General features: G+C 43.0%; 5 protein-coding genes across 9 annotated transcripts; 3 read left to right on the top strand and 2 right to left on the bottom strand.

The window, feature by feature from the left end:
• The first annotated feature begins 23,265 nt into the window (after window positions 1–23,265).
• RBM12 (RNA binding motif protein 12) lies at window positions 23,266–35,968 on the top strand. Of its 4 annotated transcripts, none has more exons than XM_043989629.1 (3): window positions 23,266–23,406; window positions 29,376–29,460; window positions 32,495–35,968. In XM_043989629.1, exon 3 carries the CDS (start codon window positions 32,517–32,519, stop codon window positions 35,154–35,156), a length of 2,640 nt encoding a protein of 879 aa, XP_043845564.1. In that variant the 5' UTR covers window positions 23,266–23,406; window positions 29,376–29,460; window positions 32,495–32,516; the 3' UTR covers window positions 35,157–35,968. The 4 variants fall into 4 exon arrangements, with proteins under 4 accessions (XP_043845564.1, XP_043845565.1, XP_043845567.1 ...); XM_043989630.1 differs by having other exon boundaries at window positions 23,290–23,406; window positions 29,408–29,460; XM_043989632.1 differs by lacking the exon at window positions 23,266–23,406 and adding an exon at window positions 24,072–24,134 and having other exon boundaries at window positions 29,408–29,460.
• On the top strand, window positions 23,291–59,366 carry CPNE1 (copine 1). The gene is given in 17 exon segments (XM_043989633.1): window positions 23,291–23,406; window positions 54,867–54,995; window positions 55,495–55,674; window positions 55,978–56,052; window positions 56,164–56,235; window positions 56,395–56,475; window positions 56,651–56,740; window positions 57,029–57,115; window positions 57,329–57,415; window positions 57,500–57,559; window positions 57,663–57,796; window positions 57,952–57,991; window positions 57,993–58,007; window positions 58,236–58,287; window positions 58,365–58,498; window positions 58,616–58,852; window positions 58,957–59,366. Coding segments are annotated over 16 exon segments (1,614 nt in total). The 5' UTR covers window positions 23,291–23,406; the 3' UTR covers window positions 59,098–59,366.
• Window positions 59,367–60,288: 922 nt separating this feature from the next.
• On the bottom strand, window positions 60,289–67,025 carry SPAG4 (sperm associated antigen 4). Its single transcript, XM_043981481.1, is given in 19 exon segments — window positions 60,289–62,888; window positions 62,891–62,936; window positions 63,072–63,122; window positions 63,124–63,161; window positions 63,289–63,460; window positions 64,200–64,233; window positions 64,235–64,293; window positions 64,295–64,314; window positions 64,478–64,553; window positions 64,657–64,765; window positions 64,962–64,983; window positions 65,107–65,145; window positions 65,148–65,153; window positions 65,520–65,581; window positions 66,067–66,139; window positions 66,414–66,524; window positions 66,630–66,721; window positions 66,906–66,991; window positions 66,993–67,025. Coding segments are annotated over 19 exon segments (1,317 nt in total). The 3' UTR covers window positions 60,289–62,700.
• A 23,056-nt stretch (window positions 67,026–90,081) lies between these two features.
• Window positions 90,082–128,171, top strand: LOC122738890 (fer-1-like protein 4). Its single transcript, XM_043980775.1, is given in 52 exon segments — window positions 90,082–90,101; window positions 90,219–90,280; window positions 90,620–90,675; window positions 90,883–90,971; window positions 91,211–91,241; window positions 91,243–91,314; window positions 91,762–91,851; window positions 92,309–92,436; window positions 92,954–93,062; window positions 93,237–93,354; window positions 93,357–93,367; window positions 93,516–93,598; window positions 93,682–93,770; window positions 94,048–94,083; window positions 94,086–94,206; window positions 94,540–94,558; window positions 94,561–94,724; window positions 94,882–95,011; window positions 95,013–95,088; window positions 95,715–96,013; window positions 96,015–96,065; window positions 97,068–97,176; window positions 97,524–97,586; window positions 97,589–97,736; window positions 97,891–98,011; window positions 98,157–98,257; window positions 100,753–100,840; window positions 100,984–101,100; window positions 102,599–102,751; window positions 102,887–103,040; window positions 103,151–103,275; window positions 106,891–107,025; window positions 107,282–107,455; window positions 108,754–108,870; window positions 109,169–109,330; window positions 109,758–109,929; window positions 121,905–121,975; window positions 122,080–122,211; window positions 122,309–122,351; window positions 122,431–122,531; window positions 122,684–122,821; window positions 123,235–123,345; window positions 123,503–123,630; window positions 123,785–123,955; window positions 124,323–124,477; window positions 124,567–124,727; window positions 124,856–124,941; window positions 126,358–126,456; window positions 126,627–126,868; window positions 127,313–127,596; window positions 127,755–127,855; window positions 127,985–128,171. Coding segments are annotated over 52 exon segments (6,003 nt in total).
• A 1,382-nt stretch (window positions 128,172–129,553) lies between these two features.
• ERGIC3 (ERGIC and golgi 3) lies at window positions 129,554–138,162 on the bottom strand. 2 transcript variants are annotated; one of them, XM_043985606.1, is made up of 14 exons: window positions 138,010–138,162; window positions 137,751–137,821; window positions 136,668–136,755; window positions 136,265–136,384; window positions 135,584–135,677; window positions 135,289–135,454; window positions 134,096–134,153; window positions 133,118–133,132; window positions 132,381–132,412; window positions 131,928–132,024; window positions 131,742–131,806; window positions 131,329–131,465; window positions 131,182–131,237; window positions 129,554–130,812 (listed from the first exon to the last, which is right to left on the bottom strand). In XM_043985606.1, the coding sequence occupies exons 1-14, from the start codon at window positions 138,095–138,097 to the stop codon at window positions 130,733–130,735; spliced, it is 1,167 nt and encodes a 388-aa protein (XP_043841541.1). In that variant the 5' UTR covers window positions 138,098–138,162; the 3' UTR covers window positions 129,554–130,732. The 2 variants fall into 2 exon arrangements, with proteins under 2 accessions (XP_043841541.1, XP_043841542.1); XM_043985607.1 differs by lacking the exon at window positions 133,118–133,132.
• Window positions 138,163–138,383: the final 221 nt, after the last annotated feature.

The following is a 138,383-nucleotide window of genomic DNA, read 5'->3' as shown; positions in this document are numbered from 1 at the left end:
CAGAATATATCATGCTTCAGCTAAAGTAAAAAAAGCAGGGGTAGCAATCCTTATCTCAGACAAACCACAGGCAAAAATAGATCTCATTTAAAAAGATAAGGAGGGGCAGCTAGGTGGCGCAGTGGATAGAGCACCGGCTCTGGAGTCAGGAGTACCTGAGTTCAAATCCGACCTCAGACACTTAACACTAGCTGTGTGACCCTGGGCAAGTCACTTAACCCCAATTGCCTCACTAAAAAAAAAAAAAAAGATAAGGAAGGAAATTACATCTTGCTAAAAGGTACTATAGATAATGAAGTAATATAAATATTAAATATGTATGCGCCAAGTGGTATAGCATCCAAATTTTTAGAGGAGAAGTTAAATGAGTTACAAGAGGAATTAGACAGTAATACTATACTAGTGGGGGATCTGAATCTCCCCCTCTCAGAATTAGATAAATCTAGCTGAAAAATAAATAAGAAAGAAGTGAAAGAGGTGAATAGATTACTAGAAAAGTTAAACATGATAGATGTCTGGAGAAAACTGAATGGGGATAGAAAGGAATACACCTTTTTCTCAGCAGTACATGGCACATTTTCAAAAATTGACCATGCATTAGGGCACAAAAACATCATAGTTAAATGTAGAAAGGCAGAAATAGTAAATGCATCCTTTTCAGATCATGATGCAATAAAAATTACATGTAAGAAAGAGCCAGGGAAAAGTAGAATGAAAATCAATTGGAAACTAAATAATTTCATTCTAAAGAATGAATGGGCCAAACAACAAATCATAGAAACAATCAATAGCTATATACAAAAGAATAACAATAATGAGACAATATACCAAAATCTACCAGATGCAGCCAAAGCAGTATTTAGGGGAAAATTTATAGCTCTAAATGCTTACATGAATAAGAAAGAGAAAGAGGAGATTAATGAATTGGGCATGCAACTTAAAAAGCTAGAAAAAGAACAAATTAGAAATCCCCAATTAGATACTAAATTAGAGATCCTGAAAATCAAAGGAGAAATTAATAAGATTGAAAGCAAAAAAAACTATAGAATTAATCAATAAAACTAAGAGCTGGTTTTATGAAAAAACCAATAAAATAGATAAAATATTGGATAATTTGATTAAGAAAAAGAAAGAAGAAAACCAAATTACCAGTATCAAAAATGAAAAGGGTGATGTTACCACCAATGAAGTGGAAATTAAATCAATAATTAGGAATTATTTTGCCCAACAGTATGCCAATAAATTTGACAATCTAAATGAAATGGATGATTATTTACAAAAATACAAACTGCCCAGGTTAACTGAAGAGGAAATAAAATCCTTAAATAAACCCATATTAGAAAAAGAAATTGAACAAGCCATTAATGAACTCCCTAAGAAAAAATCCCCAGGGCCAGATGGGTTTATGGGTGAATTTTACCAAACATTTAAAGAACAATTAATTCCAATATTATACAAATTATTTGGAAAAATAGGTGAAGGAGTTCTACCAAATTCGTTTTATGACACAAATATGGTGGTGATACCCAAACCAGGCAAAGCAAAAACAGAGAAAGAAAATTATAGACCAATTTCCCTAATGAATATTGATGCTAAAATCTTAAATAAGATATTAGCAAGGAGATTACAGCAAGTGATCACCAGGATAATACACTGTGACCAGGTGGGATTTATACCAGGAATGCAGGGCTGGTTCAACATTAGAAAAACTATTAACATAATCAACCACATCAATAAGAAAACCAACCAAAATCATATGATTATCTCAAGAGATGTAGAGAAAGCTTTTGACAAAATACAGCACCCATTCCTAATAAAAACACTGGAGAGTTTAGGAATAGGTGGAGCTTTCCTTAAAATAATAAACAGTATCTACCTAAAACCATCAGCAAGTATTATATGCAATGGAGATAAATTAGAGGCCTTCCCAATAAGATCAGGGGTGAAACAGGGATGTCCATTATCACCCCTATTATTTAATATTGTCCTAGAAATGTTAGCTTTAGCAATCAGAGAAGAGAAAGGAATTAAAGGAATTAGAATAGGCAAGGAGGAAACAAAACTATCACTCTTTGCAGATGATATGATGGTATACTTAAGGAATCCTAGAGAATCAACTCAAAAATTACTTGAAACAACAACTTTAGCAAAGTAGCAGGATATAAAATAAATCCACATAAATCATCAGCATTTCTATACATGACCAACAAAGTCCAGCAGCAAGAGATAGAAGGAGAAATTCCATTTAAAGTAACAGTAGATAATTTAAAATACTTGGGAGTCTACTTGCCAAGACAAACCCAGGAACTCTATGAACACAACTACCAAACATTCTTCACACAAATCCAATCAGATCTAAATAATTGGAAAGATATCAATTGCTATTGGATAGGCAGAGCTAATATAGTAAAAATGACAATACTGCCTAAATTAATTTACTTATTCAGTGCCATACCAATCAGACTACCTAAAAATTATTTTATAGATCTAGAAAAAATAATAACAAAATTCATCTGGAAAAACAAAAAATCAAGAATATCCAGGGAAATAATGAAAAAAAAGCTCACAGGAAGGTGGGTTAGCGGTACCAAACCTGTAGCTCTACTATAAAGCGGCAGTCATCAAAACTATCTGGTACTGGCTAAAAAATAGAGTGGTAGATCAATGGAATAGGCTAGGCTCAGGAAATGCAGTAGTAAATGACACTAGTAATGTAGTGTTTGATAAACCCAAAGACTCCAGCTTCTGGGATAGGAACTCAGCATTTGACAAAAACTGCTGGGAGAACTGGAAGATAGTATGGCAGAAATTAGGCATAGACCAACATCTTACACCTTATACTAAAATAAGGTCAAAATGGATACATGATTTAGACATGAGGTGATACCATAGGTAAATTAGGAGAGAAAGGAATAGTCTCCCTATCAGATCTTTGGAAAGGAAAACAGTTTTTGACCAAACAAAAGATAGAGTATATTATAAAATGCAAAATGGATGATTTTGATTACATTAAATTTTAAAATTTTTGTACAAACAGAAGCAATGCATCCAAAATTAGAAGGGAGGCAGAAAACTGGGAAACAATTTTTGAGGCCAGTACTTCTGATAAAAGCCTCATCTCTAAAATATATAGGGAACTAAATCAAATTTATAAGAACCCAAGTCATTCCCCAATTGAGAAATGGTCAAAGGATATGAACAGGCAGTTTTCTGATGAAGAAACCAAAGCTATCTATTCCCATATGAAAAAATGCTCTAAATCTCTAATGATTAGAGAGATGCAAATTAAAACAACTCTGAGGTACCACCTGACACCTATCAGATTGGCTAAAATGACAAAAAAGGAAAATAATAAATGTTGGAGAAGCTGTGGGAAAATTGGAACACTAATGCATTGTTGGTGGAGCTGTGAGCTGATCCAACCCTTCTGGAGAGCAATTTGGAATTATGCCCAAAGGGCAATAAAGCTGTGCATACCCTTTGACCCAGCAATACCACTTTTGGGTCTTTTTCCCAAAGAGATCATGGAAGGGGAAAGGGACCCACATGTACAAAAATATTTATAGCTGCTCTTTATGTGGTGGCAAGGAATTGGAAGATGAGGGGATGCCCATCAATTGGGGAATGGCTGGACAAGTTGTGGTATATGAATACAATGGAATACTATTGTGCTATAAGAAACGATGAGCAGGAGGAGTTCAGAGAAACCTGGAGGGTCCTGTGTTGGCTGATGATGAGTGAGATGAGCAGAGCTAGAAGAACATTGTACACAGTAACATCAACAATGCAATGGTACAGAAGAGTTCCAGGGAACTCATGATGGAAGAGGATCTCCAAATCCAGGAAAAAAAAAAAGAACTGCGGAGTATAGATGCTGAATGAACCATACTATTTCTTTTGTTTTTGATGCTGTTGTGTTTTTTTTCTATTTTGAGGTTTTTCATTGCTCTGATTTTTTTCTCTTATAACATGACTAATGCAGAAATAAGATTAATGTCATTATGTATATATATATATATGTATATATATATATATATATATATATATATATATATATATATATATATATATAACCTATATCAGATTACCTGCTGTCTAGGGGAGGGAGGGAGAAAAATCTGAAATTGTAAAGCTTGTATAAACAAAAGTTGAGAACTATCTTTACATGTAACAGGAAAAAAAATACTTTATTAATTTAAAAAAAAAAAAAGCTGGAAGGGACATCAAAGGCCATCTAGTCCAACCCTCTCATTTTATAAACAAGGAAACTAAGAACTGACTAGAGCAGTGAAATGACTTGTCCCAGGTCACAGTTGCCATACCTGAATTCAAAGAACTTGAACCCAAAGCCTTTGCCTCCAAATATTTTCATAAATTATCTGACACTTTTTTCCCTATGTAAGGGCCCTTCCTTTAGCACTCATGATGCCTATTCTTTGCTATTACTGCTGAGTGTAAATCACTAGTGCCATTTTGATAGACTGCTTATAGGTTTTCTTTGAACAAGTAGACTACGAGTCATTAGGGTGACTTGCCAAAAATCTAATGTGTTTTTAGGAAGCCTTAAGAGAAGAATAGTATCCAAAGCAAGAGAGGGGAGAATCCCACTGTTTTGTACCCTTGTCAGATTACATCTGTGGATACATATGTGTTTCTGGGTGTCTCTCCTTGGAAAGAACAATGAATGTACCCAGAAGAGGATGGTGACAGGGCTGACCACTGTGCTACACATGAAATCTTTGATGCAAATAGGGATCTTTAGCCAGGAGAAAAGACTTGAAGAAAGATGATTGCTGACTTCTAGTATATGAAAGGGCTTGTGTATAAATGAGATTGTACTTGTTTTGCTTGACTTCAGAACACAGAACATTAGCAGGGGTTTAGGATTCAAAAAGATAGACTTCAGCTTGATAGAAAAACTTCCCGGGGCAGCTAGGTGGCGCAGTGGATAAAGCACCGGCTCTAGATTCAGGATTATCTGAGTTCAAATCCGGCCTCAGACACTTGACACTTACTAGCTGTGTGACCCTGGGCAAGTCACTTAACCCCCATTGCCCCGCAAAAAAAAAAAAGAAAAGAAAAAGAAAAACTTCCCAATTAGGATTGTCCCAAAGTAGAGGGGGCGGTTTGTAAGAGAATGGGATCCCTAGAGTGCTTGTTTAGATATAGGTTGGACTAAATGATTTCTGAGGTTCTGTCCGTCTCAGAGTATCTGTGATCCTGGGAAGTAAATAGTTCTGAAGTGCTTCAGCGAACCCATGATCTCCATGTGAATATTCCTCTACTGGAGCAGACAGATCACAATGCATTCACATCTTCCCCTCATCCTTTATAACTAGTCCATTATTTTTGCCAATAGAGCCTTCATAAAGGGTCTACACCAGTGTTGTCAAACTTAAAAATGGGGGCCAGGGGGCGGCTAGGTGGCACAGTGGATAAAGCACCAGCCCTGGATTCAGGAGTACCTGAGTTCAAATCCGGCCTCAGACACTTGACACTAGCTGTGTGACCCTGGTCAAGTCACTTAACCCCCACTGCCCGCAAAAAAAAAAAAAAGAAATGGGGGCCACTAAGCTCCACATAAGGATCCCTGCATGCTGCATATTGACTTAGAAAACCATATGTTAACATTATATCCTATTGTATTTTCATTTATTTTGTTAAATATTTCCCAGTTAACATTTTAATCCAGTTCAGGTGCACTGGGGGATATTGCAGGCTGGCTGCAGGTTTGATACCTCAGGTCTTTCTAACATAGGTTGTCTACTATCCCTCATTCTCAATGCAGAAACATCCCACACTCTTAAGGGACTTTTTCTCTTATACCTCTTCTTAAGTATACAGTCATTACTGCGAATATATTGCTGCCTATGCCCATTATACATCTTTCCATAGAGTTCAATGAGTCATTTTCAACTTTTATTTCTCAAAGACTGGTGTTTCAAAAGTCGCAAGCATTCAGTACCACCAGAAGAACATTTGTGTTAAAATGATGAGTTTTTGACCATGGAGCAACTTTGGATCACTGAAAGTGCTGCACTTTTTTCTTTGTTGTTTGCTGTATACTTTTTTATTTTTTATTTTTGTGGGTTTTTTTGGTTGGGCAATGAGGGTTAAGTGACTTTCCCGAGGTCATACAGCTAGTAAGTGTCAAGTGTCTGAGGCTGGATTTGAACTCAGGTCCTCCTGAATCCAGGGCCACTGCTCTATCCACTGTGCCACCTAGCTGCCTCAACATTTGCTGTATACTTTATGAGGCATATTGGTATTTTGAGGTGATAGGTATCAGCTAGGCTTAGATCCAGTGTCTTAGCCATCTTGTCAGAAATATGTACAGTTTTCCATATATAATCCAGTCAGCTCTCTTCTTATTCAATTTTAGACTCTGCTCATAATCCATCTTTAGTGCTTTTCCTTTTCCAGATATATGCACTGATACACTGACTCAATGGACTGGGTATCCCAACTCATGTTATAGTCCTGACAACAGGCATTCTTTGTATATTAATTTGATCCTATGTGAATTTTTAAAGGGTCATTCTTCTTTTTTTTTCTTTTTTTTCCCCCCATCACATTTATTTTGTTTGTGTTTTTTGTGGGGCAATGGGGGTTAAGTGACTTGCCCAGGGTCACACAGCTAGTAAGTGTCAAGTGTCTGAGGCCGGATTTGAACTCAGATAATCCTGAATCTAGAGCCGGTGCTTTATCCACTGCGCCACCTAGCCACCCCCGGTCATTCTTCTTAAATGATCTTTAATATAATTGAAAAGATTCTATAATGTTCCAGTGCTTAATGCAATCAGAAAAATATCATCCATAAACAGGATTGCCTGGAATATCATTTATAAGCAATCAATCCCACTTACATGTGGACATAAGACATCCTTGAAGACAGTGGCCAGTCTTTGGCAAATATCAATTTCCCTGTTTTATTTCCCACTTAATATTAATAATCAGAAGATTGTTGTACAAAGTTATGTCCATGGCTACATTTATTAAGGAATCTTTTATGGTCACAATATACGCATTAGACACCTTTTTGAAAATTAGGCTTGCCTTTTTCTCTACCAAGTTAAATGTTTGTTTATTTATTTATTTGGCGGGGCAATGGGGGTTAAGTGACTTGCCCAAGGTCACGCAGCTGGTAAGTGTCAAGTGTCTGAGGGTGCATTTGAACTCAGGTCCTCCTGAATCCAGGGCTGGTGCTTTATCCACTGCGCCACCTAGCTGCCCCCTAAATGTTTATTTTTAATCAACCAACAAATGAAACATTTTGTATTCTCTGCATCTTTTGGTGATATGTGGTATGGTTTGCTATAGAGAATCCTTTGCAAAACCCTCTCTCTTTTGTTCTTATATTTTCCTCAAAAATATACATATTGACCATTCTCATGAAGATTTTGGAAAGATGAGACAGTAGGCATGTCATTTTAGTGATTTAAAAATTTTCATCGGGGGGCAGCTAGGTGGCACAGTGGATAAAGCACCGGCCCTGGAGTCAGGAGGACCTGAGTTCAAATCCGGCCTCAGACACTTGACACTTACTAGCTGTGTGACCCTGGGCAAGTCACTTAACCCCCATTGCCCTGCAAAAAAAACAAAAACAAAAAAACAAAAAAAAACAAAAAAAAATTTTCATTGATATTTTTAATTATTGTGTCCCCCTTATTTCCACACATACCTGGAGAGCCTGTAATAATAAATAAATAAATGAATGAATGAAAAAATAAATAAATAGATGAATGAATGAATAAATGAAAAATAAATGAAAGAGGGAAAAAAAGCAGCTCAGTAAAACCAAAATTCATTGATCCAGTATGACAATATATACAATGATCTACACATCACCCCACCTCTGCAAAGAAGAAAAGTGTGGGGTGTATTATTTTTTCTGCTAAGCATCATCATAAGTATACGATATTTAGTTTCCTTTTTTTTAGTTCTTGTTTTTGCCCATCTACATTGTTGTTTTATGTATTGTTTTCCTGGTTCTATTATTTATTTTACTTCAGTTCATAAAATTCTTTCCATGTCTTTAAAGTCTTCATTTCTTAAGGCCTGGTTATATTCCATTACATTCATGTATAATTTGTTTAGCCATTTCCCCATCTCCTTTTCTACCACCAAAAACGCTGCAATTAATGTTTTGGGTTACATGGGACCATTCTGTCTTTAACCTTTTTATGGTATTTGCCTAGCAGTGGGATCTCTGGCTAAAGCATACAGTAATTCCAAATTGCTTTCCTGCATGACTGGACCAATTTGCAGTTCTACCAAATGCATTTACAAAACCTCTTGAACATAGACTACTCTCATCTTTTTTTTTTTTTTTTTGCAGGGCAATGAGGGCTAAGTGACTTGCCCAGGGTCACACAGCTAGTAAGTGTCTAGTGTCTGAGGCCAGATTTGAACTCAGGTCCTTCTGAATCCAGGGCCAGTGCTCTATCCACTGTGCCACCTAGCTGCCCTACTCTCATCTTTTTTGTCATCTTTGCCAACTGTACGATGTGAAATGAAACTTTAGTTATTTTAATTTGCAAAATAAATTATTTGAAGCAATCTTTCCTATGGTTATTAATAGTTTGCAATTATTTTTGGAACTGTTTGTTCTTATACTTTGACCACTTGATCTTATAGATTTGGGTTAGTATCCTATATATGGCTTGTATATTTGACTCTTATAAGTGTCTTCTTGACTGCCTTTGGGGGAGTCTTATTTTGGGGTCCCTATTTTTTTACTTTTTTTTTGGATCTTTCTCTATTTTGTAAAATGATTCCTCATTGTACGGAGGAAAGGAAGGAGAGTGTTTGGGCAGGAGACCTGATTTGTCTCAAATCGGCAAAAAAAATTCATGTTTCCTTACAATTTTCCTTTTCATCTCTGAGAGAATCATTCAAGTCCCCATTATTTGACTAGCTGACTTTTTTTCTTTGCAGACCTCTTCTTGTTAGTGGCTTTGGAGTTCTTTGCAAAATGTCTCAAGTCTTTCTTCTTTCTTTTCTTTTCTTTTCCCTTTTTTTTCTTTTTCTTTCTTTCTTTCTTTCTTTTTTTTTTTTGCTGAGCAATGAGTGTTAAGCATCACAAAGCTAGTAAGTGTCAAGTGTCTGAGACTGGATTTGAACTCAGGTCCTCCTGAATCCAGGGCTGATGCTTTATGCACTGCGTCACCTAGCTGCCCCCCTTGAATCTTTGCCACCTAAATTCTACTTTGTACCTAGTCTTTCCCTTTTTTTATGGGTTCTTACATGAACATGTCTTCCTTTTAGGGAAAGAGTCTTTTCCCCATATCAAAACAACTTTTTCCTTGACTTTGCCAATTAACCATTTACAGAATTTCAGAGTTGCATGGGACCTTAATAATAATTTGTTCCAACCCATAGCTGAAGAAAAATTTTGTATACAAAATCCGAACAAGAGGCCATTAGATCTCTACTTAAAGACGTCCAACTATGAGCTACTCTCTACCTCCTAATTTAGCCCATTCCTCTTTGGGACAGTTCTTTTTGATAGGAAGATATTCCTCATGTGAAACTCAAATCTGTCTCTTTATAATTCCCATTGTCCCTCATGTGCTCTAGTCCCAGAAGCCTACTCCCCTATCCATGTCTGTCAGGGGCTCAAGGTTCTTCATGTCAAATAAAGGTCCGCACTGTACTAACAGACACAGTACCCTTACCAGTATTCGAGAATTGGAAAAGAAGCAAAAAGCGGGGACTATGGGTCTCATTCGAATCTTTGTTAGAAGCATCTGTCTATTCCTCTGGGGTATAATGCTGCCAACAGCATCTCAGGTAGAATAAGCATCAAGAGAAAGACTTCTCATTTATACATTGGATTAAATACCCTCCATGTAAGGTTACAGAAAAAAACCTGGGATCACTATTGGGCTGGCTGCCTTTTTTTCAACTGCAGGCATTGCTAAACTTTTGTTACTATATTTTTGGATACATTTTTCATTATCTAATAGGCACAATAGTTATCATTCTATAAGAGGCAAGGTATATGAGTCATGAGATAGAAAGCCCCTGACCTACCTTAATTAGGCCCTTTCTACCATACCATGATGACCCTTTATGTAACTTAAAAGGCAGCAACCATTCTCTCCCTACCCCCCTCCCACCCCAGGTCTTCTCAAAGCTCAATTTCTCCTGTTCCTCCAAATAATCTTCATATGGTAGAGTCACCAGTCCCCTTACTATCTAGGCTCTTTTCCACTTTGTCAATGTATACCTAAACTGTGGTGCTCAGAACTGAAAACTACTCCATATGTGGTTGGACCACAGCAAGTATGTAGGAGAACTATTACTTCCCTTGCATTAGGCATTATTCCTTTATTAATGCAGACTCCATTTGCTATGGCGCCACCTAGTGGTGTAAAAAGATCTGAAGGTGGGGCAGCTAGGTGGCACAGTGGATAGAATTCCGGCCCTGGATTCAGGAGGACCTGAGTTCGAATTCGACCGCAGACACTTAACACTTACTAGCTGTGTGACCCTGGGCAAGTCACTTAACCCCAATTGCCTCACACACACAAAAAAAGAGAGAGAGAGAGAGATCTGAAGGTCTTAGGGGGCTGCATGATCTAGATTCCTGTGAGTCAACAGACATTTAGATCTTTGTCACACATACTTATCTATCTGAATTCACAGAGAACAAAGAGGAAATAGAGAATTATCAGAATTGCTATACATGAGGATTTTCAAGAAAAACTCAGAATTTAAAAGAAATGCAGGATTATCTATAAAAACTAAAAAATACCCACACCCAACCGCTGTAGGCAACTAGGTGGCGCCATAGTACATAGAGTACTGGGCCTGGGATCTGGAAGTTAAATCCAGCCTCAGAAACTTATTAACTGTGTGACCCTGAGCAAGTCATTCTACCTCAATTTGCCTCAATTTCCTCATCTGTAAAATGAGGATAATACTAAAGGGTTGTTGGGAGGATAAAATAAGATAATATTTGCGAAACATTTTGAAAACCTTAAAGCAGTGTATAAATGCTAGCCATTATTATTATTATTATGTTAATACAATAAACATATGTCTTTACCTAAGCTTAGAAAATAGAATTGAATAGGCCATAATTGAACTTGGTACCAAAGGGGAAAAACCCTAGTCCTGACAGATTTACAAATAAGATGTTTAAAAGTGCAGTTAAGGGGCAGCTAGGTGACGCAGTGGATAAAGCAATGGCCTTGGATTCAAATCCAGCCTCAGACACTTGACACTAGCTGTGTGACCCTGGGCAAGTCACTTAACCCTCACTGCCCTGCAAAAAAAAAAAAGTGCAGTTAATCTTTAGGTTATACAAATTATTCCTGATAATTGAAAAAGAAAACACTCTCTTGAAATCATTTTATGAGGAAAAATATGGTATTTATACCTAAACCAAGCATAGAAAGAGACTTATATAGACCAATATCACCAATAAATTTTTTAATTTTAATTTTATTTTTTACCAATAAATATTGATGCACAAATGTTAAATCCCAGTGAGAAAAAATACAGCAATATATCCAAAAGGTTATTCGCTGTAACAAAGTCGAATTTATACCTAGGATGTAAGAATGGTTCAACATTACAAAAATATTTAGGATAATTAATCATATGAAAAAATAAAAACATCTGTAGCAGATGTTTCTTCAATAGAGTTTCTCTGTAGGAAGCCTAGAAATCCTACACATTCCCACATTGGGAAACAGATTGTGAAACACTGGCAGGTGTTTAGACCCACCAACTAGGTGAGCATTAGTTGACATTGAAAATCCTATTCCTTCATTGCCTTGTAAGAAAGTGAACAGGAAGCTGATGAGATGCAGGGGTGTGCTGGAGCCAGCTTTAACTAGCTATTTTTAAATTGTCAGGGTAAGTGAGCATTTAAGGCTCAGAAATGGGCAAATCTACAAATCAAATGGATTTATTCTTTTGTTGACTTTTCTAGACTTAAGGAAAGATGGAGAAAATACAGATTACCATGTGTACATATTTTTTAATTCCAACCACATCCTCCACTGAGAGTTGGTTGTTAAACATTTAACTGTATACTGCTGCCGCTTTGGTTTTGAGGACTGGTCTGTGTTTGGGGTTAACACAGCAACAGCCTGGGAGCTGGGCCCAACTTGGAAAAGCTAAGACCAGTGCCATGGAGGTGACCTACACCCAGGAAGCTGTGAGAATCAGGGTGCCACCCCCCTGCTGAGAAAGACATTGTGAGAACCGGGGCACCACCACACTGAGGAGAAAGCATGTGACTAGCATCCAGAAGTTACATCTATTCATAGAACCCCTTGTAAGTCATGTCAATCAATGCGACCATCCAATTAGTTTGGAGCTGTGTGTGGGGACCACCCCTCTTACGGTCCCACAGGGAGCTTCTGCTTTCTCCAGGAGAACAGAGGACCTTCCTTTCCATTGTAGGTCTTGGTGGCGACTGCAGGGCCAAGGTAGCTAGGCTTTTTCTTTCTGAACTCCACATGTTCTTCCTCTCTCTTTTGCTAACTTCTAATATACTTTAATAAATGCTTAATGGGGCAGCTAGATGGCGCAGTGGATAGAGCACCGACCCTGGAGTCAGGAGTACCTGAGTTCAAATCCGGCCTCAGACACTTAACACTTACTAGCTGTGTGACCCTGGGCAAGTTACTTAATCCCAATTGCCTCACTAAAAAAAAAAAAAATGCTTAATGTCCAAAGACTGATGCTATAAGCTTCTAATTTAAGGCAACCATACATTAGATTTTTAGTCATAACAGATTTGTTTTTGTTTTTGGTTTTTTTTTGAGGCAATTGGGGTTAAGTAACTTGCCCAGGGTCACACAGCTAGTAAGTGATAAGTGTCAGAGGCCGGATTTGAACTCAGGTCCTCCTGACTCCAGGGTCGGTGCTCTATCCACTGCCACCTAGCTGCCCCTAACAGTTAGATTTTAAACATAACAAAGCACAGATCAAAGCAAGGAAGCCTCGAATACTTGAGACTGTTACCCATCACAAATAATGGTGAATTGGTGAGCTACAACAGGGAGACAGGTTTCCCTCCCCACCTTTTCAAATACTTACCTTATTTATACTCTGTGGCCAAGAACTGAAGTCTCAGAATCTACCCCTTCATGCTTATTTCCTGTCCATGATTGTAGGTATCTGGGGTTCAGGAATCCCTTAACCACCCTGAAAGGATAGGGAAGGTAATTGGGAGAAGCTTTGGAAAACATGTAGAAAATAAGTATTTAGCATTTTCTTTTACATTTGCTACATAATCTGAAAGATCTATTGAATCTAAAATGATCTACTGAACTCTGGAGTTCTGTACTGCAGTGAGTTAAGCCAATTTGATGTCCACATTAAATTCAGCATTAATATGATGAGCTGCCAGGATGAGAGGATCACTTTGCCGAAGTAGGGTCAGGTCAGCCCAGATCATAAAAAGGGTAGGTCAAAGCTCCCATACCAATCAGAGTGAGATCGGGCCCCTAGGTACTCTCTGTACTTCTAGCACAAGTGAGAAGATCCAATCTCCATTTTTTTAAGTGTTATCTTGAAGGCAAATGGTATGCACATTTTAGTAACTTTGGGGGCAAAATTCCAAATTCCTTTCCAGAATAGCTGTACTAATTCATAGCTCTACCAAAATAGTGCATTAGTATGCCTATTTCCCTACAGCTCCACCAACAAAAAAGTTGGAAGAATACAATAATGATCATCAATATTAAATAACATCAAGTCTCTTTTTAACCTGGTACCCCACTCCCAATGTTCATTTAATTAGTCCATTTCATCTTGAGCTCCAAATGTCCCATATAACCATCTGGTCCCTGGAAACTTCTTTCTTTGGTCATTATGAAATAGGCCTTGTTCTCAGGGCAGCTCTGAATGGCGCTTCTCCTAAAAGCTCTCCTTCTCTGGTTCTCTTACAGAGATTCCTAAGATCATTGTTCAGTTGAGTCTGACTCTTTGTGCCCCCATGAACCATAGCACACCAGACTCTCCTATCCTCTACTACATTCCAAAATATGTCCAAGTTCATGTTCATTGTTTCCATGATACTATCTATCCATCTCATCCTCTGCCTTTCCTTTTTCCTTTTGCCTTCAATCTTTCCCAATAACAGGGTCTTTTCCAATGAGTCCCATCTTCTCATTATGTGGCCAAAGTATTTAAACTTCAGCTTCAGTATTTGACCTTCCAGTGAATAGCCTGAATTAGTTTCTCTAAATATTGATTAATTTGATCTCCTTGCTATCCAAGGGACTTCTCAAAAGTCTTCTCCAGCACCACAATTCAAAAGCATCAATTTTGCACTCACCTTTTCTTATAGTACAACTCTCACAGCCAAACATTGCTACTTGAAAAATTATAGTTTTGACCATATGGACCTATGTTGCCAAGGTGACATCTCTGCTTTTTAGTATGTTGCCCATATTTGCTATAGCTTTCCTTCCAAGGAGCAAGTATCTTAATTTCATGGGTGCAGTTGCCTTCTGCTATGATCTTTGAGCCCATAAAAATACAATTTGACATTACTCCTGAAGCTTGGGATATTTCAGCCTGGAAACAGTGCCCTACTTTAAGGAGCTAAAAGTCAAGTAAAAGAAAGGTAAGATGAGCAGACAGAGAAAGGTGAGGACCATAGAAAGTTTCTTTAGTGACAAGGAAGATTGAGGTGCACCCTCAGAGGAAGATGTCAACATCAGGGCCCCCATATCTAAAGCTTCCAAGAAAAATACGAATTGGTCTCAGTCCACAGAGGCGCTCAAAAAGGATTTTGAAGATAAAGTTAGAGATGTAGAGGAAAAAATGGAAAAAAAAAATGAGGGTGATGCAGGAAAGACATGAGAAAAAAGTTGACAGCTTGAAAAGCCAAATGGAAAAGGAGATACAAAAGCTCTCTGATGAAAATAATTGCCTAAGAATTAGGATAGGGAGCAGCTAGGAGGTGCAGTGGATAGAGCACCGACCCTGGAGTCAGGAGTACCTGAGTTCAAATCCGGGCTCAGACTTTTGACACTTACTAGCTGTGTGACCCTGTGCAAGTCACTTAACCCCAATTGCCTCACCAAAAAAAAAAAAAAAAAGAATTAGGATTGAACAAATGGAAGCTAGTGACTTTATGAGAAACAAAGATACAGTAAAGCAAATCCAAATGAATAAAAAATAGAGGGCAATGTGAAATATCTTCAAGGAGCAAGTATCTTAATTTCATGGGTGTAGTTGCCTTCTGCTATGATCTTTGAGCCCATAAATATAAAATTTGACATTACTTCCATTTCTTCTCCTTCTATTTGTCAGAAAGTGATGGGATCAATTGCCAAGATCTTAGGTTTTTTGGGTTTTTTATCTTAAGCTTCAAGCCAACTTTTACACTCTTCTCTTTGTAATGATTGGAATGATGCCATCTGCTGGAGACTTACTATAGGAAAGCTCCCCCATGAGGAGAAGGCCTCTGAGGGCAAGGCCATGCGGCTTTTCCTTGGCGTCAGGAAGTGACTTTTGCTCATGGGTGCTGTCTATCAAGGCTATCAGCCAATCAACTTGAGGAGCCTCCCATTTCTGGGATGAACACACGAAGTAGGAAGCGAACGCTGGGGGAGGAGTTTGCTCTCTTTTGGGTTCCTGACTTCACCATGGTGGTGGGCAGAGGACTAGACAGAGGAGTTGAGGAAAGATAGGATTGCCAGGTTGTAGGAATTCTGTTCTCAATCTTTCTCTTCTTTTATTATCTTTCAATAAACCCTTAAAAACCTAAACTCGTTTTATCAGTGATTTTAGTCAGTTTCCCCCCAAACTGGGGGAACAGATTAGGACCCACATTTAGAATTTTAAATTACACATCTTTCACCCTCATCAAGAGGCTTCTTAATTTTTCTTCACTTTGTGCCACCAGAGTAGTATCTTCCACGTATTAGAGAATGTTGTTATTTCTCCTGGCAACATGAATTCTGGCTTTTGATTCATCCAGTGTGGCATTTCACAGGATGTACTCTGCATATAAATACAACAAATAAGGTGACAATATATAGCCTCATCATACTCCTTTCCCAATCATAAACTAGTCAGTTATTTTACATTTGGTTTTAAGTATTGCTTCTTGGCCTGCATATAAGTTCCTTAGGAGACAAGTAAGAAGATCTGGTATTCCTATCTCTTTGAGGACTTACCACATTTTGTTGTGATCCACATAGTCAAAGACTTTAGTGTAGTCAATGAAGCAGAAGTAGATGTTTTTCTAGAACTCCCTTGCTTTCTCCATAACCTAGTGAATGTTGGTAACTTGATGTCAAGTTTCTCTGCATTTTTGAAAACCAACCTATCTACCCTTCTAGTAATTGTTGGTTCATATATTGCCAAAGCCTAGCTTGCACAATCTTAAACATGACCTTGCTAGCATGTGAAATGAGCACAATTGTTAAGTAATTTGAGCATTCTCTGGCATTACCCCTTTTTAGGACTGGGACATAAACTGATCTTTTCTAATCCAGTGGCCACTGTTGAATTTTCCAAATTTGTTGGCATACTGAGTGCAACACTTTAACAGCATCAACTTTTAGGATTTTAAATAGCTCAGCTGGAATTCCATCACCTCCACTAGCCATATTGATAGCAATGCTTTCCAAGGCCCGCTTAATTTCATTCCTCAGCATGTCTGGATCTAGATCAGTAACCATACCATTGTGATTATCAGTGATATTAAAATCTTGTATAGTTTTTCTGGATTTTCTTGCTATCTCTTCATAATCTCTTCTACTTCTGTTAAGGCCCTATCATCTTTGTATTTTTTCATGCCCATTTTTGCATGTAACATTCTCTTGAGATCTCTAGTTTTGAGATCTCTTGTCTTTCCCATTCTACTATTTTCTTCCATTTCTTTGCATTGCTCATTTAAGAAAACCTTCTTATCTCTCCTTGCTATTCTCTGGAATTCTGCATTCAGTTGGGTATATCTTTCCCTTTTTTACCTTTTGCTTTCTTTCTATCCCTCGCTTTTTGTAAAGCGTCATCAGACAGACATTTTGCTTTCTTGCTTTTTTTTTTCTTTTGGAATGTTTTTTGTTGCTTCCTCCTATACAATATTGCAAACCTCTGCCCATATTTCTTCAGGCACTCTACCAGATCCAATCCTTTAAATCTATTCATCACCTCCACTTCATATTCATAAGGTATGCTATTTAGGTCATACCTATATATTCTGATGGTTTTCACTACTTTCTAGATAAGCCTCTCTACCACAACAAGGCAGTGATCCAGAAGAGGAATTCCTTGAAAATTTTGCTAAAATCTGCCAGTATGATGATGTATTAGGGCATAAAAACCTCACAAGCAGATGTAGAAAAGCAGAAGTAGTAAACACATCCTTTTCAGATCAAAATGCAATAAAAATTACATTCAATAATGGACAATTGAAAGAGAGATTAAAAATCAATTGGACTGTGTGACCCTGGGCAAGTCACTTAACCCCCATTGCCCCGCCCCTCCCCAAATCAATTGGAAATTAAATAATCTGATCCTAAAAATCAAATGGGTTAAAGAACAAATTACAGGGGCAGCTAGGTGGTGCAGTGGATAGAGCACTGGCCCTGGATATAGGAGGACCTGAGTGCAAATCTGGCCTCAGACACTTTACACACTTACTAGCTGTGTGACCCTAGGCAAGTCACTAAACCCCAATTGCCTCACCAAAAAAAAAACAACAACAACAAACAAATTATAGAAACAATTGATGATTTCTCTCCCCCCACCCAAGTGCAGTGAGGGTTAAGTGACCTGCCCAGGGTCACACAGCTAGTGTCAAGTGTCTGAGGTAGAATTTGAACTCAGGTCCTCCTGAATCCAGGGTCAGTGCCTTATCCACTGCCCCACCTACTTGCCCCTGATGATTTCTTTAGAGAAAATGCCAATGAGTCAACATATCAAAATTTATGGGATGTGGTCAAAGTGGCATTTAGGGGAAAATTTATATCCCTAACTGCTTACATAAATAAAATAGGGAAAAATCAGATTAATGAATTGGGTATGCAACAGAAAAACCTAGAAAATGAACAAATTAATAATCCCCAACTAAACACCAAATTAGAAATCCTGAAAATCAAAGGAAAAAATTTAAAAATTGAAAGTAAGAAAACCATTGAATTAATAAATAAAACTAGAAGCTGGTTTTATGGGGAAAAAAAAGAATAAAATAGATAAACCATTGGTTAATTTAATTTTTTTGGGGGGGTGGGTGAGGCAGTTGGGGTTAAGTGACTTGCCCAGGGTCACACAGCTAGGCTAGTAACTGTCAAGTGTCTGAGGGCGGATTTGAACTCAGGTCTTCCTGAATACAGGACCGGTGCTTTATCCACTGCACCACCTAGCTGCTCCCAGTTAATTTAATTTTGGGGGGAGGGGGAAGGACCAAGGGGGGTTAAGTGATTTGCCCAGGGTCACACTGCTAGTAAGTGTCTGAGGCTGGGTTTGAACTCAGGTCCTTCTGAATCCAAGGCTGGTGCCTTATCCACTGTGCCACCTAGCTGCCCCTCGGTTAATTTAAATTTTTTTTTAATTTTTTTTTTTTTAATTTAGTGAAGCGATTGGGGTTAAGTGACTTGCCCAGGGTCACACAGCTAGTAAGTGTTAAGTGTCTGAGGCTGGATTTGAACTCAGGTATTCCTGACTCCAAGGCTGGTGCTCTATCCACTGCGCCATCTAGCTGCCCCCGGTTAATTTAATTTTAAAAAGAAAAGAGGTAACCAAATTACTAGTGTTAAAAATGAAAGAGGTGAACTCATCACCAATGAAGAGGAAATTAAGACAATTATTAGGAACTATTTTGCCCAATTATATGCCAATAAATTTGACAATCTAAATGAAATGGATGAAAATTTACAAAAATACAAATTATCCAGATTAACAGAAGAAGAAATAAAATACTTAACCTAATTTTAGAAAAAGACATTGAACAAGCCATCAATGAACTTCCTAAGAAAAAATCCCGAGGACCAGTTGGATTCACAAGTGAATTCTACCTCACCTTTTTTTTTGTTTGTTTTGTTTTTTGGTAAGGCAATTGGGGTTAAGGGACTTGCCCAGGGTCACACAGCTAGTAAGTGTCAAGTGTCTAAGGCCAGGTTTGAACTCAGGTCCTCCTGAATCCAGGGTCAGTGCTTTATCCACTGCGCCACCTAGCTGCCCCTCCACCACACTTTTAAAGAACAATTAATCCTAATTATATATATATATATATTATTTGAGAAAATAAGTGAAGGAGTCCTACCAAATTCCTTTTATAAGACAAATATAGTGCTAATACCCAAACTAGGAAGAACCAAAAAACAGAGAAAGAAAATTATAGACCACTCTCTCTAATGAATATTGATGCAAAACTTTTAAATAAAATACTAGCAAAAAGTTTACAGCAATACATCTCAAGGATTATACACTATGACCTGGTGGAATTTATACCAGGAATACAGCCTGGTTCAATATTAGGAAACCTATCAGCATAACTGACCATATCAGTAACAAAAGCAACAGAAATCGTATGATTATCTCAATAGATGCAGAAAAAGCCTTTGATAAAACACAGCACTCAGCACTCATTTCTATTAAAAACACTAGGCGGGGCAACTAGGTGGCGCAGTGGATAGAGCACTGCCCCTGGATTCAGGAGTACCTAAGTTCAAATCTGGCCTCAGACGCTTGACACTTGCTAGCTGTATGACCCTGGGCAAGTAACTTTTCCCGGAAAAACAAAAACACTAGAGAGCATAAGAAATAAAAGAAGCTTACCATAAAATGGTAAGTAATATTCATCTAAAACCATCAGCAAGCATGGTCTGTAATAGGGATAAGCTAGAAGCCTTCCCAATACAATCCAACCATTTTGGAAAGCAATTTAGAACTATGCCCAAAGGGCTATAGAACCTTTTGATCCAACAATACCACTGCTAGGTTTATATCCCAAAGACATCCCCCAAAACAGAAAAGACCTATTTGTACAAAAATATTTCTAGCAGCTCTTTTTGTGATGGCTAAGAATTGGAAATTAAGGAATGCCCATCAATTGGGGAATGGCTAAGCAAGGTGAGGTATATGATGGTGATAGAATATTATTGTGCTATAAGAAATGACAAGCAGCATGATTTCAGAAAGGCCTGGAAAGACTTGTATGAACTGATGTATAGTGAAGTGACCAGAAACAAGAGAACTTTGTACACAGAGACAGCAATATTGTTTGATGAAGAATTGTGAATAACTTAACTGTTCTCAGCAATACAATGATCCAAGATAATCCCAAAGGACTATTGATGAAACATATTATCCACCTCCAAAGAAGGAACTGATATTGATTGAACACAGACTGAAGCATGCTATTTTTCACTCTCTCATTTTTTTCTTTTATTCAAGTTTTCTTGTACAAACTAATATGGTAATGTTTTAAATAACTGCACATGTATAACCCATAGCTAATTGCTTACTGCCTCAGGGAGGGGGCAGAGGAGGGAGGAAAGGAGAGATAAAATTTGTACCTCAAAACTATAAATAAAAATCTTTATTATTTTTTTAAAAATCTGCCAGTAACAAGACTCAATAAAATTTAGTACAACCTCCCAAATTTGTTTTTCCAATAATTAGTACATCTGTTGAAAAATTACTCAAATGGGGCAGCTAGGTGGCACAGTGGATAAAGCACTGGCCCTGGATTCAGGAGGACCTGAGTTCAAATCCAACCTCAGACACTCGACACTAGCTGTGTGACCCTGTGCAAGTCACTTAATCCCCATTGCCCTGCAAAAAAAAAGAAAGAAAGAAAGAAAGAAAGAAAGAAAGAAAGAAAGAAAGAAAGAAAGAAAGAAAGAAAGAAAGAAAGAAAGAAAAATTACTCAAACAATGTGGATGTCTACTGTTTGGAGATGAATGTAATAGAATGTGTGCTATAACAACAAACCAAAATTAAAAAAAAATAATAGAATACTAGGAAAACTTATATGAATTGATGTAGAACAAAATAAGCAGAACTAAGACAATTTACAAAATGTCCACAATAATGTTGAGGGGAGGGTAAGGGGGTATTGACAGTGATAGTGAGGCAAAAAAAAATAAGGAAAGAAAAAAGTATCAATGAAATACTTTTAAAATATACAGAAATCTGACAGAATTTAGGTTTTGATCTCTAACTACATGTGTGGTTAGATATCTCAATTCTCAAAGTGGTTATATGACCGGAAGCCTTTCCCAATCAATGGTTTTTGTTTTGTTTTTTCAGGGCAATGAGGGTTAAGTGACTTGCCCAGGGTCACACAGCTTCAAGTGTCTGAGGCTGGATTTGAACTCAGGTCCTCCTGAATTCAAGGCCAGTGCTTTATCCACCACACCACCTAGCTGCCTCTCTTTTGCCTCTTTTTGCATCCTCAGCACTCAGTACCATGCTTGGCTGTTAAAAACGCAGCTAACATCTCAAATAGTGTTGCACAGCTCAAGTGCTGCTAGAAGCTCACAGTTCAAAGAATCCAAGCAGGCAGCAGAGGGTGGGTGAAGGATTCTTTATTCATCTTTGAAGATGGGTACTCTTCTGAATGTGCCAGAGAGTACAATGAAGAGAGGTCCCACACCCTCATTTATACAGCATTACAGAAACAACCAATCATAGTATATTTTATCAACCTCTGATGTACGGTAACTGTAATGACCAATCAGATTGTAGTAGTCGACCAATCAGATTTTGACACTAGGCATTAATCTTATTCTGGACAAGAATGTCCATTCCTCATTAGAACAGTGCCCTGTGAACATACATAAATATACATAATTTGTCAAGAAACAAAACTTAAGTTGGGGTTTGAACATCAGGGTCACGTGGGAATCCTCTCAGGGACCTCAAGGTGAACTCCCATCTTAGCTCTGCTCCCACAATGTACAGGCTCTGTTCCAGGCCCTGCTCTGGCCTAAATCCCAGGGCCTAAATCCCAGGGCCTTGGCCCCTCAGAGTCTTGTGTGCCAGCTGGCCCCCTGCTGGGAGGTTCTTGAAACTAAACTCACTCTGTCTTTAGGGCTCTGAGAAGGGTCCAAAGAAGGTCTTTTCTCTCAAAATCTTTTCTTTTCCACAGCTCTGATATGTAAACTATTCCTTGTTCTTCTAATTTGTTTATGGTATCACCTTTTATATTTAAATCATATACCCATTTTGACCTTTTCTTGGTATATAGTTTGAAAAAAAACCAACTTTATGTATTATTCTCAGTTGATCCTCACAATAACTTCAAAAATCTCTATTGAATCCATGTCTCCCCATCTGCTATAACCATTCTAGTCCAGGTACTTATATCTATCATCATAATAAACCTCCAATCTGTTCTTTTTTTTTTTCTTCAATCTGTTCTTTTTGCCTCTGGGTTATACCCTTTCCAATCCAACCTTCATAGTGATGCACAAGCAGTCCTCCAAATAACCTATTTTGATCCTATAATACCTTTATTCAAAGTTTTCATTTGACTCCTCATTGTCTAACAAATAAAGTCCTGAGCCTGGCAATTCAAGATCATCTACTTTCTGGCCCCACCCTACTTTTTTCAGTCTAATTCTACAAGAGCAATCAATCAACAACAACAAATAATAGGTTGATGATAATAGCAAAGACAAAAATGAAACTTCTTTCAAGGAAAGTAGGTTGGGGGAGGGGGAGAACAAGTGCATAAATAAGTACATGCAAAATTAAATACATACTTATACAAACAAAATAAATTTTAGGGTGGGAGGGCACTAGAAGGGATCAGGAAGGCTTCACATAGGCCTTGCTTGAGCAGCATTTTGAAGAAAATATTCAAGAAAGCCGAATGAAGAGTGTATTGCAGGCACTGAGGAACATTCAGCACAAAGGCACTAAGACAGAAGATGAACAGTGAGACACAGACACATGAGGAAGACACAGGTGGGGAAGGTCAATGATCCCCTCCAGTGCCTGAATATTGTCTATTTTAGTGTTCCAGCTCTTGGCACAATGCTTGGAACATAGTAGGCACTTAATAAATGTTGAATGAATGAATGAATGCATGCTTATATCGCTTTCAAATGGTGCTTAGAGTGCTCCCAGATCTTCCAGACCAACTCTCTCTACCGGCGCCTAGAGGATGGAGAGCAGCCCAGCCAGGCCTCCAGTGCGCCTGCTCCGGCCGGCCTGAAGCCTCGCCCCCAAGAACGTCGCCCCGCCCCCCCAACTGGAGCGCGGAGCAGCGCAGCGCGGCGGCAGCCATTTTGTGCAGCAGCGATAGCGGTGGCGGCGGCGGGGAAAGAAGCGGCAGCGGCGGTGGCGGCGGCGGCGGCGGCGGCTGCGGGATCCGGGGACCCCGCTCGGGCTGGGGCTATCGGCCGCGGGGCGGAGACACTGGCGCGGGGGGTAGCTCGGGTCTGGGCTCGGGCACCGCGCAGCTCTCCCCGGTAAGATTCCCGCAGCCCCGGCGCGGGCGGGCGGGGCTGTGCGGGGCTCGGGCCGCCCCGCCGCGACCGGGGCTCGGCGGGGCTCGGGGCGGGGCCTTCGGAGGCCGCAGAGTCCGCTTCAGCCCCCCACACAAAGGGCCCGGCAGTCGGCCCGCGCCCGCCCCCGTCCGCGCCCCCGCGTTGGAGCCGGGGCCCGGCCCGGGCCGGGATACTGCCGAGGAGCGGAGGAGAGGGGCCCGCAGGGACGACGCCCGCCGCGGCCGGAGCCTCGGGGGAGGGAGCCGGGAGGCAGGCCGCCCCCTTGGGCCGGATCCGGGGAGGGAAGGAGGCAGGCTAGGCGAGGCCGCGCCCGGCCGCTGCTGGACCTGCGGCGGGGCGGCCACGAGGACCACCCCCCCTCCCCTCCTGGGGGGGCGGGGGTTGTAGGAGGACGCCCCCTGTGGCCGGAGCCGCTGCAGGAGTTTGGAGGGAGGACTAGTTCGGGCGCCTTGAAGCTCTGGGGCGGGCGTGGGGGCGGGGCACGAGAGGGGCCCTGGGCAGCCGCTCGGAAGAGATGTGCAGCCGCCCAGGATGTTTGGGGAATGGGTGGGAGATGCCTTGGAGCCAGGGAGGGTCCAGTTCTGCAGTCTGACCTGAGAGAGGCTTGTGTTTTTTGTGTCTGGTAGCTTGCCTTGATGTTTGGTGCCGGGGGAGACTGAGAATAAGGATTAGTTAGTGGGAGAAGGATGGTAAGTAGAGTATGTGTGTGTGTACGAACACCTGTGCACCGAGTAGTAGATGCTAGGTTGCTTGCTGTGTGTCGGTGATATCGAATTATTACGGGGGGGTGCAGTAACAGTTTTCTGGTAGAGTGCAGCACCAAACATTATTTGGGGGTTTGCGATGAGGGAGGGGATAGTATAGGGAGTCCTGATTGCAGGCACTTGATTATAGATTTGGGCTGTGCTTGCAGGGATATATTTCAAGGTCCATTTTTTTTTTCCTTAATATAAGCCTCTACGGAAAGTCTTGTCTGAGAGCATTGATATCTGATCGGAAGTCATCAGAGGGAGGATTTCCCTTGAAATTTTCTGCCTTTGCTATGGTTTCGGAGTTTTGCCTTGCTATTAGTATAAATGGTTTGAAAAGTTAACTTCGTTTTTAAAAATCGTTACGAAGAAATAGGGTTTGAACTTATTGAGTAGTTTAGGGGCTTAATATATTTCAAACTACTTTCAGCCTACAAGTTTTTGTTACAAGAAATCTTTTGCTCTATGGAAACATGGCCTGGGTTTGTGCGTGCCCCTCATTACGGTAGTTATGGAATGGGTTATTGCGGACTCAGAAAGCAATCGTGACTAGGTGTTTTTTTTTCCCCCTTGGCAAAAATACTTTGTGGGAATGCTGAATAGTGATTACATAGAAATGTGTAATAGGTGGTTTACATCATTTGGATTGCGATTGTAACTTAAAACTTTCAGAAAATGAAATACTTTTGTGTTTTTATGGTGAGAATGCTTAGTTTAACTCTGTGGTGCAGTTTAATTTCCAAGAGTGCTTTAATGTCAATGTTTTTAAATGCAACATAAAATTTTGATTTCTTTGTTGTTGTGATGTTTAGTTTTTGCTTTCTAACAATTTTTTTTTTAATCGGGGAAAACATGAAGCTGCAGAAAATTTTTCAAAGCTTTAATTGGAATATGCTGAGAGCAGAGAACCGTGGGCTATTTTATCACAGTCTTTGGCATATTAAGTTTGATGTTTTTATTCCCCTACATAGAGAATTTGGGGGAGCTTGGGACAGACAAGCGTTTTTTGAAGCCTCTGGGTTTTACACATTGAGTAGGGGTTGATTGACTGGCATCTGAATTAGTGCTAGTCTGGTTTTCTTTTGACAGGGTGTAACTGCATGATCCAATTTAGTTGAATTCTTTAAAGGATATTTAGGGAGAAGGTAAGTATCAGTGGTTAAAGTAGAATTGACTTAAAGAATGTTAAATTCTAGGCACCTCTTTTACAGAGGAAAACTGGATTAACAATCACTTTAGTTTTTCTGTGGTTTTATCAAATCTTTATATACTTTTCATAAATATTTTGGTATGTCTTAAATTTAGTACAAATACCCAACGTGAGTTCAAGTTTAAAACCAGCAGTCACAGTGAATGAATGGGTCTACCATAGAATTAAAGTGTTTCTTAGAAATATAAATGAGCTGGAATTTTTTACTAATTTTTTTTAGTCTCAAAAACTTAATTTTTAAGACTGAATATTCTTTAAAACAAAAGATAGCTTTTTGTAGATGATATAGTGCTGCTTTTGACAGCTGACCTGTTGCTAATGGAAAAAGTGAAGATTGGAAACTGCTAAAATCCCAACATAAAATGTGACCCCCTTAAGGGGGACAAAATAAAAGCAGTCAGCTAAATTATAATTTTTTGGAAATCTTGCAATTGTCAAAAGTTCATTTATATTTGCCAATTATAGCAATTAGCTCATTCTCGTCTCTATGGCTCACAACTTTTTGGATGTGATTTGGAGTTTGTTTTTCAGTTTTGTTTCTTTGAGGTCTAATAAGGTTTTGTTTAGTTGTGATGCCTACTGGTTTTGGTGGATGGAAATTATAGTGCTGAAAGTAATTCAAGTTTGCTTTTGTTGTGCCTCTTTGTATTAGAGAAGGAATGGAGTTGTCAGGTTAAGTGATGGACCTGCAAACTACATACCTCAAATCCACCTTCTGCTTGTGATTGTGAAGATAAGTCTTTTGTGCTTTTAAAATTTTAAAAGAATTTTTTTTAAAGTTTTATTAAAACACAATGGTGTCAACACTGAAATAGATGTTGATTTTTCTCAGCTTGTAGTTAAAACAAAAATGAAATTGAGCAAAACAAATTACAACCTGCATAATTGAAGTTGTTTTATGTGATGAACTAGCAAGTTATAATCATTAATTTTGGTTTTAATATTTGAAATCCAGTGTCAGACTTTTTCCCCTTTTCCTTTAATTTTAAAAATAATTTGTATTTAGAAGTTGTTTCTTCATATAGTTTTGTATATTTCCTCTAAAAATGAAATTATACTTTAGAACTTTACTAATATGAGTTTCTTATTTTTAGAGGCCTGATATGTATCTGGGAATTGGGGTTTAAGACACCAAGGGAATAAGTTAGCTTTTCTTCCTTGTCCTTTGAGAATATTGATGATAGCTCCATGAACTCCTTTTTAACTTGTTTCAAAGCAAAACAAAAACAATTGAGGAAATCCTGTGTTGCAAAGACACGTCATTCTTTAAAAGATTTGTGATTTCCTTGGTGTGGGAATTCTTTACACCTACACAGATCCTGGCCCCTATATAACTTCAATAGTTGTTTATAGTCAACACCATTTAGCCAGTTGGTGATGAGCCTGTCTGAACTTAGCCTGGTTCTCAAGATGGGAAGCAGAAATGCCTGGAATGTATGCAAATTGAACAATTTTTTGCCAGGCTGCTCTAGTAGGGCCAGGGCCAACCTAGACAAAGTTGTGGTCTCTGCAGTTTTTAATCTGATTTGTCTGCCAGTGTGTCTCTTCCATGCCCTCCTTTCTAAACAGATAGCACTTATCAGAACAGGAAAGGGTTTTATGTCACTATCACTTTTTCTTGGTGATGGTTTGACTGATTAATTTGAATATATTTTAAAGTATAAAGTTTTACTTAAGTTACATTTGTATTTTAAGCTTTTTCTCTTTTTAACGAGAAAAGTTAGATACCTTTAGAGTGAAAGATCCCTGAAAAGAGATCCCTAGAGTCTAAGCCCATAACCAGACTGAGGCCCAGAAAGGTTGAATGTTATGTCCAGTCACACCTTGAATCATTTGCAAGCAATGAGACCCAAACTTAGATCTCCTGATTTCTAGTCAGCACTTTCAGGCATCACTGGCCTGGGGGTGTGGGGAGGGGGGAGGGAGACAGACACAGTTATTTTATTTGATCCTAAGTAAACTTGATCTAGCCCTTTGGGGAGTGTGGAGTGGTCTGAAGGGACAATCCATACCTGCCTGGCTTAAGCTGCTTAGTTTCTGGGGGTGGAGGACCTTGGATTGGAGGCCTCTTCAAGACTTGGAAACACAGGTCTTGTCTCTCAAATCTTTCCCCAAAGTTGCTCTCCAGTGTTTGACCGTATCACCTGCTACTTTGACTACCAGCCATGGCATGTTTGGTTTGTTTTTAGCTAGTATTTAATATTTTATGGTAAACCATTTCTCCCACCTTCTTTGGGTGAAGAACTATCCCTTTGATTCTGTTATTTTTTCTCTGGGTAACAATTTTTGACAAGAATGTCAACAAATATGTTAATGGATTTAGCAACACGAGAAATTACAATATGATAAATATGAATAAAATGGTATTGAAGCTAGTACCTGCTTGTCAATTTGACCAGTTTTATATTCTAGGGAAAACAATTTTTACTATAAGAAAAAATTGATACATTATAGACTCAGCGTTTCATATTTTTAAGAAATAATTTTCAATGATCTGTCATTTAATCACAGTTGCTCGCAACTTATGTCTCTGTGTGGACAGTGGAGCCAAATAGAAACTATCAGAATAAAATATTGATATAGTGTAGATCCATCCTCATTAAGCATTACCTTCATTTAAAGAGGTACTGTTCTATTCAGTTCTTTGTTCCTTTACTCTCTGTATTTGCTAGGAGAGCTTACTAAATGTGACTTTTAAAATTTATTAAGTTTTTTAAAGAGTGTAATTTTATGTGTAATGTATATCAGAAAAAATCAATTAGCACACTATAGAATTAATACATGTCCATATAATTGCATTTTAAATAACATGTATCTTTTTCAATCATTTTGTGGTGTTTGACTTAATGTAACTTTTTGTAGTATTTCATAATGCTTTCATTAATTGATAATTTATTTGTTTAAAAGTTTTTTTAGTTTGTGCCTTGGGATTGTTTGGAATGATGTTGGTAGAATATTTACTCTTGAATTAGAGTTTAATTAGCTTTTGAAATATTTAAAATATCTTCTATTGTACATCAGTAGTAACAATTGTTTTACTGGTTTTTGGTCTTGAATGGTTTTAGGTTAAAAATGAGCATGATTCTAGTAAGGCGCGTTATCGAATGGCTTATCCTTCTTCCCAAAGGACTTTATTGACTATGGTTATCTGACTTAATCACTTTAGTAGGTTGCTTGAGTATCGTCATGACACTGATTTTTAAGGAATTACTAATGAAAGATGCTCACCTATGCTTGTTTTGGGGAGTATTCTTAAATTTCTTGTAGATACTTTGGTAACAGATAAAGATGTTTTGGGAAAACCATTTCCTCAGGACTTTCAATCTTAGTACAATTTTTGTGCTTAGAACCGAAACCTTTATTGACTTTATGCTTATGGTGTTGGCTGTTGTCTTAGTTTATGTAAAGGCAACTACTGGAAGAGTTGTTATATTAATTTCCTAAAATTCCATGGAGTTGACATAATTTGCCTACCAAAGTGATGTTACTCTGAGTTTTAGTATCACATTTTTATCTAGAATTTAGTGGTAAACTGTAGAGGCTGGCCTGGTATAAGCAATTGGACTATTTTATGGTTAGGGTTTACTGGACTGTTTCTTTATGGAAAAAAAGGAATCATGTTCTTCCTTGCACTCCCTCATCCCTAAATCCTTCAATGAGAAAAGCAAATGTCAAGCGTGAAACTAAGCAAAATAAATGTTTTAGTTCTCATTCAGTTTTTTTTAGTGCAAATCTATATAAAAATATCATTTATTCTTACTGAATACAGACACTAGAACTTGAAAGCACTATTAAGTAGTAAGCGTGTGTGTGGGTTTTGGCACAGTTCATCTTTTGGATGCTTTCTAGTTGAAGTGCCCAGTGGTGGTTTCAAACTTGAGCCTTCTTAATAGACAGTTCATTGTGAACTGCAAATACTATTTTGTGTGTTTCCTACATTGATTTTTGCCTCCATTTATTCTTTATTGCAGTCTAAAAGTTGGTTTTAATTGGTTGCCCACAGGATTGACTTGGCCTCTGCTACTTGTTAAGAAAATACATCTGTTGTTTTTTCAGGTAAGAGATTTTTGAATTGAAGGTTTGTTTATCTTTAAGTTAAAACAAGGTAGTTTAAATAACCTTAAGATTTGTGCTATATACAAATTGGTGTGTGTTAAGCTTCTTTCTCTCTTTGGGGAGGGAGGAGGGATGTGTAGGTGCTTTGTACTGCTGGTGTAGATTTCCTTTGGGATCAGTTTTGCACTACTTCGGTCCTACATGCCTAAATGCTACATTCCTAAATGTTGTAGAATAAATAGGTTCACCCCCACCCCTGTAGGATTCTAGATCCTTTGAAATGTAGTTGCTTTTGATACTGGTATAAATTTTCAGATTCTTTAGAGGAAGAGTCCTTAACCTGGGGTTTGTGAACCTGATTTTTCAATGTTTTGATGACTATTTTACAGTATAATTGATTTCCTTTGTAATCTTAGACATTTTATTTTATGCATCTAAAAACATTCTGAAAAGGAATCCTTTGGCTTCACCAGACAGCTAAAGGGTCATACCAACGACAACAAAAAATAAGAATCCCTTGCTCTCTAGAGCTATTGTGTCATGTATTTTAAAGCCCAAATCCTTTTTATAGATGAGGAAACTGTAGTTTGGGAGAGGTTAAAAGGCTTGTTCACATTCAACATTAAGTGGCAGAGTTCTAGCTTTTCCCTTCCCCCTCCCAAACCTAAAAGATGATTGTTTTTTCTTGTGTTGAAGTCTTAGCAGGGAAATTTTGTGTTCTCTAGACTTCCAGAATTACTCTGGTTGTAGTCCCAGTCCTTCAGCAACAACCTATTTTAGCACAAAGGTTTTTGCAGAGGAATCTCCTGTGGCATGTGTTCATTAGCATATTTTTGCTTTGTACAAACTTTCACTAGGTTTCCATCTTTAGCAGGAAAAGACTTGTATAGTATTTAGTTTGTATGGCACTAAGCCCTGTTTGGTTTGTGTGTCGTGTTTTGGGGTCACATTGGGCTACTCTTACGTACCTGTACCCAGTACAAGCTAACTTATTTCACTCATTTGGTTTTTTTGATAGTTGGGTTATGTCCTATATTGGTTATTTAATTGTCTTTAAATGAAGTACAGTAATATAGGGATTCAGCATGCATTTTCAGTTAAGCACATTTAATTTACTTTTTTAAAAGTTCCTGATAATGATTAAATAACTTATTCAAGCTAAACTCTATAGACTTCATATCTAAAATTAGAGTTTAATAAGAGCTGTCTTTCAAAGTTTCAATCTGACATTTTGGAACATATACAAAAAGCCCCTTCCCATCATTATTTTTCAGATATTTTTAGGTTGTTTTATATTTTTTATTTCAGGGTCAATAAAATACAAAACCAAAACAGTACTATTTTTCCCCCACCCCCTTTTTTTGGGGGGGGGAAGGGCAATGAGGGTTAAGCGACTTACCCAAGGTCACTCAGTAAGTGTCCCGTGTCTGAGGCTGGATTTGAACTCAGGTACCCATGAATCCAGGACCAGTGCTTTATCCACTGTGCCACCTAGCTGCCCCCTCTATTTCCCTTTTATATGTAGTAATAACAATGAAGCTCACTTTGATATCTTATTGTGCACCTAGTCAGTATTCAGGAAATTTGATTATAAAGAGTACTGTTGATAGAATCATGAAACTTTTAAAGCTCATGGGATTTTAGAAGAAAGCATCTAGCCCAGTAAGGAAAAGAACTGAGAAGTTAAGTGACTTGGCCTGGAGTCACACAGCTAATTTAAGAGGCATATTATATTTGAGCTGTCCTTTTACAGCTAGAGTGATCTACATAAAATTAATAACTTTCAAAAGTTTGATATTTCTAGTCTTTAGAATAAAGTTGGTGTTGACTTTATAAAAGTTAACTGCAAATTAATATCCTGTCACAGGCGTAAAAACATTTATCACTTTGCAAATTGCTACCCCTTGTATTTACTGTTATAAAACCATTGTTTCTGAAATTTGGAATCTGAAGTGAGAGGGGGGTGGCTTTTCCCTTTCTGGTCTTGCACCCTTCATTTAAAAAAAAAGGAAGAAAGAAAGAAAAGGGGAAAAGTACAGTAGAGCCCTGCTACCATGTAAAGCAATCTCTGAGCTCTATAGGCTCTCCATAATCATTCTAGCCCAATAATAGCTAATCTAGACCTTCCTTTCCTCTTCCCACCAAGAGTCATGCTGAGAGGACATAGTAGAAATAGATCCCTCTAAAGTAAAATCCACCCCCTCCCCCAAAGAACCCACAATATTCAGAATTCTTTTTTTGTGGAGGGGGTCGGGATGGGTGATTGGACCCGTGGTTTAACCAAAATCGTTGTACAGTGACTAGCATTGTAGCAGGGTTCTCCTGGAAAATGTTTTAGATGTTGAATATCTGCAGAAATCAGGAGTGTCATCTCTTTGGGGTTCTTTATTTTAGTAAAATAATACTTAGTTTTATTGACTATAGTTCTGAACATCTCGAAGAGAACTAAATTATAACTGGTTCTCACTTAAAATTTGTCTGAATAATTGATACTGTTAAGAACCATTTGTAATCAGCACTGTATAGTTCCTCGGTTCTGTTACATTTAGATTTCAGGAATTGCAGCTATGCAAAAATGTCTTTAATAGTCCCAAGAAGTTGGCCAGGTTTGTAGGGAGGGCAGTAAGCTGTATTTTCTGCGGTGCATTATTTAAAGGTTACTCCCATAGTTGTTAAAGGGTCATTCCCAAGGTGAACTATATGTTTCCTTAAATGTCACCAAATAACTGGTGGTCTGTATGATAAAATTGTTGCCTCTTACCGTTTTTGTTCTGATACTTTTGGGTTTTTGGACTGAACTTTTAATCTGTGTTTCTACAATATATTTTGGAAGTTGAAATTGTGGTGGTTTTAATTGTTAATTACATAGCTTTCCCTTTTTAGAAAGTAAAAAATAGAATCTATATTAACACTTAATTGGGTTAGCTTGAGGAGATGCTTGAGTGCCTAATATGGTAGATGGTGATTCTACTAGCTAAATTAATGGTATGACAAACAGTAGTCTGACATAGCCGTTGCCTTTTTTCATCTGCAGGTGTGTGTTATTTCAGCGCAGCATGGCTGTGGTCATCCGTTTGCAAGGTCTCCCAATTGTGGCGGGGACCATGGACATTCGCCACTTCTTCTCTGGATTGACCATCCCTGATGGGGGCGTGCATATTGTAGGGGGTGAACTGGGTGAGGCTTTCATCGTTTTTGCCACTGATGAAGATGCAAGGCTTGGTATGATGCGCACAGGTGGTACTATTAAAGGGTCAAAAGTAACACTATTGTTGAGTAGTAAAACTGAAATGCAAAATATGATCGAACTCAGTCGTAGGCGTTTTGAAACTGCCAATTTAGATTTGCCACCAGCAAATGCTAGCCGATCAGGACCACCTCCTAGTTCAGGCATGAGTGGTAGGGTCAATTTACCTACCACAGTTCCCAGTTTTAATAATCCTTCTCCCAGTGTGGTTACTGCAGCCACATCTGTGCATGAAAGCAACAAAAACATCCCTACATTTTCCACCGCCAACATAGGAACAGCCCCTCCAAACATCGGGGCTTCTTTTGGGAGCCCAACATTTAGTTCAACTCTACCTAGCACAGCATCCTCCATGAGCACAGTCCCACCTCCCCCAATTCCTCCAATACCAGCAATGCCCTCCTTGCCACCAATGCCATCTATTCCTCCGATACCTGTTCCTCCTCCTGTACCTACGCTGCCTCCTGTGCCTCCCGTACCCCCAATACCTCCTGTTCCTCCAGTGCCACCCATGAGCCCTATGCCACCTCTGTCAGGAATGCCTCCTTTGAATCCACCACCAGTGGCACCGATACCTACTGGGATGAATGGATCTGGAGCAGCTCTGAATCTGAACAGTAACCTGAACCCAATGTTTCTGGGACCTTTGAATCCTGTTAATCCTATTCAAATGAACTCTCAAAGTAGTCTGAAGCCACTTCCCATCAACCCTGATGATCTGTATGTCAGTGTCCATGGGATGCCCTTTTCTGCAATGGAAACTGATGTCAAAGACTTTTTCCATGGGCTTCGTGTAGATGCAGTGCATTTGTTGAAAGATCACGTAGGCCGAAATAATGGGAATGGATTAGTTAAGTTTTTCTCCCCTCAAGATACATTTGAAGCACTGAAAAGAAACAGAATGCTGATGATTCAACGCTATGTTGAAGTCAGCCCAGCCACAGAAAGACAGTGGGTAGCTGCTGGAGGCCATATCACTTTCAAGCAGAGCATGGGACCTTCCGGACAGACACACCCCCCTCCTCAGACACTCGTCAGGTCAAAGTCGCCTAGTGGGCAGAAAAGGTCAAGATCGAGATCCCCACATGAGCCTGGTTTTTGTGTGTATTTGAAAGGTCTACCGTTTGAAGCAGAAAACAAACATGTTATTGATTTCTTTAAAAAACTAGATATTGTGGAAGATAGTATTTATATTGCATATGGACCCAATGGGAAAGCAACAGGTGAAGGTTTTGTAGAATTCAGGAGTGAGTCTGATTACAAGTCAGCTTTATGTCGTCATAAGCAATACATGGGGAATCGCTTTATTCAGGTTCACCCAATAACTAAAAAGGGAATGTTAGAAAAGATAGACATGATTCGGAAGAGGCTACAGAACTTCAGTTACGATCAGAGGGAGATTATTTTAAATACTGAGGGAGATAGTTCACCAAAATTATGTGCACATATATCAAATATGCCATTCAACATTACCAAGATGGATATTCTACAGTTCCTAGAGGAAATTCCAGTGGATGAAAATGCTGTACATATTCTTGTTGATAACACTGGGCAAGGGCTAGGACAGGCATTGGTTCAGTTTAAAACTGAAGATGATGCACATAAGGCTGAACGCTTACACCGTAAAAAACTTAATGGGAGAGAAGCTCTACTGCATGTAATTACCCTAGAAGACATGAGGGAGATTGAAAAAAATCCTCCATCTCAAGTGAAAAAGGGGTTAAAAATTCCATTGCCAGGTAATGCCACAGTGCCAGGAATGCCAAATGCCGGAGGTGATGAGCATGCTTTCCTGAATGTAGGCTCAAAAGAAGCAAACAATGGCCCTCCATTTAATTTTCCCAGTAACTTTAGTGGGTCAAATGCCTTTGGCCCACCACTTCCACCACCAGGATTAGGAGGGGCCTTTGGAGATGCCCGACCTGGAATGCCTTCTGTTGGAAATAGTGGTTTGCCTGGTTTAGGGATTGATGTTCAGGGTTTTGGAAGTGGTCCCAATAATTTAAGTGGACCATCAGCTTTTGGAGGGACCCCTCAGAATTTTGGAAATGGACCGGGTACTTTGAGTGGCCCCCCAAGTTTTGGAGGTGGTCCCCCAGGCCTTGGTAATACTGCTGGGCATTTGAGTGGCCCACCAAGCTTTGGTCCTGGGCCTGGAGCACTTCATATTGGGGGACCTCCTGGATTTGGAACTGCTTCTGGAAAGCCAGGCCCAACAGTTATTAAAGTTCAAAATATGCCCTTCACTGTCTCTGTTGATGAAATTTTAGATTTCTTTTATGGCTATCAAGTGATCCCAGGCTCAGTGTGTTTAAAATACAATGAAAAAGGCATGCCCACAGGTGAAGCAATGGTTGCATTTGAGTCTCGCGATGAAGCCATGGCTGCTGTCGTTGATCTAAATGACAGACCTATAGGCTCAAGAAAAGTCAAACTTGTATTAGGGTAGCTGTTCATGTAAACTGTTCGTAGGCTAGATCTTCATAGTGCTGTGATTAATGCATCAAGATTGTTTTCCTAGTATTTCCAGGTTAGAACCTGTGGATTGTTTAAATTGCAAATAGATTGGTTTCAATAAGACTGAGAGAGCACTGGTTGACTGTTTACAGAAGAATTGCTGCAAGGATAAATGTTGCTGTATGTTCCAGTAGAGCTGTATGGGGAGAACAGAAAAATAATTTTGGCTCACCTTTAGAGAAACCTTATTTGTCAAAACTCAAATGACCATATAATGCTTATCAAGGAGTCTAGATTGGTTTTATACCATTTGGGATGAAGAAAATAGAAATGTATTAAGATTAAGTCAGCAAAGCTCTTGATGGGTGCTATTGCAAGCCATTGTAAAATAGAAGTTGGCTATTAGATTTTTGGTTCAAAGTTGGACAGATTTGCTTTGTTAATAGGGTCAAAGCTTTGTCTAAAGTCCTAATTTTCTCTTGCAACTGAATAAAATCTCTGTGTATACAGATTCATTGTATGTACCTTTATTGCTTCTCAAAGGTTCTTGATGTATAGACAGTTGTGTGTTTTAGAAGTTGCTGCTTTATTTGCCTAATTGACTCCTATGTAATGAGCAGAACTGTTTTATAAAATCCCAACTGAGTTTTATGTTGATAACCTTGAACACAGATTCCCATTGTCACAATTACAATTGTGTGGAATAAGACTTTTGCCACAGAAGTGTGTCCCAGCCCCCTAGAGCAATTTTGGTTTGACCATAAAGTCTTAGTTTATAGTCAGTTTAAAATTTCTTTGATACGGCATCAGCAACCAGGAAAAAAGGTTATAATCAATGTTTAAGATGCTTGATTTGTTTTGAAGTTCTAGCTGAGATGGACTAATGGTGCTTGATATATTCCTTCTGACTCATTTATGTGAAATTTTGGCCCACAAGAGAACTCAAGGAACTAGATGAGGGGTCCTTTTAAAAAGAATAAGCATTATATAGAGAGTCAAAATTAAGTCAATCAACGTCAGCAGTAATTCATTAGAAAAATTGCTTGATAAGCTGGTCCATAGATTGACAAGTAATAGTTTTTGCTTGAATTCTATTTTAGAAGCTTTTATTTTTGCAGTTGTTTGATCAGGAATCTAACAATTAGTGTGTCTTCAGACAGATAAACTACAGCTGCCAAGAGGGAAACAGGATCCCCTAGGGTTCCTTGCCTTCCGTTCTTTTCCTTTGGGAGTTAAGGCACTCTGAGGGCAAAACAAAAACAAAAAACCCAAAAACTAAATGGAGCTCCGTTAACAAGAGCCCTAGCCACTGAAATGCCTGGGAGCATCCTGGTCACCACTGCCCCAAAAGGCACCTTTATGGCCTCTGCTTTCTTTCCTTCACAACTTGTCTAAGAATCCTGGCAGAGGTGTTATTACTGTATAGTATAATAGCCTTAATGGAAAACGGGAGGTTGGAGAGATCATGAGAAACAAAATTTTTTTGTCTCTTACAGGGCACTTGTGTCTTGATTTGAAAAGTCCCCAACATTCCTTGCAAATCAGTGTGCTTAAACAGCAGCCTTGAAAAGAATTGCTTTCCACACAAAATAGTGCCTTTTTGGTGTTGCATGTCAGTGGTAGCACTGAAAATAAAGTGTGGTGTGATTTAGAGATACAAGTGGCAACAGTTTTATTCATGTGACCATTAAGAGTTTTGAAAGCCTGTTCAACACTACATTCTTAGCAGATTTGACAGCACAGGATTTTTGTTCAGGGAAGGGGTTGTACAGACTTGTATTCCAATCAAGAGGTGACTGCTTTGTGGATCTTCTGGTAATTCACAAGTACAAACTTGCTTTGACTGATCATTAGGTGTTGCCTCCTCAACTTAAAAAGCAATATGATGGTTGTATATACTGTTCAATTTAAGCCTCTGTTAAGTGATTGTATTTCATTCTGAAGACGGAAGTATAAAACGTCAACAAACCATTTTGGAGTTTTATTTCAACAGCAAATCCCCTTCTCCTATTGGAACGTTGACTATTTTCAATACCAGAAATATAGGTTGTTTGAATAGGAGATGAAAAATGAGTCTTTATGCTTATTTTTTCAAATTTATTTTGGTTCTGTGTTCTTAACATTTATTTGATTAAATGTTTTACACCTTATTGTAGCTACTTGGTTATTTTGACTTGTTTTTACACTTCAGATTAAAAATGCTAAAAAGGAAAACCTGGTTTCATTATTCATGAAATTAAATAAATAGTGGAAACTGGAGAGATCTCTCTAAAGTTTGGTTGAATCACAACATTACTTTTCTTGTTGTGAAATGTAATTAAATGCCTGCACTCTGGAATTTGATTTTTGTGTATCAGATTTTTTTTTTTTTAATAATAGTGCTAACTGCTAAGCATTTTGTTTATCTTGTTTTGGGCATTGGAGTTTCAGTAAAACGTCTCTAAAATGTGTTCTGTGAAACTGTTCATACACTTTTTCCTTTGGATTTTCTAATGAAGTAGGTTTGTGTGGGAAATGGATTTACATTATTTCCTTTGATTTTTGTCATAAGTTTTTTGTATGGTATATTGAAGGCTTTGTAAAGCTTTTCTCATTTGTAAACACTATCATGATATTTTCAAATTTCTGTGTAACTTTTATTTTAGTGCTGTATTTAGTGAATCGAAGAGAACTTTTCTCATTAGGTTTGACTTTTTTTCTGCATCTGGTTAATTAGTTGGTGCGTTTATTTCCTTTTGCTTTAAAGGGGTTAGTGACATTTGTATAAAATGTATTTCTGAATACGCCAATCTGTAAACTTTACAGAACTCTTAGGGAAACATTTTGCTTACATGCAGAATTTGGATTTTTGTTTTGTACACACACTGTAGTTGTACATACAATCATTAGTGACCTTTTTCTTTTTCAATATAACACAGTATTAAGTAAAGCATAGTTGATAACTTTTTACTGCCAGTTGTCAGGACATCTATAATAAAAATTCCACCTGCAGACTTTTCAAGATTCAGAGAGAAAAATTCAAGGTAGTAGTGCCATTCTTTACTTAGCCTATTGCTTGAAAATCTAGGTCTGTATTTTTAAAAAGACTTCACATTTATATGTTGAGAAATACCAGCCCATCCTATGGATTTTTATACTTCAGATTAAACTAGGGATGCACCTAATTCCTGTCTGGCTTCTTCCATTCTTTTATTGGACCCCAGCACTACTCATACTACTTGATTTTAGAGAAGTGCTTGGTTAAGGAGTGAAGAAAATGCCCTAAAATTGACTCCAGTGGAGTAGGATGTTATCCTTAAAAGGGGTAGCTTTCCTGAATGAAATTGGTTATGAGAATCTTCTTGAAAAACATCCCAACAGTAGCCACTTCATGCTCTAAGCTATTTCCAATCCTTGAAAAATTCTCCTCCATTTAAGCTGTCATGTTGGTGGTTCCACAAGAATTTAAACTGGTAAGAAACCAAATGGGTGATAAAATGGCTTCTTCTTGACATGGCCACAGCATTATTTGCAGGTGCTGCCTCAGTACTGCTCAGCAGAGCTTTGTTTATAAAGATGAAGTCTTAAATACTGTTCAATAAACTTGTCACAAAATAAAACAGGCTGATGCTTTTAATGCTTCAACTGGACAAGAGTTCTTTATTGAGCTTCAAGAAGTAACATTGTTATGGGGAACTATGACACATATGTTCTTGAACCTGACAGTGCCACGGATCAAGGTTGGAGAGTTGAAGGCAGAATGATCTCTGGGGCAGACATTTGTTGTTTTATCTGTTTCTGCTTATGATGAAGTAAGGAAAGAAGAGGATGTCTGGACTGCAGGGAAGAAACAGGATTACATGTTAAATCCTATTACAAGGAACGTCATGGCTTTTGCACTTTTAATTGTAGTAGAATCTGGTAGTAATATTTATACTGCTGAATGTCAAGATTGGGAGGGTTAGGGAAGAAAAATGATGGAGTCTAAGCCAGCTTCTTTTTCCATGGAAGGAGTCATGAAAGGTATAGGAACTAGCTGATATATACAAAAGTGTTTTGACCATAGTAGAGGAAAGGAAAAGAAACCTCAAAGGCAAACTCATGAACACACCTCCACTCACAGAACTCTGAAGCTGGATTTTTCAGTATGTGTGTTGCTTTGGTGGGTGGTTTGGGGAATATTTTCTGGCAGCAGACTAGTTTTTTTTGAAGGGAGTTTAAAAGTGTAATATCTATTTTCAAACTTGGAAGCAGGGCAAAAGTTATAGGAAGAACTGGGCTTTTTTTTCTCTTTACCCTTCCCAGCTTCCTATAACTTTCATGATGAATTAGCAAGTGAAAAACTTTAAATAGAACACAATTGAATTTTTTAAACAGGAATTACAGAAATTGTTTGTATTGGGTTATTCCTTGTAACCAGATCAAAACAATTTTTAGTGAAATTGTCCTAGTGAATTTTCAAGTAGGTTGACCCTTTTTCTCCTTTTTTAAATTACCTGGTTCTTTTTGAACTGGTGTGAATGGTATATGTTCCAAGTAATGGATATGTATAGTCCAGCCGAGTGGTTTGATTTAAGATTTTTGAGCTATGAGTGAGAGTATGAAATTGCCAGTAAATACAGCATCCATAGATCTTCACCAAAATAGTCACCACATTATAAGGACATTTCTTTTTAGGAAGCAAAATGTATAACCTGGTTGCTATTCAGGAGCTAACTGTAATTCACTTGTGCATGATATCAGTCACTTAGCTAGTTCTTTGTTAGGGTTATTTAGCTGCTTGTACAGTGTTCTTCCCTATGTGTCCCCTATGCCCAACAAATGATCAGCTAATGGTAGGATTCTTTCTTCCTTCTCCTTTAAAAAAATTATGATATCTGTAGTATATAATAGAATCTGCACTTGTGGCTATCTTAATTTTCTTCAATAAAAGATGACATGAAAGAATGAAGTGTGGGGGAGAACAGGTTTAGTGTAAAGACCTAATTGAAGTACACTGGTTAGTAAATTTACAATTCTTACTCTGATGCTGTATGGACCAGTCTCCTGCACTACAATATGAATAAGTTGATCTCCTGGTGGTTGGTGACTACTCAGGTAAATTTTAATTATTTAATATGTGCTTTTGTGTTTATACCAGCCCCTTGGATGTTGCTTTACAAGGGAGCCTTATAAAAAGGCTTGGAATGTAGCTTATCTCCAGAGGCCCAGAAACAACATTTAACACAAGATGTCTTCCTGGGTTTGGGTCTACTCTGTGGTGTTTGCAAAGGGCCAAAAAGGGATCCCCTTATAGGCATTCTAGCCCCAGGGAACAGGAAAAAATTATTACTAAGGAAAATAGAAACCTTACATTAGAAAATTTTGAAGTTCTTGCAAAATAAACCCCAAAAACCCCACACTTATTTTGAGGGATATAGAGTAACAACTACTCCAGGAAAACAGAGCAAGCATCTCTGAAAGACTCAAGGCAATGAAAGGAAAGTTACCAAGGAGAAGCAATACGTGTAAGGGGAAGAGCCCAGGACTGGGAATAGGTTCTAGTTCTAGTTGTACCATTAACTTAGTGTGTATTATTTTGCAAGTCACTTTACCCCAGTAATGGCATTGGACTGGTGTCTAAATTCCTTTCCAGCTCTAAATCTGATAATCATATGAATGGGACACCTTAAGACAAGAATAGCTTAACCTTTTTTACTCTTTAGAAACATGCAAAATAATTTTTCTTTCTCACCATAACTACTGTCGAAATTGTAGGGTAGATTGAGAAAATGAGGACAGTATAGGATAGGAAACTGACCTGTGGGAAGAGAGGAGGAAACTAAGGTGACAGAAGGAGGTGAGCACACTTCATGGCATCCTGCTTCTCTGGTGCCGTTCTATCACGTGCCTGACTCATTTTATTTTTCCCCTATTGTCCATTGCCCTTCCAAATTCTCCATCACATAAACAAAGTCCCAAAATTGGAAAGGACCTAGTCCAGCCTATACTTAACAACATTAGTACCTATGGGTCACACGTACTTCACAATTTAAAATCTAGCTCATTCATTATTCTGTGACTCCTGGAAAATGGTTGAGACCTGACTCAGAACCTTCACTTTACCTATTTGGTGCTTGGTCACCTAGTAGGTAAAAATTTCTATTATCTTTCTTTACTACTGCCCCTGTTTGGTTGTTGGTTGCAATATGAAAGCATCACATTTTGGTGCTTCTGTGTCTTAGGTTTTTTTTTGTTTTTGACAAAAATTTTAGGGTGGGGGGCCTTTAAAGTTACTATTTAGCATGGTATACATTTTATCCAAGAGATGGGGGGGGGCTTGAATTATTCCCAATAAAAGTTGTTATGTGTCTTCTCAGGGGTTACAGAAACTTTTATAACAATATGAGAAATGTTCATGTTCTGCTACCAGTGAGTCAGTGTTTTAGTCAAGTTGGGGAAGCCTTAATAGAAATAAGGTTCGTGGGGTGATGGGGGAACCAAGTTGGAGAATGTGATTCTGAAACGCTAAAAACAGACATTAGAGGTTACATAAGGCCAGCATTCTCTTGAGAGAGGAAAAATAGGGCCTTCCTTGTCCCCACCACTGTTAGAGTTAAATTAATGCCCCTGGGCAGCTAGGTAACACAGCACTGGCCCTGGATTCAGGAGGACTTGAGTTCAAATTTGGCCTCAGATACTTGGCACTTACTACCTGTGTGGCCCTGGGCAAATTATTTATTGCCCTGGTGCGGCACCGCCGCCCCCCCCCCCTCATTTAATGCCCCATCTAACTTCTCTTCCATCATGAATATTGGTTAAATGTGTTACAGTGATAATGAAGAACTAACCCATTTTGTCTTTGACACAGCATAACCAAGCAAAAGCTCAAAATGAGTTTGTTGGCTTTCATGTATCCCCAGCAGAGGTGATTTAGGAATTTTGCACAATCTACATCAAGTCAGATGAACAGGGTTAACACCTTGGATTCCAAGATATCTGTGGATTCTAAACAGATTTGTTGTAGCCTCCCAGTTTTTGTCTCTTCCAAGTGGCTTTAAAGCTCTTCCAGGCTCCAACTTCATTATACCAGTCTCTAGCAAGCACTCATTGAACACTTGTGCATCTGACACCACCAGGCACACTGAACGCAGGGTAGAGTACAAGAAGGCCATATGTGTTGGAGGGTCTATTTAAAAGGGTTTATAAGCAAGTTTTAGATTAAAGGGGTGGTAACTGACAAAAAGAATAGGCTGCCTCTTCTCTTGTATGACACAAGGTGGCCATGGGTTGAAAAAGCATTGGCCAAAGTCATAGGGACAAGATTTGAAAGGGAGACATGAGTGCCTAGGTGGACCTGATGGGTTGCCTTGCCTCATTGGATAAACAGAAGTTGGAGTGATCAGGAACACCATATTACAAGGTTTTGAAGGCTAATTTCCTGAACATTATGCCTACAAAGGAATGAAGTCTGCTGTTTTGGATCAACAAGTTTGTGTTTGAATGTTAGTAGTAGAGGTATGTGGGCCCTAACATTTAAGGCAGTTTTGAAGGCAGAGGCTAGAGATTGGAATCTTTTAGTTCCTCGAGATAATCTGATAACTATAAAGTACCACTATAGTTAAGGAAGTCCTATCTATACCAGTTACTTTCTGGAGGCTTTGGCCTGCAGGCTGTTGATATTACTTATAGGGGACAGCTAGGTGGTGCAGTGGATAAAGCACCAGCCCTGGAATCCGGAGAACCCAAGTTCAAATCCGGCCTCAGACACTTGACACTAGCTATGTGACCCTGGGCAAGTCACTTAACCCTCATTGCCCCACCAAAAAAAAACTATACTACTTACAGACTTCAAGGAATAGACAACTCAGCTTGTGAATCTTACAGAGAAATTATGCTATGGGCAGAATTCTGGTACTCTTCCTCAAATCTGCTTTTTCTAGGACTTCCTTGCCTTTTGATTTTGGTTTTCTCATTTCTTTTGACCTTTTCCTTTTCCTCATTTTCTGTTGACTGGCCCTCCTGAGCTTTGGAGGAGTATTCCAGTCTTGAGCACCCATTTGCTGATCCTCTACTTGGATGGTCAGAGTGTAGTTTGGTCTGTTGCTAATGACAATTCGAACTTTCCTGAAGCAACCCTCCCACCTCACACACCCTGTCTCTCCCCACAGAAATTACAAACAGGTATTTTATATATGAATTCTGAGGATTACTCCAAGATTTCTCATTTGCTGCATGAGGATGCTTAGAGTGAATAGAGGTAGCATGATGTAGTGAAAGAAGAGCACAGCATCTCTAGGCAGATGATGCAGATTTGTGTCCCAGCTCTGTCATTTGTTATCTGTGACTTTGAGGCCCAGAAAGGGAAATAATTGTCCCGATCTCCTTATCTCTAAAAGGTAGCTGGGATTAGATGGTCTCTAGCATTTTTTTCCAGCTATAGTTGTATGCATTCATTGCATTAAAAAATTTAACATCCACATTAGAAGCCAATAAGTAGGTTGCGTTTCATTTGCCCAGAGTTTTGTGTGTCCTGCTGTTGCACAATTGGGTAAACCCAGGCTATACCATTGGTACAGAGATGGGATGAAAGGGCAGCATATACAGAGCATAAAGCAGAACTTTTGAGTAAAGCAGATGTGGGGAGGCTCACTGAAAGAGAGTCGTTTAGAAATAGAAGTTGGATCCACTTTTGGGGGGGCGGGCAGGGCAATGAGGGTTAAGTGACTTGCCCAGGGTCACACAGCTAGTGTCAAGTGTCCGAGGCCAGATTTGAACTCAGGTCCTCCTGAGGACCCTCCAGGGCCGGTGCTTTATCCACTGTGCCATCTGGCTGCCCCTGGATCCACTTTATTTTTTTTTTTTGCGGGGCAATGGGGGTTAAGTGACTTGCCCAGGGTCACACAGCTATTATGTGTCAAGTGTCTGAGGCCAGATTTGAACTCAGGTACTCAATCTAGGGCCGGTGCTTTATCCACTGCGCCACCTAGCTGCCCCTCCTGGATCCACTTTTAAAAATAACCTTCCTTTTAGAGAGGTTCTTTAATGAAATGAAAAATCACTTCATAAATTTCTTTTGACTCCAGCTGGGTTCTCTTTTTTTTTTTAAATTTCTGGAGGGCAATCAGTTTTCACAGTACGTGTCAAGTGTCTGAGGCCAGATTTGAACTGAGGTCCTTCTGACTCCAGGGCTAGTGCTCTATCTACTGTATCACTTTGCTGCCCCTAGGTCATGGGGAAAGTTAAGTAATTGCAATTTATTAGGCTCTTTAAAATTTTCATTAGCCCATGCAAATTATTAGCCTATTTATAGGGTGATTTTCAGCCTAAAAAACTCAGGTTGATAAGTGATTTATGCAAACCTCCAGTCATGAGAAACAGGGGCAGTATAATGTACTTTCTTTGTGAAAGAAAGCCAAATCCCTAAACTTCTGGGCTCCTTGATTTTTCCATCTGTAAAATGAAAGTGTTCAAGTAGATTATCTCCAAGGTCCCATCTGATTCTCAGAAGTCTTTTAGTAAGTTGAGCTGGCCCAGGGATTTAATCCTGGAGCATATTTAGCCCATGCTTGAACTTATTGGTGTGGAGAGATGAGATGCCTGGCTTATGATTTTTTTTGCCTTGGTCATTCCTATTTTCACACTATGTATTGTGGGATATCATCCCACCAAAGACATCCAGGAAAGAGAAGGTATACTTGCCAGTGTCCTTCTCAGGTTATTAGTTTCTTATAGGCAGGCCAGGTGATTCCCAAATATTTAAAATGTTTGCATTCCCAAATTATGTCTGTTGAAAATCTAGTATAAGATTCAGATCACTTTGTGTCTCCAGTTTGGGGATCCATAATTTCTAATTTGTTTTTTGGAGGGGAGGTGTCATCTTGAACCAGTCTTGGAGAGCCTGGCCCTGTACCAGCATTATTCTGCCCTTCACACCCCTACCTGAAAACATTTGAGGGAAGCAAGGATAAGAAAGGCCTAATTTATGAATGTGTGTATTGAGAGAGAAGAGCTTGTGATCTGATCTGACCCACCCCCGATTCTGACCCACTGAGGTAGCCCTTCTCACCTTTGTGACAGTTCATCCTGGGAACCATTGAATGGAGGAAGTATGGGCCCTGGCTTTTTTTTTTCCCCTCTTAGTCTGACCATTTTTAGTCCATAGAAGTCTTTGTAGTTATTTTAGGAGGGAGTCAGGAAAAGAGTCTGAATCTTTCTTTAGTCACCTTCAGTTTCACCTGCCTACTGGCTCCTGAGCATTGTGATGGGCGTCAGGGCACATGCACAGAGGAAAACACAGCCCCTGCCCTCACAGAGCGCTCACTGCTATTTAGGAGGGCACTGTTGGGAACTCAGGGGCTGGTTGGGAGCCAGACAAGGAGGGAGGAGGGGACCATTTCCTTGTTGGAGCAAGTTGGTGTTGTGGTCTCAGTAGTTATAGAAATACCATATTGGCTTATTGGGGAAATGGTATTGCCACTCCCCTGCTCTAGCTCCCTGCACTTCCTGGTGTCTATATACCAGTCACTCCTTGTAGCCTTTTCTCCATTTCATGGGGCCTGGCTTCTTCCCTTGCTTGCCTTGCTGCTACGTCATCCTTTTCTATTATGTAGGTTATATACTATTGTGGTGCTGGGAGTAAATGGATAGGTTATGGTTAGATGCCAGGTGAAAGAAGAAAGCTCTAACTTACTCTGTTATTTGGGGGCTGTATAAGGGAAGAAGGGAATAGGACACTAGGGTACATGACCTGTCCTTAAGAAGCTTATTGTTGAATTGAGTCTGTATTGAATCTGATTGGGACCCTGAGAAAAAAGAGAGGGGTCATATTTTTTGCTGAACATTGATTGACTAGCTCTCAGTGCTGGAGGTCAAGAAATGTCCCTAGAAACAAGAAGCCTAATACCCCACCTGTGAGGCACCTCTGATGATGGAGAAAGTTTCTGTCCTATGCCAACTCCTTGTCCAATGGGAGATGATCTCTTTCTATCATTGCCCAAACGTTAGGGAACTCTGGGTCAATGAGTATTTAGTATGTGTTTTAACGCTATACTAACATGTCATGAACTCTTCTGATACTCTGAAGCCTCTGGACCCATTCTCTTTTTCTTTCTTTTTTTTTTGGGGGGGGGGGACCATTCTCAAAATAATGTTTTTAAATGAATAAAAGAAAATGTAGGATTAAAAAGAGAACCAGTTATATTGAAATAATTGTGTGTGTGCATGTGTACATGTACATGAACATGAACCTTAGGTGAAGGACCACAGGTGTAGCTATAAGAATTATGAGGAAAGGAAAATTGATGACAGTTGTTGCAACCCCGGAGAAGATGAAAAGATATTTATATGAGATACAGACCTTTCCCTCATGGCTATAGCTGTCTAGTTTAGAGCTTGTTTTGCGAGGCTCAGCCCTAACTATTTTCATAATCCCCAGTTACTTTACTTTCATCAGAAATTTTGATTGAACTTCAATCTGTATTCTGGGCTAGGCATTGAGGAGAATTTGGAAGCGGGAAAAGAATACTCCCTGCCTCTGCAGCAGGGAACAGTATAATGGAGAAGAGCACCTTTGGTAGTTCTCTGAGGAAGACAATACAGAAGCTGAAGAACCAAACAACGTATCATGACACCCCCCCCCCCCCCAAAAAAAAAAATATCCTGAAACACTTATAAAACTACATCACAATGGGGCAGCTAGGTGGTGCTGTGGATAAAGCACCACCCCAGAATTCAGAAGGACCTGAGTTCAAATTCAGCCTCAGACACTTGACACTTAGTAGGTGTGTGATCCTGGGTGAGTCACTTAACCCTCATTGCCCTGCCCCCTCCCCCTCCCAAAAAGTCTAAAACTATTTGATAATATTTCCAAGGCTGTCCATTAAATGACACTTTTTCCCAAGCTAAGTTCAGTAGAACATTTCACGCAGCACAATTCCAATTTGACAAAATCTGTGAAGATCCATTTGATTTCTTGTAGTAGTGTTTGACAAATAAATATAGTGAGGACAAGCCTTTTTGGAGGCTACTGAGTAGACAAGGCACCAGAATGAAGTAGGATTAATTGGATGAGGTGAATTTGTGTTGCATTTTGAAGATAATAAACACCTTGGTAGAGAAGGAATCCATAGGAGAGAAAAGGCTAAGGCCCTAAAAAGGAATATGGATCAAGGAGGGTGGTAATCGCTTTAACAAAGGAAATTCTCACTATCTGGTTCCAGTGAGAATGCTCTAGTTTTGTTTGTTTTGTTTTGTTTCGTTTTTGCAGGGCAGTGGGGGGTTAAGTGACCCCATGGTCACACAGCTAGTGTCAAGTGTCTAAGGCTGGATTTGAACTTAAGTCCTCCTGAATCCAGGGCCAGTGCTTTATCTACCATGCCACCTAGCTGCCCCCTCCAATGAGAATGAAAAGAGACACCCCCAAGACTTTTTAATGGTAGTAGATGTAAAGTGATGAGAGCAGTGCATGCAATCCAGGAGAGAAATCTTACTGGTTCAGACCTGTAAGAACTGTTAGAAAGGCTAATAGAATAAACTGAAGCTTATGAAAAATTTATTTTAAAAAACAAACCAAATGCTTGTGGATATTAACTGATTCATATTTATGTAAGATTAGATGATCTTCAAAAGTTGGTATGGTGAAAAATTAATTATCCTGAAGCCAACCTGCTGATAAAGCTCCTTCAGACTTAGCTATACAGGTCCTTGGACAGTAGATTATATCTACAGGCTGATCCTGGAAGTCTTTCTAATTTGGTAAGACCCATCAAAGAACCCAGGATCATGTCTGTCCATATCATAGTGAGGTATCAGGGGAGGACTTAAGTGGAGGAAATTTTTTAAAAAGATTTTCTTTTTGTAGAGAAGGGAGTAAAAGGCCAATGTAATGGGGAAGGTACTGTGATGTTAATAAATGACAAACCTAGAGTTTAGAGATTGTCAAGTATAGTTCATTCTACAGATGAGGAAACTGAGTGGTTAGTTACATGACTTGCCAGAATCATTCAACTAGTTAAATGCCTGAGAAAGAATTTGAAACCCCATCTAGCACCCTATCTACCCAACTGCTTAGCTTATGATCTGCATATGAAAAGGAGTATAATTGAAACCCACCTTAGGAGAGATGATAGTTTGGGAGTTCTTCTCTATTTAAATGATTTTAGCAGATAAATGAGTTACAATCTTAGAATCATGTGATCTTGGAATCATTGTCTCAGAGCTGGAGGGAAAGGTGAAATTCTTAAAACTACAAGAGTGGACACTCATGTTGTCAAGATAGAGCAATATTGCTGGATAATGGTATACAGAGAGTGCTAATCAATAAGTCTTTACCTGAAGGATCTAATATGTTACCTTGTCCATGTCTGTGTCCTGTTGCACATTTCTACTAGTTGGCTCAAGTCAGAGAGAGGGTGTGTTTATTTAGACTTGTGAAACAGGAGAATGAAAAGGATTTTGTGTTCAGAAAAATTTCAATTGGGCCTAAACCAGCAGGATTTAATTTACAGGAATAAATATAAAATGCTATGTTTAAATTTTTAAAAATTCATCTGCATAAGAATAAGATGAGGGAGACATGGCTTACCATGTACCTAATGTGAAAAAGACCCTGGGGGGCAGCTAGGTGGCGCAATGGATAGAGAACTGGCTCTGGAGTCAGGAGGATCTGAGTTCAAATAAGGCCTCAGACACTTGACACATACTAGCTGTGTGACCCTGGGCAAGTCACTTAACCCTCATTGCCCCACAAAACAAAACAAACAAACACCATGGGAGTTTTAGTTGCTTTGATGACTTGGCAGCTTGAAACAAATCACTCAGACCAAATTAGCCTTAATATTTTTCTGAAAGGAAGAGAACTAGACTCTCCTGATCAGATGACATATATAGAATTGAGTTCAGTTCCGGGTATCATTTTTAAGAGCTCCACTGGGAAAACAGAGGGCAGCCAAAGTAAGATGAAATGACTTATAAACATATTTTACAAGGAATAGTTGAAAAATCTTTTATAAAAAGTCAGATATCCAATAGTTGTACTGGGTACCTTGTCAGAACATAACACTGGAAGTATTCATGTAGAAGAGGTTCATTCAGTGCTAGAAAGGATACGTCAGGAGAGAAGTTCAACTAGAAGACTTACAAAGGTCCTTGACTTAAGATTGGGGGGGGGGGCAGGGCAATGAGGGTCAAGTGACTCATCCAAGGTCACATAACTAGTGTCAAATGTCACAGGCTGGATTTTAACTAAGGTCCTCCTGAATCCAGAGCTGGTGCTTTATCTACTGCACCACCTAGCTGTCCCCTGACTTAAGACTCTTAAGTTTTTAAGGGATAGAGGAAGATAAAGCTAGATCACATAAGTAGTAGGAGAGGCACTGTGGATGTCTGAGTCAAGCAGGGATGGCATGAAATGTGTTTAGAAAACATCATTCTGACAACATGGATGGTTTGGAGCAGAAAGAAAATTTTCAATTCTCCCCTTATACACTATAGCTTTTGATACTGTTCACCATCATGTTCAAGCCCCACCCCACTCTGCTGATTCTCATCCTGATTTGTTAGGCTCCTTTCCTGGCTTCTAATCCTCTTCCCAAATCTTTGAATATTCTCTAAGCTCCCATCTTTAGGCCTTTAATCTTCTATACCTACATTTTCTTCCTTGCCAATCTCATTTCCTCCTTCTATGAGGTTAATTCTAAACATATATCTACAAACACTCTTCAGTGCATTTTTATGTGGAAGTCCCACCAGAATGTCAAATTCAACATGACCTTAGGAGAATTTATTAATTTCCTACCTATACTCGGACTTTTACACCACCTGTCTTCTTGAAGTTATCTTTTTTTTTTTTTAAGTGAGGCAATTGGGGTTAAGTGACTTGTCCAGGGTCACACAGCTAGTAAGTGTCAAGTGGCTGAAACCGGATTTGAATTCCTGTCTTCCTGACTCCAGGGCCGGTGCTCTATCCACTGCGCCACCTAGCTGCCCCTGGAGTTATCTTTTGATTCTTCCCATCCTGTCAGTTTGGGGATTTTCCCACTTTTGCCTTCTAATTCCTCCTTCATATCACTGCCAAAATAATCTCATGCATATATCTAGTCGTTATTCTACTCAAAAATCTTTGTTGACTCTTTTGCTTTTTTAAACTTTTCTTTATAAAAACAGTATTTTTTATTCTGAACTTGACTCTCCCTAAGAAGAGCATTTCCATATATATAGCAGAACACAAAAAGAGGATTCGGTATGAAATCAGGAATCTCTCTCACACAGCTCTTGGTTTAAAAAACAAAAAACAAAATCCTACAGTTCTACACTCTCCTTTCACAACTCTCTTGTTAGTGCTTCCTTGTGAACTCTTATGTGAATTTTTAAAAAATGTTTCGGTGGCCTTTTTTTCTTTGGCATCACCATTGCTATGCCTTCTCTCCTCCTGATAACAGGTAAGCATAGTCATACACGTACAAAAAAGGTGTGTTTCTGTACCTTGTGTTAATCTCTGTCAAGAGGTGGATAACATTTTATCACAGGTCTTCTGAAGACCTAGCTGGTAATTGCATTTATCGGTATTCTTGAGCTTTTCAGAGTCTTTTTCTTTACAATACTGTCCTTTTAAAAAATTGTTTTCCTAGTTTTTTTTTTTTATTTCACTCTGTCCACCACTTCTGTTCCACTTCTGCCTCAGATTCTCCAAAATAACCTTTTTGTTTATTTCTTATGACCCAAGAATAGTTCATTACATCCATATATTATTTTGTTAAATCATGCTCCAATTGCTTGGATTCTATTGTCCTCATGCTGTATTCTACTCCCCCTCCCCCAACCCCCTTTATAATCCCCTTCAGGATAAGGAAGAAGTTTGTGACTATTCCCTCCCTTTTAGTTCTTCCTCTCCTTACCTTTGTTTCTCCTTAAGTTTGATATATAAACTGACATCATTCACTCCCCCATCCCTTCTTTTATGCACCCCAGTTATGAGAAAGTAGTTTTTACTCCCTTCTTCCTCCTCTCTATACTAATGTATGCCTCTTTTTGGTTTTCCCCCCTCTTATTTTGTAATATAACATGGCAATGTGTGATCCTGAGCATGGTTTCTTAGTACTCCAATGCTTTCTGTCTATTTGTGTTATTTTTTCTTTGACCTGGAAGCTCTGAGTTTCGGCTATGACATTACTGCGGACTTTTCCTTTTTCGCAGGAAATCTGGTGAATTCTTTCTGTTTCTGCTTTAGCCTCTTTCTAGTATTTTTCTCATTTGTCATTTGATTTCATGAAATTTAGTTGTCCAGGCTTTTAAAAAAAATAGTTTTCAGGGAGTTCAGGGATTATTAAATTATCTCTCTTTGACCTGTTTTCCAGGGAACTTTTTATATTATTATTTTTTTTAGCCTTTTGATTTTGGTCTAATATTTCTTGCTCCCTTATGGAGTCCTGATTTCTGTTTCATCTCTTCTAGTTTTCAGAGATTCCGTTTCTTGGGTAAAGGGTTTCCACTTTTTCTTCTAAAGGTACTTGGTCTTGGGGCAGCTAGGTGGCGCAGTGGATAGAGCACCAGCCCTGGATTCAGGAGGACCTAAGTTCAAATCCAGCCTCAGACACTTGACACTTACTAGCTGTGTGACCCTGGGCAAGTCACTTAACCCCAATTGCCTCACCAGTGAGTGAATGAATGAATGAATGAATGAATGAAGGTGCTTGGTCTCCTAACTATTCGTTTGAGCTTTTATCTCATTTTTAAACATTTTACTCATTTAATGTAGTCCTTATAGGAAAGCTGTTTTTTCTGTTGGGTCTCTTCCTGCAATTGTTAGGGAGTTAAATTTGCAATTATTTTTGTTTCTGATTAATGTTTTCTTTGATTTACTTATCTTTCTAGCTTTAGTTCCTGAATTAGCACTTTGTGTCTTCAAGGCCAGTCTCTGTCCTTCTCTGCTTGTGGGTGAGCTGATTATCACTATGTAGGTTTTTGTTGGGCCTCCTAGGGTTAAGCCTCCCAGTATCTTTGAAGTTGAACGTAAGATCTTCAGAATCTTCTTTCTTTGATGTCTCAGGACAGTACTAGGGACCAACCTCAAGGCTCTTGGGCCTGGGCTATGTATGGTGCTACACTGGCTGTTTTTATTTTTAGTTAAAATTCTCCCTCTTCCCCCCACCCACTGAAAAGGCAAGAAATACAATACCCATACATGTGAGATCATGCAAAATAATTGGTACATTGGCCATGTTGGGGAGGGGAGGGGAGTGAGACAAGTAGAGAAAAAAATAAATGCTTCATTCTTCACTGAGTCCATTTGTTCTCTATCTGGAGGTGTATAGCATTTTACATCATGAGTCCTTTGGAGTTGTGGATCATTGTATTGATCAGCATTTCTGAGTCACAGTTCATTATCTTTACAGTATTGCTATTACTATGTAGATTGGTCTAGTTCTGCTCACTTTACTTTGCATCAGTTTCTACAAGTCTTCACAGGTTTTTCTGAAACTATTCCCTTCATTGTTTACAGCATAATAGCATTCCATCTTATTCATATACAGTATTCCTCAATTGATAGACATCCCTCAGTTTCCAGTTCTTTGCCATGACAAAAAGAGCTGCATAACATAATGGTTTTTTTCTTTTTTCTTTTTTTTTAAATTCTCCTTGGGTATATACCTAGAAATGGTATTGCTGGGTTAAAGGGAAGCACAGTTTTATAGTCCTTTGGGGCGTAGTTTCAAAATGTTCTCCCTGGTACATTCTTAGCACCCTGGTACTTTCTTGTTTTTCTTTTTCTTTTTTTTTTTTTTGCAGGGCAATGAGGGTTAAGTGACTTGCCCAGGGTCACACAGCTAGTAAATGCCAAGTGTCTGAGGCTAGATTTGAACTCAGGTCCTCCTGAATCCAGGACTGGTGCTTTATCCACTGCACCACCTAGCTGCCCCCACCCTGGTACTTTTTCAACGAGGTTCTCCACTCATGCTGACTGGAAACATAACCTTGTGGGCAACATCATTAGCACTTACTTTGCTTGAGGGACCCCTCTCTTGTTGTCTAAGGGTTTCTGGCTGACTTTGTGTGGTTCTGGGATCTAAGACGTCACTTATTTTCATTCTGTTTGGATGTCTTGATAATTCAGTCTGGTTCAAAATTGAGGGGTTTGTGTCCAAGAGCTGGGCATCCTGTTTCCTGTTCAGGCAGCCATCTTGGCAGGAAGATGACCTGCAGACTCTTCTGCTTCCTACACATAGTAAGCTTGAGGTAAATTGGTTTATTCTTTTTTTTTTTTTTTTTTTAGTGAGGCAATTAGGGTTAAGTGACTTGCCCAGGGTCACACAGCTAATAAGTGTCAAATGTCTGAGGCCAGATTTGAACTCAGGTCCTCCTGACTCCAGGGCCGGTGCTGTATCCACTGTGCCACCTAGCTGCCCCTATGGATTATTCTTTATCCCTCAAACACTCTACTCTGTCTATTTCTGTGCCTTGCTCCCTTTGCCTGGAATATCTTCCCTCTTTCTGTTGAATTTCTTTTTTTTCTTCCTTTCTGTTGAATTTACACCCATCCCCTGAACCCCAGCTAAACTGGCAGTGTCTTTCAGGAAACCTTCCCTGATTCTCCTCTTCACTGATAGTAGCCTTCATCTTTGGACCTAATAACTTTTGATACCTCTCTATTGGACTTAAATAATAGTGTATATTATAGTTATCTGTATGTGTCTTTTGAATATCAGGCAAGTAAAGATTTTTTTATCTAAGTTTTATATCTCTCTTAGCACTTGGCAGAGTGCTCTGTACACAGTGCCACTTATTAAACAGGGTTGGTTTTGTCTGTTGTTTTTTTAGTGAAAGAAAGGATTTAAGCAATTTCCAGTAACTCTGGGACTGAGTAATACATTGAAAATGAGTAACATGTTGGGATAGAGTTGTTAAAAACAAATACCAAGTACTTTGGAGGTCAGGAAGACCTTGGTGTTTGAGGGTCTGGGTCATGGGACACTGTATGAGAAACTCTCTTGGCTTAGTTATATTTGGTCTAAGAATTCAAATGGAAATGTATTAGGTATTGTTGGGGAAAGATATGGCCTAAGATAGGGACTTGAAGAGTCTCTGGGAATAAAATCTAGAAACCCTGAAAAAATTTCAGAGAAAAGTTGTGATAGTGTAAGATTCGCTTCAATAACTGACAAAAGCACTAATGAAATAAATAGACTTTTTGCAGCTATAGCCTCTTGGTCAAAAACGAGTTTGGGCAGTGGTTCAGTGGTTAGGACGTAGATTGGGCAGTGGTCAAAGGTCAGGCCCAGGTTGGGGAAAATGGTTTCATTGTTTGGAATCCAGATTGGGGCAGTGGTGTTCAGTGGTTAGGGCCCAGACTGGGGTCGCGATTCAGCAGTTGGGGCCCAGGTTGGGGCAGCGGTTCAGTTGTTGGGGCCCAGGTTGGGGCAGCGGTTCAATGGTTGGAGCCCAGGTTGGGGCTATGGCTTAGAATATCAGTGTTGTTGTGGGAGACTGGGGAATCAGGGCTCCTGTTTTTCCCTGCCATATGGTTTTTGGGTCATAGAGAATAAGCCCTACATGTTCCTCTTAGCCCATTCCTTGGCACTTGCTTGGGAGATGACCAAGTTTCTTTATCCCCAGTTGTCTCACCTTGGGGTAGGGGGTGGGGAAGGATATCTTGAATCATCCAACTGGGGAAGAATGGAAGAGAGATCACTATGGGTAGTATTGGTTCAGGTTATCTGACCCTTGATCCCTGGCCCCATATCCCCAGATGGCCCACTGTGTGACCTCGGTACAGCTGTCCATCTCCTGTGACCAGCTCATCGATAAGGATGTTGGCTCCAAGTCCGACCCACTCTGTGTCCTGCTGCAAGATGTGGGTGGGGGCAACTGGGCTGAGGTGAGGAAGCTGAGGGAAAAGGGAACTGGACTTTGGAGTAAGTCGGGGTGGAAAGGGCTGAGGGGTTACCTATACCTGTACCCATTGGTTTGGGGGCAGCTATCCCAGGGACGGGGACAGGATAGTTATCCCCTATATGTATGGTTCTCTAATGAGAACTAGAGAGGCCAATTAGTGCTTCTCTCAGGTAGCCTCATTGATCAACATAGATGGGGCCCAAGGAGAAGAAACAGCTAGCATTACACAGCATGGAATTTCGGGAAAAGTGAGGGGAGAAGGAAAAAGTGGGTTATCCATGCCAGGCCAAAGCTTGTGGTCCCTTTGTTAAGATCATGTCATTAGGATATGGGATGCCTTAAGGAACAAAGGCAAGGGAGAAGTGAAGGGGTTCTTGTCTTTGCTAAAGTGGGGCCCTAACTACATCACCAACAAGCTTCTCCTTAGGAAGTCCCTGGTGGGCTTAGTGACCTCCCCCCTTTCCCTCGGCTGTGCTTCTTAGCTCTGTCGGACAGAGCGCGTCCGGAATTGCTCCAGCCCTGAATTTTCCAGACCACTGCCAATCGACTATCACTTTGAAACAGTCCAGAAGTTACGTTTTGGTGTCTATGACATTGACAACAATACTCCTGATCTGGGAGATGACGACTTCTTGGGGGGAGCTGAATGCACCCTAGGACAGGTACAGTAAAATAGCTGAAGGCTTGTGGCATAGATATTGGTGAGAAAGGGGTGCTCCTCTAGGGCAAATGCAAGGAAAAGGAGTTTGCTTAGGGTGAAAGGGAATACAGTTACTCATGAGGGGGCATAGCTGACCAGGTATGAGATAGGTCTAGACAGGTTTTATCATGGCAAAGTCTAGAGTGCGGAGTATCCAGGGAGATGGGGGCCCTTTAATCACCTCGTTCCTAAGAGCATTGATTGAGCTGAGTCTGGGGGATTATCTGGCCCCCAGGGATGACTTTGACTCTGTCACATTCCTCAGATTGTATCTAGCCAGACGGTGACCCTGCCCCTGATGTTGAAACCTGGAAAACCAGCTGGCCATGGAACCATCACGGTGAGGAAGTCTGGTGCTGGGGAGTAGAGGAGCTTCTGGGTCTAGCCCGTGGCATACTTGTTGCAAGAGAAGCGGCTCCAAGGGAACTCTTAGCCTTCCTTGCCCCCTCAGATCTCAGCCCAGGAGGTGAAGGACACTCGGGTGGTGATCATGGAAGTGGAGGCTCGGAATCTGGACAAGAAGGTTTGGAGAATTGGTGGGGGGGGTTCACCCCGGCTTACCTCAGAAAAGGGAATTGACCAGTTCTGGGCAAGAGAATGGGAGATTTTTGCCCATGTTGGATCTTCTTTTTGCCCATTTGTACCATCAGAGATGTGACTAGTGTTTTCTTGGTACCTTCAGGACTTTCTGGGCAAATCTGATCCATTCCTAGAGTTTTATCGACAGGGCGATGGAAAGTGGCATCTGGTCTACAGGTCTGAGGTATGTGGGGGACCCATTAAGGGAGGAGTTAGTCCTTTAGCTCCATGTCCTGGCCTGCCATTGTAAGTGAAGGGCTGACATTTGTGGGGAAGGGATGTCTTGCCTTGTGGGTTGGGGCTGGAGTGGACAGGACTGAGATTCAAAGAGCCGTGCCTTTGCACACCCTTTTCCCCAGGTGATTAAGAACAATCTGAATCCTACATGGAGCCGCTTCAGTGTTCCTTTGCAGCGTTTCTGTGGAGGAGACCCCACCCTGCCCATTCAGGTGAGGGGGGGAAAGGGATCTTGTTGGCCCCAGCTAGGGCTCAGCCCTCAAGGCCCAAAGGCCTTTTCATGGGCATTTCTGCTCAAGTTGACTAACCTGTCCCCATGATAACTCTTTGTGCTGCACTTAGGGTTTATAAAGCATTATTCCCTTTTTATGGATGAGGAAATGAGGCTCGGTGCCTTTGTGAGTTACCCAGGGTCACACAGCTATTATGTGTTAGACCCAGGGTACAGGCATAGTTCTCTCATAGTTCCCAATCCAATGTTCTTTCCACCTCCCCTCCAGGTGCGCTGCTCAGACTATGACAGTGATGGCTCCCATGACCTCATTGGCTCCTTCCAGACCAATCTGACCCAGCTGCAGGGCACCCCAGTAAGTAGCTTAGCTGTACCCACTCTACACATTCCTTGAATGAGAACACTGGGGCAGGTGGTGGCTGTGTAACAGGGTTAGAAGTCCCAGTCTAGAGTTCCCTAACTGGAATTCTAGTAGATTTCCAGTGTATCACAGTCCTCAAATGTAATCTTCCATATTTGTTCACTTTCCCTCCCGCTCCACCAATAAATCTGTATTTTTCCCTGTCAGGTGGAGTTCGATTGTATTCATCCTGAGAAGCAGCAGAAAAAGAAGAGTTATAAGAACTCAGGGACCATTCGAGTTAAGGTCTGCCAGGTAGGACTCCTCCTTCCTCCACCCCCTCAGACTTTATAGCCTTGTCCCCCTGGTCTTGATCCCACTTTTCTCCTTGGCTACCAGATTGAGGCAGAGTTCTCCTTCTTGGACTATGTGATGGGTGGTTGCCAGATCAATTTCACTGTGAGTAATCAGTGGACAGTAGGAAACTGGTTATGGGAGGGGAAAGAGCTTCAGTAACTGGGGCTCCCCCCAAAATGCAGTCACGTTTTCCTCTGCCTTCCAGGTGGGTATGGACTTCACTGGATCCAATGGGGACCCTTCCTCTCCAGATTCTCTGCACTACTTGAGCCCCTCTGGTGTTAATGAGTACCTGACAGCTCTGTGGAGTGTGGGCTGTGTGGTACAGGACTATGACACGTGAGTCCAGTTTTAGTGACTGCTTCCCAGATCCATTATGGATTCCTTACTGGGTATCCCCTTTCATATCTCAACCCTGGGGGTGGGGGCAAAGGGGAAGAGTGTGGGTAAGGACTCCATTACTTCCCCTCGACTCCTCTATCTTCCTCCCACAGGGACAAACTGTTCCCGGCTTTTGGATTTGGGGCCCAGGTGCCCCCCTGACTGGCAGGTGCGCCCCTCCCTAATCTCTCACCTTTGACCTCAGGGTTGAGGAGTGGTTCCTATCCTGGTATGGGAGGGGTTGGAGAAAGACAGGATTTTTAGCTGAGAGGGACAATAGAGATGATCTAGTTCAACTTCCTCATTTTACAAATTAGGAAACAAGCTTAAAGATGAGTAACCTTGCTCTTGGTCATAGTTAAGAGAATATCAGAACTATTCTTATTTCCACACTCAGGTCTCTCATGAATTTGCCTTGAACTTCAGTTCCAGTAACCCTTACTGCTCAGGTAAATTTTTATCCTTACTCTAACATCTCTCTTCCTCCCAAATCCATGTACCACCATCACTTCTTCCCATTCTCCAGGCATCCAGGGTATTGTAGATGCCTATCGTCAGGCCCTGCCCCAGGTCAGACTCTATGGCCCCACGAATTTCGCCCCCATTATCAACCATGTAGCACAATTTGCTACCCAGGCTGCGCAGCAGGGAACTGCCTCGGTGAGAAGGGCCTGTGGTTCTTGGGGTGTTCTGTGGTCCATGAGCAGGGAGGGGAGGGGATGGCTTTGGGGATAAGAACCTCTTCAGTCATGACTCTCGTGGTTTTGAACCCTTCAGCAATACTTTGTGCTGCTCCTGCTGACGGATGGGGCCGTGTCAGACGTTGAGGCTACGAAAGAGGCCGTGGTCTGGGCCTCACGCCTGCCCATGTCTATCATCATTGTGGGTGTTGGGGGTGCTGACTTCACAGCCATGGAGGAGCTGGATGGGGATGGGGGTCCCTTGCGTGCCCGAAGTGGAGAGTCTGCTGCCCGAGACATAGTCCAGTTTGTGCCTTTCCACCAGTTCAAGAACGTGAGTCAAGGGGATGTGCTTTGGAGTTTGAGGGAAGACACTTCAACCCTGGGTTGGGAGAAGGCTCAGGCTAATCCCTTGTCTGCTTTGTCTCACTTCTACAGGCCCCTAGGGAAGCGCTGGCTCAAGCAGTCCTTGCTGAGGTGCCCCGGCAGCTTGTGTCTTACTATAAGGCACAGGGCTTGGCCCCCCACAAGGCCCCAGTACTGCCTGCCAAGGACCCAGCACCAGCCCCTAAGAACTGATTGACCACAGCACCAGCTCTCTCTCTGCACATGACGATGTCCGTGCCTCGTGCTTCTCCTGTCAGTGGGAGGAGGAACAGAGCATCAGTCCCAGGTGTGGACATGTGCACTTAACTGCTTTGGATTCCATGTATCCCATGAGCCAAGACACTTTTAAGCCAACCCAGCCCCAATACATTTTGTATCTTATATTTGTATACATTATGCTTCTTTGAATTCCTCTCATCGTGTACACACATCCCCTTGTGCTTAATAAAAATCAATTAAAATTGAATTTTGTGTCTACCTTTTCTGGGGAAGGCCCAGGGGAATGAGTCATTCTTGGTCATTACCATGCAAATATCTTGGCACGGGCCCATTCACTTGAGCTATAACTGTAGAACTTTGTACAAAGGCCCTATGCTCCTCTCCAAAGGAGAAATGGGATGATTAATGACCATTCGCTGGATATACTAGAGAATTCTTGTTCAGCTATATTAGTTGAACTAGACGGCCCCCTTAAACTAGACTGATCTTCATGAGGCCAGGGAACATCACCGAATCTCTGTCTAGTAGAGGCCTGGATACAAATAAGTGTTTTTGGTGCTTTCAAAGTTTACAGAATACTTTCCCTATAACAATCCTGTGAGGCACTGCAGATGTTAATCACATTTTATACATGAAGAAACATGCCCAGGAAGGGAAATGACTTACTTGGGAGCACAAGCTAAGGCAATAAAATCTACTCTTATTCTAGGCCTAGAAATTTTTTTTGTTTCACTGGGGCTCAGGTATGGGTGGATAGAGTCAGAAAAAATTTGGGGTTTTTTTTTTTGCAGGGCAATGGGGGTTAAGTGACTTGCCCAGGGTCACACAGCTAGTAAGTGTCAAGTGTCTGAGGCCAGATTTGAACTCAGGTACTCCTGAATCCAGGGCCCGTGCTCTATCCACTGTGGCCACCTAGTCGCCCCCAAAACAAGATATTCTAAAGGAGTAAACTAGCCAGCCGTCCAGTCCCAAGAGCACTTATTAGGGGCCAAAAGGCAATGATACAGCAATACCACCACCATATTGATGATACACACCAAGCCTAAAAGCATAGTCTTGGATTGGTTGGTTTTCAAGACTCAACATTACTCAAGCTTCACCACGGAACAAAGTATGAGACCTTTCTGGGAAGTTGTGGCAACATTTCATTGGTCTTTTCCAAAGTTGAATTTTATTTAAACCATTTGTTGACAAATTTCATGTCATGCTTATGGGAGATCTTATTAGATTAGCCTCAACTGAGTGAATTGGTGATAGGCCCCAGCCAATGAATGGGAGGGAGATGGGGAATTCCTGACTCAGATTCCCTCACAGGCCAAAATGAGCATTTGAAATGTACTAAATTTAACAGAAGAATATATGTAATGAGTGCTGTCACACGAAATTTGACAGCATAATACCCTAGTTTAGCCTCACACAGGTAGAGAATAACCACCCAGGATTTACACCAAGGTCCTTTGATTTTTAAATCTAATGCTTATTTTCCCATACTACCTCAGCAGGGAGAAGGAAATAGAAAACTCCCTCAGAATCTATGATCTTGCTCCAAACCTTGCTCTTTTCCCACAAAAAAGCTATCTCCTTACTGTCCCCATGGCTTTGTCCTGTTGTACCCACTGCCATGAGGTATAATTGGTATGTACCTGATCCATCTGTACTACTTATTACCTATGTGAGCTCTAAAGTCCTTTCCAATCCTATATTCCATGATCTCAGCTGGGCTTTAAGTTCTCTTGGAGCAGAGACAGGATAGCTCCTTCATCTCTAGAATATCCAGCATACCTCTGGGCCTAGACCTTTCATTCTAGGAAGGGCTGTGACAGCATCAATAGATACTTTGGGTTTGGTCAACCAATGAAGAAACTGACACATGACTCCTCCCCATCCCACATGAATATCATGGTTGGGGAGACCTGCTATGGAAGAAGATAATGGGAACTCAATTGTATTGAGAGGAATGAGGCTATGGAAAAGCTACTGAGCTGAATATGGAAGCAAGAGGGTCTCAGGCTCAACCTGAGCCAATGAGTAGTTTGCATATCTGCAGGGCAAAGGAGGACTATAGGGAAGGAGCCAAACTTTATGCAAAGGCCCGGGTGGCTGTAGTTTTAAGCTAACATAACATTCATAAATTCAGGACAGATGTTCTTTCAAGTAGGTTTAGGAGATGCTACCATTTTGGGTTTTTTTAAATATATATTTTTAAGGCAATTGGGGTTAAGTGACTTGCCCAGGGTCACACAGCTAGTAAGTGTTAAGTGTCTGAGGCCAGATTTGAACTCAGGTACTCCCGACTCCAGGGCCGGTGCTCTATCCACTGCGCCACCTAGCTGCCCCATGTTACTGTTATTTTCACACAACATTTTTGGATTCATAGATTCATCTGTTCTCTGAGGGTGGATGGGATTTTTTTTAATGGCCCAGATTGCAGAAATATGTTTAATATGATTGTACATATATAACCTATATCAGATTGCTTTTCGTCTTGGGGAGTGGGGAGGGAAGGGAGGGTTGGGAGAAAAAAATTTGGTACTACAAATCCTAGGAAAACAAATGTTGAAAACTAAAATGGCCCAGATAGAAAGGATAACAATGACTAATCCCATTTGAATGTAAAATTTGCCTGGGACTGTGAACTCCCCATGGTCATTGGTCACAATTCATCTTGGTATATCCTCTACCAAGCACAGGGTCCTGTGACAGTAGGTATTCATTAAGTGTTGAGAATGATGAATAAAAACTAAAGCACTGACTGTAAAGGAGAGATCATTGTCTTCTTTTTTGATTCTCAGCTTAAGTGATGAAGAGGACATTAGTAAAGAAGATGACACTCATCTTCCTCTAGAGAAGGTTGTATAAAAGCAAAATGTGAGGAGAATGAGCTTTGGACCCAAGGAGGCTATTTTGGAAAAGGAGACATCATTGTCTCCATGACACCCAATGCTTTTGGAATAATAGTAGAGACACCACAGCCAGGGTGACAAGAAGAAAAACGTTAGTTCATGGAATGTTGGGGTTTTGGGGTTTTTTTTGGTGAGACAATTGGGGTTAAGTGACTTGCCCAGGGTCACACAGCTAGTAAGTGTTAAGTGTCTGAGGCCAGATTTGAACTCAGGTACTCCTGACCTCCAGGGCCTGTGCTCTATCCACTGTGCCACCTAGGCTGCCCCATGGAATGTTAAAAAAAAAAGAAGGGATTGATCCACTCTTAACTTTTACAACCCTATGGTTTGACAGACAGAAGAGGCACCTAGAAAGTTGTTCACTTGTGATAGACGTGGGACTGAAACCCAAACTTCTTATACATAGTCCAGAGCTCTTTCAGCTCACAGAAAAAGTTATTCAGTCTCTGCCTAAAGGAAGTATGCTTGGTGTTAGGAGCAGAGGTCGGACCTGTGATAAAGGTGACCAGTTATAGGATCAGTGTCCTAGAGTGAAAAATAGGTAGCTTTCTCTAGAGTGAAATCCAGGTGGGTTCTTGTTTGTGAGTGTATTTGTCATTCTCCTAAGGAGAGAGTATAGACACTTGAGTATCCTATTAACACCCACAGATTTATTCCCCACTCCCCCCATTCCCTAGCTTCCCATTGAAGAGATCCCTGAAATCTGCTCATATGGAAGTAGCAGGTGGTTTAATGAAGAGTAGTAGCAGGCTTGCCCCTTTCTCTCACCCTTAGTCCTGCTATCTTCTCCCTGGATATCATGACTCAGAAAATCCATGGGCCCGCACCGGTATAAGCAGGTGAAACGTGGGTGTCCCCAGTGCTGAGTATCTCAATCTTCACCTTTGGGAAGGCCATGGGAGGCTCATTCTGAGGAAAAGACAGAGGCCAGGAGTCCCAGGCCCTCCTTATTCTGGACTGGTTCGTGCTGAAGGGACAGGAGACAGCCCCTTCTGGTTGGATACCTCAGCCCCTTCCCAATGTCCTCTGCAGTTCTTTCCTCACCTTCAGATGGAATGTCTGAATCTCTGATTTCTCCATCTCAAAGGTGAATTTTACCCAAGAGAATTTCAGTCTTGTCATCTCCTGGAGGCCCTGGGGCAGTGGGAGGTAGAGATACAGTGGGAATCAGGTGAAATCAGAAAACTCCATCCTATCATCCCCCAGCAGAGATTTTATTTCATTCCCTTTAGGGACCTCACAGACCAGTCCTCAATCCTACTCACATAGACAGCAAAATCCTGGGAGCACCTGCTAGCACCTCCAGTGTAGGCCACGCTCGAGGGTGGGTGCTGCAGGGTGATGTCGCTTAGCTGAACTTGACCAGGCAGCCGGATGACCACCTGGCCTTTAGCACCCTGGAAGGCCCAGCAGTTCCCAGGGAAAACATCGGGCTAGATGACACAAGCATGACATAGGGTCAGGCCACTATTCCATAGGGCCACAAGTTTAGAACAGCTCTAAACCTGCAAGATCCCTTGGAGCACATCTTGTTTCATTCTCTCATTTTAAGCATGAGGAAACTGACTAGAGAAACATTAAGTGACTTGCTGAAGGTGATCATTATCACTGTTCACAGAGTAGTTCTTCGAGGTTTGTAAGCACTAAATGAATCTTACCTCATTTGATCCTCACAACCCCAGGAGGTAGGTGCTGTTATTATCTCCATGTTATATAGATGGGGAAACTAAGGCAGACAGCTCTCAGTGACCTTCGCCCAGGGTTACACAGCTAGAAAGTGTCCAGGGCACAAAACCTAGTAAGGACTGGAATTTGAATCCAAGATCTTTTACATTTACAACCCACTACCAGTCCTGCATGACGTGAGAGACCATGAATGACTGCCAGTCATATATCCCCTAAGGATTGTATCTACCTCCAACCATTCAGAGAACTTGCCCCTCCCCCATCATCACTGACAAGCATCTTCCTACATTTTTTGTAGATTTATCAGATTTTCAGCTTATGGACACCCCCCCACCCCAGCATCTGAGGGTTACCCTGAGTTGACAATGAGGCTAGTGATCTTGGGGATATACCACATCCAGGGTGTATCCCCCTTGACTGTCCCTGCTCCTCACAGGTCCTTCAGTGCCCACCCTACTCTCCTCCTCTTTCAGTTTCTCCTCATACCTCCAGGATGACTGTGGGGGCTTGGCATAATTCAGAAGCTGAACCGATTCCAAAAATAAGCTGTGTCCCTGTCCTCATAGTCATGCGATGTCTTTGTCTAGGTCGATGGAAGCCCCTGCAACAGGCAAAGGGTCTGGGTTCAGAAACAGAGCGTAACCGAATGGGACGTCTGTGTTTCCATGTGTCTCTGCCTCTCTCTGTCTCTGGGTCTTTCTCTCTCTCTGGGTGTCTCCATATCTCTCTTTTCCCTAGGTATCTTCTGTCTTAAGTAGTCTCACCCACGGAACTCAGCGCATAGTCAGGTTTTTGCCCAAAATCTTCATTCAGTCTCTGGAACACGAGCTGGGCCACCCTCTGGGGGAGAGATGGGGAGGGAAGAACCAGCTGGGTCTGGCCTCTGGGGTGTGGAAGACCAAGGGGGTGAGGGATGGTTGTATCAGGCAGGATCGGTGCTCACCTCTCTGTTGGTGGCTCGGATGCTGGACACATCCGTGTGGAGTCTGTCAAGCTCAGTCTGAAGTTGTTGCAGCTGCAGCCCCTGAGAGTGGACCTTCTCATGATATTCACTGCAAAGGGAGGGTAGGAGAGCAAAGGGCAGGGAACAGGAAGCCGGAGAATAGGGAGGGAGGCATGGGACAAGGGCAAACCCCCTTTATGCCCCCCCCCCAAATCAGGGTGGTTATAAGGATGAGCCCTCAGGCCCTCCCAGGACCCACCAGGTTTTTCCCTAGGCCCTCAGCCCTTCTAAACCCCAGCCTTCACCTCAGAGTCAGGAATCCTTGGTCTCCTAGGAGAGGAGTAGGAAACACAGATCTCAGCTCAACCTCTCCCACAACCTCCCTCTCGAACACAAGTTGTCTCCCAGCCCTTCCCCATCTCTCGCATTCTCACTGTCAGGAGGAATCACTCACCTCATCCCAGACAGGGGCAAAATACAGAAGTGCACCCATACCACTGCAGAGAGAGGATCAGGTTCAGGGAATCAGGGCTCCAAGGCTCAGGGGCTCAGTGACTAAAGGGCCTGAGGATTTGGAGGGCTAGGAAGGGGCACAGGGCTCCATTACTCAGGCCTCACATGACTGGACATGAGGGCTCTAAAGTGGAGAAGGACCTAGGCTGGGAACTGGATGGGAAAGGTTTCCTGCCCCCAAGAAGCTCCAGAGGCAACAGGGATGGGAGAGGGGGCTGTCTTATCCCTGAAGCTCTGGCTCTGGCTCTGGCTCTGCCTCCCTGGAGGTTTTCCTGGTGCACTGGGGCAGGGTCCCCCACCCCCTATCCCTAAGTTTGGAGGGTTCGCGTGTCTGGGAGCTGCTCCCTCACCAGCTGTGAAGACACTGAAGAACAGCAAGGCTGTAAGCAGGAAGCGGAGAGAACGGACCTCCCTGGTGCGGGGACCAACAGGGGCGGGAGGGAACGAGGGAGGGATTAAGGAAGAAGGCCTGCTCTACCCGCCTCGGGCTCCTCCCCAGTCCGCCTCCTGCCCGGTTCCCTACCTGCCTCCGGCTCCTCTTGCCCCAGCCTCAGATCCCTCCCCTGCGCACCTCTGTCTCCTCCTCCACTCTCTCCCCTGATGACTCCCCCACCTGGGTTTGGGCTCCTCCCAGATCCACTTCTGGCCTGGACCCTCCTCCCCGGCCTGTCCTGGCTCCTCCCCCTCTGGCTCTTCCCCGGCCCTCCTCCTCTTCCCCTACGGCCCCTCCCCTCTCCTCCTCCAGCCCCTCCTCCAGCTCGTTGCCCTCTCGGCCCCGGACTCCTCCCCTCTAGAACTCCTCCCCTGACAGTCTTTCCTCTCTTCCCTGCATTCCCCCGCCCCCCGCTTTTCCACCAATCCTCCCTCCGCCCCTCACCACGTGCTCCCACCACTCACCCGCACCTGCAGAAGGCACCCAGGACTTCTCCAAACAGAGCAGGAAGAAATCCCAGAGCCTGGAGGACAAGGGCTGGGGAGCGGGGAGGACAGATTGATTGAGAGGTCGTCATTTAACGTGGCCGTCTGGGTTTAGAGTCAGGGACTAGGGGCAGCTAGGTGGTGCAGTGGATAAAGCACCGGCCCTGGATTCAGGAGGACCTCAGACACTTATTAGCCGTGTGACCCTGGGCAAGTCACTTAACCCTCATTGCCCTGCTTTAAATTAAAAAAAAAAAAAGAATGGAGGGTCAGGGACAGGGTAGACGTCTCAGTGGGGCCAGGGAGAGGGTCAGGGGGTGTCATACTCATCAGGCTCTTGGATTGCGGCTGGACGGGGCGGTCCCGAGAAAGCTCCACCGGTGGAAGGTGGAGGCTGCGGGATTCCGCGGCTGCTCCTGCTGCAGCGGCTGTTGCAGCTGCGGGAGGCAGAACCCGGTCCTGTCCGAGGCCTCCCCCGGGCCCCGCCTCCGGCCAGTTCCCGCTCCTTGCCTCCCATGCCCCGAGCGCACCCCTGCCCTTACCGCTCCTCAGCCACAGACCTCCAGCTCCCCCGTCTTGGGGAGCGCAAGACTCAGTAGACAGCTTCCAGCCCACCTGTGACCTCCGGCTGCCCCTGTACACAGGATGCTCTCTGAGCCAAGGATGAACCCCCATCCCTCCCCGCCCCCCGGCGGACCCCTGTATCCTCCCCGCTTCAGGCCCCCTCTCCCCGCGGCCTCCCGGACCCCCTTTTCTTCCCTAACGTGAGTGGCCTGGAGGACTGCCCTTCCACCTTGGCACCCCGCCCATCCTCTCACCTGCGGGAGCCGCTGTCCCGGGAGGTGGCGCTCACTGAGCTGTTGCTGCGGTCGCTGTAGAAATCTGGGTTGTGTTTGTGGGGGGGTTGCAGCAGAACCCGGCCTGGGGCTTCGCCGCATGATGCCGCCCCCAGACCCGTCCCTACACCCTGCCCGGGCCCGGGCCCGGGGAGCTCCCCGCCACCCACCCTGAGAAGACCCGAGCGGCCTCCTCCTCCCACCCTGAAGGACCCACACGTGGACCTGAATGTAGGGATCCCCTACAGATCCCTATACCCCGAACCCCCGACCCCGACGTCATAGAGAGATATAAGACCAGTCTGCTGACGTCACAGAGCATAGGGAAGGGGAGACCTTCTCCAATGTCGGTACCTATTTGTTGTTAGGCCCTGGCGTCCAGGAGACTGAGTCAGCCCAGAATTAGAATATAAGGTTCTCTCTTCATTCCAGATATATATATCTTGGGCCTCAGGTCCAGTGCCTTGCCTCTGTTGATAATTCCTCTGTTGAGTATGTATATATTGCTAGATATCCTGTACATAGCTTGTTTATACATGATTATTTGCAAATTGTCTCCCACTTTGGATTGTGAGCTCGAGAGGGCAGGGGCTGTATTTTACCTTTCTTTGTATTCCCAGCCAACATTAGCAGTCCTGTCCACACCACCTCTTCTCTGGGGCCCTCACTCTAGAATCTGAGACAAAACTGTCCTGGGTCACACAGTAAGGCTTGTTCAAGCCCAGACCAGAATCTAAGTATCCTGATTCCCAGAGTCTCTCTGTCCACGATACCACATTATAGAGAGAGATGCATGGAAATTTTGCTGGATTTGAAGTCAAAGGATTTAACTTCAAATCCTCTATCTAACATTATGTGACCTTGGACAAGTCAACTTCTCTGGGCCTCCATTTCCTGGTATGTAAATTGAGTTAGAACAGACATTAAAGTCCTTTCCAGCCCTGAATTTCTGCCACTTGAATCCAAAGGAATTACTCTTTAATGGTGGAACTACAGGAAGCTTTGGGAATATTTCTAATGTATGTGTATAGATTTTTGGTGCCACTCAGATATATATATTTAGTCCCAAATGGACAGTCTTGCTAGTATTAATTAACAAGGCTATCATCATATAGCAGAAATACTGGATTTAGAATTATATCATGGGAATCTACCCTTTCAACCTATATGGCCTTAACCCACTCTGCAACTCAGAGGGCGATGTATTACGTGACCTCTAAAACCTTTTCTAGCTCCAGTTGGAGTCTGTCTGGAGGCAGGTTTGATGTTGTTTTTTAAAATGTTTTACTGATAACTTCTGTATTTACATTAGGGATTCCAAATATTAGTGGCAGTGGATAGAGTGCCATGCCTATAGTCATGAAGACTCATCTTCTTGAGTTCAAATCCGGCCTCAGACCCTTTCTAGTTGGATGACCCTGGGCAAGTCATTTAACCCTTTTGCCTCAGTTTCCTCATCTGTAAAATGAGTTGGAGAAGGAAATGGCAAACTACTCTAGTATTTTTGCCAAGAGAACCCTAGACACAACTGAGCAACAATTACAAATATAACCATATTACCTTTTTTTATTTTAAAAAAATTCCTTTTTTTTAACTTGACAAATACAATATTTCCCTGTAGCAAGAAGAGAAAGAGGCTTTCATATGAAACCATGAATCTCCATTACATACTCCTGGGTTTTTGGTTTTATGTATGTAATTACATTTTAACATGTTAATACCTACCAACAGTAGTACCCTGTTTGTGACCTCTGCTGAACTAGCTTGTTGTCTAGGGTGAAAATTTTAATGTTTTCTTGGTGTTCTTTTAAAAAATCATCACTATCCCCCATAATATATCCTCCCCACTCCCCAAATGAATGCACTCTCTTTTTTCAAGCAGAAATAGTCAGTAAAATAAATTCACACATTGATCATGTCTTCTTCTGATTAGATATGTCTCATTCTGCGACTGTAACCCAATACCTCTCTGCCAAGAGGTGGGAAGCATGTTCTATTATCAGTCTTCTGGTATTTTGACCAGTCACTACATTGGTTCCTGAGGAGTTCCAGAGTTTCTTAAGTCTTTCAAAGTTGTTTTCCTGTACAGTGTCATAGTCAGTATAAATTATTCTTCTGGTTCTAGTCACCCTAATCTCCCATATTTCATACCATTAATCTCTGGTTTCTCTGAATCCCTCCCTTTGGTCATTTTCTATGGTGCAATAATGTTACATTACATTCATATACCATGACTTTATCCAGCAATTTCCTAGTTGATAGGCAACCATTTTGTTTCCAGTTCCTTGCTACAACAAAAACTGATGCTTTCAATATTTTTGTCCTTCTTCTGTGATGTCTTTGAGGTATATGAATAGTAGATGTTTTGTTGTGGTTTTGGTTTGGTTTTTTGCAGGGACAATGGGGTTAAGTGACTTGCCCAGGGTCACATAGCTAGAAGTGTCAAGTGTCTGAGGCCAGATTTGAACTCAGGTACTCCTGAATCAGGGCTGGTGCTTTATCCACTGTGCCACCTAGCTGCTCCAATAGTAGATGTTTTAAAACAGAAATAAAATAAAATCCAGAAGGGGTTTATATGGATCACAACAAAATATGACAAGTCCTCAAAGAGAAGGAGTACCAGATCATCTTGCTTGTCTCCTCAGGAACCTGTATGTGGGCCAAGAAGCAACACTAGAACCAAATATGGAACAACTGATGGGTTGAAGATTGGGAAAGGAGTATGACAAGACTGTAGATTGTCACTTTATTTATTCAACTTATATGCATCATGAGAAATGCTAGGCTGGATGAATCAAAAGCCAGAATGAAGGTTGCCAGGAGAAATACCAATAATCTCGGATATGCAGAAAATACCACTCTGTTTGGTTTTTTTTTAGTGGAGGCAATTGGGGTTAAGTGACTTGCCCAGGGTCACACAGCTAGTAAGTGTCAAGTGTCTGAGGCCAGATTTGAACTCAGGTACTCCTGAACCCAGGGCCAGTGCTCTATCCACTGTGCCATCTAGCTGCCCCAGAAGATACCACTCTTGATAGCAGAAAATGAAGAGGAATTAATAAGCTTCTTGATGAGGGTAAAAGAGAAGAGTGTAAAAGCTATTTTGAAGCTTAACATCAAAAAACCTAAGATCTTGGCAAGTCATCCCACCACTTTCTGGCAAACAGAGGGAGGAGAAATGGAAGCAGTGTCATATTTTATATTCTTGGGCTCAAAGATAACTGCAGAAGGTGACTGCACCCATGAAATTAAAAGACACTTGCTTTAGAAGGGCCTGGTGTACTATGGTCCCATGGAGTCACAGAATTCAACACAACTGAATTACTGAACAAGAACAATTGATGGAAATCTTTGTTTCAAATTCCTTATTATCACAAAAAGTGCTGTGCTATCAATATCTTGGTATATATGGGGACTTTCTTATCAAGAGCCTCCTTGGTGTATGAGGCCAGTAATGGAATTTCTGCATCAAAGTGTGTGGACATTTAAGTCACTTTATTTTCATAATTCCAAATTATTTTCCAAAATGGTTGTACTGATTCATAGCTTCGCTAACAATACATGAGTATCCCTTCTTCCCACAAGCCCTCCATTTTTGACCATTCCCATTTCTTGTCATTTCTGCTAATTTACAGAGCACAAGTTGAAATTTCAGTGTTGTTTTGATTTGTAGTTCTCCTATTATCTATGATTTGGAGTATTCTTTCATAAAGTTGCAATATTTTACAAGATTTTTTTTGAGTACTGTTTATTCGTGTCTTTTTTTGGGGGGGGGGGGCAATGAGGGTTAAGTGACTTGCCCAGGATCACACAGCTAGTAAGTGTCAAGAGTCTGAGGCCAGCTTTGAACTCAGGTACTTCTGACTTCAGGGCCGGTGCTCTATCCACTGCGCCACCTACCTGCCCCTCTATTCATGTCTTTTGACCACTGATCTACTAGAAAATAGCTTTTTGTTATACACATTCACACAATACATATATATGTTAATTTTTTATATTCTTAGATGCCAAATCCTTATAAGAGAAATTTAATACAAAGATTTCTTTTTTGCCATTCAATCACTTCCCTTCTTATCTCAGGTGTGTTAATTTTGTTTGAATAGAAGATTTAAGCTTCATATAATCAAAATTAATTATTCATCTCTTTTGTGATTGACTCTATTCTTTGTTTTTATCTCCTACCAATAGAAGTGAGAAATATATGATCTGCTTTTCCTTAATATAGGTCAGATATCCTTTTAGAATGCATTGAAGGTGTAAATTATAAACTAAGCCTAATTTCTGCACAAACCTTTTCCAGTTTTTCCCATCAGTTTTTATCAAGCAAGGAGTCCTTTCCCAAGTAAATTCTATTTTCTTGTTTATCCATCACTGGATTAGTGAATTCCATTATTCTGATTCTCCCTTTTGTAATTTGTATACACTGATCTACCTTTCTATTATTTCAGCCAATACCAGATCTTTTTGATAAGCGCTGCTATATGATATAGTTTGAGATCTGGAAGTGCTATTTTCCCTATATCCTTACATCTTTCCATCATTTCCCATAATATTCTGGATCTTTTATTTTTCCAAATTAATTTATTTCATCAAGTTCTGAAAAGTATTCCTTTGATAATTTGATTGGTATTAATGTTAAAAGTGTAAATTAGGGGCAGATAGGTGGTGTAGTGGATAGAGCACCGGCCCTGGAGTCAGGAGTACCTGAGTTCAAATCCAGCTTCAGACATTTAACACTTACTAGCTGTGTGACCCTGGGCCAAGTCACTTAACCCAATTGCCTCACAAAAAAAAAAAAAAGAAAGGAATCTGGTAAAGTCCTTTCTTTCTCAGATTTTGAGGATAATATGGGAAGTAGTATTGCATTGGTTATTTAAATAGTTTGATAGGAATTATCCTGTGAATCCTTCAGGTATCAGAAGGTTTTCCCTGAGATTCTTTTTTTTACACTCTCTATCTTCTGTTATGTTAGATTATTTTACATTTACATTTTGAAGGTATTCCTCTACTGATTTTGTGTTTCTAGTTTGCTGGCATAAAACTGTACAAATGGTTTCAACAAGGATTTATTCTTTGAACAAATTTTAACATTAAAAAAAAGTTTGAGTTCCAAATTTCTCTTTCCCTCTAACACTCCCTCACCCATTTTGAAGGCAAGCCATATGATACTCATTTACATGTGAAGTCATGCAAAACATTTTTATATTGGCCATGTTGCAAAAAATAAATAAAGAAATAAATAGATAATAAAATAAGATGAAGCAAGAAAAATAAAGAAAATGAAAAGGAATGTCTTTCAGTTCATCGTTTCTCTCTCTGGAAGTAGATAACATTTTTCATCTGGAGTCCTCTGGAATTGTTGTAGATCATTTTAGTGATCAGATTGGCTAAGACTTTCACAGTTGATTATCATTACAATTTTGCTGTTACAATCTTCTGCTTCTGCTCACTTCACTTTGTTGGTTTTTTCCCCAACATTCATTTTTTATAAGATTTTGAGTTTCAAAATTACTTGCTTCAGTCGTATAAATTTTTTCAGGTTTCTGAAACCATTTCATTTGTCATTTCTTACAGCACAGTAATATCCCATCACAATCAATACCATACCACCATTTGTTTATCCACTCCCCAATTAATAGAATCACCTCAAGTTCCAAATCTTTGTCACTACAAAAAACAGCTTCTACAAATATTTTGTATGTATAGGTCCTTTTCCTTTTCCTTTGATCTTTTTAGGATATAGACCTAGTAGTGGTATTGCTACTTGAAAGGGTATCTGGCTATTATTTTCATTTCTTCTGGTTTTGTTGTGACTTCTCACTTGTTCATTTTATTCTATTGTGATTTTGATTTTTCTTGGCCTCTTCTTTTTTAATCACATTACCTAATGTTTAATCCATTTTTATTTCTCTTTTCAAAGAAGTAGTTTTTTAGTATTTATAATTTCTATAGTTGGGTGGTGGGTTTTTTTAGTTTTCAAGTTTATTTCTCTCACTTTCAGTATCTCCTCTGTCATGATAATTTTAGGCTCATTGTTTAGCTTTCTAATGTGTAAAATACATGTTCAATTCATTATTTTTTCTATTGTCCTTAATATATGTTTACAGGGATATAATTTTTTCTGAGGACTACTTTAGCTACATAACCGAAATTTTGGTATATTGTTTCATCATTATAATTTACTTTCATATAATTACTGATTGTTGATATGATTTTTTTTTCTTTAACTCATTCATTATTTAAAATTTCATTGTTAAGTCTCCATTTGGGTCTGGCTGTGTGTGTGGGATCCCTGAACTAATTACTCTTTTCATTGAATTGTGGTCTATAAAGGATATGATCACTACTGCCTTTTTTCTTTTTGTTTGCAATATCTCTAATACATGGTCAATTTTGTGAAAAATCCCATGTAATGTTGGTATACATATAGCACACACATACATATTATATACACAAACATATGTATGTGTGTTGTCATGTGTGTCATGCATGTATGTCATTTATTTTACGGGCCCGGGTACCTCAGAAATATTCTGGGTAAATCAAAGAACCTTCTCCTTGAGAAACTAACCAAAGGGCAGACACAACCTAAAGAGATCAGTGGCACTGGATGGGGACTGAGTTAGCTCCAGGACCACCACCCTTCATTCCAGTCTCCCCCACCCCTGGGGAGATAAGATTAGGTGTGGCTGCTGCCTTTGTGGCATGGGGGAAAGGAATGGCTTGAGAGATCCAGAGCTGCCCCTCACCCAACTTCCCCCAGCCACCACCAGTGGGGGATAGTCCTCCCCCAATAAGGGAACTTTCCACAGTGAGATGATCACCTCATTGGACCACCATCTGTGCTCTATAAAAAGTTTCTGCCTGTCTACTACTGGGGAGAAAGGTATCTCAGAGAGCCGCGCCTCTGAGCCATACCTTCTCCCCTTGAGAAGTCCAAGGATTTCTCTCTTGGTTTCCTTTCCGTAGCATCTAAATAAACTATTTATTTTATCTATTGGATTTGTGTGCAAAAGGGTGTAATTCTTTAAAGAGGAATTCCTAAGGACCCCTACCTCAAACCCCCACTATTTTCCCCCATAACAATTTAGATGACACCATAAGCTTTTTTAGCTTTAATTTCTCTAGCAATTTGTTGTTTCTATATTTTGGCTTATATCTTTCTGCTAGAATTATTCAGAATTGAAAGAGGGATGTTGAAATCTCCTACATTATTGTGTTACTGTCTATGTCTTCTTGTGGTTCAGTTAGTTTTTCCTTTATGAATTGAACTGCTAAGATATTTGGAGCTAATAAGTTTAACATTGATATTGGTTTGTTGTCTTTGGTTTCTTTCAGCAAAATGCAGTTTCCTTGCTTATCCCTTTTTTATATTTCGAATGTTTGTTTTCACTTTTGTCTGATAGTATGACTGTTACTCTTACTTTTTTTTATTCCCTTGATGTGTAGTAATGTGATAGTAATAATTTTTTATTCTGTGTGTGTTTTTGTTTTTTCAATATTTTTTGTAAGCAACAAATTGTGGGGTTTTGTTTTCTTATCCATTCAGTCACTCTTTTTTATTTTGTTGAATTATTTAATCTATTCACATTTAGAGCTATGAAAGTTAAATTTATATTTTCCTTGATTTATATCTAATATTGAGTTGTTTTGTTTTTGTTTTTTACAAGTTAGTATTTTTTCCCTCTTCCTCTGTAAACACAGTACTATGTCTCCAGTTATTTTATCTTAATCTATTTTAAGGCAACCCTAATCCCACAAGTTCTCTTTTTCTTATACTCAAATCCCTCCCCTTCCCATTTGTTACAACTTTCTCTAGTTTTAGAGTTTTGTTTAACTTATTAGTTCCCTTTTCTTTCTTGTTCTTATCTAGTAATTTAATTCTTTTCTTCCCCCTCCCCTCAATTGTCAGATAAAATCCCCTTTCCTCTTTTCCTCTTCTATTTGGTTTGTTAGTTTTCAAAACTTCATATTTTGTATTTCTTTCTTTCTTTCTTTCTTTTTTTCTTTTGGTGAGGCAATTGGGGTTAAGTGACTTGCCCATGGTCACACAGCTAGTAAGTGTCAAGGGTCTGAGGTCGTATTTGAACTCAGGTCCTCCTGAATTCAAGGCTGGTGCTCTATCCATTGCGCCACCTAGCTGCCCCTGTATTTTTCTAAAAAGGATTTCTTCCCCTCGTTCTCTTTATTATTTTCTTTTCTGTATGTCTACACTTTTATTCTTTGATTCATGGTCCTTATATTATTTAGTCCTTTAGTTTCTGTATCCTCATAGAATTAAAGTTCTAAAGTATCTATTTTGAATTTCCTCTTCTAAATATTTTCTGTTTATTGTCTTGTAGATCTTGCCTCTCAGGACCCTTTTTTCACTTGTACCTATCTCTTAGAAATACCAACTCTTGCAAGGTAATAGAGAGGATATTGTTCATTTGCTCCATAGAAATTTTCCTCTGTCCCTAATTATATAGTTCATTATTGACCTAAGCCTTACCCGTGGTCATTCCTCCCCAACCCATTTGCCTTGAATATCTTCCCTGGGTCTGTGTCTTCCCACTCCTGTGGGGTCTGTTGCCTTAGAAGTTCTGATTTCTCTTCTTCTGAGGCCAGATGAGCCATCTTTCTAAGCACCGAATCTTTGCGGATTATTGCCATTGTAAAGTCCTGATTTCCTTTTATAGAAAAAAAATTTTTCTCCTGTGGGAACATATATCAGGGGTATCCCTTCTCACCACTAAAATAAGATTTCTCTCTTTTTTCTCCCTTTATCAATCCTTCACTTTGCCTCCTTGTCTATTCTTCTATAGGTTTCTTTCATCTTGAGAGACTACAGGAGTTATTTTCCCTTCATTGTTAGCCTTTACCTCTTTAGGGTACATCACCTCTATCTTACTCCTCTGCTCCCCTTTTATGTACCCTCTCATTTTGTAATTTAGTTGTTCCCCACCAAAGCAAACCAATGAACATTGATTCACCTGTTGATGAATTGTGAGATTTAGTCTATGATGTTTATGACTTTAGTTCTCTACCATTACTAATATTTGATTTTTGCTTTCACCTTTTTCTCCTAGTATGTATTTAGAAAGGAATCTCTTAATGGTCTCTCTTTTGTTATGTTGTCTTTGGTTGCTGTATTTGTTTACCCCTTTTGTATAGCTATTGTCTGGGGTGTTTGAAAAGCAAATAATGTCTTCTGGTCTTGTTTTCCTTCTAGGAATCTTTCAAATACTTCTTTTTATTGAAAATCCATCTTTTTTCATTAATGGTTAGTTTCAGATTTAAAAATTTTTTTTTTTTTTTTGGTGAGGCAACTGGAATTAAGTGACTTGCCCAGGGTCACACAACTAGTGTTAAGTGACTGAGGCCGGATTTGAACCTAGATCCTCCTGACTCCAGGGCCAATGCTCTATCCACTTTGCCACCTAGCTACCCCTAGTTTCAGATTATTAAAGTAGGTCACCTTGCAGTTGCATCTTGAGCTTATTTGCTCGTCAGAATCTATTATTCCATTTCTTCCAATAGCTTCTTGTGGGTACAAAATAGTCTTGTAAAATGTCCATTCCTTTATATTTGAAGTTGTTTTTCCTGGTCACTTGGAAATTTTGTTGTTAGTGGAATTGTTAAACTTAATCACTTAATGTCTTAGAGTTCACAACATAGTGTATTTTTCTAGAGGCAACCTGTGAATTCTTTTGATTAGCACTTTGTTTTCTATATTAAGAAGCTCTGGACAGTTTTCTTGTATTATTTCTTGGTATACAGGTTTTTTGACTTGTCATATTCTTTTAAAAGACATATAATTCTTACTATCCTATACGTCTCTTTAAGATCAATATGTTTTGGGGCAGCTAGGTGGCGCAGTGGATAGAGTACCAGCCCTGGAGTCAGGAGGACCTGAGTTCAAATGTGGACTCAGACACTTAACACTTACTAGCTGTGTGACCCTGGGCAAGTCACTTAACCCCAATTGCCTCACTAAAAAAAAAAAATGTTTTGCTTGTATGAAGATCATGTTTTATTTTAATGCTATTGTTTTTTCTTCTCTTTTTCCATATTGTTCTTCACTTCTGTGCATTTTTATTCTCAATCAGTTATTTTCTGTTTATTTGGTGAGACTTGCCAATTATTTCCACTGCATTCACAATTCTTGTTTGTTTTTGGTGGGGCAATGAGGGTTAAGTGACTTGCCCAGGGTCACACAGCTAGTAAGTATCAAGTGTCTGAGGTCAGATTTGAACTCAGGTTCTCCTGAATCCAGGGCTAGAGCTTTATCCACTGCACCACCTAGCTGCCCCCATGCATTCACAATTCTTAAGCTATTCAGAAGCATCCTGCTATGGTTCCATGCTTTCTTGGGAATCCATAGATTCCTCTACTTCATAAGGTATCGATTCATTTTCTTGATTCTTTTAGGTGATCTCGAGGCCATATTCCCTTTTGTTATTTATATATTCCCTGTTGCTTTATCTGCCTATGCTTGAGGTCTTTAACTGAGCTTTTTTTCTGCCTGGGATCTCTATATTTCAATCTCCACTGTCCCCTCTCCCATCCCCGCCCCTTCCCCTTCCACGCCTCTATTGCTTACTTTGACTCCTTCCCTTTTGATTGGGGTTTTCCTGGGGATTTCCCCTAAAGATAGTCTTAGTCTTCTCCCACTCTAGGCAAGGCAACAATTTTCTCCACACTATTGAAACTGTTCTCTCCAAAGTTACCAATGATCTCTTTTTCTCCCCACCCAGGGCAATGAGGGTTAAATGACTTGCCCAAGGTCACACAGCTAGTAAGTGTCAAGTGTCTGAGGCTGGATTTAAACTCAGGTCCTCCTGAATCCAGGCCTGGTGCTTTATCTACTGTACTACCTAGCTGCCTCATATATGATTTTTCCCCCCTGAGGCACTCTTTATCATGGTGCGCAATTTTTTTTTTTTTTTTTGGTGAGGCAATTGGGGTTAAGTGACTTGCCCAGGGTCACACAGCTAGTAAGTGTTAAGTATCTGAGGCTGGATTTGAACTCAGGTCCTCCTGACTCCAGGGCCAGTGCTCTATACTGCACCATCTAGATGCCCCACCAATGATCTCTCTCTTTTTTTTCTTTTCTTTCTTTCTTTCTTTTTTTTTGGGTGGGACAATTGGGGTTAAGTGTCTTGCCCAGGGTCACACAGCTAGTAAGTGTCAAGTGTCTGAGGTCGGATTTGAACTCAGGACCTCCTGAATCCAGGGCCAGTTCTCTATCCACTGCACCACCTAGCTGCCCTTCAATGATCTCTTAATTGGCAAATCTAATGGCCTTTGCTCAATCCTTATCCTTCTGTATGTACCTCTCTGTACCCTCTAATGCTTTTAGATCACTTCTCCTTGATACTCTCTTCTCTCTCCTGGTTCCTTTCCTACCTGTGGGACCACTCTTTCTTAGTGTCCTTTGGTGGATCTTCATTTAGCTTGTGCTCTCTAACTGTGGGTGGCCTCCAAAGGTCCTGGCCTGGGTCTTCTTCTCTTTTCCCTCTAAACTATTTCCTTTGGTAATCTCATCAGCTCCCATGGATTCAATTATAATTTCTATGCAGATGATTCTCAGAACTGTTTATCTAGTCCTAATCTCTCTCCTGATCTGCAATCTCACATCTTTGTGAATTTCCTACTGGTCATCTTGCCATTTCTTATAGCAATTTGAAACTCGACATGTCTAAAATTGAACTCATTATCTTTTCCTCCAAAACCCTTCACTCTTTGAAATTTCCCTTACTGTGACAGTTAGGTGGTACAGTGAATAGAGCACGGGCCCTGGAGTCAGGAGTACTTGAGTTCAAATCCGGTCTCAGTCACTAGCTGTGTGACCCTATGCAAGTCACTTAACCCCAATTGCCTCATCAAAAAAAAAAAAAAAAAAGAAGAATAAAAGAAAGAAAAAGAAAAAGAAAAAAAAAAGAAAAAAGAAATTTCCCTTACTGTCTATCCTCCTGGTCACTAAGGCCCACCACCTAGGTATCATCCTCAATTCCTTTCTCTCACCCCTAATATACAATCAGTTGCCAAGTCCTGTCAATTCTACCTTCTGATCATCTCATACATTCCCTTTTTTCTCCTCTGACACGGCCAGCCCCCCTAGTGCAGTCCCTCATCACCTCAGGACTGGACTATTGCAAGAGCCTTTTGATTGGTCTCCCTGCCTTAAATCCCTCCTCAAGTCCAACCTTTACTCAGCTGTGAAACTGTCCTTCCTAAAGTGCAGGTCTGACCACGTCATCTGCCCTATTCAGTAAAATTCAGAGGTTCCATATTACTTCTAGGATAAAAAAAAATACTTTTGATATGGGATAAATTTAGGGTCAAATTGATCATGAGTCGTCTCAAAAGAATTACAAGACTCAGTGACTCAGTTTCCCAAGTTTTATTGCAATACTGTGAGTGAACACAGGGAGAGCACTATGGAGGTGTCTCTCAAATAAGGAAAGGAAAGACAATTATATTTATAGTATGGATAAATTGATTATCATTCTCATTATAATAATCTCCTCCTTAGGGAGGTACAGGGGAGGGCTCATTCTAACTTGGAGTTCCTGGGGCCTTAAACCAACCCCCGATGTGGGTACCTTTTTCCTTGGAGGTGTGTTTTGGGGGTTTACATGTCATGAGGTGAATCTGGGGACAAATTTGGCCTTTTCTGCACATTACACCTTTTTATTCCCATGCCTAGTTTTAAAATATTTTCATTTATCAATTAGAATTTCTATACTCTGTCTGTGTACCATTGTTATAGTTAAAGTCTCTATGACCTGCCTCTTTATGTTCTTGTTATGAGTGCTGATTAATGTGGGTAACAGAACCTAAGGTAACAAAGACTCAAGTCTTAAGTTATCCATTAACTGGGGTCTGAATCTAAATTAGAGCACCTTTCTTAGATTTTTCTGTTAACCCTTTTTTTGCCTCCTACATCACTTTGACTTGTAAAGCCCTTCATAATCTGACCCCTTCCAATTCAGTTTCCTTTCCAAGTGTGCTCTGTATATAATCCAGTAATACTTGTCTTCTTGTTGTTCCTCAGACAAGACTCTCACTTCTGATCAATTTCACTGGTTGTTCCCATACCTGGAATTTTCTCCCTTCTCTCCTCCACCTCATGGCTTCCTTCAAGCCTCAGCTAAAATCCTACTTTCTTCAAGAAGCCATTCCTATTGCCCTTCTCCTTCATGTTAGGTTGTTTTCACCATTAGATTGTGAACTCCTTGAGGGCAGGAACTATTTCTGTTTTTCTTTGCATCCCTGCCTGCTTAGCACAGTGTCTGGATGCAGTAAGGACTTAATAAATGCTTGTTGATTTCTTTCTCTTGAGATGCTCGACTTTTTTTTTTAGGAGCATAATTACTTTTTTTGTTTTTTTTTTTAAATAATAAACATTTTTTATTTATAGTTTTGAGATCCAAATTTTATCCCTCCTTCCCTCCCTCCTCGCCTCCTTGAGGTGGTAAACAATCACGATATGGGTTATATATGTGCAATTTTGTAAAATATTACCATATTAGTCATTTTGTACAAGAAAACTTGAATAAAAGAAAAAAATGAAAGAAAGTGAAAAATAGCATGCTTCAGTCTGTTTTCATCAATATCAGTTCTTTCTTGAAGCTGGATAGTATGTTTCATCAACAGTCCTTTGGGATTGTCTTGGATCTTTGTATTGCTGGGAAAGTTAAGTCATTCCACAATTCTTCATCAAACAATATTGCTGTCTCTGTGCACAATGTTCTCCTGGTTCTGCTCACTTCACTATACATTCGGTTCATATAAATCTTTCTAGGTCTTTCTGAAATCATCCTGCTTGTAATTTTTTTAAAATCATAAAAGTATTTTATTATTTTCTAGTTACATGTAGAGATAATTTTCTTTTTTTCTCTAATTTTTTTTTGTGAGGCAGTTGGGGTTAAGTGACTTGCCCAGGATCACAAGCTAGTAGGTGTCAAGTGCCTGAGGCTGGATTTGAACTCAGGTCCTCCTGAATCCAGGGCTGGTGCTCTATCAACTGCGCCACCTAGCTGGCCGAGATAGTTTTCAACATTTGTTTTTATTAGATTTCTAGTTTCAAATTTTTCTCCCTCTCTCTCCTCCCTTCCCCTCCCCAAGACAGCAAGCAATCTGATATAGGTTATATAGGTACATCACATTAAACATATTTCTGCATTAGTATTGCTGTGAAGAAGAATCAGAGCAAAAGAGAAAAACCAAAAAACAAAACAAAAACAAAAAAAGTAGAAATAACATGGTTCAACTTGCATCTAGATTCCACAGTTCTTTTTTTTCTGGATTTGGAGAGCATTTTCCATTATGAGTCCTTTGGAACTATCTTGGACCATAGTATTGCTGAGAATCAAGTCTATCACAGTTGATCAACAAACACAAAATGTTGTTGATTACCGTGTACAATGTTCTCCTGGTTCTGCTCATCTCACTCAGAAATGCTTGACTTTTTATTGCTCCAGAAAAATTGTTATTATTTTATCAATTTCTTTCTAATAATATTTTAACCTTGCTTTGCTCAGCTATGGGAAACATCCTCCCTCATCCTCCCCTTAGCACCTCCCAGACCATCCACCAAGACCTCTAGACACAATTCCCCAGGGAAACAACACAGTTGACGCACATGTATATGTATATTTTTCCTAGTACACTTTGCTATACTATATCATTTTCTTTGTCCAATCACTACCTAATGAGAAAATGATTATTTTTTTCCATTATATTAATAACCAATTATTAAAATTTGGATTAAGGTTTTCACTTCTGATTTTCTCATTCAGAAACCAGTCCCTGTAGGTTCAACAATCTCTAAAGGACATTGCTAGATGAGATTGACCAAATCCCCTGGGTACATGCTTCTATTTTCTTGGTGGGACCCCACCCAAGTAGAAGAACTACAAACAGAATCCAGTCTAAGTGAGTTCTTGCCCTTAGGAAATAAGTCCCTGTCCTTGGAACCTTCCATTAGAATTTAGAGTGATTGTGGCATATGATAGTGATGGAATATTATTGTGCTACAAGAAAATGGCAATGATTGAACACCTACTGAAGCAAGCTATTTTTCTCTTTAAAAAAATCTTTTTTTTAAAAAGGTAATGGGGGGCAACTAGGTGGTGCAGTGGATAAAGCACTGGCCTGAATTCAGGAGGACCTGAATTCAAATCAGCCTCAGACATTTGACATTTAGTAGCTGTGTGACCCTGGGCAAGTCACTTAACCCCAAATGCCTCGACAAAAAAAAAAAGTAATAAACATTTTTATTTATAGTTTGGGTTGGGGGCAGCTAGGTGGCTCAGTGGATAAAGCACCGGCCCTGGATATCAGGATACCTGAGTTCAAATCCGGCCTCAGACACTAACACCTACCTAGCTGTGTGACCCTGGGCAAGTCACTTAACCCCATTTGCCTTACCGAAAAATAAAAAAAATAAAAAAATATAAAAATAATAAAAAAATATAGTTTTGGGTTTCAGTTTTTATCCTTCCTTCCCTCCCCTCTCAACTCCCTGAGGTGGTAAACGATCAAAATAGGTTATGCATGTATGATTATGTAAAACATTACCATCTTAGTCATTTTATAAAAGAAAACTTGAATAAAAGAAAAAATGAAAGAGTGGAAACTAGCAAGCTTCATTCAGTCTGTTCCTTCAATATCAGTTCTTTCTTTGGAGGTGGATAGTATTTTTCATCAATAGTCCTTTGGGATTGTCTTGGATCATTGTATTGTTGAGAACAGTCAAGTCATTCACAGTTCTTCATCAAACAATATTGCTGTCTCTGTGCACAATGTTCTCTTGGTTCTGCTCACTTCACAATACATCATTTTCATACATGTCTTTCCAGGACTTACTGAAGTCATCCTGCTTGCCATTTCTTATAGCACAATAATATTCCATCACCATCATATGCCACAGTTTGTTTAGCCATTCCCCGATTGATGTTACTTCTTTGATTTCCAATTCTTAGCCACCACAAAAAGAGCTGCTAGAAATATTTTTATACAAATAGGTCTTTTTCTCTTTTTGGAGATGTCTTTGGGATATAAACCTATCAGTGGTATTGCTGGATCAAAGGGTTTGCAAAGTTCTATGTCCCTTTGGGCATGCTACTTTTCACTTTCTTTCATTTTTTTTTCTTTTATCCAAGTTCTTTTGTACCAAAATGACTAATATGGTAATGTTACATAATCGCATATGTATAACACATATCTGCTGATTGTTTACTCCCTGAGGGAGGAGGAAGGGGAGAGAGGAAAGGAGGGACTAAAATTAGAACTCAAAACTATACATCGGGGGGTCCTAGGTGGCGCAGTGGATAAAGCACGGCCCTGGATTCAGGAGTACCTGAGTTCAAATCCGGCCTCAGACACTAAACACATACTAGCTGTGTGACCCTGGGCAAGTCACTTAACCCCAATTGCCTCACTTAAAAAAAAAAAAAAAAAAAAAAACTATACATCAAAATGTTTAATTATTTAAAAAATTTTTCTTTTTGGTGAGGCAATTGGGGTTAAGTGACTTGCCCAAGGTCACACAGCTAGTAAGTGTTAAGTGTCTGAGGTCGGATTTGAACTCAGGTCCTCCTGACTCCAGGGCCAGTGCTCTATCCACTGCGCCACCTAGCTGCCCCTATTATTTTTTTTTAAAACAATTTAGGTGATTCATCTTATGAAGGAGAAAACCACCAGAGTGATCTGAGGAAAGATGGATTCTTTTGTCCAGATTGCTGGAGGTGGCAGAGTCTCATGATTAGGTCATGTTCTCTGCTGGAGGCAGGTTAAAAAATCAGCTCATTAATATGTCCACCCCCTCATTGATTTTTAACCAATCAGAGTTTATTTCTACCCTCAGGAATACCCCCTTTTCCAAAGACTTTTAAGAATTCAATATGGTTGTGTGGGGTCCATCTTTAGTTTCAAGAAAACCACCCAGCTCAATTTATTATCTGTTAGCCATAATTAATAAAGTGATTATTAATTACCCAGAAACTGTGCCTCTTGGATTTTTCATTTGTGTTAATGTACACTTTATATTCTATCTTTGTTTCTCTGGTGTCTATCATATGTGTTTTTTCAGAAACACTGTGGGACTTGAATTGAAATACTCCATCCAAAAGAAAAAAGAAGAAAAAAGAAATATTCTATCCAATACATCTTGGCCTGCTAGGAACCAGGCCTAGGACTGCACATAGGAAGGGCTGACAGAGAATCACAAAATCTTAAATTAAATTTATAGAATTTCTGAATTTTAAAATTTTAAAATATCAAATTCCTAGAATTTAAAGCTGGAAGGAACCTTCATTTTGTTAGTCCAAGCCAAGGAGAAGTGGACTTTTAGAGCAAAGGAAGAGCAGAGAAAAGCAAAAGGGAATGTAGTGGCTGTAGTAGGACTAGGATACCAGAAACTTAAGAGACCACAATGCCTAAGAAATCTTTAAACTTTAGACATTAAAACACTAGAGTCCAGAAGTAAAAAACAGCTCTGCCTCTCACCTCAGGATGCCTTGTGGCGGAGCACAAAGACCCCAGTACAATGATAAGGTCTACAAGCAACAAAGATGATATGCAAGATGTGGAAGGGTGCTGCATATCTTACTGATATCCCATTATTTAAACTCTGGGCACCCCTCCCAGTTGTTTTGTAATCTCCTTTTTCAGCAGGAAGATTTCTTTGTAAATATATAAAAAGATCACCTCTTTCTTACTCGGGGAGACAGTCTCCATCATGACTCTGTCTCTGGGCCATATATCTCCATATGTCTCTCCTAATAAATCTTTTTATTTTACAAGACTCACTGTTTGGGGGCAGCTAGGTGGCACAGTGGATAAAACACTAGCCTTGGATTCAGGAGGACCTGAGTTCAAATTCGGCCTCAGACACTTGACACATACTAGCTGTGTGACCCTGGGCAAGTCAGTTAACATTTCCCCACCAAAAAAAAAAAAAGACTCACTGTGAGCCTTCAATTTTTTTGATGAGCTAGCCCTCCCAAACGAGGTGATTTGTCGTCGTCCCCGCCCCCTCAACACACACACACACACACACACACACACACACACACACACACACCAGGGAGGGCAGCCATGAAGAGCGTGAAGAACACCTTATTCTGTTTTGCACATACATGGTAGGAGCTTAATCAATGTTTGTTGAATTTATTTGTAGTTCCAATGAATCACAGTCTATACCCATAAAGGAATCCTGAGACATACCTGAGACAAGCGGTCATCTAGCTTGCTAAAGGACCTCAGGAACCCACTGCCTCCTGAATGAGGCTTTGGGAAAGCTCTAATTTTTTCCTGACATTGAGCCTAAATTTGTCTTTTCGTTGCTTCCCTCCCTTCCCCCCTCATTGTATTTTGGTTCTGCCTTCTAGGGCCAAGCGACCAAGTGTAATCCTTCTTCCATGTGACAGTTCTTCAGATACTCAAAGGCAGTAATCATGTCCCCTGAGACTCCTTTCCTGGAAGTTAAACATTCTCGGTGTCTTTAACAATCAGTCAATAAGTAATTGTTAGAAAGTAAAAATGCAATAGAAGTAAAACTGCACTTGCATTCACTGGGGGGGACACATATCTATCTATCCTATCTATCTATATGTGTGTGTGTGTGTGTATATGTATATATAATATGTGTGTGTATGTATATTATATGTATGTATATATATATACAAACTAATTGTACATTACAACTATTCCAAATAGAGCAAATACAATAAATGCAAAATACTGAAAAAAGTAGATAAATGCAAGGTAGTTTGGGAGGAATGGCACAAGCAGTTGGGAGGAAACAGAAAAGGCTTTTGTGCAGAAGATGGTGCTTGAGCTGCATCTTAAAGGAGGAGAGGATGGCATGAGGGCAGAGGTGAGGGGAGCAGGCATTCCAGACCCGTGAGGTGGCAGTGCAAGGCACAAGTGTACATTAAGAGAAGAGAGAAGGACCAGTTGGCAGGATCGTAGATTGCAGGAGGGCGGACAGTACTGTCCAATGAAGGTGGAAAGAGAACTTGGAGGCCAGTTGGCAATGGGCTTTAAAGCTAAACAAAGGAATTCCTATTTTATCCTGCAGACAATAGGGAGACACACTGGAGTTGATTGAGAAGGGGAGTTACATGGTCTGATCTATGTTTAAGGAAAATGACATTGGCAGCAATATGTAGGATGGACTTGGAGTGGTGAGAGACTTGAGGCAGGAAGACCTACAGTCAGCTGTCTGCCAATATCTAGTTGAGAGGTGATGAAGGTCTGTGCTAGGTGGTAGCTATATGAAGGTAGAAAAGGGAGAGATGTTGCAAAGGCTAGAAAAAGGTCAGATTTGGAGCAGTAGGTGGCACAGTGGATAAGAGCATTAGCCCTGGAGTCAGGTAGTACCTGAGCTCAAATCTTGGCCTCAGATACTTAACACTTACTAGCTGTGTGACCCTGGTCAGTCACCTTAACCCCAATTGCCTCACACACAAAAAAAGAAAAAAGGTGGGATTTGACAACCTGCTTGGATATGTAGGGTTGGGAGAGTGAGGAAAATGTCAAAGTGAAGAAAACCTGGTAGACTGGAAAGAAACAGTGGTTGCCTTTCACAGAATAGGGAAGTTTGGTGAAAGGAAGGTTTGGGGAAGAAAGAAAATGAGTTCAATTTTGTACAGGCTGAATTAGATATCTCTGGGACATCTGGTTTGAAATATTCATAGGCAACTGGAGATATGGGACTGATGCCTCAAGGACAGAAACTGGAGCTGGATATAGAGAGCTGGAAGTTTCTGGATATAGGACAGCTCCAGTCTCTCTCCTGAGCTTCAGTCCCAATCTCCAGTTGCCTATTAGATATTTCAAACAGGATGTCCCAGAGGTAGTTTAATTCAGCATGTATTTTTTTTAAAAGCACTGGGGGATGGGGGCAGCTAGGTGGCACAGTGGGATAAAAGCACTGGCCCTGGATTCAGGAGGCCTGAGTTCAAAGCCAGCCTCAGACAGTTGACACTTACTATCTGTGTGACCCTGGGCAAGTCACTTAACCCTCATTGCCCTGCAAAAAAAAAAAAAAAAAGCACTGGGGATGCAAAGAAAGGCAAAGATAGTCCCCGCCCCATTGGGCTAATGGGAGAGATAATATGCAAACAACCATGTACAAACAGATATAATACAGGATAAATTGGAGTTAATCAGCATTGAGAAGGCCTTAGCATTTAAGGGATCAGAAAAAGCTTGTGAGAGAAGATTTTTGTTTTATTTTGTTTTGTTTTTTAGCTGAGCCTTGAAGGAAGCCTGGGAAGCCAGTGAGAGGATTCCAGGCATGGGGGACAATGAATGGAAATGCAGGAAGATGGAAGATAGAGTGTCTAGTTCCAGGAAAAACAGAGACCAGCATCACTGGTACATGGAGGGGACTAAGGTACAAGAAGTCTGGAAAGGTAGAAAGACATCAGGTTATAAAGCACTTTAGAATTCAAACAGAGGAATTTTATAAATGATCTTGGAGGTGATAGCTGCTGGAGTTTACAAAATGGGGATGTGCTGACATGGTCAGCCCTATAATTTAGGAAGATCAATTTGACAGCTGGGTAGGATATGTTTTAGAGTGGGGAGAGACTTGAAGCAGGGAGGACCAACCATCTAGGTTACAGCTAGATGGTGCAGTGGACTAAAAGGCACTGGCCCAGGATTCAGGAGGACTTGAGTTCAAATACAGCCTCAGACACTTGACACTTACTAGCTGTGTGATCTTGGGCAAGTCACTTCATTGACCTGCAAAAAAAAAATTGAGATAATAAACAATCTGTAGGAGCAGATGCCAAGATCTCTGTGTGCCATCATGCACCTGGTGTGTCCATATCATGGACCACACCTAGTGTAGTCTGATGTGGTGGGTTTAGGGGTAGAAGGCATAAAGAAAACACAAACAGCGTACAAATAACTGAAAAAAGAATGAATGAAAGGTGACCCACCTCTGCAATGGATGCTTATTGAATGGAATAGGAGCATGGTGCAGAGGTTAACTAGCATTTATATAGAACTTTAAGATTTGCAAGGGAAATAAAACAACTTTGAGGTATCACTTCACACCTATCCAGAGTGGCAAATAAAAAAGGAAAATATTGGGATGTTGCAGGGTATATGGGAAAGCTGGGACGCTAATCCACTATGGAGTTATGAAAAGATCCAACCATTCTGGAGGGCAATTTGGAGCTATGCCCAAAGGGTTATAGAACTGTGCATACCCTTTGATCAGCAATACCACTGATAGGTTTATATCCCAAAGACATCCCAAAAAAGAGAAAAGACCTTTTGGTACAAAAATATTTCTAGCAGCTCTTTTTGTGGTGGCTAAGAATTGGAAATCAAAGGAATGCCCATCAATTGGGGAATGGCTAAACAAGCTGTGGCATATGATGGTGATGGAATATTATTTTGTTATAAGAAATGGCAAGCAGGATGATTTCAGAAAGTTCTGGAAAGACTTGTATGAACTGATGTATAGTGAAGTGAGCAGAACCAGGAGAACATTATACACAGAGACAGTAATATTGATCCAAAACAATCCCAAAGGACTATTGATGAAACATACCATCCACCTTCAAAGAAAGGACTGATATTGATGGAAAACAGACTGAAGCATGGCTATTTTTTACTTTCTTTCATTTTTTTCCATCTTTTTCTTTTTTTGTTTCAGTGGGGCAATGGGTTTAAGTGACTTGCCCAGAGTCACACAGCTAGTAAGTGTCAAGTGTCTGAGGCCAGACCTGCACCCAGGTCCTCCTGAATCCAGGGCCAGTGCTTTAGCCACTGCGCCACCTAGCTGCCCCATTTTTTCTTTTATTCAGTTTTCTTGTACAAACTGACTAATATAGTAATATTTTACATAATCATATGTATATAACCCTTATCTGATTGCTTAATACCTCAGGGAGGGGGGGGATGGGGGGAAGGAGGGATAAAAAATTGGAACTCAAAACTACAAATAAAAATGCTTATTACTTTAAAAAAAAAAGATTTGATAGGGGGCAGCTCGATGGTACAGTGGATAGAGCCGAGGGCTTGGAGTCAGGAAAGACCTAATTCAATCCTGCCTCAGACATTTCCTAGCTGTGTGATCCTGGCAATGTCACTTAACCCTGTTTGTCTCAGTTTCCTTATCTGTAAAGTGAGCAGGAGAAGAAATAGCAAGCCACTGCAGTATCTCTGCCAGAGAAAACCCTAAGGCATTACAAAGAGTTGGACACAACTGACACAAGACAACAAATTAAAGTTTGCAAAGCTTGTGACAATTGAATTTGATCCTCATGATAACCCAAGGAGGTTGGTACTAACACTACCTTACCATTTTACAGATGAGGAAACTGAGTCTGAGAAGAGGTTAAGTGACTTTCCCAGGGTTACACAAATAGGACATATTTGAGGCTGGATTTGAACTTGGGTCTTCCTAGCTCTAGGGGCAGTGTCTTATCCACTGTGCCAAACTAGCTGCCTCTAGGGTTGAATTCTGCTCTGCTATTTATAATTGGTGTGACTTCAGGTAAGTTACTTTTCTTTCCTTGACCTCATTTTCTTCTTCTACAACATAAGGAGTTGGACCCCATGCTTTAAGGCCCCTTCTAGCTCTAAAGCATAGGACTCATTCAAGAAGTTTGTCTGGGATTTAGGAAGTCTGAGAGTACAGTGCTCATGCCCCATTAGCTCAGCAAGTGATATGTAGACGTCACTGCCCTTTCCCAGGCCTCTGGTTCCTCAGGTCAATCGAGAGAATTGTTCATGCCTTGGCTACTTCCCGGGGTGTTGTTGAGATTAGACAGATAGGGAATGAAAAAAGAGAGGAATGTAAATAAAGCTCTAGCCCAGTGTAGGTTGTTTTCAATAAGGGAATTTGGTGTTTTAATTGCTTCCTAGAGGAGCAAATGCTTAGGAAATTTCTCTCAGTGAGCAGCCTTTCTTCTCAACCCAGTATTGGTCATTGGTGACAGCCAGACACATCCAAGAAGACCAGGGTCCCAGACCCCCCTGGGCCAGACGTTTACTTGGCCTGGCTGAGGACCCTCCTTCTACCCTGTGTCCTTTATGAGTCCCTCTTCCTCAGTGGTCACAGGGTCCCAGTTGATTCCCCTTTACCACCTATGCTTGCTGACCACCAGCTCTGGGGCTGACTTTGTTTGCTTTAAGGGTAGGGATGGTTAACCTGCAGGGCGAGTCTGAATGAGTCAGAACTGGAGGGGCCAGGGAGGGAAGGAGGAGGGGGCCAAAGAGGAAGAGGAGACCTGGCCTGAGTAGAGGCAGGGATCCCTCATCATGGCCCTGGAGGTGAAGGGTGCAGAGGGTGACGGGGCTTCCTGGAACCCACGAAAGACAAGTGCAGCTCAGCTTCCGAGGTGAGACAAAGGTGGAGGGCTTAGGAAACCTACGCATGGGGCTGTGAAGTTGGCAGGCAGGGGCATATAAGGTCTCTCTTCCTCCCACCCAATTCCCCTGGTCCCTACCTTCTCCTAAATTCCACAGCTTCTGATCTTTGAGCATCCTTCTGTCCTCATACCTAACCTATACCCCTATCCCCCAGGCCAGATGTCCCCGGAATAGGGGGTGGGGGTGGGGGAAGAAGAGGATGGTGGGGTAAGAGGGGGGTGCTTAAGTAGGGGCAACTGGCAGAGAGGGAAAAGGGGGGAACAGACTCCGGAGAGTCCAGGAAGTCATTGATTTGAGTCATAATATAGGTTTTACCCAGAAAACCAGGAAAATTCATTGTGGCCATGAAGCTGATATTGATGAGGTCAGTAAAAGGAGATTGGTGTCAGTTCTGGGACTGGGTTTGTTGGGGAGAGAGTTCAAATCTGGAGGGGCTTAGTTCGGCTGTTAGGTGTGGGGGGTCTGTTCTGGATTGGGGGGGTCAGTTCTGCAGTTGGAGGTTAATCAGGGGTCAGGACTCACTCAGTCACTGGTCCTGGGGAAAGAGTGAGGCACCTTATTGTACTTTCAGTTTTTTCGGTGGCCGCATTATGGGACCTTGCTGGCTCAGGAGTTCCTGTCTGTACAGGTGGTCAACTGCAGCCGGATATTCAGCCCAAGGTGAGTTGGGGGCCTCAGAGGCAGTTGGGGCAGGGGAACAAAGAGATTAAGGAGACTGAGGGACTCAGGGACTGAGGGACTGAGTAGCCTAAGGCAGTTAAGAAAGAAAGACTGTGCTGTAAAGAGGACAGAAAGGGCTGGGAGGGCTGGGGGGACACGGTGGGGGGGGGAAGGGAGGGGGGAGCTAAGGAGCTGAAGGAGGCTGAGGCCAGGCACCGGCTCACCCAGGGCCTTGGCAGGATCCTGGGGACGCTGGTGATCTCCCTGCTAGCACTTGCAGAGTGTTGGGCATCTGGTTTGAAAGAGGCCCTGGTGGACCGGAAACCAGTGCTTGTCCCAGTAAGTGTCCCTCTGCCTCCGGCTGAGGCCAGGGGCTCCTCACTTTGGCTAGGGGCTGTGGTTTCTAGGGCTGGGAGGTAGAAGAGAGAAGAAATCTATCCTGCCACCCACAAGAGAACATTCCCATTCTCCCTATGACTCGGGGTGTCAGGATTGGGGCCCCTAGAGTCTCTGTTAATCCTAGGAGGCACCATATAAGAGCTAGGTCCTTGAGTTGGGAAAAATCTGAAATCAAATCCAGCCCCAGACACCAGCTCTGTGACCCTGGACAAGTCACTTAATCTAAATCTGCCTCAGTTTCTTCAACTGTAAAATGATGATAATAATAGTACCTACATCCCAGGGTGGTTGGGAGGATCAAAACAGGTATTTGTAAAGTGCTTAGAACAGTGCTTGGCACACAGTAGGCACTTAATGAGTATCCCTCCCTCCCCTCCCTTCCCTTCCCCAGATCCATGTAGAGTTAGATCTCAGATACCAGCCCCCAGATGGTGCTGCTGGAGCTTGGACTGAGGAGACTTTGTGTCTCACGCAGAGACAGGTATTCCTCCCTCACCCCATCCCTACCTGCAAACACTCCTTTCCCCTGGATCTGAAGCCCTTGATATTTCCAGAAACACTGGCAGGCAAGGGTGGTTGAAAGCAGATTATAGATCCTGCTTCTAGACTGTAGTGTTTGGCTCTAGACACTCCCAGGTTTTCTGTGTCTGGGTGGATGTGGACACCTGTTCTCAGTTTTCCTCTGTATCTCTCCTCTCACTAGCTCAGAGCTGACCATCCAGAACGTGGCTCCAGGAGCTGGAGTGAGTGAACAGGAATGGGGGGAGACCTAAAGCTGAGAGGAGGGGGAGGGGGATGGCCAACTATTGGGCCGCCCTATGTTAGTGTCCTCAGTCCCTCTTGATCCCCTAAATTTCCTTCAGTTCCCTCAGCCCCTCGGGCTGTGGGACAGGCACGTGTGATGAGAAATGACAAGTAACTGTGATCCCAGACCCCAGGAGTCAGGTGGGCTGGATCGCCCGGGCTGCGCATTGGGCCAAAGGTTGGCTCAAGGCCTGGGCCCACCGCAGGAAGAGGAAGATGAAGAGTGGGATCTGGAGGAAAGCCAGAGGAATGAAATCTCAGGGTTTGCTGGTTCAGCCCCATCAAAAGGGACTCCTGGGCAGGCACAGTGTTGAGTAGGACTAATGGGGGAGACAGAGTGGTCCCTGGACTAAAGTGGGGGGGGGTATGGTCCCCCTGGCCAGAGATAGTATCATACTAAAAGTAGGTGGATAGAAAGATAAGCCCTGCTAAGTGCCAACAAGTATGGGACCAGCAAAATAGGCAGACTTCCAGGAGCAGTGCTGTTTGAGTCTGATCTTTTTTTGTTTGTTTGTTTTGTGGGGCAATGGGGGCTAAGTGACTTGCCAGGGTCACACAGCTTGGTAAGTGTCAATGTCTGTGGCCAGATTTGAACTTCAGGTACTCCTGAATCCAGGGCTGGTGCTTTATCCACTGCGCACCTAGCCTGCCCCCTGTTTTGAGTTGATTCTTGAAGGGGTGAGTAGGATTTGCACTGATAGAGAGGAATTTGAGAGAGACTCAAAAGTAATTTCTCAGAAACCTAGGAGGGAAGGAGAAGACTCTGTACGGGTAGGAAGATGGGATCTCAGCCCTGCCAAGCTGCAATGACCCCTTGTTTTCTGCAGCCGAGCCAGGGGCATCTCTAGAAGAGACCCCCACCAGGTGCCCAAAGCCCAGGCCTTCCAGGTATGGGGAGGGTGGTAGAATTGGCAGGGGGAGGGGGAGGAGGGAGGGAACTTCCATAGCGGCCAGGACACCCACTCCCTCTTACACACAGCCCCAGATATCCCCTCAGACCCCAAGTCTCCCCAAGGGGGCAGGAGCAAAGCTCCAGCTGCCCTCTCTGGGCCCCTTCTACAGGTCGGTGTCACAGTTCTAGAGGCCCAGAAGCTGGTGGGAGTCAACATTAACCCTTATGTGGTCGTGAGGGTGGGAGAGCAGCGCCGGGAGACGGCCAAGCAGCGGGGGACTAACTGCCCTTCTTCAATGAGGTGTCTAGAGGAGGGATGGGAGACATGGGGAAGAACCAAATGAGTTGGACCGGGCAGTGGGAGATGGGGGGGCTAGGAATTTCTTTCTACAGGGAGGGGGCCTTAGACACCCCTCTTTCCCCTTTACTTTTTCCCCTCTCTTCCTCAGCATTTCTTATTCGAGTTCCACGAAACCAAGGAACGTCTGCATGAATTGCTGCTGGAGATCACGGTGATGAGGGCGAGGCTGGGGTGGTGGGGGATAGGCAGGACCAAGGGAGTCACCTTCTCCTGGGACTCACCCCCCCTTCCCATGCTTTCCCCCACACCCCCAGGTGTTTCCATTCCCAGACACTCCCCTTTCTGGCCACTCGGATAGGCACTTTCAGAATGGACCTGGGCATTGTTTGCGAACAGCCAGGTACTGAACTCCTCCCTTCCCACCACAGACCCCAGACATTAACTCCCAATCCTGGACTGTCTCCGGCTCTCCAGAGCCCCCCACCAATCCGACTTGACCCTGAACACTGCTCTCCTCCGTCCCTTTCTCTGAGACCCAAGCCTTCAATCCCTTCCAAAGAGCCCTGCCTAGCTTGGCCCCTCTCCCAGGTGACCTTGAACCTGACAGGGGCTGGGACGAACCAGGAGCTCTCTCTCTTGATGCTCCCTTTGGGCTGATACCCCGTTTCCCCCACAGATTGGTCACTTTTCCCAGAAATGGGCTGTACTCCATGATCCCAGGACACCCACGCTGGAACCAAGGGCTGTGTCAAAGTTACCCTAACTGTGACAGCTCGGGGAGAGCTGACCCGGCCCCTACCTCCATCTCCACCAGGCCACAGTCCAGATATTAAAAGTAAGTGGGGCAGCTAGGTGGCTCAGTGATGGAGCGCCGGCCCTGAATTCAGGAGGACCTGAATTCAAATCCAGCCTCAGACACTTGACTTACTAGCTGTGTGACCCTGGGCACTTAATCCCCATTGCCCAGCAAAAAAAAAAAAAAAAAGAAAGAAAGAAAAAAGAAAAAGAAAAGTAAGGGCAAGACCTGGATAGAGGGTATGGGTGGCGGATGGAGGCAGGGCCTGAGAGGGGCTGGGGCTGAAGCAGAATTAGATTTGGGGACTTAGGGTCTTAGGCAGCTGTGACTTGCCCTGCTTCCTTCTTCCATGCCCTTCCTTGTGCCTCCCACCTAGGAACCTGCTGCTGCCCAGGGGGGTTTCCCAGCTGATCGGCAGTGGGCACGTCTCAGTGTCCGCCTATACCGGGCTAAGGGTCTCCCTGCTCTCAGCTCCGGACTCCTGGGTGGTTTAGTCCGTGTTGTTCGAGACCAGCGAGTCTTAGTGGATCCTTACATTAGGGTATCCTTCTTGGGGCAAGAGTGAGCCTATTTCCATTCTGACACCCCCTTCTTCCCCCATCCTCTCAGAGGCTTGAAGGCAGCTAGGTGCAAACCTTGGTGCCTTCTTCTTGTGTCCGACCACTGCTCTGCCTTAGCCCCGACTCTGTATTCTCCTTGCCCATATGCCCCATGCCAGTCACCGAATACAATTTCAGGGGGAGACCTCGGTGCAGAGTGAGACCACAGATCCTGAGTGGAATGAGCAGCTAAACTTTGTGGAACTGTTCCCACCTCTCACCTCCCGGATCCGCCTGCAGCTGATGGATGGATGCTCAGATGGGAGATGTGCCCATTGCCACCCATGTCCTGGATCTCAGGCAGATCTCCCACCCAGGCCGTGCTGGTGAGTCCCCTACTTCCAGCCATTCTCCTTGTCCCACAAATGGCCCCATGGCTCCAGAAACATTAATAGGTTCATGGATTTAGAGTTCAAAGGGACCTTAGAGATCATCAAATCCAACCCCCTCATTTAGAGATGAGGAAGTGAGATCCCCAAAAGTTAAGTGACTTGTTCATGATCACACAGCCAGTAAATTTTTTGAGGTGGGATTTGAACCCAGGCTTTCCAGACTCCACGTCATGTATTCTGTCCAATATACAATATACCACATTATCATACTCCGACCCTCCCACCTCGGGACACTGGGAGGTTCTTGATTGAGCCCCTGCTCTCCCTTCTAGCCCTGAAAACACTTTCCAGACTTGTTGTTGGGTTTTTTGTTGTTTTGTTTTGTTTTTTGGTGAGGCAATTGGGGTTAAGCGACTTGCCCAGGGTTACACAGCTAGTAAGTATTAAATGTCTGAGGTCAGATTTGAACTCAGGTCCTCCTGAATCCAGGGCCGATGCTCTATCCACTCTGCATCTAGCTGCCCCCAGACTTGTTTTCCAGAAGTGTGTCCCTCAGCCTTCTTGGGATGGCAGCACTTGAATGCACACTGATTGGCATCCCCCTGCCCCTCTCTCCACAGTGGGGTTTAAGCCTACCTTTGGTCCTACCTGGGTTCCTCTCTATGGTTCTCCCCCAACTGGGGGACTTTGGGATAGTCTGCATGGCCTCAACAGTGGCCAAGGCCGAGGTGTCTGGTTTCGGGGTCGCCTGCTGCTAGCTGTGGGACTAGAGATGTTTGGGGGTGGGGCCCGGTCTGAGCCCCGCCAAGTCCCCAAAGGCTCCAGGATAACCCAGATCACCAGGAAGAAGAAGGGCCGAAAAGATCAGGGCCCAGCCAAGGAACCTGAGCAGCCAAATGTAACCCAAGATGGGCCAGAGCTTACCTAATACTGTGGGAGTAGAAGTGGAAGAACTGTATCCGCTGCCTGAGGTAGGGGCCCAAAACAGTGGTCTCTTGGGCTAGGGGCTGAGAATGGGGCTCTTCCTTTCCTACCTGCCCCTGGAAATTTCACCACTTGGACAATGTAATCTTTGATAGGGCTAATAATAGCTAGTATTTATATAGCATTTAAGGTTTGTTGTAGTTGTTCAGTCATTTCATATGTATCCAACTCTTCATGACCCCATTTGGGGTTTTCTTGGCAAAGATATTAGAGTGGTTTGCCATTTCCTTCTCAAGCTCATTTTACAAATGAGGAAACTGAGACAGAGTTAAGTGATTTGCTCAGGGTCACACAGCTAGAAGTATTTGGGGCTGGGATTTGAACTCAGGTCTTCCTGACTCCAGGCCTGGCACTCTATTCACTGTTCCACCTAGCTGCCCTGTTTTAAAGTTGCTTTACAATTATTATCTCTTTTTTCCCCCTCACAACAACCTAGGGAAGTAGGTACTATTATTATCCCCATTTTTTTTACAAATGAGGAAACTGAGGCAGATAGAGGGTAAAAGAGAGCTAGTAAATATCCAGGGTCACTCAGCTAGTTAAATGTCTGAAAGTAGATTTGAACTCTTGTCGGGTGCTCTATCCGCTGTGGCCATCTAGCTGTCTCTTTAAGAAAGAGTATTTTAAAATGCAGATTGTCCTAAGGGAAGGCAACACCATCACTGTAAATAAGTTAGTTCATTAAATGTGGGATTACAGAGCTGGAAGGGACCTCAGAGGTCATTTACAGATGAGGAAACTAAAGCCAGAGGTTAAGTGACTTACCAAGGTCATGCAGACTGTAAAGTGGCAGAGAAATGGGGTTTAAATGGGGCCTCTGGTTTTAAATCTGGCCATCTTGCCAGTGTCTCATGCTGCCTTTTGGTAGCCTCTGTCTGAGGCTCTGAGCCTGAGGGAGCAGGAGTTTTGAAGCTTGCCATTACGTGACTGGGGTGGCAGTGTCAGGGGTGGTTCCACTTCTACTGTATTGTCTTCTTCCCATTCCCCAGCAAGCCCTGGCTGCCTGTGAGGATTTCCTGCTCTTTGCTGTCCTCTTTGAGGCCACTATGATTGACCCTTCTGTGGGCCCTCAGCCCATCAGCTTTGAGATCTCCATCGGTATAGTATCTGCCAGCACGCGCTGCCCGTGCTGCCTCCTCTAAGTCACTGGAGGGTGGAATCGAAGTCCCGGTGGATCTGAGCCATGGTCATTATGGAGTTGTTTGATGGTCACTGGAGGGGGAGCAGAGCCGTGGGCGCTATGGGATCTGGGCTATGATCATTATAGGGTTGTTTGATGGTCACTGGAGGGGGGGCAGAGCCGTGGGCACTATGGGATCTGGGCTATGGTCAGTGGTGGGGGGCAGGGGGATCTGGGACGTGACTGCTCTGGGACTTTGAGTCATGCTCACTAGTGGTTGTGTGACGGTCACTGAGGCTTCTGAACTGTGATCATTCTGGGGCAGGAAGTGCTGGCCGTCAGGAGGAATTGCTGAGCCGCAGATCACAGGGCAGAGAAATTGAGGCTGGAGCAGAACAGATGCTCAGACCAGGGAGACCCAGCCTCTGCTAGAACTAGACCCAGAGCCTGATATTGGACCAGGGCCAGAGGGGCAGGGAGAACCTGGGGAGACCATGGGAACTCCAGGCCAACAGCCAGAGCCCATGGAGGGCGATGGGTAGGTCTGCTGCACTGGGGCAGGGGGTAGTGGGTTCTGGCAAGGCAAGTGGGATCTGCAGACGGCCGCTTGCCATGCTAGGGGTGGGGGAGAGAGCAAAGGAGTGGTACGAATGCTACAATAACAAGAGTCACTCACCTCTGCATTCCTCCAGGCCCTATCTTTGCCTGCCCCTACCACATGAGAAGCCATGTATTCATGTCTGGAGTCGCTGGGAAGACCATACTTGGCGTCTTCAAAGCAGCAATTGCATCAAGAAAGTAGCTGAGAGGCTGGTGAGGGACAGAGCCATGTGGGGAGGTGACGTGCGGGAGACAGGGCCCTGGAGAAGGGAGCCATGAAGGAGGGAGGGAGCCGGGCCTTGGAGAGGAGGGGGCTCACCTGGTGTCCAGGTCTCCCTTTTTCCACCCTGTTCCACAGGATCAGGGGCTGCAGGAGACAGAGAGGCTGCTGAGGAGGCCAGGACCAGCGGCCTGGGTACGGCTGCGGCAGGCCCTGGAGGAACTGGTGGCTGGGAGCAGGTGAGATGGCTCCAGGGTTCTGGGCCCAAACTGGGCAAAGGCTTGTCCCAAGGTCTGTGGCTCAGCAGGCCTGAAACACCTCAGGGCATTTCTCTGCCTTCCTTCCTCCAGGATGATTGGTCATAGTTTGTTACCAGCTACACTGGCTTTGTTCCAGGTGTTTCCTCCCACTGAGTCCAACCAAAGGATCGCAGGGCCATATCAATTAGTCAACAGACCTACTAGATTAAGCACCTAGTAGATTCTATGGGGAAACTAGGACAAAAGTCAAACAGTCCCTGACCTCCAGAAGCCTATTATGGAAATATCTAGAGTAGCAGCTCCCAAACTTTTTGGTCTCCAGGTCCATTTATACTCTTAAAAATTACTGAGGGGGACAACAAGGTAGCGCAGTGGATAAAGCACGGGCCCTGGATTCAGGAGGACCTGAGATCAAATCTGACCTCAGATGCTTGACACTCACTAGTTGTGTGACCCTGGACAAGTCACTCATTGTCCCACAAAAAAAAAATTTTTTTAATTTAATTTAAAAAATATATTTTAAAATTACTGAAAGGGGAAGCTAGGTGGCGCAGTGGATAGAGCACCGGCCCTGGAGTCAGGAGTACCTGAGTTCAAATCCAGCCTCAGACACTTAACACTTACTAGCTGTGTGACCCTGGGCAAGTCACTTAACCCCAATTGCCTCACTTAAAAAAAAAAATTACTGAGAAACCCTTCCCGAGAGCTTTTGGTTTATGTGGGTTTATCTATCAATATGGACCGTATTCAAAATTAAAACATCTTAATAATTCTTAGGAAAAGAGTTTTGACCTTGTAGACTACCTGGAAGGTCTCTGGGACCACACTTTGAGAACCAGAGATCTAGAGATCACCATCCCACCTCCTCATTTTACAAGTGAGGAAACAGGCCAAGAGAGATAAGTGGACTTGCTCCAGGTCACACAGGTAGTAGTAAGCATCCGAGGTGGAATTTGAACCCAGGTCCTCTGAATCTAGGGGCAGTTAGGTGATACAGTGGATAGAGTGGTAGGCCTGGAGTCAAGAAGACCTGAATCCAAATCAAACCTCAGACAACATTTTTTTTTTTTGGCAGGGCAATGAGGGTTAAGTGACTTGCCCAGGGTCACACAGCTAGTAAGTGTCAAGTGTCTGAGGCCAGATTTGAACTCAGGTCCTCCTGAATCCAGGGCCCATGCTTTATCCACTGCGTCACCTAGCTGCCCCCTAGACAACTTAAAATATATATATATATTTATTTATTTTAATTTTCCTCAATTACATGTAAAGATATTTTTGAGTTCCAAATTTTTCTCCCACCCTCCCCTCCCACCCCATCCTAAAGCAGTAAGCAATTTGATGTAAGTTATGCATTACAATCATCAGACAATGTACAGAGCTTGATCTCCTCCTTCTACTCTGGAGAGTAGCCTCATGCTAGGAAAGAATCTGTAGATTCCTTGATGAAATGAAATTAGAGGAATGAAAGAGGTCATATCATGCCCCATTCCATAATTGAACTGACCCAATGTTAGAGTTCAGGGGCTGCTAGGTGGTGTAGTGGATAGAGCGCTGAGCCTAGAGTCAGGAAGACAAGAGGTCAAATCTGGCCTCAGACACCTACTAGCTGTGTGACCCTGGGAAAGTCACTTGACCCTGTTTGCCTCAGTTTACTCATCTGTAAAATGAGCTGGAGAAGGAAATGGCAAACTACTGTGGCATCTTTGACAAGAAAACCCCAAATGGTGTCTCGAAGAATTGGACAGGACTATAAACAGCTGAACAATAAACAATGTTATAGTTCAGTTCTTCCCTTTTTTCCCCTTCAGGGATCATTTGGACCTTTTCCAAAACAGGATTAACAGAAAGACTTTCTTTTGGGGGGGGTGGGGTGAGGCAATTGGGGTTAAGTGACTTGCCCAGGGTCACCCAGCTAGTATGTGTCAAGGGTCTGAGGCTGGATTTGAACTCAGGTCCTCTTGACTCCAAGGCCAGTGTTCTATCCACTGTACCACCTAGCTACCCCCAGAAAGACATTTTAAAATTATAGGATGCAAAGGCTTATAGGACTTGGACTTATTTCGTTTTGCTTAAAATCCCTCCTCAAGACTTCTGTTACTTCCCTTACTTCTTAGCCTTATAACTCTTCTTATAATTTCTGTATTCTCCCTGACCTTTTCCCACAAACTCCCATAACCGCCCTGATCTCTTCTCATAATTCTTGTGACCTCCATCATATCTCTTCTTGTTTTGTTATTTTGTTTTGTTTTTGCTGGGCAATGGGGGTTAAGTGACTTGCCCAGGGTTACACAGCTAGTAAGTGTCAAGTGTCTGAGGCTGGATTTGAACTCAGGTACTCCTGAATCCAGGGCCATCATATCTCTTCTAATAACCACTAACCTGGTCACCCTTACCTCTCTCCACGAACCTCTGTGATTCCCTCTCCTTATAATCTCTGTGACCTCAATGACTTACCCCATGCCCCCCATCCTCAGGCAGTACTGTCGGGGAGTCGAGCGAAGGACGATGACTCGTCCCAATGCCCTGGATCGGAGCCGCAGGAAGCTCCTGACTCACAGCATGGTAGGTAGAAAGGTGAGGGGAAGGCATGGGAAATGGGGGGTGACCTCCCTCGAGCTGTCACTTAGCTGACCTTCACCTCAGCACACAGTATCCTCCTGACCACAGCCCAGAGCCTATCCTCAGCCCTGTCCTCTCTCACTCAGGCTGTAGCTGCCCGGCAGGGCCTGCGCCTCCTTGGAGGTCTGAGGCCCAGCACCGTGGAACAGAAGGTGATAAAAGCCAAGAAGATCCTAGCCAGGCTGTATTTCCTCTTCCAGGAGGTAACAAGAGTCTACTTTTGGGCCAAACCTTTTCCTGAGCATTATAACTACAACAACAATAGTAATAGCAATTTTTCTATTGCATTTTATGGTTTATAGAGTGCTCATAAAAACCCAGTAAAGGAGGTCATACAAATGTTATTTAACCCTTTTTTACAGATGAGAAAAACCAAGATGTAGAGAGGGGAAGTAACTTAGCCAGGGTTGTAATACTAGTGAGTGACAGAGAGATAACTGGTGCTTTAACACAGGTCTCCTGACTCTCTCCCCAGGCTCTTCCTTCCTCCCTCCCTTCCTCCTTCCTTCCCTCTTTCCTTCCTCCTCTTCTTTCCTTCCTTTCCTCTTTCCTTCTTTCCTTTCTTTCCTCCATCTTTCCCTCTTTCCTTCCCTCCATCATTCCTCCCTCCCTCCCTCCCTTCCTGCCTTCCTTCCTTCCTTTCTCTCTTCCTTTATTTCTTTTTCTTTCTTTCTCTTCCTTCCTTCCTTCTATCCTTCCTTTCTCACTTCCTTTATTTCTTTTTTCTTTCTCTCTCTTCTTTTTTCTTTCTTTCCCTTCCTTTCTTCCTTCCTTTCTGCCTCTCTCCTTCCTTCTACCTCTCTTTTTTATCTCTCTTTCCCTTATGTCTATTGAATTTTCTTCCTTTTTCAATGAAAAAACATTGATTTTCTCTCTTCCCTCCCTCTCCCTCCCCCATCTCTCCCTCTGAAATTTGGTGGGGGGAAATAAAAAGAAAACTTTTATAACAAAGATGTATAATCAAGCAAAACAAATTCCCACATAGGTCACACTCAAACACATGGCTCTCACTTTGTATCTTGAGTCCATCCCTCCACACTAGGAGGTGGGTAGCGTTCTTCTGCTTCATCTGCGATGCTTAGGAACCATGGTTGGTTATCTCACTGATCAGAGTTGCTAAGTCTTTCAAAGTTGTTTGCTTTACAATGCTATTGTCTTTGTAGAAATTGTCCTCCTGGTTCTGCTCCCTTCACTTTATTTGTTCATACAAGCCTTTCCAGGTTTTTCTGAAACTATAGCCTTCATCATGCCTTACAGCATCTGAACTCAGATTCTCCTGACTCGAAGGCCGGTGCTTCATCCACTGTGCCACCTAGCTGCCCCTCACCTTTTGTCTTTGTAACCTTAGAGTTCAGTGGAATGCCTGGCACATAGCGTTTGCTTAATAGATGCTTGTTATTTGATTAAGCATGAGGAATCCATTGTGTTCACATACCAGAATTTATTCAGTCATCCATCAGTTTACTGATGCCTCCTTAATTTCCAGTTTTTTGAAGAGCTTCTTTGAATATCTTTGTACATATGGAGGCTTTTGGTAGATATGGATCCTATGGTTAGTTTCACGACTTTTGGAGCACACTATGCTCCAAATCGCTTTCAGGGATCTTTCTACTACTGCATCTCTTTGGGGTGTCATTCCTCACCATCTCTGGCCTGTAGAGCATCACCTTCACCATCCCACAGTCTCCTAACTCTTTCTAGCCCCAGCCACCTCTCCCAGATGTGTTGGTCTGGATGTTCAGTGGGCGTCGACGTGTGGCCCTTGCTCGGATCCCTGCACAAGATGTGTTATTCTCTGTGGTGGAAGAAGAGCGTGGACGGGACTGTGGGAGGATCCAGAGTCTGCTGCTCACTGTGAGGGGCCTGGGTATAGGGCTAGCCTGGGGGGGGCTGGGGGAGAGGAGTGGGTGGGTGGACTGTGGTAATCACAGGGCCAGTCCAGAAGGCAGTAGATGTATTTCACTGAGCTATGCTTCCCTCATACTCCAGGTACCTGGATCTCCTCCTGGTGAGGTCTGTGCCAAGCTGGAGATGCTCCTATGGCTGGGCCAGGGCAAACATGCCAAGGCCTGTACCCAGGAGCTTCCCCCAGAGTTGCTACCCCAGCCCGTGGGAGGGCTGCCTCACACCTTACACCGAGATGGTAAACTTACACTCAGAGATGGGGGTGGTGATGGGAGATCCAGAGACAGCCCCGAGGATCAGGGTGTTGGTTATGTGACAAACAAGGCTTCCTTCCCATCTCCACCCTAGACTTCAGCTACTTTCAGCTCCGAGCTCACCTCTACCAAGCAAGGGGGGTCCTTGCTGCCGATGACAGTGGCCTCTCTGATCCCTTTGCCCATGTCCTTATCTCAACCCAGTGCCAGTCCACACAGGTAAGGGCAGCCCTGCCCCGTCCCCCAGACCTTAAAGAGTTGCAATAGGATAATGAGATTGATTCTTCTGCTGAATGGGATTGAAACTAGTGGGTTGGCCTAAAACTGGATCTTCGGGGTCAGGACTAGGTCCATTTGGGGGGATGGGAAGTATGGCAGGCCCCGGGCTCTTGAGGAAGTTCCCTGTATTCTGAGGTGAATGGGGAAGGGATCAGGCTTGGGGCACGAGAAGCAGGGCCAGGGTATCTCAATTAACAGGCATCTATTAAGCAACCACTATGCCAGGCACTCCACTGGACTCTAAGGTGACAAAGACAAAAGGAGAAATAGTCCTTGCCCCTGAAGACCTAACACTTTAGCTGAGGAAAACAACATGTTGTATATATTCTATTCTATTCTCTATGTGTGATGTTTATAAATATCCATTAGTTTTAAAAATTCATTAAAATAGATAAAAATATTAACTAATTGCTAACATTTACTAACAGAGAGGATAGAGAAGAGAGAGACAGAGAGAAGGAAGAGAGAAAAGAGACAGAGAAGACAAGAAAGAGAAAGAGATGAATGAATAGCTAGGTAGATAGACGGAGGGTTATTTGAATGGATGGATATTTAGATAGATGGATCCGTAGATAGATGAATGTATAGATGGATGGACAGATGGATAGATAGAGAGAAGTTTGAATAGATAGAGATTTAGATAGAAGCTTGAATAGATAGATAAGAGGTATAGATAGAAGTTTGAATAGATAGACAGACAGATGGATGGATGGATAGATAGATGATGAATAGGGAGGGAGGTAGGTGGGTAAGTAGATAGAAATTTGAATAGATAGACAGAGGGATAGATAGATAGATAGATAGATAGATAGATAGATAGATAGATAGATAGATAGATGGATGAATAGAAAGGTAGGTAGGTGGGTAGGTAGATAGAAATTTGAATAGATAGACAGAGGTTTGGATAGAGAGATAGAGAATTTATTAAGCACTTTCCATTTGGCAAGCACTGTTCTAAGTTCTGAGGATACAAATAGGCTAAATGTACAGTCACTGTCTTCAAGGAGCTCACATTCTAACATGGGAAGAAGATGCATAAAAAGAGGACTAGAAAGAGGAATAGGAGGAGGACATGGGCGAAGAGTGGGGAGCAGGGCCAGGAGTGAAATGAGTTCCCATGGCTCCTTTTTTTAAAAATTAAATTAAATTTTTTTGGTGAGGCAATTGGGATTAAGTGACTTGCCCAGGGTCACACAGCTAGTAAGTGTTAAGGGTCTGAGGCCGGATTTGAACTCAGGTCCTCCTGACTCCAGGGCCTGTGCTCTATCCACTGAGCCACATAGCTGCCCCTCCCATGGCTCTTGAAAGCCTGGGCTGGTGGGCTGAACCAAAGACTCACCAAGCAGAGAAGGCTGCAGGGTGAGGGCACCTCTAAGGTGAAAAAGATGCTGCTGAGGAAGTGGGAAAGTTTGGGGAGTCAGAATCAGAGCTGGGAGAGAAGTGAACTCGCTCTCTGAAAAGCTCTCTCTCAAACCATTTCCGAGTTCTTTCCACTGTCCTGAACTTTGGTTTAACCTTAGGCCATAATCCATGTGACTTTGGGCAATCCCCTTAACCTCTTTGGGTCTCCAGTCACTCATCTGTAAAATGAAGGGCCTCTGAGGCCCCTCCTAATGCTGTCTGTTATTCTAACATCTTGAGATCATGACAGGGAGAGAGTTTTGGCCTTGGAATCAGAAAACATAGGTTCATCCATGGGCTCCAACACTTCCTAGTTGTATGACTGCAGGCCAAGCAAGGCCTTTCTCCAAGTCTGAGTTTCCTTAACTATAAAACAGGGGAACCAGTATTTGTGTTATCTTCATTGCATTATCCCACAGGGCTGTTGTGAAAGTATAACTGCCAATCTCAAAACACCAGAGAGATAGGAACTCTTACCCTGTGCTTTGCAGGCTTCCTAGAACTTGTGATTTAAGTGACTTCTTTCTTTTTTTTTTTTACATATAAGGTATTTTTTTTTACATATAAGGTATTTTATTTTTTCTGTTACATGTAAAGATAGTTCTCAACTTTTGTTTATACAAGCTTTACAATTTCAAATTTTTCTCCCTCCCTCCCCTCCCTCCCCCCTCCCCTAGATAATCCCTAGGTAATCTGATATAGGTTATATCTATATATCTATATACATATACATATATCTATACACATATATATACACATAATAACATTAATCCTATTTCTGCATTAGTCCTGTTATAAGAGAAAAAATCAGAGCAATGATGAAAAAACCTCAAAATAGAACAAAAAACAACAGCACTAAAAACAAAAGAAATAGTATGGTTCATTCAGCATCTATACTCCACAGTTCTTTTTTTTTTTTCCTTGGATTTGGAACTCTTCTGTACCATTGCATTGGTGAGAAGAATATAGTCCATCACAGTAGATCAATACTCAAGTGACTTCTTTCTTAAAGGATTCCCCCCCTCCCATAACATTTTAAATGATTTTTTAAAAAAATCTTTAATTTCGAAGGCAGCTAGGTAGCACAGTGGATATAAAACACCAGCCCTAGATTCAGGAGGACCTGAGCTCAAATCCATCCTCAGACACTTGACAAGAGACCCTGGGCAAGTCACTTAACCCTCATTGCCCTGAAAAAAAATCTTTCATTCCTCCATCACCTACATTTCCCAATGTACTCCTCCAGTCTTTCCTTCCCAGAGAGCCAATACTTATCTATCAATCAATCAACCAACAAACATTTATTAAAGCAATTGTGGGGCAGCTAGGTGGCCAGTGAGTTCAAATCCATCCTCAGACACTTGACACTAGATGTGTGACCCTGGGTAAGTCACTTAACCCTCATTGCCCCACAAAAAACAAAACAAAACCAAAAAAAAGCAATTATGCTAAGTTTTGAAGATACAAAGAAAAAAAAAGCAAAAACAGTCCCTCCCCTCAGAGAGCTTACATTCTAATTCTAACATGTAGACCTGTACTTATAAGATAAATACAGAGGGAATAGAAGGTAGAATAAAGAACAAAAAATGTATTGTGTGTGTGTGTGAGTATATGAATATATACGTTGGGGAAGGGGATGGGAAGCAGTTCAGCAAAACTAATTTAAACATTAAAAAAGTCTGACACTGTGTGTAGTGTTCATACCCATAGTTCCCTACTTCCCAATGAAGCAGAAGGAAGGATACCTTTACATTTCATCATTTCTCTTCTTTGGGGCCAAGCTTGGTTATTATAATTTTGCATAATTTCCCCCATAGCTTCCCCTCACATAGATTTTTTTTTTTAGTGAGGCAATTGGGGTTAAGTGACTTGCCCAGGGTCACACAGCTAGTAAGTGTTAAGGGTCTGAATCCAGATTTGGACTCAGGTCCTCCTGAATCCAGGACCAGTGCTTTATCCACTGTGCCACCTAGCTGCCCCCCCTCCCCCATAGCTTTTAAAACATATTTGAAAACCACCAAATTACTAAACAGAGATCCACCCTCCAGGTGAGGCTCTGACTGTTCTTTCCACCTCCTGCTGTTGCTTTTGGTCCACCCTGTGCTCTGTCATCCCTCCCTTCTCTCTCTGCCCTCTGGATCTCTCTACCACCAGGTCCTGGAGCAGACTCTGAGCCCACTGTGGGATGAGCTTCTGGTGTTTGAGCAGCTGATTATAGATGGATGGAGAGAGCAGCTTCCCACTGAGCCACCCCTGGTCACCATCAATGTCTTTGATCACAACAAGTTTGTGAGTATGTGTGTGTACGTGTGTCAAAGTGTGTGTACATGCCTATAAATGTGTCTCTCTGGGACTTGGCTCAGCCCAGCCCAGTTGCTACTGCAGCCATTGCCATCCATGTTGCTGGCTCAGTTGCTGGTGCTTCCCCTGCCTTCCTAGGTCCCTGGTCCCTCCCACCTCCTGTTCTGTGTCAGGACCCCTACCTCTAGGTCCTCCCTCACCAGACCTCCATCCCCTCCTCCAAGCCTGGATATTCTTCCCATAGGGTCCTCCTGTATTCCTGGGCCGGGCTCTGGCAGCTCCTCAGGTAAAGCTGATTGAAGAGCCCTACCGAGGCCCCGAGCTACAATTCTTCCCCCTGATTAAGGGTCTCCAGGCCGCAGGGGAGCTCATTGCCACCTTTGAGCTCATTGAGCTGGATTACAGCGGCAGGCTTGAGGTAAGACCGGGGTCCTCAGACACAGGCTTGTCTCCCCTCCTTTTCCCCACTCTCTAGAAGGACTTGCCTGATTCAATTTAACAATTTATGTTTTTGGTTTAGTGGTTTGTTTGTTTTTTTGGTGGGGCACTGAGGATTAAGTGACTTGCCCAGGGTCACACAGCTAGTAAGTGTCAAGTGTCTGAGGCTGGATTTGAACTCAGGTCCTCCTGAATCCAGGGCCGGTGCTTTATGCACTGCACCATCTAGCTGCCCCCCAATTTAACAATTTAAAAGCTCCAGTTATTTAGATGGCGCAGTGGATAAAGCACCGGCCCTGGATTCAGGAGGACCTGAGTTCAAATCCGGCCTCAGACACTTAACACTTACTAGCTGTGTGACCCTGGGCAAGTCACTTAACCCCAATTGCCTCACCAAAAAAAAAAAATTAAAAAAAAAGTTCCAGTTGTCAAAGAATTAATTCATTACTCTGAATTTTCTTGTACCAATGTACACAAGAAGAGACCAGGACCATGGACAGGCAAGCAGCTTCTCCAAGGCAGCCTTGTTAGGATATTCACAAAGGTTTAGTTTGTGAGACATAGTGACCAAATCACAACTAGACCATTCTAGGAACAAATACTGCTAGGTGAGGAGTTTTCCATTGTTCTGCCCATGGAGAGCATTCTTTTCTAGGGGAACACATTTTCCTATAGTTGTTTGTTTGTTTTTTGTGAGGCAATTGGGGTTAAGTGACTTGCCCAGGGTCACACAGCTAGTAATTGTTAAATGTCTGAGGTCAATTTGAACTCAGATCCTCCTGACTCCAGGGCCGGTGCTCTATTCACTGCACTACCTAGCTGCCCCCTATAGTTTCTTTATGTTAACAAACCTTTTCTACCCAAAAACCTTTGCAGTGATCCCAAGCTCTCCAGAAGCCAACAAAATAAGAAAAACCTCGGGTTTTTTACTCTATTTTGCATTCTGTGCTCTGTCCATCCCAGAGAAGGAGGAAAAATGTATTTAAGACAAGATCCCTGTCCTCATGGAGCTTATCAGGGGCATGAGACACTAGCCCAGGTAACCATGAAATATAGTATTTCATGAGAAGATGAGAGAGGAGCAGAGAAAAGGGAAATCCAAGGCAGAAAGGCTTTTGTGCCAAGAATACAACTCCAAGGACACACACACACACACTCCCTCACTCCCACTCCCAGAGCTCACATGCTTTGACTGTGTCCTCCTAGACACGACTCCCAAGTAACTCATTCCCTGCTTAATCCCTACCATATATCATTGACCCTCTGCCCCTTCTTTAGCCCTCAGTGCCAGAAGATGTAGAGCCCCAGGACCTGGAATTTCTGCGTGACCCCACTTCTGGACGCCTCCACCTACCTCCAGGGGTACGACCGCTGCTCAAGGAGTTCCGAATCGAGGTATGTGGGATCCTATAGCCCAAGCTCTACCAGCCTCCTGTCCTGGGGCACCTCTCCCAGAGTCCGTATATCTCCAAATCTCCAAACCCCATTAGCTGACCCCTTGTTACCAGTTTCCCCCTCTCATAGCTCCCCTAGAATTAAGCCCTCTTTTCCTCTTCATGGTACTATATCTTGTTTCCTCCCCACCTCAACCTCTCTTTCTCTCTCTCTCTCTCTCTCTCTCTCTCTCTCTCTCTCTCTCTCTCTCACACACACACACACACACACACACACACACACACACACACACACACAGGTGCTGTTCTGGGGTCTTCGAGGGCTGGGTCGGGTACACCTATTTGTGGTAGAGCAGCCACAGGTCGTGCTGGAGATCGGGGGTCAACGTGTGGAGTCTGAGATTCTGGCTAGTTACCGAGAGAACCCCAACTTCACAGAACTGGTCAAACAAATGACTGTGGTAAGAGGCCATGGGAAGGGTGGGAGGCATCCTTTTTTTTAGGGTTCTTGGAATTCTTCTCCCTGCAACTGCCCTAGAAAACCCCCTGAGGTATAGGAGGTCTGATTGGGCTCATAGTCTTTGGTCTGTTTTGGGGCACTGATTCATAAACCCCCAGAATCTGTTGGGAACCTACTTAAAGTTGGTCCGTCCAGTCCCCTTCTTGATTTAGGATCCCTCAGGCCCTCTGAATTCATAACCCACCCTGGGACCCAGGCCTGCCCTTGGGTAGATTACCAGAAATGTCTTCTTTTTCTGTCATCCCTTCTCTCAGCCTCCAACCTCACAACACAAACACACACCCTGAGCAGACTCAAGGGATTCCCTGAGTCCCAGTGGGCCCTCTAACTCCTTGTGACTTTCCATCCCCCTTCCTTACTTCATCCAGGAGCTCCCAGAGCAGCCGTATCTGCAGCCCCCACTCAGTATCCTTGTGGTCGAGCGCCGGGCCTTTGGCCGCACCATTCTTGTGGGCTCCCACATCGTCCCCCATGTCCTTCAGTTTGCTCTCCAGGAGCCCACAGAGCCCTCTGAAGAGGAAGGGGACAGGGGACTCCAAGGTGAGTGACCTTTACCCCCACAGAGCCCATGACAAGGCTGGCCAGGCCAGACTTGCCTGTTATTTGGGGCCCAATTCCAGCCCTACTCTGAAAGGTTGGTGCTGCTGCCTTTGCTTCTTTGGGCTTTATCCTACTGCTCTTCCTTCAAAACCCTGTAGACCCTGGGGGTGCTTACCCCCTCAAGAATATTTTCCTAATGTCTTCCCAGGCTCAGCCTCCTTCTTTCTTCCTTTCTTCAACCTGGCCACCATTAGGGCCCAAGCTGTGTCTTCCTTCCTTCCTTCCTTCCTTCCTTCCTTCCTTCCTTCCTTCCTTCCTTCCTTCCTTCCTTCCTTCCTTCCTTCCCTCCTTCCCTCTCTCCCTCCTTCCTTTTTTCTTCCTTCCTTCCTTCTTTTTTTTTTTTTTTGCAGGGCAATGAGGGTTAAGTGACTTGCCCAGGGTCACACAGCTAGCAAGTGTCAAGTGTCTGAGGTCGAATTTGAACTCAGGTCCTCCTGAATCCAGGGCTGGTGCTTTATCCACTGAGCCACCTAGCTGCCCACCTTTCTTTCTTTCTTTCTTTCTTTCTTTCTTTCTTTCTTTCTTTCTTTCTTTCTTTCTTTCTTTCTTTCTTTCTTTCTTTCTTTCTTCCTTTCTTTCTTCCTTCCTTCCTTCCTTTCTTTCTTTCTTTCTTTCTTTCTTTCTTTCTTTCTTTCTTTCTTTCTTTCTTTCTTTCTTTCTTTCTTTCTTTCTTCTTTCTTGTTACAGGATCATAGTGTCACAAATTTAAAGCTGAAAGCTTCTACTATGAAAAGCATCAATCAAATATAGAGAATAACAGAAACTCAGAGCTGGAAGGCTAGAATAGCCATCTAGTCCAACTCGTATATGTTATCTACAACATTTTCTACAAGTGGCCATTCAACTTCACTTAAAGACCTCCCAAATGTTGGGGAATTTTCTCACCCTTTTGAAAGAGGCAATCCTATATGATGGAGGAGGTTAACAGATAGCCTATCAATAGTAGCTAAAATAGTACCTAAAAGGGATTAACAGAAAAACCTAAGGGCAGCTAGGTGGCACAGTGGATAAAGCACTGGCCCTGGATTCAGGAGAACCTTAGTTCAAATCCAGTCTCAGACACTTGACACTTATTAGCTGTGTGATCCTGGGCAAGTCACTTAACCCTCATTGCCCTGCAAAAAAAAGAAAAGAAAAGAAAAGAAAAACAGAAAAACCTGACTCAAGCTCTGATTTAGATCTGAGCTCCAAGAGGGATACGGACCCCAGCTCCCAAAAGGGATTAATAGATAACTAAAAGACTTGGACCTTCATTAATACAAGTCAGGGCCTAGGTTCTCGTTACCCACATTAATCAGCACCCATAACAAGAACATAAAGAGGCAGGTCATAGGGACCTTAACTATAACAATGATACACTGACAGGGTATAGAAATTCTAACTGATAAATGAAAATATTTTGAAACTAGGCATGGTAATGAAAAGGTGACATGCATAGAAAAGGCCAAATTTGTCCCCAGATTCACCTTATGATGTGTAATCCCCAAAACACACCTCCACGGAAAAAGGTACCCACCTCAGGGGTTGACCCAAGCCCCCAGGAACTCCAAATTAAGATAAGCCCTCCCCTGTACCTCCCTAAAGTGGAGATTATTATAATGAGACTGATAATCAATTTATCCACATTATAAATATAATTCTTTCCTTTCCTATTCGAGAGATACTTTTCCACTTTTCTGGTTCTCTCCCTGTGTTCACTCACAGTATTGCAATAAAATTTGGGAAACTGAGTCACTGAATCTTGTAATTCTTTTGGGATGACTCAAGATCAGTTTGACCCTAAATCCATCCCACATCACTATCAGTGGGGGTCCAATGTTGTTGTTGTTCTTGTTGTTGCTCAGTCACATCTGACTCTTAGTGATCCCAATTGGGGTTTTCTTGGCAGAGATGCTGGAGTGGTTTGTCATTTCCTTCTCCAGCTCATTTTACAGATGATGAAACTGAGACAAACAGGGTTAAGTGACTTGCCCAGGACCACACAGCTACTAAGTGTTTGAATCCATATTTGAACTCAGGAAGAGGAGTCTTCCTGACTCCAGGCCAGCACTCTATCACTTCAACATCTAGCTACACTGCTCCCTCAACTCCCATCCCAGGACTGTGGGTTAAAAAGATAAGAGGCCAAACTGAGAGTAAAGGGATTTATTAGCATGCTAAGGGATCTGTTCTCACTGATAGCAGATTTATCTTCCTGGAGTACAGATTTGCTTTGTTATAACTCATCAACCCACTTAGCAGCATTCTACAGCAACTTAGGATAGAAAAGTAAAGCATTTCATGGGAGATGGAGGGGTAGAGAAAGAGAAGGACCAGTCAAGGAAGCAAAGGAAGAATATTTGGAATGCAATTGGCTGGATTTCTCATCAGAGTAAGAACAAATTCCCCATTCAAGGGCAGGAAACAAGGGGGAAAGACTGAGTACTCTTACACTCATGAAAGCAGCCCTTTTAGATGAAACAGCAGTGTCTCTTATCCAAGGACAGCAAGCATTTGTTACAGCAGTGGATTAGATAATGTGCTTCAACCATGTCCTTGCATAAGGGTTGGGACTTTCTAGTATTAGGCCACCAGCCAGTTGGGGGATTTCCACATTGTTAGTCCTTCCAGAGGTTACAAAATAATGGTGGTTCCTATTATTCTTCCACACATGAAAGAAAGCTCATTAACTTCTCTCTCTCTCTTTTTTTTTTTGGGGGGGGAGGGCGGGGCTGGCCAATCAGGGTTAAGTGACTTACCCAGGGTCACACAGCTAGTAAGTGTCAAGTGTCTAAGGCCAGATTTGAGCTCAGGTCCTTCTGACTCAAGAGTCAGTGCTCTATCCACTGAGCCACCTAGCTGCCCCTAAGCTCATTAACTTCTTCTTCTTTTGTTTTTTTTGATGAGGCAATTGGGGTTAAATGACTAGCTGCCCCAGCTCATTAACTTCTTTTTTTTTTTTTTTTTTGCTGGGCAATGGGGGTTAAGTGACTTGCCCAGGGTCACACAGCTAGTAAGTGTCAAGTGGCTGAGGCTGGATTTGAACTCAGGTACTCCTGAATCCAAGGCCAGTGCTTTATCCACTGCGCCACTTAGCCGCCCCACCAGCTCATTAACTTCTAAGGCAGTCCATTCTGGTTTTAGATAGCTCAGATCTTTTTTTTCCCTTAGAACAAGGTGAAGTCTGCTTCTTTGCAACTTCTAGCTATTGCTTCTAGTTCTGCCTTTGGGGCCAAAGAGGACAAATCGAATCCTTTATCTTGAGGACGTCTTGGGGATGTTAAACAACAAAGCCAAAACATCATTAAAAAAAGCGATTGTGACTGATAGTATAAGCAAATGTATACTTTGCTTTGTATACTTTAGGGTATGTTGTTCAATTGTACCTAGCTCTTTGCAACTCTTTGTATTTTTTTGTTTTGTTTTTTGGTGTGGCAATTGGGGTTAAGTGACTTGCCCAGGGTCACACAGCTAGTAATTTTTTTAAAATCTTTTTTATTTTCAGAAAGCTTGGGCAATTAATTATTTGTCTCATGTCATTTACATTTATGACTTCTTGTTTTTGTTTTTTAGTGAGGCAATTGGGGTTAAGTGACTTGCCCAGGGTCACACAGCTAGTATGTGTTAAGTGTCTGAGGCCGGATTTAAACTCAGGTACTCCTGATTCCAAGGCCAGTGCTCTATCCACTGCGCCATCTAGCTGCCCCCAGCTAGTAATTTTTAAGTGTCTGAGGACGGATTTGAACTCAGGTCTTTCTGAATCCAGAGCCTGTGCTCTATCTACTGCGCCACCTAGCTGCCCCACATTTAGGGTTTTTTTGGCAAAGATACTGGAATGATTTGTCATTTCCCTCTCCAGCTCACTTTATAGATGAGGAAACTGAGGCAAACTGGGTTAAGTGACTTGCCCAGGGTAACACAGCTAAGTGTCAGAGGCCAGATTTGAGGTCAGGTCTTTCTGACTCCAGGTCTGGTATTCTATCCACTGCACTACTTTAACTCTAATAAGTTGGTACCAATATTGAATTTTGTTGTTTTTTAAACTTGTCCTCTTTTATACTAGCCAATGTGTGGTTATATTTTCTTTATTCTTCATCACTTCATATGTCTTCCCATATCTCTTTGAATTATTCATATTCATCATCCCTTAGAATTAATTTTCTCTGCTTACTGGACTTTAAATTTCCTATTAACTATTTTTGTTCTATTCTTTCATTTAAGCCAAAAACCCTTCTCCTTTGTAGAGAAAAAAGAAACAAAATTAGTTGAGTAATTTTTCCTTTACTTTGTTATCTGTTATCATTCCACTCTGAGCAGCAATCTTAGTCCTTCTTTGATCTTCCTCTTGCCCTAAACATGGCTAATATAATACCCCTTCTGGGTATTATACCCTGGGTATAATGCCCCTTATGGGTATTCTGCAACTCACACTGCCATTGATAGGTAAGGTCTAGAGAGGGGCAGTAGCTCCTGTTATCAAGGTTCTAGGGGTAACCATGTGAATGATGATCCTCATAACACTAGCTCACAAGCCCCTACCTGTACTTTCCCTTAACAATCACTCAGTTTTTTAGCAAAGGCATTTATTATCTCTGCAGAGTATGATGTTGGTGGTGAATGAATTGCTCTGATGCTCAGCTTGTCTCGATCCTCATAAGACAAAGTCTTTCAGACACGTAGGTCCGTTCCTCTAGACTAGGACAGGCAGGTTGTTCAGTGGCTACTAGGCTTGCCTGAACAAATTGCTTGGCTGCAGAGAGGTGGCGCTTTTCTAGGCTGCATGAGTCCCGTGGCTACTGGGACCTTCTCAGGGAGCAGCATCTCTGCTGATTCAAAGGCCTCCTGGGCTAACTCTTGGAGGGTCAGCTGTAGTCTTTCACTTTAGTCATCATTTCAGCAGGATCATCCTGTGCTCTTTTCAGATGGAATGTAACCATGGTCTTCATCTAGGGCAGTGACCTTTAGCTTAGGAGTGGAAGAAGCCTCCCTTCTCTGACTCGCTCAGAGCCTTAGCTCTGGAATATATCACCTCTGTTCTTTGTCAGTTCACAATCCCCAAGTTAGTTCTCTCTGCAAGATACTCCATCTTGACTTATGGGAACCTGTCTGTCAGTTACACTTCCCAGACTCCTTTTGGGGTCTTACACAAAGGAGGAGCAGAGGCAGAAATGAAGCCTGAGTCCTAGAGGCAAGTTTTGTTGCCTCTTCCTACTTAATAGAGCTATTCAAGCATCTTATTATCATTCAGTTGTGTGACCCCATTTGTTGTTTTCTTGGGAGTGGTTTACCATTTTCTTCTCCAGTTCATTTTACAGATGAGGAAACCGAGGCAAACAGGGTTATTTGACTTGCCCAGGGTCATGTAGTTACTGTATCTAAGACCAGATTTAAACTCAGGAAGATGAGTCTTCCTGATTTCGTGGTTAGATTTATCTAGTTCTGAGAGGGGGACGTTGAGGTCCCCAACTGGTATAGTTTTGCTGTCTATTTCTTGCCAGAACTCACTTAACTTCTCTAAGAATTTGAATGCTGTACCACTTGGTACATGCATGTTTAATATTGATATTACTTCATTGTCTATGGTACCTTAAGCAAAAATGTAGTTTCCTTTCTTATCTCTTTTTATTTTTAATTTTTATTTTTTTTTTTGCGGGGCAATGGGGGTTAAGTGACTTGCCCAGGGTCACATAGCCAGTGTCAAGTGTCCAAGGCCAGATTTGAACTCAGGTACTTCTGAATCCAGGGCCGGTGTTTTATCCACTGTGCTATCTAGCCACCCCCTCTTATCTCTTTTAATTAGGTTAATTTTTGTTTTTGCTTTGTCTGAGATAATGATTGCCACCCCTGATTTTTTTTTACTTCAGCTTGATTCGGGATGGGTTTAATTGATCAGATTGATCATGAGGTATCCCAAAGAATTACAAGACTCAGTGACTAAGTTTCCCAAGTTTTATTGCAATACTGTGAGTGACCACAGGGAGAGCACCATGGAGGTGTCTCTCAAATAGGGAAAGAAAAGACAATTATATTTATAGTACTGATAAATTGATTATCAGTCTCATAATAATCTCCACTTTAGGGAGGTACAGGGGAGGGCTTATCCTAATTTGGAGTTTCTGGGGTCCTAAACCAACCACCGAGGCAGGTACCTTTTTCCATGGAGGTGTGTTTTTGGGGTTTACATGTCATAAGGTGAACTGGGGACAAACTTGGCCTTTTCTGCACATGTTACCTCATCATGCAAGGTCAGAGTATCCCTATGTTTTTCATTCTCAGGCCTAGTTTCTGGGTATTAACATTTATCAATTGGGATTTCTATAATCTGTCTATGACCTGCCTTGGTGATTAACAGGGAGTAACTAATAGGAGCCAGACCTCCAGGTACCAAGAACCTAGGCCCTGACTTTGATGAGGGCCTAAATCTTAAATTATCCATTAATTAATCCCTTTCAGAATTCAGATCTAAATTAGAACTCGGGTCTTAGGTTTGTCTGTTAACCCCTTCTTTACCTCCTACATCAAGCTGAAGCAAAATATATTCTGCTCCAGCCTTTTACCTTTACTCTGTGTGTATTTCTTTGCTTCAAATGTGTTTCTTGTAAACAACATATTGTAGGATTCTGGTTCTTAATCCACTCTGCTATCTGCTTCCATTTTATAGGAGAGTTCATCCCATGCACATTCACAGTTATGATTATTTGTTTTGTTTGTTTGTTTTTTTAGTGAGGCAATTGGGATTAAGTGACTTGCCCAGGGTCATACAGCTAGTAAGTGTTAAGTGTCTGAGGCCGGATTTGAATTTAGGTACTCCTGACTCCAAGGCCAGTGCTCTATCCACTGCGCCACCTAGCTGCCCCTATGATTATTAACTGTATATTTCCCTGCATCTTATTTTTTCCCTTGTTTGTATTTTTCTCTCTCCTTTTCCCCTGTCCATTCTCACTAGTGTTTTGTTTCTGGCCACCTGTCTACCCTCCCTTCTATCAGCCCCCCCTCCCTTTTGTCCTTTCTCCTTTTTTTTTTTTTTTTTTTTTAGTGAGGCAGTTGGGGTTAAGTGACTTGCCCAGGGTCACACAGCTAGTAAGTGTTAAGTGTCTAAGGCCGGATTTGAACTCAGGTACTCCGGAGTCCAGGGCCGGTGCTCTATCCACTGTGCCATCTAGCTGCCCCAGTCCTTTCTCCTTTTAATTCCTAGTTTTGCCCTCCCTTCCATCAACCCCACCTCCTTTTTTTCCTTTCTCCTTTCCCCTCCTAGTTTTACCCTCCCTTCTATCAGTACCCCACCTTTTTCTTTCCCCTTTCCCCTTTTACCTCCCTATAGGGTAAGATAGAATTCTATACCCAATTGAGTGTGTATATTATTCCCTCTTAGTGCTGAATCAGATGAGAGTAAGATCAAAACAATGCTCAACCCTCCCTTCTTTCCCTCTATTGTAATAGGTCTTTTGTGCCTCTTCACAGTTAAATGACTTCTCCCATTCTGTCTTCCCTTTCCTCTTCTCCCAGTATAATCCTTTTTGTTTCCCCTTAAGGTTTTGTTTTTTTTTAATATCATCACATCAGAATCCACTTATACCCACACCTTCTGTCTGTGTGTACTCCTATCTACCTTAATAAAAATAGTTACAAGTATCTTCTTCTAGTCTTCCTGATTTCAAGCCCAATGCTCTATCCACTGCGCCACCTAGCTGCCCTTTAAGTCTTAGACCTTTCCTCAAGTGAAGAATGCTTATTTTCTCTAGTAAGGCTTCTCTCTTTCCATTTCTATGTTTCTGTCTTTTTACCTCTTGCAAACTCCCTGGGCAAACTCTTATACCTTCAAAATCTTTTTTTGTCTTTTACTTTCCTGGTCCACTCCTTCTCGGGACTGTGCGAACTTCTGTCAATTATTCTCTGGGACCTGCTCTTTCTCTCAACTGTGTTCTTTTTTTTTTTTTTTTTGCGGGGCAATGGGGATTAAGTGACTTGCCCAGGGTCACACAGCTAGTAAGTGTTAAGTGTCTGAGGCTGGATTTGAACTCAGGTACTCCTGAATCCAGGGCCAGCGCTTTAACCACTGCGCCATCTAGCTTCCCCTAACTGTGTTCTTTTTTAAATTAGTCACTGAGTTCCCTCTGCGGCTTTATCTGTCTCTTTCTATGACTCTTCCTTCTTGGAATCAATCATTCTTGTCTGTCTTCAGAATTTTATTCTTGTGCATTTCCCCTCCCTCCTGGGCTGTCTTCACCTATAGAATTTTAGACCATAGGACTTATCCTTTCTCTGAACCCTTTGATATCTACCCTTCCCAAATGTAAGGGGTGTGTGTGAATTGTTCCCCACTTCCCTTTTCTTCCCAATTATGAATTCTGCAATGCAACAATCACTATCTCCCAGGAGTCTCTTGTTTTTTACTTTAGAAACGAATTCTTCTTTTTATTGGTCAGAATCATGCCAAGAATTCAAGTTCTCTTTTGTCATTTCCTCTGCCTTTTGAAGAGTGAAATTATTATTAAAGCAAGTAAAAAATGTATCAGCTGCTCATCTTTTAACAGGGGCAGGGAGGAGAGAAAGGAAGAGAGACAGGCAGACAGAAAGAGAGGAGAGGGAAACAGAGACAGAGATCGAGGGGGGCGGGGGGGGGGGGAAGAGAGGGAAAAGAGAGAGAGGGAGGGAGAGGGAGGAAAAGAGAGAAAGAAAAGAAAGAAAGTAAAAGAGAAAGAGACAGAGAGAGACACACACAAAGAGAGAGACAGAGACAGAGACAGAGAGATCCAAAGGAAGTTTTCTACTGCTTTTGAAAATCTACTCAGGTCATATAGATTTACATTTTCATAGTGAGCAGGAAACAAAAACAAAAGTCTACAAAGAGATGAAACAAAGATACAAAGTTCAGTTTTAGGGTTTTCAATTTACTTAAACAATAGAAATGTTAATGTTTGGAAATGATCCCTCTTCCTGGAACACTAAAGGTTCTTTCCATTTAACTCATAAAGGAACTAAGGGGCATTTCTTTTGATTAACAAATGGACTTTATCCTCACCCTCAAAGGCCCAGGCTTTTTAGCCTTTTTGTGTATCATGGATGCATTTGGCAGTCTGGTGAAGACTACAGGCCCCTTTTCAGAATTATTTTAATTACATAAAATAAAATACATAAGGCTACGAAGGTAGTCATTTATGTTGAAATAGAATTATAAAGGTTGAGTCCCTGTACTAGCTTCCGTGGTATCCTCATCAATTGTCAGTAGATCATTCCCAGATCTATATATTCTGCTCTAATTTCTCTCCTGAGCTGTAATCCCACACCTCCAACTGCCTTTTAGACAGGAAATGGGTGTCCCATAAGTATCTTTTTCCCCCTGGGGCAATGAGGGTTAAGTGACTTGTCCAGGGTCACACAGTGTCACATGTCTGAGGTCAAATTTGAACTCAGGTCCTCCTAAATCCAGGACCAGTGCTTTATCCACTGCGCCACCTAGCTGCCCCATCCCATAGGTATCTTAAACAGAACATGTCTAAAACAACTTATTTTCCTTCTTCTCAACTTTCCTATGACTGTTAAAGGCAACATCATTGCCCCAGCCACTCAGGCTCAATACTTTAGTGTTATCTTTGAGATGTCATCCCTATGCTCTGGAAGGAAGATCCTTAAATTCTCTATTAGCACTGTTAGCTTTTGTGGCAAACTCTTATGGTAAACTCTAGCTATTTATTATTCTAACTGCTGTGCTGGAGCCTCTCTGCCACTGTGCGTGACTGAGTGGCTGTACACCTTTCTCATCATCTGAAACTAGCTTGCTCTGTTGCCCCTAATATAAACTGCTGTCCTCAGCAAGAGGGTCTCATATAGAGATCCAATTACCATCCATGTTGTATCTCTTCTGACCCCTTGTGTTATGGGGGAAAATGGGGTACGGGTTTGTTAGGGGTTGGGGTTCTTAGGAATTCCTCTTTAAAGAATTACACCCTCTTGCACACAAAAATAGTTACAATAAGGTGGTAGTTTATTTAGGGGCAAGGGAAGGGAAGGGGAGAGGGAAGGGAAACCATGACAGAAATCCTTGGACATCTCATGGGGAGATAGGCACAAAGCATGTGGCTCAGAAGTACCAATCTCCTCGAGCAGGAGAATGGCAGGTACTTTTATAGAGGACTGATGGGGGTGGACCATCTGCCTGTGGAAAGTTCCTTTAGTGAGGGAGGACCATCCCCCAGTGGCAGTGACTGGAGGAATTGGGTGAGGGGTGGCTATGGATCACTCTTCAGGACACAAAGGCCGCAGCCACACCCAAATTTATCTGGGTGGGTGGGTGGGGGGTAAGGGAGACCAGAATGAGGGGTGGAGATCGAAGCTAGCTCAGTCCCATATGGTTCCATTTATCTCTCTAGGCGTATCTGTCCTCTGGTTTAGTCTCTCAAGGACAAGATTCCTCGGTGTGCCCCAGAGAAATTCTGGGGTGCTCTGCACCCCATGACACCTTGTCTCTTTTTTCCATTGCTAACTCTTCAGATATGGTCATAGCACCTGCACCGTTTATTTAAAAATTCATTGGGATGGGGGGCAGCTAGGTGGTGCAGTGGATAAAGCACTGGTCCTGGATTCAGGAGGACCTGAATTCAAATCCAACCTCAGACACTTGACACTTACTAGCTGTGTGACCCTGGGCAAGTAACTTAATCCTCATTGCCCTGCCCCCCCCAAAAAAAAAGAATGAAAAAAAGAGAAAAAAAATTCATTGGGATTCCCAGGGGTCCCTACTCAAAGTTATAAAATGTAATAGCTAGAGATGAAACATCAAGCCCAACTCCCCCATTTCACAGATAAGGAAACAGTTTGTTTATGTTTACTTGCTTATGTTCACATAGGTATTAAGTGGTTCAACTGGTATTTTTTTTAGACAAGTCATATTTTAGTTAATTTTTTTTAAGTGCAGAGACTTTTTTTTGTTCCAAATTTTTTCCCTTCTCCTCCCCTCTCCTCTACTCAATGGCAAGAAAACCAGAACGATTACAAATATGTACGGTCACACAAAATGCATTCCTGCATTTCCAGAGAGAAAGAAAGGAAGGAAGGAAGAAAAAAGAAAAGAAAGAAAAAGGGGAAAACATGCTTCAATCTGCCTTCCAAGTCCATCAGTTCTCTATCTGGAGGTGGTTAGCATATTTCATCATAGTCCTTTGGAACTGTTGTTAATCATTATCTTGATCAGAGTTACAAAATCTTTCAAAGTTGATTATCTTTACAATTTTACTGTTACTTGTAAATTGTTCTCCTGATTCTGTTCATTTTAGTCTGTAATAGTTTATATAAGTCTTCCCAGGATTTTCTTTTTTTTTTTTGGAGGCTATGAGGGTTAAGTGACTTGCCCTGGGTCATGCATCTAGTAAGTCTGAGGCTAAATGTGAACTCAGGTCCTCCTGACTCCAGGGCCACTGTGCCACCTAGTGGCTCCTTTTCAGCTTTTCCCCTAAAAATCCCCTTCAACATTTCTTGAAACAATAGTATTCAATCACTTTCATATACCATAAATTACTCATCCATTTCCCATTTGATGGGCATCGCTTCAGTTTCCAATTCTTTGCTACCACAAAAAGATCTGCTATAAACATGTTTGTAGGTCTTTCCCTTTTTCTTTCGTCTCCTTGGGGTATAGCCCTGGTAGTGGTATTGCTCTGAATTTGGATTTAAACATAGGCCTCCTGCCTCCAAGTCCAGCACTTTTTTTTTTTAGCTGTGAGCTTGACAGTCAGTGTGGATCTTTGTACTAAATTAACCCATCTCTAACTTCTGATCCAGCCTGTCTGGAGCCAGGAGATGGAAGATTATAGAGCCCATCTTCACTCTTCACCCCTTAGGCAACATAAGAGTCACCTTACCACTGAGAAGAACACCTTCTCGTGGGAAGCTGACCAAAGACCTGGTTATCTTCCTTCTCTCCTTTCCCCCTCCCCCAGGACAGAAATATCTGGATTCCCCTTCAACATGGCAGCCGCTTGGAGCTGGGACTTCTCAAGAGTTGCCCACTGTAAGAAGGAACCCTGTTGGGGAGGGGGTGGTGGTGAAGAGAAAAGGATCAGTGCCAAAGTGGGGAGATTGGGTAGAAAGAACTCACTCTCCTTTCTCCCCCAGAGGCCCCTTAAGAAGCTGCCTCGAGGCAGCCTCCTGGAGAAAGGGCAACAGCTGCAAGAAGATGTGCCTGAGCTCGATGAGCTGGATTGGTGGTCTAAATACTATGCTTCCCTGCAGGAGCTTGAGGAACAGGTGGGACATGGACTAAGACAGGGAGGGGACTATGATGAGAGCCAGAGGGTAACCAGGGTATATGAGAGGGGTCGCTCATCTCCTCCCGTGATTGCAGATGACCATGGATGAGGATGACAATGAAGATAATGAATATTCAGGTGAGGGACACTTGTACATCTCTCATTAATCGCCTCCTAACCTTGACGTCTCTGACCGGACTATTTCTACCTTTCTCAGATGTGCTGAACCCTTTTTCTGGGGACACGGAGACTCAGGATGGGGCCAAGGTTAAAGCTGAGGTCCCAGTATCCCAGAAAAAAACAATTGCCACTCTGAAGGTGCTGGGGGTTGTGGAGGGATTGGGTTTGGGGCAGGGCCGGGGTATCTAAACTAGACTCTGTGAGGTCCTAGTCTATGGAGGTCTCTTGGATGGACCGGGAGAGGCTCTGGGCTTGGTACTGTGTTCTTTGGGCTGATTGGAATGCCACAGATCTACAGCTCTCCACTGGAGGATGAATTTGGCCAATTTGAGGACTGGCTGCACGTGTTTCCCCTGTACCGAGGCCGTGGAGGTCGTGATGGGGATGGAGATGAGGACAGGCCTGGATATCCCACGGGCAAGTTCAAGGTGCCAGAGTGTGTGGGGGGAAGGCGAAGAGAAAGGCAGGGAGGGACCAATTTGTACAAGTGTTAGTGATAGGATTCTTTTTTTTTTTTTTTTTTGGTGAGGCAATTGGGGTTAAGTGACTTGTCCAGGGTCACACAGCTAGTGTTAAGTGTCTAAGGTCAGCTTTGAACTCAGATCCTCCTGAATCCAAGACCAGTGCTCTTTCCACTGCACCACCTAGCTGCCCCCAGTAATAGGATTTTTTTTTTTTTTTTGCGGGTCAATGGGGGTTAAGTGACTTGCCCAGAGTCACACAGCTAGTGTCAAGTGTCTGAGGTCGGATTTGAACTCAGGTCCTCCTGAATCCAGGGCCGGTGCTTTACCCACTGTGCCACCTAGCTGCCCCCAGTAATAGGATTCTTGATTCTACTCAGGGCTCCTTCCTCATCTACCCTGAGTCGAAGTCACTCTCTGAGCCCCGAATTTCACATGGGATACCCCAGAACCGTCCCATAAAGCTGCTTGTTCGTGTGTATGTTGTAAAGGTGAGCTTTCTATAGTAGCCCCTGCTGTTCCTTCACCTCTCCTCCATTAATGCCTGACCTCCAACCTATGTTTCTGCTCCTGATCCTCTGTCTCTGACTTCTGATTTGATGAGACCTGTTGTTCCTGGTCCCTTATCCTCTCCCCACAATCCTTTAGGCCACCAACCTGGCCCCTGCAGACCCCAATGGCAAAGCAGACCCATATGTGGTGGTGAGTGCAGGCCGGGAGCGCAAAGACACCAAGGAACGCTATATCCCCAAGCAGCTGAACCCCATCTTTGGAGAGTGAGTGAGGGTTTGATAGGGCTGGGCTCAGTTGGGAACGTGTACATGCAGCTAGTTCTCTGCTGGGAAGGGAACATCCTAGTAGGCTGAAGCCCCAGAGCTGTCAGGATACTCAGTCTATCTCAGGCGTCCCATCTCCTCCCCACCTTCCCAGGGTCCTGGAGCTAAATATCTCCCTCCCTGCTGAGACTGAGCTCACGGTGGCTGTATTTGACCACGACCTTGTGGGTTCTGATGACCTCATTGGAGAGACCCGGATTGATCTGGAGAATCGGTTTTACAGCCACCACCGAGCTAATTGTGGGCTAGCTTCCCAGTATGACACGTAAGTTCAGGGGTGTGTGTGGGAGGGTGCTGAATGGTCCCATCGGGGCCAGTGGACAGGGCAGGGGACACACTTGCATCTCTGACCTTTCAGTCTTGTGTTAAGTATCCCAAGTTGGGCTGCTCTGTCTGTGTCCCAACAGCCCTGTGAGTGCCACTTTCCACATCCCTTTCTGAGTGATGCTGCTCTTTGCCTTTGTCTTAATGCCACTGGGTCTACACCGTGCCTCGGTCATGTCCATGTTGCATGTCTCTATCAGTTAGGCATGTGGGCATATTAAGGTCCTTGTCAGGGTCACATGTCTACACTCCATTTTCCCAGGTTCAAGTACACATCTGCATTCCATGTCTGTGTCTTGTGTCTGCAGGGAAGGCTACAATGCATGGCGGGATGCCGTCAAACCTTCTCAGGTGCTGAGCAGTCTGTGTCAGCGCAGTGGTCTCCCTGCCCCTGAGTACCGCCCTGGGGAAGTCAAAGTGGGCAGCAAACTCTTCCAGGTACCCCTGGGGGCCACCTCTGCAGGTAACATAATACATACACCTGGACTGGAGAGGGAGGTGGCAGAAGCCCACCTGTGGGCTCTGTTTTATTCCTATTGCCTCCTGAACCAGGTGGCAGGGGCCAAGAGGCCAGTACCAAAGCCTGTGAAGAGGAGCAAGCCCTGTCTGTGCTGCTGCGATGGAGGGAGATGCCCCAAATTGGCTGCTCACTGGTGCCTGAACATGTGGAGACCCGGCCCCTGTACCACCCCAGCAGTCCTGGTCTGCTGCAGGTGAGACCCTTCCCCTTCTCATGCTGCTTGGCACATGTATGATTCTCCTCTTCTTCCCATGCCACAGGGACCAGCTCAGTGGGGGAAGAGGTGAGGGAACTCAACCCTCACTTCTGACCCCTCCCTAGGGTTTCTTGCATATGTGGGTTGACATTTTTCCCAATGACGTGCCTGCCCCAGCCCCTGTGGACATCAAGCCACGACAACCAATCAGGTAAAGGAAAGAACCTTAGCACCTGTCTCCACAACACGCACAATGATGAATGAGGTTTTGAGGGTTCCTCTTCCTGGCCCTTCCCCCAATTCTTTTTTTTTTTTTTTTTGGTGAGGCAGTTGGGGTTATGTGACTTGCCCAGGGTCACACAGCTAGTGTTAAGTGTCTGAGGCCAAATTTGAACTCAGGTCCTCCTGTCTCCAGAGCCGGTGCTTTATCCACTGCGCCACCTAGCTGCCCCTCTTCCCCCAATTCTGCCCTACAATTTGGCCCCACATCCCTAATGTCTGATCTCCCCACCTCTCCCAAGGTTTTGGAGTTAGATTTGAGTCTGCTTTCAAATCCCCGACCCACTGTACCTGTAGACAAAATATGCCCAGACAAAGGCATTTAGCCTCTCTGTACCTCAATATTTGCATCTGGAAAATGAAGGGGTTGGACTTGGTGGACTCTAAGCAAAGTTCTATCTAGCTCTGTGATCCTACAATCCCATCTGACATAAATATCTAATAGAAAGAAGAGAGAAATAGACACACACACATAGGGAGGAAAAGAAATGGGGCAGCTAGGTGGCGCAGTGGATAGAGCACCGGCCCTGGAGTCAGGAGGACCTGAGTTCAAATCCGGCCTCAGACACTTAACACACACTTACTAGCTGTGTGACCCTGGGCAAGTCACTTAACCCCAATTGCCTCACTAAAAAAAAAAAAAAAAAGAAAGTAACAAACTCATCACCTACCTTGGCACTAGATGGAATACAAAATTTAGAGAAGATGGGACAGTTGACCTTACGAAGTTCCTAGTCAGAGAGATAGATGGAGAAACAGATTGAAGGAGAGATGATGTAGCTATTGATCTGTAACTATGATAATGCTTCCTGGCCAGGTGGAATCCTAGATAGTTGCACTAAGCCCCAAGATCTCATTTTTATTGGGGAGAGTAAATAAGGTGGAGGAAGCTGGGGACAAGACCAGGTCAAATTTTGACCAACGTGGCCTTCTATCAGTTCCCCATACAGTATGCCCAGGTGCCCAGCAGTCCTTAGGCCTAGCTCAACTAGACCAAAGCTTCTTAAACTGTGGGTCGTGACCCCATATGGGGTCACATAAGTGAATATGGGGGTCACGAAAAATTTAGCAACAGTAAAAGGTTATGTATACTTATTTTAAATACCTATATACCCAGGGTTGCTTAAAAATTTCTCTGGGGAGTGGAAAAAGTTTAAGAAACCCGGAGCTAGACTAGATTCAACTGGAGACAGAGTGCAGAGGGTTTTGGGAGGGGTCTGTTGAATAGGAGACATGAGGTGGAAGGGATGGAGGGCAGAGCACCAATGATGACATTTCTGTGGGATTAAGGTTGACCTATTAATCCCATTGAAAGGATGCTTCCTTCAATTCTCCCATGTCTCCCCAGCTATGAGCTCCGAGTTATCATCTGGAATACTGAGGACGTGGTCCTGGATGATGTGAATCCCCTCACTGGGGAAATGTCCAGTGACATCTATGTGAAGAGGTAGGGGTCCCAAGGCAATGCAGGCTAGGGGTGGGGGAAGCCAGAGCCCAGGGCCAGGGTGGGCTGGGGGAGTCATGCAGGTCAGACAGTGCTTGGATGTCCCTGAGCCTGAGGAGCTGACTGGGGCCTCTGCAAATATTATCTCTTTATGCCCTTCCCCATCCTCCTAGCTGGGTGAAGGGCTTGGAATCCGACAAGCAGGAGACAGATGTCCACTTCAACTCACTGACGGGGGAGGGGAACTTTAATTGGCGATTCGTGTTCCACTTCGACTACCTGCCCACGGAGCAGGAGGTGAGCGTCAAAAGAAAGCCCAGCCCCTTTGCACTGGAGGAGGCCGAGTTCCGTCAGCCCGCAGTGTTGGTCCTGCAAGTGTGGGATTATGACCGCATCTCTGCCAACGACTTTCTGGGTATCGGCCTTGACTTTCGATCCTTTGTCTCCCCTAAACCTCACAACCCCAACCCTTGATCCTGTGACCCCTGATTCTTCTTGCCTTGGCTCTGACCTCACGCCCAATCAGCTTTATTACCAAGAAAACCCCACTGATGGTATGGTCCATAGGGTCACAAAGAGCTAGACATGACTTAACAACAACCAGTTAGCTTTGACCTTGATCTTACCAACTTTTTTTTTTCTTTCGGGGCGATGAGGGTTAAGTGACTTGCCCAGGATCACACAGCTAGTAAGGGTCAAGTGTCTGAGGTCGGATTTGAACTCAGGTCCTCCTGAATCTAGGGCCAGTGCTATATCCACTGTGCCATTTAGCTACCTTGACCCTACCATCTTTTGAGCTGATTTACTGGCCAGGTCACCTCTGAGTCCTGATTGACCTCAGCTTTGTGGTCATCCCCAGGGTCCCTGGAGCTACAACTGCCAAACATGGTGCGGGGTGCACGAGAGTCAAACCTCTGCACCATTCGCCAGGCTCATGACAGGGCCAGCCCCCGCTGCAATCTCTTCCGCTCAAGACGCATGCGTGGATGGTGGCCGTTTGTGAAGCTACGTGAGCCTGAGGACCTGGAACGTGAGAAGCATGAGGCTGAGAGCAGTGGGAAGAAGAGGAAGAAGAAGAGGAGGAAGGCCAAGCCCGAGGATGTGGAGTTCACAAACTCCAGTGGAAATGTCTACATCCTGACGGTTTGTGTGTGTGTGTGTGTGTGTGTGTGTGTGTGTGTGTGTGTGTGTGTGTGTGGCAGGGGATAGGGTAGAGGATTGTGGGGAAGGGGTTCCTGCCAAGAGCTCACCATCTCCATCCCAGAAGGCTGTTCATCCTCTTCCTACCCTGTGCCACCTAGGGGAAGGTGGAGGCTGAGTTCGAGCTGCTGACTGTGGAGGAAGCTGAGAAACGCCCTGTGGGAAAGGGGAGGAAGGAGCCTGAGGCCCTGGAGAAACCCAAGTGAGTATGGTTAGGCTGGGAAACATTTGGGTTCTGCAATCTAATGGAAACCCTGGAAGGAAGACAGAGACTGGGTGGCAGTCTGGGAGTGGACCAAGGCCTTGACTGACACCACCATCCTCTCCTCAGCCGTCCTAAAACCTCCTTCAACTGGTTTGTGAATCCTCTGAAAACCTTTGTCTTCTTCATTTGGCGCCGATATTGGCATATCCTGGTGCTGCTGCTGCTGCTGGCCCTTCTCACCATCTTCCTCCTCCTAGTCTTCTACACCATTCCTGGTCAGATTAGCGAGCTCATTTTCCGTCCCCTCCACTGATGCCCAGCCGCATCCTTCAAAGCTTATTTTTTAAACTCAAGTAAAACATGCTGGCTGAGTCCTCACAAGGATGAAATTCAACAGTTTTAGAATAAAACTTATCAGTTAAATCTCGTGGATTGTAGAGAGCACTTTAAGTAATTTTTATACTGCCAACTTGCATAGAAAATGAGTGTCATCCAGAAAACCAACTGTGGAAATCTGAATGCAGATTGAACCATACTATTTTTACTTTTTCTTTTGATTTTTTTTTCTTTCTTGAGGTTTCTTGTTCTGGTTCTTTCACAAAATAACTAATGTGGAAATATGTTTAATGTGATTGTACATATAAAACCTAAATCAGATTGCTTGTTTTCTTGGGGGGCGGGAAGGGAGAGAAGGATAAAAATTTGGAACTCAAAATCTTATAAAAACGAAAGTTGAAAACTATCCTTATATGTAACTGGAAAAAAAATACTATTAAGAAGAAAAAAAAAGAAAATGAGTGTTTCCGCAAATAGCTTTAATTACAATTAGTCACCAAATGAGGCATTTGTGGGCTCAGCTTTACAGAGAAGATCTTGGAGAACCAAGAGGATGCTCTGAAGCCCCCTCCAAAAAGTCCTAGTGGGGATGCCAAGGGAGGGCTGAGGCAGGAACCTTTGTGAAGCTCTGTCAAGCCCAGACTTTCGGCAGACTAGGATTCCAGGCCCTCTGAATCAGGTGTTTCTGTTCTTCAGATTCTATTTTGTCTCATTTTCCTTTAGTTAACCAAAGCCCTGTAGACACCAGGGGAGTGGCAGGGATAGCCAACTCCTGAATCCTTGTCTCAGAATCAGCTTCCCATTCTGGTTCCTTCAGTCCCTTTTGGGATATTGCACTGGAGGATTTGGAAGAAATAGTGGGCAGCAAGAGGAAAGAAGACACTAGATTTAATGTGAGGGAACTGGGAGAGAAACCCCCTCAACGGTCCCCACAGGGAAATGACGCCTCCACCATTGCTCCTGATCTGAGGGGAAGAAGAGGTCTATGTGGGATTTAGCTTATGGAGATTTGATTCTCCTACAGTGAGAGAGGTGGGTCATAGCTAAAGTGGATATTAGCTACCTAACTCTGTGAGGATAGATACTCTGGGAACTAATCCCTTTAATCTTGGGCCCAGAAGGGATTTAGGCCGATGGGGGAAATGGGGAGGGATGCTCCAGGCCACCCACACTCATGAAATCCCTGAAATGTGGGATGGGAAGAGACATGTCTGACCTCTCACCTACCAGTATCCACCCTCACTCCCAAGGGCAATTAAAGAAACCAGGGGGATGGTCTACTTCTACAGGCAATTCTTTTTAGCTACACAACAGGAAGAGAAGTAGAGGGGAAAAATAATTCACAAGACAATAAAGAAATTTTTAAAAATTAATTCTATTTCAGTTTGAAATACAATTTGGTGCCTGATGCTTGGGAAATTAATTTTCAACCAAACCAAGTTGAAGATCTGTCTTTATTTTTAAGGAGACTGTAGACTTAGGAAGGTCTAGAAAGTTCTCCCTTCCTGCTTATGCGCATCAGTCCCCTTGTTCCTCATTCACTCTGTGCTGGAAATAGAGAGCTTCACCTCTCCTGTGTAAACACAACAGCAGCCTTTGCAATGTCTTTCGTCTGTTTCATGCTTCTCTCGGGGAAAGTTTGACTGCCCAGCTCTGCTTGGATGTGGGCTATATGCAGGTGAATGAAAATCCTAGAGAAGTCAGCGAAGGGCTAAGTTGAGGTGACAATGTCTGCACTGTGACTAAGGCACAGGTGGAACTCAACTGGCATTAGGGACTTCTCCCCCAAGAGAAGCCATGGCCATCTGCAGATTTTCCCTTCACTCTCCTTTCTCCTCAGTTTCCAGCACAGTCTGAGGCAGACTACAAGACGGGAACGGGGTATGAACTCCAGGTCAGAAGCCTGGAGTTTTTTTACTTCCTGTGGCTGCTTCCTTTTTCCTTGTGCTTCCCATCCCATGGATAACCCAAGGGAAGAGTTAGGGCAGATGCTTCCTGGGGAAAGGGGTATCCCTTTTACTCCCCCCTAAACCAGGTTGTGAATAAGAATGAAAGGATCCCACTCCTCACTAATGCCCCATACCAGTAGCTGGTCTCAGCTACTCTTCCAAGCTGAATTCTTCCCTCAGCTTCTGGAAGGAGCTGGGTAGAACCAGGGAAAAGTGAAATTTGGGAGACCAGCATCTCTTGGAAGGGGCTCACATTGCTCTGACCCTTGGCAGGTGATTCCAATATAGGGAAGAGCGGGGTTAAGTGGGAATGTAAGAGGAAAAATCAGGAGTGATCTTCCTTTGAGACACAGGAGCAGCATGAGAGTTGAGGCAAAGGGACTATGGGGATGGGGGGAGGAGACACACTTAGACCTCAATACCATCACAACACACAATTTTACCAAATCTTGGAAGGGGGAGGGGCGGGGTCAGGAGGGCAGAGCATGTCTTATAATTTGAGGACAGCATTCATGGGGGGGTAGGGCCCGGGCCACAACTAGGAAGTCAGACACTGTAAGACAGGCCTGGGAGCATGCAGCTCCGGTGACTATGTTGTCTTCCCCAATTCGATTTTCTTCTGGATGGCTCGGGCAGAGTGGTAGATCAGGGAGTCAATGAGTCCAGCAACTGGGAAAAAGGTCAAGTCCATCACTAGGTAGCAGTCCAGTGCAAACTGTCCTTGCCCCTCCCACAACTGTGAAGGCTCAAGGGCCAAATTCCAACTCTCCCTCCTCTACTTCTCCCCTCCCAGGTCTAGGGACAGATATCTCAAAGTCTAAGCTGCGGGGGCAGCTAGGTGGCACAGAGGATAAAACAATGGTCCTAGATTCAGGAGGACCGGAGTTCAAATTTGACCTCAGACACTTGACACTTACTAGCTGTGTGACCCTGGGCAAGTCACTTAACCCTTATTGGCCCGCAAAAAAAAACCCCAAAACAAAACAAAACAAAAAGTCTAAGCTGGGAGGAGCTATTCCACTCTAGAAGGCCACTCACCTGTGAACATGCCTCCAATGATGGCACAGACACCAGTAAGGAAATGGGTGAAGGACCTAGATGGGGGAGTAACCAGTGTGGGTTGCTAGAGGGGCTTGGAGAGAGGCCTTAGCCTATGTCCCCTCCCCTGCCCTCCCCCTTCCTCACCTGTGCTTCTCTGTCAGTTTGACCATCATGGGTGAGAGCTCATACAGCACAAAGACTCCAGGAAGCCCCTGGTCCCCAATCAGCCCATTGGCGACTTTCTCATGCCTTGTCACAGAGAACTGATTTGTCCTCAACACCTTGAGAGTGGAGGGGGAGGAGAGGAGCAGTGATAAGGAGTAGAGATGGCAAAGGTATGGCTAATTCAATTCAGTGGTCAGTCAGTCAGTCAACCAGCATTTATTAAGAGCCTACTGTGCTAAGTGCTAAGGATACAAATAAAGGGGAAAAAAACCCCAGTCCCTGCTCTCCAAGAACTCATAGTCTAATGGTCCAAAAGATGCTAATGGGTAGATGGAGCCCAGGACAGGGTCGGGAAGGAGTCAGGTTGTAGAGCTAGGGGACTGCGGACTTACCTCTCCATTCACTTTCATGTAGATGGTGGGTACTACCTTCACAAAGTACTGAAACATCATGGAGGCTGTGAGAAGAAGGTAGGGCAGCCTGGTGGCTGTATGCACATAAACATCTTTGCCCCCACAACCGCCCTCGAACGAGAAGATCTAGAATGCCCTTCCCCCCAGCCTATTCCTCCTCAGTACCTTGAGGGGCAGTGATGTTGGTATCATCCAGTGGGTTCACAATTCCTGGATAATCTTCCCCAAAAGACAGCCGTCGGATGTAGTGAGTCATGTTGATCTGGAGATACCAACACAATGTTCTAGTCATGCAAAGGGGATGGTACCCAAGTCAGAGACCAATGACACCACAGAGGGAGTTATAGGGTCTCAAACACATCATACACAGTAGCCAGCCTCCCCTCTACCCCACCCTGACATGATCCACCAGAGCTGCTGGGGAAGGCTGGTAAAAGCTGATTGGTTGCATTTATTCCAGTGAACTCTGGGATCTAAGATTCACTAGGATCAGCAACAAGGATGGGGGTGGGGGATGGGGATTCTTCTTCCCCCTTCCCAGGGGAGTCAATCCTTAAGGTCCCTAACAGCCCTGGTCAGCCTCTGCTGAGATGCTTACCACCTAAGTCTGGTACCTACATTGTCTAGTCCAAAGCTCTGCAGGTCATGAACTAGAAGAGAAAGGAGAACAAGTAAGTGGGCATAGTTAAGATAGAGGTTGGTATCCTCTCTCCTCCAGCCTTCCCATCCTTTCTGGTAGCCACTTCATTCCCTAATCCATGATTTCCCGAACCCCTTCCAGTCTCACTACGCAGCTCCTGGAGCTCCCAGGAAAGGTGACTGACCTGGGGAACACAGTGGGGTTGGAGAAGAGGGAAGGCCTCTTCTTTGCACCCTACCTCTCTGAGAATGGGAATGTTAGAGCCTATTTCCTAGGGTCACTTTAGCCAGGGTGAGGGTGCCCTTCCAGAGTGGAAAGTCAAGTTACTGAGAAAAGTCTTTCACATTCTAACAACATCCTTTGTGGAAACACAAGTTCATAGCGTTGGATCTTTCATTATCAGATCCAATGACGGATTAGGGGATCAAAGGGTTACCAGGGGCCTGATGACATCCTCTAATCCATTCCCTTGCTCTCCTGCCAGGTCTAGGGCCTTTCATAATTCTTCCAGCCCCAGTCACTCATGTTGCCAAGATCCTTGCCTCAATCATCCACACTCTTTTCAACTGCTAAAGACCTGGCGCCATCTCAAGATGGAGCCAAGAAAAGGCGCTGACACTCTCCAATCCCCAACTTCTGACTGCAGGACATGCTTAAGGTGAGCATGCTCTCACCCTGATGGGGAGTGAGAAGGGTTAAGAGTTTGGCCACTTACTCTCCACAGCATGGACTGCAGCATGGAGGGCAAAAGGGAAAGAAGAGAAGAGTGAGACTCAGACTTTTATAACGACAGTCAAAGAAACAGGTATGGCTTTGTATGTGGGAGAATATTGGCCATTAAGGATCCTGGGTGCTCAGTTCTGGGTCCAGCCCCACTCCAGGTCCTAGAGTTGGGCAGAGGTAGTAGTGGACAGCTTAGAAAGGACTCTGGACACCTTCAATCTGGCTCTCAGACTGGTGAAGGGGCAGGTACCAGATGAAATAGCTCCTTTCCCCTTTCAGATCCCAACATCCTCCCATTCCAGGTAAACAGGCCACAACCCCATCTCCAGAGCTGGGGAGGGAATAGGGGAACTCACTTCACTGAGAGGTCCTATACCATTCCCTGGATAAGGCAAAATCTGACTTTGGAACAGCACCCCCCACCCCAGTACTGTTTTGTTTCCCTAAAGACACCCTAACTCTGAACACTGTCCTCTTCCCTCCTAGATGCTGATTAAACAAGGACATACCCCTGTATCTCCTCCAGTCTAAGTTCTGGGTGACAAATCTTTGGGACATTAGGCAATGGGAACTTAAACCAAGTTCTCTCCTCTTACATTTTCTGGGACCCCTGGAAAAGAGACACCTGCAGAGACTAGCAGGGCTGGCCGCATTAACAACTTTAACTGACAAACTGTTTCCTGCCCCACCCCCAGGTGCTTTCAGGTGTCACAGTCCTAAGGCTAAGTCACTTCCAAAGGTTTTACCCCAAGTAGAGGCGTAGAGTTCAGGGATAGTGAAACATCATAGAGGCAAAGCGGCCAAGCTGTTTATGTATATGAAGTATGTGTGGAGGTAAGGATGGGGGTGGAATTGTTGGGGAGGGGGGGAGATTAGGAGTGGGGAGTAGGATTTGGGGTGGGGGGAAGTGAGGGGAGAGACTCTTATAATAAATGTCTGACTGTATTTTCTGATAAAAGTTTTCACTTACCATGCACATGTGATTGCTGGAAACTCTTCCCAGGTGCAAAGTGAAAGTTGCCGGCCACCTACAGGAAACATTCTCTGGTTCCATTCCTTAAGAACTACTGCTCTTCCCCATTTCTGTCAATGGTGTCACCACCTTCCCTATCACCTGGGCCACCTTGACTCCTCCTCCCTTTCCCACATGTGATCAATCACTAATTCTAGGTAACAGTACTTCCAAGGTTTCACTCACACCCAGTCCCTCCCCCACTCCTATAATAATAGAGTTTGGTCACAGTGCAGAGTGTAGGGAGGGAGAGAGTGCCAGCAGATCCTGTAGGTGTTGAATGCTAAGGAATATGAACTTTACTCAGTGGGTGATGGTGAGCCACAAGATGTTATTGAGCAGAGGAATAATGTGATCAGATGATCCTCCTCCACATATTTTATACTCTGGTAAAAGTGGACTAATCTTTAGGTAATAAATGATTGTCAAATTGAATTGCATGTAACAAATCAAGTTCAAACTTTCATAGTGAGGTACGAGGTTACTTTTTTCAGCCATCTCCCAATATTCTCTTCTCTTATACAATCTATATTCCAGGGGCAGCTAGGTGGTGCAGTGGATAGAACACCGGCCCTGGATTCAGGAGGACCTGAGTTCAAATCCGGCCTCAGACACTTAACATGTACTAGCTGTGTGACCCCTGGGGAAGTCACTTAACCCCTATTGCCTCACCAAAACCCCCAAAACACTCTATATTCCAGCCAAATGAGGTACTCATAGCTGCCCAAAGGCATCAGTCAATTTTCTGTCTCCATGAATTACTCGTACTTTCATCTTTTCCCAGAATGCATCTCTCCCCTTCCATAGCTCCATCATTCCTCAGGGCCCACCTCAAACATCTCCTCCTCTATTAAACATTCCCTCCTATGACACTCTAACTCTATTCTTGATTACATTTATTGTTGTCCTTGCTTAATCCTACAGCCTAGACTGTGAGATCCTTAAGGGCAAAAACTAAATCTCATTAAGTCTTTTCTGATCACACAGTAGGTGATCAGGAAATATCTGTCAGGCAGCAGGACCGTCCTCTTTTGAAGGCACCTATGCCTAGTCTTCTCAAGTGGAAATCTTCCATACTGAAGTTTAATCGGACCTCATCCCAGAGCTTTCTCCACTTTTTCTTTCTGGCTGTGACATGGCCTGGTGCTGACCTTGTTGACTTCCAGGAAGCCGTACACCTGGCAGCCTTCATTCTTCTGTTCTTGCATCTTCTGGCTGAAGCCTTCACGTCGACACTGCTCGATGGTGTCTGGGTTCTTGAAGGCCCAACCCCTCCGTCGGTATGCTTCACGCACATCTTCACATGTGTTACAGCACCTGGAAGGGAGAGATGGGGAAGGCAGAGCCCAGCTCAGTGGAGGGCAAAGAGGGAGATGGGCCCATTTCTGAGCTCACAGAAATGCAGCAGAGCTCTGGTCCACGCTCACCTGTGTGGGGGACACTCACTTGCTATCCTCGGACTCGGCACCATAGCAGCTCTCACATCGATCAGGATCCAAGGAGCTGGGGTCAAACACCTTTTCCTCCTCTTTCCCCAGCTCTGAGGGTAAGCAGAGCCCAAGGCATTAGCCAGGAATAGAGGCAGGCCCAGGTGACAGACAAGATAGTCTCAGCTGTCACAAAGTAGGCATGGGACAGGAACATGGACAGGGCAGGAATCAATGGCAGGAAGATTCTAATGAACTAGGGACACAGCAGGAAGGGCAGTAAATATTCTCTACCACTGAAAGCCCAGAGATGCAACAGGCAGTCATATACCAAATGACATCCTCAGCAATGACAGATAAGGGCTGGGAAAGACATGGAAATCAGAGCCAGGCTGAGAAGCAAAAGGGTAGTGTGGAATGGTGGAAAGAACACATCAGAAGAAAGTAGACTAGGGCTTCTGGTTCCACTTGTATTACTAACTAGCTTTGTGACCTTGGGCCCCAAGTCATTAAATTTCTGGGCCTTGGCTGCCTCCTCTATAAAATGACTTGCTTAGAGACAATGGATTAAACCATGTAGTCTCATGAATACCCCTTCAGTTCCAGAATCTGACTCTGTGATTCCACACCCACTCCACAGAGAGGGCCTAGCCTGAAAAGGGATTCCTGGGGATTGACTAGGCCTGTCTCTCCTGGTTACCATGACGCTCGGCTTCTGTGGTTACGGGGTGGCCATCCTTGTCCAAACGCTGTTTGTATAGGTTGTGTTCCACGTCCAATTGCTGCTCCCCAGCCACATCCATTGCGTCAATACTCAGATCTAGAACCAGGATGTTTAGATCTAGGACTAGTCCCTATGTCCCCAGTGGCTGGGCCTACTTTCAAAGAAGGGGGTGGGGGGTATGGACAGGGCACTGATGCTGCATCCTTATCTTCCTTTCCCCTTCCCCCAAAACATTTTTCTCAGCATGCAGAGAATACAGCCCAAAATCTCCATCAGCATGAGAGTTGGAGGGGAGAAAATGCTCCCATGTTTTGTCTTTACCAATGGGTTTGGAGTAGGATTGGAAGTGTGGGAGAAGTTGGGATCATCAAGCACTTACAGGCACAGGGCATATGCGGGAAGAAAATATCAATGTTGATCTTCAGTTTGTCTCCCCGAGACTTGTCAACATAGAGTTCAGGATGAACCTATGGGTGGGGGCGGCTGCCTCAGACTAAGAGGGCCCAGTTCTAGGGCAGCCACCATCAAAGTTCCCCGGGGCGTCCTCTACCCCCAAGCACACCTCTCCTTAAGTCTCTTCCCACTCAACCTCCTCCCCCTTGCATGAAGAACTGAGTCCTAAGCAACACTATTTGTAAATTTCCTCCCACTTCTCAAAAACACTCAGCGAAGAGATCCACCATAGATTGTTGCTCCTACCTCTCCTACCTGATGCTTCCTCTGTCCCTTCAACCAGTCAAATCCCCCCTTCCCCTCAGCACTCCACCCCTGTGCTCTGGCATCACTTCTCCCCTCCCACACCCCCCTCAGCACAGCCACCTGCTCAGTGCCCTCTTCCTGCCACACCTCACTCGCTCCTCACTCTCCTAGGCTTTCAGCCGAACTGGTCTTCCCCCCGCCCTCAGTAGCCCTCTCCTTCCCCTCCGAAGCCCTCCTCTTCCCTATAGCAGCCCCTTACTCTCCAACAACCCCTGGGGTTAACACCCCCCCCATCCCTTCCTCAACACAGAGCCTCCCAGTCAGTGTCCTGCTGCCTTTATACCACAAAATCTCGCCTCTGTCTCCTCTTTCCCCAGTATTGCCCCAGGGTATCTCCTCCTTCCCTCATAGCAGCTCCTGAATGTTCCAGGGCTTTTACATATTGCACTCCTCAACTGCCTCCAGGAGAACCCCCTCCCCATCACTCCACAGACCCCCCCCCAGTGCTCCACTTCGTCCCAGGGCATCCCTCTCCTCTGGCCCCACAGAGCCCCTGGGGGCTCCAATTCATCACACTGAACCCCCTCTTCTCTTTAGCCTCACAGCAGGCCCTGTGGTCCTCCACTCTGTTCCCCCGGACATCCCCCTCCGGCCGCCCCATAGCACCCCCTGGGGGGCTCACTTCACCATCACACACAGCGCACCCTGATGACGTTCCTTCCCCGCCCCCAGGGCACCCCTAGCGGCGGCCCCAGAGACTCACCTCAGCCGTAAGGTAATACTGCAGTTCGGACAGGAAAAGCAGCAGCATTAGGAGACCGCTGATGATGGTCACTGCAGGGGCCAGGGGTCAGAGGTCAATAAGCCCCTCTCCTTCTGTATTTGGCCCATCTCCCATAACCAACCCAAGCCAGCACAGGGCCTGATGTCAGGGCGGGGACTAGGGGCAAGGGGAGGGGCTCGGGAAAAACACTCACCACCCCTCCCCCATCCCGACCCCTGCCCCTGCTCCCTTTCCCTACCTGTGGCCCCGCCGCATGTTTTGACCCGGAAGTCCTCCAGAGTCTTTGGGTAGGCATCGAACTGCTTCAGCTTCCCCAGCGCCTCCATGGGGACCTGCCGGAAAGGGAAAGTCAGGGGACCTGCCCACGGCCGCTCACTTCCGGGATTGGACTCCGCCCCCCCCTTTGCTAAGAGTGAGCGGAGCTTAAACGCATGCGTGGCTCTGAGACTAGTGGCTCCGCTCCTCAGCTGACAAATTGCTCCCTCCCCTCGCGTTATCCTGGGCGATTTTCTCCTGCGCAGGCGCAAATCGGCTGCAGAGAAAATCTTGTCAAGGACTAGACTTTTCAAGCGTCGCATTCCGCCAGAACTTATGTAGTAAAAGGGCCTCATC

This window comes from Dromiciops gliroides, chromosome 2 (genome assembly GCF_019393635.1).
Source record: "Dromiciops gliroides isolate mDroGli1 chromosome 2, mDroGli1.pri, whole genome shotgun sequence".
Classification (NCBI taxonomy): Eukaryota; Metazoa; Chordata; class Mammalia; order Microbiotheria; family Microbiotheriidae; genus Dromiciops; species Dromiciops gliroides.
This window is presented reverse-complemented; position numbering and strand designations above follow the sequence as displayed.

Coding starts and splice junctions, on each gene's coding strand:
- RBM12 (XM_043989629.1), top strand. CDS start 32,517: ATGGCTGTGGTCATCCGTTTGCAAGGTCTCCCAATTGTGGCGGGGACC.
- ERGIC3 (XM_043985606.1), bottom strand. CDS start 138,097: ATGGAGGCGCTGGGGAAGCTGAAGCAGTTCGATGCCTACCCAAAGACT. Junction 135,678..136,264: donor CACAGAAGCCGAGCGTCATG/GTAACCAGGAGA, acceptor GCTTACCCTCAG/AGCTGGGGAAAGAGGAGGAA. Junction 131,807..131,927: donor CAACATCACTGCCCCTCAAG/GTACTGAGGAGG, acceptor TTCTTCTCACAG/CCTCCATGATGTTTCAGTAC.